General features: G+C 48.8%; 1 protein-coding gene and 1 long non-coding RNA gene across 8 annotated transcripts; both read left to right on the top strand.

Moving 5' to 3' along the window:
* The first annotated feature begins 18,575 nt into the window (after positions 1 to 18,575).
* TUBGCP3 (tubulin gamma complex component 3) lies at positions 18,576 to 94,311 on the top strand. Of its 7 annotated transcripts, none has more exons than XM_058742301.1 (22): positions 18,576 to 18,806; positions 28,186 to 28,293; positions 32,171 to 32,238; positions 36,441 to 36,518; positions 37,132 to 37,349; positions 39,202 to 39,374; positions 41,349 to 41,467; positions 42,203 to 42,328; positions 43,660 to 43,728; positions 44,136 to 44,268; positions 45,834 to 46,000; positions 61,909 to 62,019; positions 62,528 to 62,636; positions 64,391 to 64,580; positions 66,935 to 67,070; positions 68,394 to 68,462; positions 72,136 to 72,271; positions 79,219 to 79,307; positions 79,429 to 79,560; positions 83,347 to 83,487; positions 85,980 to 86,157; positions 89,227 to 94,311. In XM_058742301.1, the coding sequence occupies exons 1-22, from the start codon at positions 18,731 to 18,733 to the stop codon at positions 89,436 to 89,438; spliced, it is 2,838 nt and encodes a 945-aa protein (XP_058598284.1). In that variant the 5' UTR covers positions 18,576 to 18,730; the 3' UTR covers positions 89,439 to 94,311. The 7 variants fall into 7 exon arrangements, with proteins under 7 accessions (XP_058598284.1, XP_058598301.1, XP_058598319.1 ...); XM_058742318.1 differs by having other exon boundaries at positions 85,980 to 86,096; XM_058742336.1 differs by having other exon boundaries at positions 85,980 to 86,122; positions 89,227 to 89,404.
* Positions 94,312 to 99,410: 5,099 nt separating this feature from the next.
* LOC131519375 (uncharacterized) lies at positions 99,411 to 104,489 on the top strand. Its single transcript, XR_009265609.1, has 2 exons — positions 99,411 to 102,932; positions 103,583 to 104,489. It is a non-coding gene; the product is annotated as an uncharacterized LOC131519375 (long non-coding RNA).
* The last annotated feature ends 16,578 nt before the right edge of the window (positions 104,490 to 121,067 follow it).

Below are 121,067 nucleotides of genomic sequence, written 5' to 3' on the forward strand. Positions count from 1 at the left end.
TCATGACCTGAGCCAAAGTCAGAAGCTCAAGGAACTGAGGCACCCAGGCGCCTCTATTTTTAACATTTTTTACTGTATCACTTTATATGGTTTTCTTAGTGCTTGTTCTAGCGGTTACAGTATTCATACATATGGATACAATACACATGAGCATGTGGATACAATGTTACAGTGTAGGCATGGCTACAGTAAGCATGTATTTGGACACACGCACATTTTCTCTGGTACTGACAGCAGTTCTAGGACTTCAACTCAGGTGCTGAAATCTTGCCTCCGTTTAGATTCTTTTCCCATCTCCGTTAAGAAATTTTGATGCAGGGATGCCTGGGTGACTCACCTGGTTAAGCGTCCAACTCCTGATTTTGGCTCAGGTCATGATCCCAGGGTGATGGGATCAAGTTCCGAGTCAGGCTCCGTGTAGAAGTCTCTACGGAATTTGGAAGCAAGGTTTCCGGGACCTTGAGGAGCCAGCTGCCGTGAGGAGAAGGTCATTTACTGACGTCTAGTAAAACCTCAGTCATGAGACCCTGCAGGTGCATAGCAGGGGCCACATGCTTGGAAGATGATTGCCGACATATATTTGGGGGGTAGAGATCAAGGAGGTTTCTAAAAGGATTTTTAGATGTTAGAGAAGATTCACGGGATCCTGGGGGGTTGGGACAATGTCAAGCTAAGGTTGCCTGTAACCCTCAGCAAAGTGTCATCATCAAGGCAGCTGAGCTACCCGGGAGAAGGTCCCTCTGTCCAGTTGTAAGGAAATTTAATTTTTTTCTTCTGCTTTTGTTCTCCACATCGAATACAATTGTCTTAAGTCTTTTGTTTACATGTGTTGAATTCCACCATTAGACGGTGTTACAATTTTTGCTTTAGCCATCAAAAATTAAAGGGGCACCTGGGTGGCTCAGTCAGTTGAGCGTACGACTTCAGCTCAGGTCACGATCTCGCGGTCCGTGGGTTCGAGCCCCGCGTCGGGCTCTGGGCTGATGGCTCGGAGCCTGGAGCCTGCTTCCGATTCTGTGTCTCCCTCTCTCTCTCTGCCCCTCCCCCGTTCATGCTCTGTCTCTCTCTGTCTCAAAAATAAATAAAACGTTAAAAAAAAAAATTAAAGAACTCTATGGAGTAAAGGATAGTTTATTATATTTACCCCAGTTATTACCATTACTATTATCATCCTGCTTTTCATACTGAAATTCTGTCTTCTTTGGTCATTTTCTTTTCATTTGGAGAGTTTCCTTCAGCCATTCCTTAAGGCTGGGTCTGCTGCTGCTAATTTCCCTGAGTTTTCCTTTATCTGAGAATGTTTTTATTTCCCCTTCATTCTTGAAGGATAGTTTTGCCAGGTATAAAGTATTAAATAACAAACATTCAACCGAATACATTTGAGATCTAACTGGCTTTATTAAATGTGTCATGAATCGTCAGCAGCCCATCTAGTTCTGGGGAATTGTACAAATGGAAGGTTTTTATGGAAGGAGGGTAGGGCAGGGAAGTTATTAACAAAAGGAAAGGATAATTTCAGGCACGGTCTGTTTCTAGGGCAAAGGCACACGGGTGACCTCATCTTCCCTTGAGGGGACAGAGAGGCCCAGGTGGCCAGTGCCCATCAGAAAATTCCTGACCAAGACTCCACTCTGGGGAGGTTGGAAGTGCAGTCACATTAGGTATTGAGCCCTGGTTTGGGGACTTGGCCTAAGTGGCGCCATTTTGGATCTGTGGTTTTCTCTGTAACAATTGTGGTTGAGAGTTTGCTCTCTCCTGGCCCTTCCTTCCTCTTGGCCTCCATGGTTTCAGACAGGACATCGATTGTCACTCACATCGGGTTTTTTTGTAATAGGTTACGCATCATTTCTCCTTTGCCTTTTGTTTGAAGAGGTTTTATTTTTATGTGCCTTGGTGTGGACTTTTTTTTTTAAGTTTATCCTGATTAGCGTTCACTTAGATTCTTTTTTTTTTTTTTTTTTTTTAGTTTTTGATCTGTTACCTTTATTTTTTTAACTTTGCCTTCCAAGTTTAACTTTTTAAAAATTATTTTATCTTTTTTAATGTTTATTTATTTTTGAGAGAGAGCAAGCACGAGCAGGAGAGGGGCAGAGAGGGAGGACAGAGGATCTCAAGCAGGCCCCACGCTGACAGCAGAGCACCTGATGTGGGGCTCAAGCTCACGAACTGTGAGGTCATGATCTGAGCCAAAGTCAGACGCTTAACCGACTGAGCCACGCAGGCACCCCCTCTTTATTTTCTGCAGTCTCTTTTCTCTCTGTCGCTCAGGTGGGGGACATGATCTTGATCTGTCCTCAAGTTCACTGACACAGTGCCACCACTGAGCTCCGCCAACCTTCTTTCACTTCTGTTGTTATATTTTTCAATCCTGTAATTCCTACTTGGTCCTTTTTTGTCACTTCTCTTTGTCGAGATTTTCTGTGTTTTCATTTGTTTCAACCTTCCATCATTGCTTCTGGAAGCATTTTTATAATGGTTGCTTTACAAACCTTGCCAGACAATTTTACTGTCGGATTGATTTTGGTGCTCACGTGAGTCTGTTAGCTGGGACCAAGGATTGGAACCAAGGGCCTGTGAGGAAGCCCCCAGGACATCCCAAACTTACCTTCAGTTCATTGTAACACTAAGATCTCCTCCTACCGGAAGAGTTTTCCACCAGTTTTTGAAATACGATGTGTGTGCCAGCATACAGACAAGCTCCCCACCCCCACCTCGGACGCTGAATGCAAACCTTCTGTACGAACCCCGCGGGGAGACAGCGCTTTGAGAGCGAGCTCCCTGCCTCCTTACTCGTAACAAATAATAAAAAGTTCTTGGCTTCTGGGGCACATGGGTGGCTCAGTTCGTTGAGCATCTGACTTTTGATTTCAGCCCAGGTCATGATCTCACAGTTCATGGGATCCAGTCCCTTGTTGGGCTCTGTGCTGACAGCAAGGAGTCTGCCTGAGATTCTCCGTTTACCTCTCTCTGCCCCTCCCCCATTTGCTCTCTACCTCTCTCAAAAAATAAATAAATAAAATTAAAAATAAATGTTCTTTGCATTTAGGGGCACCTGGGTGGTTCTGTCGGTTAAACATCCAACTTTGGCTCAGGTCATGATCTCACATTTTGTGAGTTCGAGCCCCGCGTCAGGCTCTGTGCTGACAGCTCGGAGCCTGGAGCCTGCTTCGGATTCTGTGTCTCCCTCTCTCTCTGCCCCTCCTCTGCTCATGTTCTGTCTCTCTCTGTCTCTCAAAAATAAGTAAACATTAAAAAAAACTTTTTAAAAGGATTATTCACCACGACTAAGTGGGATTTATCCCTGGGCTGCAGGGCTGGTTCAATACCCACCAGTCAATCAGTGTGATGCATCGTGTCAATAAAAGGACAAGAATCACATGATCCTCTCAATACATTCTCTCCCTTTTTATTTTTTATTTTTTAATTTTTTTAACGTTTATTTATTTTTGAGACAGAGAGAGACAGAGCATGAACAGGGGAGGGGCAGAGAGAGAGGAAGATACAGAATCTGAAACAGGCTCCAGGCTCTGAGCTGTCAGCACAGAGCCCGAAGCGGGGCTTGAACTCATGGACCGTGAGATCATGACCTGAGCCGAAGTTGGACGCCCAACCAACCAAGCCACCCAGGCGCCCCCTCTCCTTTTTTAAAACTCACACTGTATTGTCCCTGCTTCCTGTCATGACAAGTGACTTCCACGTGTATTCTGTGCGTTTTCCATAATCTGTAAGGAGATTCTCGATCCCATTCAAGCCTCCCATTCGCTCTGTTTGGCTCAGCGTGTGGGGCCCGCCCACTCTTGCCAGCTGTCATTCCAATGCCAGTTTAGTCCTGGGGCTCTCTCAATGCGGCTGAGGTCTGCTCCTCATTCAGCAAGGTTCAAAATCTTAGTAAATGAAAACTCGGTATGGACATGAACTTCATACCCCGTGTGTGCGGGTGGAAGGCACCAAGACTCAGTCAAAGTGGTGACCGGCATCACAGTGGTCCTTCCTGCGGCCAGGAGGAGAAGGGGCCAGAGGGCTGGCCAGCTCAACCTAATGCCGGCTGGCGGCCGTTTGCAGGTGCGAGGTCTCTGTGCCTGCTGGGTTAGGATGTGTCTGTCCATCTCAATCATGTTCTCTGGCATCTGAGAGGTGTTTGTTCAGTGGCCAGAGCTGGATTCAGAGTTAGGGTCTCCCCTGTGAAGCCGGAATGTTCTCTCCCAGAAGGAAAATGCATAGCAACACAATCCTAATTAATGCACTAATTCCTTAATGTGACACATGTACGATGTGGTTACAGCACGTTTACGTCAGATGTGTGACCTCAGCGGTGACTCACACTCCAAGGGGACAGTGACACCCCAGAGAGCGGTTTCTGCATCACGTAGACAGAACTATGTGGGCAGGCCTTGGCTCGTGGATTACTACTACTGAAGTAATTGTATATATTTAGACCTTCTGCTACTTTTCAATTTATCTCTGATAAGATTTTAACACATGAAACAATACAATATTCACACACCTGTAATGCTGAACTAGGCTTCCTCTTTAGATAGATTCAGGGTAATGAAATGAGTCTCCCTGCAGCCTTTTGTGTAATCCGGAAAAAAAAATCAAACTTAGAAACCCACTAGTAGACATTCTGTAACCACTTTTATGCCATGGTTTGCAAAGGTTCACCAAGTACCTGCATTTTTAAACATTGACTTATTGAAGCCTTTCAAAACCTTGCAGAGGAAGTGCATGTGCTCCTTCTGTTTTAAGGCGGAGAAGCCTGGAGGTGGGAGAGCGAGCCTGCCCAGAGCCACGGGGCGGTGGGAGGTTTGAGCACAGGCTTTCCGGAGAAATCCGCAGCACGCTTGGCTGCCTCCTCCTCTCTCTTCTCCATCACGAGCTGATCGGCCTTGCGAGCCTTCTGAAAATGAGACGGGCTGTGGTAACAGCAGCTTTTCTCAGTGAGGCAAAGACTGAGGGCCAGGGCGGGGGCCAGCGGTACACCTGCTGCGACACCAGGGGTTCAGCGCACCTGCCCGTCCCGTGTCTCCGCTGCAGTTCGGCGCTCTGGCCGGCAGAGGGCAGCACGAGGCCGGCTCCTGGCCGCCCCTGGCCTGCTCTCCCGGGTCACCTGGGGCAGCGCATCTGGGGCCCCGCGGGGCAGGTGTCCGGGCGCCAGGAAGTCGTGCGGGGCCCAGCGCCTGCGGCAGGCAGCAGGGGCGCCCTTTCCTCTCCCTCCCTGGCCTTTACGGAGGGAGGTGAGGTCGTTCTGAACCGCTTCTTCCGTCTGGAGACACTGGTCACCGTGGGAGTGAGTGTTTCTGCGCTGAACGCCGTCTTCAGAAGCTCTTCTGGCCAGAATCCCAGGTGGTTTCCTGACGTGACGGATCACCAGGAGGGAAGCTGTAGGTGAAGTGCCCACTCTGGACTGCGGCTCGGGTCATGATCTCACGGTTGGTGGGTTCCAGCCCCGTGTGGGGCAGTGACATCTCGGAGCCTGCTCTGGATTCTGTGTCTCCCTCTCTCTCTGCCCCTCCTCTGCACATGCTCTCTCGCTCTCAAAAATAAACAAAACTTTGAAATTAATAAATAATAATAATAAAGAATTACAAAGAAACTGACATTTCCATGCAACACACCAGAGACTTCGGGGAGGGAAACAGGGCCCCTTTGGGAAGCAAAAGAAATGGTATTTTCTAAAAGACAGCTTCGAGACATGATAAAAGATTTTAGGAGACGATTTTATATTGGGTTCTTTGTCTCCTAGTTTTTAAGTAGTGCTAACATAAGAAGTATGAATGCATTTTATAGAGCATTATTATTCAAATAAGGATTAAAAATTTTTTTTAATGTTTATTTATTTTTGAGACAGAGACAGAGCGTGAGCAGGGGAGGGGCAGAGAGAGAGGGAGACACAGAATCCAAAGCAGCTCCAGGCTCCAAGCTGTCAGCACAGAGCCCGACAACGGGCTCAAACTCAGGAACGGTGAGATCATGACCTGAGCTGAAGTTGGACGCTCAACCGACTGAGCCACCCAGGTGCCCCTAACCTTTTTAAATTTTTTTAATGTTTATTTATTTTTGAGAGACAGAGAGGGAGAGAGAGAGAGACAGAGAGAGAGAGAGAGAGAGAGGGAGACAGAACGTGAGCGGGGGAGGGGCAGAGAGAGAGGGAGACACAGAATCCAAAGCAGGCTCCAGGCTCTGAGCTGTCAGCACAGAGCCTGATGCGGGGCTTGAACTCACAGACCGTGAGATCATGACCTGAGCCGACGTCGGACGCTCAACCGACTGAGCCACCCAGGAGCCCCTCAAATAAGGATTTTAAAGTTAAATTCCAGTTGGTCACTTAAATTCCTATTACAAAGGTATGATTGGTTCGTGAGCTACAGCATGAAGACCGCTTGTAAGAGTTCGAGCCTCTGGCCATTTACCGCTGTGTGAACTCGGGGAAGGCACACAACTTCTTGGGGCCTCAGTCTCCTTATTTCTAAGGGGGATCATAGTTCCTGCGTCGGGGAGGTTTGTCGAGGAAAAGGCTCATCTATAACTTTTCGTTGTGATAGAAATATAGTCCAAGGCAGCTGCACAGTGTTTATGAGTTTCGTTAGTGTAGTGTTTTATCCTGTGCCGCACACGGTGACCAGGAAGCCACAGTCTAGGGTATTTCCGTGCCTTTCCACAGTCACACAGACGGCCGATGGCAGAGCTGGGATCCACATCTCTGTTCCCCCGGCTCCCAAGCCTGTCCCTTCGTCCCCCGGCTCCCAAGCCCGTCCCTTCCTACCTCACGGTACTGCCCCGTCGCCTTTGTGAAGAGTCATGTGGAAGCAGGAAGACTGCAGTCGTCCCTAAATCATACTAACTCTTAATAGGATTGGCTAATTGAGAAATTCAGCTTCAAGGAAACGTTTTTGGAAAAGACTCAGGGCAATTGTTCAATCCAAATTCGTGGCTTTACAACTGGGCTTCACCAGTGATTTGGGTCCAAAGCTGTTTTAAAACGGGCTTAATGTTCTTCATATGTAATCGAGCAAAAGTTGAAAACAAAATGGATGTCCAAGAATATGAAGAGGGAAGTTAGTGACATAAATTGGATACACCCATCAGGACAGGTATTATGCAGACTATAATAGGCTGTAGCTTATCTGGTGATGTAGATTCTACACATGGAACGGAAGAAACAGAATGCTGAAAGGGATAGGAGGTCACAGAAGAGCGTGTGCAGATCCAGGTGCGTGTTCCCACGCGCACACAGAGAAGGCTGGGCGCGTGGATACTAAACCACGGTGGCGGTGGCCACCCCTGTGGGTGCAGTTATGCCCGACTGCTACCCTTTAGGTGGTTTTTAGGGGCTTCTCAATTTTTCAAGTTACATTTGTTATCTTGGGAACAGAAAAAGCTAATTATTTTTTATTATTTAAGTACACGTGATATACAGTATAATAGTTTCAGGTGCACAACCATTCTGAACTTTATACAATGCTCGCCACGGGAGGTGCGGTGACCATCTGGCTCCTTACGACATCATTACGATATTATCGACTACGTTCCCTGCCCCCCAGGCGCCCCTTGACTTGCTTGTCGTGGAAGTTTAATTGGAAGTTTGTACCCATGAGTCCTCTTCACCCCCCCCCCCCGACTTGTCCCTCACCTGTCTTCCCTCTGCATCTGCGATTTTTTTCTCTGTACTTAGGAGTCTTTCTGGTTTTTGTTTGTTCATTGGTTTTGTCTTTTAGGTTCCACATATAACTGAGATCATATTTATCTTTTCTCTGACTTATTTCACTCAACACAATACCCTCTAGCTCTATCCATGTTGTCACAACAGCAAGATCTCATCCTTTTTTAAGGCCGAGTAATATCCTATTGTACATACAGCACACCTTCTTTAGCCATTCGTCTATCCACGGACAACTGGGCTGCTTCCATATCTTGGCCTTTATAAATAATGTATGTATCGGGGCGCCTGGGTGGCGCAGTCGGTTACGCGTCCGACTTCAGCCAGGTCACGATCTCGCGGTCCGTGAGTTCGAGCCCCGCGTCAGGCTCTGGGCCGATGGCTCGGAGCCTGGAGCCTGTTTCCGATTCCGTGTCTCCCTCTCTCTCTGCCCCTCCCCCGTTCATGCTCTGTCTCTCTCTGTCCCCAAAATAAATAAAAAACGTTGAAAAAAAAATAACGTATGTATCTTCTCAAATTAGTGTTTTTGCATTCTTTGGGTAAACACCAGTAATGGAGTCCTGGGTCACATGATAATTTTATTTTTAACTTTTTGAAGACCCTGCACACTGATCTCCACAGTGGCTTCAGCAGTTTGCAGGAGAGTCCCTTTTTCTCCACATCCTTGTCAACTCATTATCTCTAGTCTTTCGATCTTGGCCGTTCTGACAGGTGTGAGGTGGCATCTCATTGTGGTTTGATTTGCATTTCCCTGATGATGAGTGATGGGGAGCATGTTTTCATGTGTGTGTTGGCCATCTGGATGTCTTCTCTGGAGAAGTGTCTATTTAGGCTCTCTGCCCATTTTTCAATCAGATTATTTGTTTTGTTGTTGTTGTTGTTGTTTGGCTTTTTGGGGGGGTATTGGGTTGTATAAGTTCTTTATATATTTTGGATACTAACCCTTTATCGGATATGTCATTTGCAAATATCTTCTCCCATCCATAGGCTGTCTTTTCATTTTGCTGATGGTTTCCTTCACCGTGCAAATGCTTCCTATTTTGGTCTAGTCCCAATAGCTTATTTTTGCCTTTAATTTAATTAGTTAATTAATTAAGTGAATTTAAAATTAATTTTTAGAGAGTCGTGTGTATAAAATATTGCCAATAAAATAAAAATATACGGAGACAGTTTCCCAGACTAAAAAGAAAAGTTAGGAATGTAGGAAGACTGAGCTGAAACAAAAGGTCTTAGTGCCCATCGTGGGGTGGGGGGGTGGGGGGAGGGTAGCACCCATCACTGAGGGGCGGGAGGGCCTAACAAGGTTCCACGGGAATTAGAGCAGAGCATTGGAATTGGACTGGGTTTTTTTCTCACAGGAAGGTGGTAAATCCTATTTGTTTGTCACTAAAATGCTTTCCGGAATTCTGGAAATAGAGCTCAAGCAGTGGGCTGTTTACCTGGAAATCTGCTGTGGGACCCCAGGGGGAAGCACTCACCTGAACAGAGAAGGTAGCCAGTTTTCCGGCTGAAATCTCTTGGGATGTCATCCTGGAACCGCGCGAACGCGCGAATGCTGTGCCAGCCCGGCCGAGCTCCCGTCTCCTCCTCCTCACCCGCTTCCTTCTCCCTTCCTGCTGTTTGCATGGCCTTGACCCCATTCTGTAAACCAAAGATAAAAAAGTTAAGTGTGGGGCGCCTGGGTGGCGCAGTCGGTTAAGCGTCCGACTTCAGCCAGGTCACGATCTCGCGGTCCGTGAGTTCGAGCCCCGCGTCAGGCTCTGGGCTGATGGCTCGGAGCCTGTTTCCGATTCTGTGTCTCCCTCTCTCTCTGCCCCTCCCCCGTTCATGCTCTGTCTCTCTCTGTCCCAAAAATAAAATAAAAAACGTTGAAAAAAAAATTAAAAAAAAAAAATTAAGTGTGATCAAGTTGTGGATGTCGTTAGCATTTAGGATTGTTATGTTGAATTCTCCATAGCTTCTGAATTTTAAGAACAAAGCAAAACAAATTTGCCAAATATAGAGAATTGGGAATTAAATGTGGGGAATAAGCTTAGGAACAAGGCATGAAGAATTACAAAGCCACAGGATGAACGCACCCATGTTTGGGTAAACAGGGCAAAGGCCCCCAGTGTAGGACAAAGGTATAGGGATAGGGAATCTCAGGATGAAAGTATCCAAGATGAGGTAAGCAAGGTTAGGTATTCAGGGTGGAAATGCCCCCCAACTTAGTACCATAGCAGGAAGCTGTTTTCACAGGAGGGAAGGACCACGAGAGGTAAATAGGTAAATAGGGCTACAGACTGCAGCTGGGCCAAGCTGCCCTGAGCGGAGCTAAGTAGCAGAAGAAGGGTGCCTTGTTGACCCTGAGGTAGCTTGCCCTGTCTTGTCCCCTAGGTCAGTTCAGGTAAACAGAGGTGGTGCCTCACGTCTGCTGCAAACAACCTGCTGCCCACTTTGTTTTGTACTGATCCAAACCCCTAACACCGCATAACTTCAAAACCGCTTTCCCTCACACCCATGAGTTAATGTTCACGATTTCATTGTCTCTTTGTGCACATCCATCAAGCTTGTGAGCCTTCTGATCCTAATAAAAACAGAGCGAGGACCCTTGCTTGGGGCTCTTGTCTCCTCCCGGACATTAGCCTCTCTCACGTGTTTAATCCTGCATCCGCTCTCTTGCTGGATGAGACAGAACTCCAGACCCAGAGTCTATGACAATTAAATAAAATTGTCAGGAGAGAACAAAGACCCAGTTCTAGATGGAGCCAACGCTGGCGCACCCCACTTTTAACACGGGGACAATGACACAGCAGTCCTTGGGTTCCTGGTGACGGGGGAGCCGCAGAAGGACAGCGAGGTGAGGTCACATCTCGTGGCACACGATCATTGGCCGCTTTTAACTGGGTCAGAAATTAATAAGCGACTGCAGTTTTGTTTTTCAGGTTAGAAGGAGGCGGGAGCAGTTGGGTGACTCGAGCTGGCCAGCAGGAGAGCGGCCACACCACCCTGTCCTCGGCCCGGTGGTCTTCCCGCGCTGACCGAGGGCGCACACACAGCAACACTCGGCACGCAGCTCTGGTGCGGTCCTCTCACGTCTGCGTCACACGTCCAGTGTTAAATGCTAGCGAGGAACCGTGCAAGGAGTTGTTTGTGCAAACTGAAGTGTGTAAAACCCAGGACGGGACTTTTCCTGGCTTTCATTCTGTGCCCTGTACCTTCCCGCCAGACCGCTAAGAACACATCCAAACTAATCGTGTGTTGTCAACAACAGCAGTGCCTCTGACAGCGGTCGGTGGCCTGTTAGCTGTTGCGTGAGGCACAACGAGTAGAAAATGTGGCAAAGAACGAACGCTCTTCTCCTCTCGGCAGAGATGGACTGGGTTCCCCACTGCCAGGAGAATTGATGACGGATATTTACAGAAGTAAATGAGCCATCCCGTGAGTCATGGGCTTCAAATCCATCACCGAGCTCACAGCTCCGTGGTTCAAAGCGCCTGTGAGGCCTCAGCCGACCGTGGCCGCTCCTCCAAGAGCCCGCAGCTAAAGGTTTTGTGGCCGAAAGAGGCTGCCCGGCTGCTTTATGAACTCGGGGGAAGCATTTGTTTGAGCAAAAGGGGAGTAAGCACTGCAGTCATCCAGAAAACCAATTAACTCCTTTTTTCAGCTGCCTTATCAGATTTCCCCTGTGTGGCTTTCCTCACATTCCTCAGGACTAACAGGCTGGAGACTTGGAGTGGGTATCACAACGGCTTTGAGGCAGAGGCGCCCTTGCAGCAGCCGTCTCCGGGCCTTCGACGTGGCCTTGAACCCTGGGTCTGCCTGGGGCCTTGGGCAGGTGATCTGTAAGTTCACGTGGCAGCCTCCGGTTCTGCTTCTGCAGAGAGTGATGACCCAACTGCCCTGTGTGATGTGGGGGCCGGGGGGCTCAGCCTGCGGGTACCCACGCAGACGCGCGGGCCAGTGTCCCGCCAGGTAGCAGTGACGTCCGAGGTGGCTGCAGTGGCCTTGTGGAAGTGTGTGACCCCACCAGTTGGAGAACACACCATTCCCTGTGGACGGGCCCCACGGGGCCCAGGAGTCGTGGATCTGGACAGACGGCCTGGGTCCTAGCAGCTCAGCACCCTTGCTGGGCCCCTGGAGCCCCTCGCTGGAGACCAAACCATGGTCAGGGGGAGCCGGGCTAGGCAAGAGCTTTAATGAAGCTTAGAAGCCCCGAAAGGAAAGGACATTCGCACCTGCGTCATCTGCCTGGGGACCGGTCAGGAGGGCCACACCCACTGTCACCTTCAGCCTGAAAGGTGCTGTCCGGTCCTTAACCTTTGAGGTTTAATCTTCCAAGTCCATCAGCCCTGGCCCCTGCTGACCCGAGACCTCGATGTTCCAGCTGTGATTCACCTGCCGGGAGACGCAGCCTTGTCCCCATCCCCCTCCCCGCGAAGCTCCAGGATCCTTTTGGAGTTCCTCAGCCTCCAAAGTAACTGACACACCTACCCCGCCACACACACCAGGCACCAGAGCCGCAACATTCCACCAGCTTATAAGTAAAGAAGTTCGTGGTAAGAGAACCATTAAATGCGGGTTGTGAGGAACAGGGGAATTCTGTGCTCAAGCAGACGTTCCGTCACTGTCACGAAAAGCCACTTATATTCCCTTTTACGTAGCACTTTAAAATTATTTTAAAACACGTTTGGAATCAAAGAAACAACATTCCAGTTGACCACCACCCTAAAACATTTAATATGCTTCGAAAACTGTAAGCACAGACCCAAGTGATAAAAGAACATAAGCAGAAACAACTGTGGCAAGGAGGGAGTGGGGGCTCCCGCTGACGTGGAGACCGGCAAACCGCGTCTTCAGTCCTGCTGGTGTTTATAGCACAGCCTGTCAAACGTCAACCTTTGAAAGTCAACTCCAGCTTTGAAAAGGTGTAAGCATGCCAGGGCTGGATGGGCACGCGGGACTTCCTCTACGATCTACTCAATGTTTTTATGAATCTAAAATGGTAGTAAAAAACATGAAGTCTACGCGTTAATTTTTGAAAACGGTGCGGGAATGTCAAAGGGAGACAGGAGCCGACTGAAAGAGCTGTGGAGGGTCGAAGCTGGAACAGTGTGAGCAAGAAAACAAGTCACTTAGTGTCGGATTGTAACCCAAAGTACAATGTGAATATCCCTGAGTACCTACAGAGTGAAGTCCATTATTAAGCAAAGAGGGGAGGATAAACACATCTTGCATGGGGAGCAGGTTCATACTTACCTAGATACTTCATACGTGGGGATGTGGAGCCTAGCTCCCCATGCCTTTAGCGTGTGGGGGCTGCACAGCCTGGAAAGGTAGAGAAAAAGCGTGGCTTGACCAACACTAGCTCAGGCAGGTGATCAAGGTCGACAACAACAGAGAAGTCAGGTTGACAGATCGCAGCTTGGACATACAGTGACTAGAATTGCAGCTCACATCTGTGGACTCGGTTCACTTACAGTCAGTGTGATCTTTTAAGTTTATTTATTTTGAGAGAGAGAGAGAGAGACAGAGAGTGATCAGGGGAGGGTCAGAGAGAGAGGGAGACACAGAATATGAAGCAGCTCCAGGCTCCAAGCTGTCAGCACAGAGCCTGATGAGGGGTTGAACTCACCAACTATGAGATCACGACCTGAGCTGAAATCGGATGCTCAAGCGACTGAGCCACCCAGGGCCTCACACCTTTTCAGTACTTAAGACTGTAAGAGGTATGAAGAAGTTCTTAATAATACAGGTGTGGAAAATGAGCGGAACGAACACACTGAAAAACTGGGAGAGAGTGGCATAGAGTTTCCAGTTTTTAAATTTTGCTAATTAAAAACAGAGAAAATGACATTTTATTTTTTTTTCAACGTTTTTTATTTATTTTTGGGACAGAGAGAGACAGAGCATGAACGGGGGAGGGGCAGAGAGAGAGGGAGACACAGAATCGGAAACAGGCTCCAGGCTCCGAGCCATCAGCCCAGAGCCTGACGCGGGGCTCGAACTCACGGACCGCGAGATCGTGACCTGGCTGAAGTCGGACGCTTAACCGACTGCGCCACCCAGGCGCCCCGAAAATGACATTTTAAAAATATTTTCTTTATTTCTGAAAGAGAGAGTGGGGAGAGGCAGAGAGAGAGGGAGAGAGAAAGAATCCCAGGCAGACTCCACACTGTCAGCACAGAGCCTGACGTGGGGCTTGAACTCACAAACCGTGAGATCATGACCGTAGCTGAAAGCAAGAGTTGGACGCTTAACCGACTGAGCCACCCTTTTTGTGATATACTTTGGCTTAACTATACCGTCTTAATTTGTTTTCTTTTGTCCCTCCTGTTCCATGTTTATTTTCCTCTCTCTCTCTCTCCGTGTGTGTGTGTGTGTGTGTGTGTTTTGTGGATGAAAATTTTTTATCCTATGTTCTCTTTTTTTAGTCTGGTAACAATATTTTACCCTTTATTTAGTGGTTTCTAGGCCCTTGATTTATTAAAGTCTGACATAAATTAGTACTCTTGCCTCTGCAGGACACTTTGAAGACACGAGAACACTAATTACATCTACCGCCCAGTTTATTTGGAAGGTCATTTTTTATTTTTGTTTCTCTGGGGCAGGCTTTCTTTCATTCCTTCATCTGGATTATCTGAATCCTGTGGAAGTCCACTTTCTTTGCTAATGAGAATATCTGCTAATGAGAACTGCTTCAGGAAATCAAGGATTTCAAGGCCATTCTCTGCATACAGAGGAGAGGTTTTATGCTCTGTTTTAGAAAGTCCTGCTGACTCGGGATTTCACGTTTGTTCCAATGTCTCCACCCCAAATCTCAGGGTCGCACTTCTCCTCCATTAATGACCAGCCCTTAATGTAAGAGTCTTGGCAGGACTGTGTGTCCAACTTACATCATAGTTCACAACTTGAAGTTCGGAGTCTGGTCCTCAGTTCTGCTACTTTGCCAGCGCAATAATAAGATGTTCCTCGGGGCACCTGGCTGGCTTAGGCGGTAGAGCAGGTGACTCTTGGTGTCGGGGTTGTGGGTTCACGCTCCGTGTTGGGTGTAGAGATTATTTAAAAATAAGTAAATAAAACAAATCTTAAAAAAAATAAGAGATTCCTCTGAAGGCTGCTGTTGGAACGCTCTGGTTCCGTGACTGCACCTTAAGCTATACCCAAGCTTTCCAAATATACTCCAGTCCAGTCCACCCACACTGTGGTCTTGGTGGCCGTCCTTGCTGCCCTGACATCTGACTACGGCAGCTACTTAATTCCCCAGGGTCTTGCTATCAGCCGGTGCTGATAAAAGCTCGGGTTGGTGCCTCCACACGTGATGGGTTCCACCTTCAAAAGGATCCTAACATATCTGAGCTCAGACATGAGCAGCTCCATCCTGGAACCCCAGCTGAGGATCTCGGCCCTGCGATCATCCCTTACTAGCAAGGACTGGAGAGCAGGGGCCAGTCTGCAAGACAGAAGCCATGCCAGCAATGCAGGGGACTTAATACAGGGAACTGGTCACGCAGGCGGCTGCAGCAGGAGGTGAGGAACTCGGATTAGCAAGTGCAGAAAGTGGCTACTTGGCATAGGGCTGAAGAGACGGCGAGAAGAGCTGATTTACCATATGCCATGTTCTGGAATCTTCCCGTGGGGGTGAGATCTGGAAGGAGAGCTGCACAGGGGAGATTGGGACCATGAAAGAAGGGGCAGGCTGGTAGCAGGTGCAGCTGTAGAGGACGTTTGGCTGCCGGCATGGAGAAGGCGAGGGCCGGATGCCACAGGGTGATCGCTGCCGTCGTCTCCTTCTGACCTCCACTTCTCTACCAGTGACTCCTTTGGCTGAACCTAGCAGGGGGGCCAGCTGTCCCGGGGGCTTGCATTGCAGTGTTGTCCAGATGTAGGGCAGATCGGGGCAGGGCAGGGCAGACAGGGAAAGGCAGGCCCGTCCTCCACGTGGCCATGCTCAAACCCTCCAGGCAAACACCATGCACACTAGTGCTCTCTGCTGTGTGACAAACCATCCCCAAACGTAAGGGCTGAGAACGATGAGCATTTTATCTAACAATTCCACAATCTGGGTGGATTCTGTTTGCTTTGCACATAGTCTCTGCATTTAGCTGGCTCGACAGCAGGGGACCGGGTTCAGCTGGGACACTGGGGTAGCTGGCTGCCCTCATTGCCTGGGGTCTCAGGCTCCTTCCCTTTCCATGTGGCCTGCACCTGTGGTCTGTCCTGCAGAGTGGCTGGCCTTCTGACATGGCGGCTCCAGGCTCCCAGGAGAGCAAAGAGGTGCTTGCCAGGCCTTCTGGAGGCTGAGGCTGGGAGCCGGCCCTCACTGCTCCTACCAGGAAAAGCAAACTAGCGGGTCTATCCAGAGCCGAGGGGAGGGGACTACAAACAGGTGACAATTCTGGGAGGCAAGAAATGTGAACAGGGCCCCATGGTTGGTTCCTACACCATAGCATCGGGGACCTGCCTTTAAGGAGTCTAACGTCAGGGCTTAAACACTAAAAGTAGAATTTTTCCGGTTACAAAATCTTGCCAAAAAGATACTTGTGCCAAAAAGTATTTTTTGCCAGCCAAGTTCCCCAGATGGGTTAGGTCGCTTCTCCCTGTCCCGTCCTTAGTGGTGCCTGAGGCACTCGCGGCCTCTTGGTCACATCCAGTGTTTGAGGAAGTCCTGCCCAGGTCGACGCAAAGCTCCCATGTTGGACCCAGCCTGAAGCTCATGGGTTTTCCTCATCCCTGCACAGCCAGGCGTCACCAGCCTGAGGCGCCCGAGGGAGACGGTGACATTTGTTCTTCCCTTTTCCTTCACCTCCCTGCTGATTCTAACTCCCTGGATTGGAGTCAGGGCAGAGGGGTCAGGACAAAGGTCAGGCATCTCTCGGTTAGCTCTGCATGCAGGCACACCTTCTGTCAGGTTGGCCCCAAGTGGCCATCTCCGCATGGGCATCTGAGACCAGTTGTCTGTGAGGCACACACGTGGCTTTCCTTGTGGGTTCCACGCAGGAGGTTTTGACTCTGCAGGGTCCTGGCAGGTCCTGATGTCCCTGAAATAGTTTCGGGACTCCAGAGCGCCCTCCTTCTCCATGGTCAGCTGATCAGCAGGGGGTGGACCTTTAGGGTGGGAGTGAACATAGCCGGGGAGTTAGCATGTCTGCTGGGCCACGTCCTATCAGTCCTGATGCAGCATCTGCCTCCCGTTTTCCGTGGCTTTCTTTAAAATGTGGGGTCCTCGGTTTTGTATCTGAGTTGCCACTTGGTAGGATATCCCTGCCGCATGCCTACCACACTGCATTTTAGTTGCTGTGTTTCCATCTTCGTATTGGAAGAGCCAAGGCACCTTCAGGTAAATTTCAGTGATGGGCGTTGACAGGACACACTGGCACCGTGTCCACTCTTCTGGGCCATGCACTGTGCAGTTTCCTTCCCTCACTGTGCCTCACACGGTCTTGGTGCTGTGTGATGTTGTTGTCACGACTGCGATGGGGGCTCTGTTACCTCAGAAACATGCATAGCGGATCGCTGGGAGGGAGGACACTGGCGCCACCCACCACATCTGACTTCTGACGCTGCAGCTTTGTTCTGGGCGTGAGGTGCTGGCCTTGCAGTCGCCTCTCTCAGACACCTGCTTGACAATTGTCCTGGGGCTCTTCTGGTTTTCCTGTTCCTAGAATTCATGTGGTGCAAGGTGGGTATTAAATGCATGGTTGGCCAAGTAGGTCCCTTTAGGGCCCAGCCCTCCTTCGGGACACCTCATTCAGGTGCCATCCTCAGTGAGAAGCCTCAGCGGGTCCCATTTGTAAGGCCTGCTGTCTTCCTCCACCCTGGGAAGGAAGGGGTGGAGTTCTCTCTTGCACTCAGCTCACTTGATTGTTGTTAGGTGCCTGTTTTTTTGCGGTATAGTGCAGCCCATCTGTGGATACAAGCTCTTTTCATCTTAATTCCAGATTCTCAGGAAGGAAACAGGTTGGTCCGCAGTGGAGTAAGTGTTGCCTGTGTCTAACTGGCTGCAGTCACGGGAACCGCAAATCTCCTGGCCGCCAGCATCTCACATCTTTGACCAGTTGGTGTGTGGATTGGCTCATTTGTTATCCGGTGGGGCATTTCTCAGTGCCTGCAGCCTCCCCCCCCCCCCCCCCCCCCCCCCCCCGCACTCGTGCGCAGGTGTGTATAACAGAGTTTCAAATGCCTTGTGATGGCCTACTGATCTGCCTTGTTCTCTTCGGGCCCTTCCCCCTCAGTCTTCATAGGCCTGACTTAGTCTTCAGATGACTAGTTACCCCGGACGTGTGGGGAGGGGAGCCTGGGGTTAGGATGGTGAATAGTCACATGCTATCTATGAAAACCTAGAAAGTGTACTGGGTGTCAATGTCAACCAAGTGTCAAAACCCATAAAATCTTGCCTTTAAGCAGACTTCTTCCACCAAAAGTTAGCTTGAGCCAATGATGTTTAAAAAAAAAAAAAATCTACGGGGGTGCCTAGGGGGCTCAGTCGGTTAAGCGTCTGACTTCGTCTCGGGTCATGATCACACAGTTCATGGGTTCGAGCCCCGTGTTGGGCTCTGTGCTCACAGCTCACAGCCTGGAGCCTGTTCGGAGTCTGTGTCTCCCTCTCTCTCTGCCCCTCCCTTGCTCGCACTCGTGCTCTGTCTCTCAAGAATAAATAAACATTAAAACTTTTTTAAAATTATGGATTATAAAGATGCTATTGAGCACAGAGCAAATCAGTGGCCTTCCTGACCTCAGGGGTGTTGGGGGACCTGGGCCACAGGACCCCGTTCGAGGACCGTGCGGTCTGAGCAGCTGGAGCAGCTGGTGCCGGAACCCTTCACGCGCGGTAGCCGCGGTCCGGAGACCGCGCGCCACTGAGTGGGGAACTCTGAGGCCGGCGCACCAGCGCCCCGAGCGGCCGGAAGAAGCGGGGCATTGTGGGAAGGGCCCGCGGTTTCGGCGGGTTCCGTTAAAATGGCGGCCTGGTCGCCGGCGGTGCCCGAGAGGCCGTAGCCCGTCGGGGACGACCGGATCCTGCGTGGCGTGGGGCGTGGGGCGGGCGAGAGCCGGGGGGCTCTGCGGGGCCCCCGCGGTTGGTCCCAGGCGAGGATGGCGACCCCGGACCAGAAGTCGCCGAACGTCCTGCTGCAGAACCTGTGCTGCCGGATCCTGGGCAGGAGCGAAGGTAGCGGGGCTGGGTCGGGGGCTCGGGGCCGAGGCGTGTCCCGGAGGCCGCCCGTCAGCCTGGGATCCGGAGGCCTCGCATGGGCGGCGGGGTTGGGGAGGGGCGCGTCCCCGGGGCTGGGCGGCCTGCGGAGGGCTTGCAGCCCCGGGGGCGGAGGCAGGGAGGCCGGACCCCGGCGGGGCTGAGTCACCGCTCCGGGCGCAGCGGGCCCGGGGGGCGAAGCCGGGCACGGCGGCTCGCGGGCGCGTCCACCTTGTTCAAAGTCACCGGGGAGGCAGGGCAGCGGTGGCCTGGACCGGGTGGCCGGGAGCTGGCGAGCAGCAGCGTGCTCCCTGCCCCCCCGGGAAGGTCGAGCGGTCGGAGTGTGCTGCGAAGCGGGGGTGCGTGACTGTTACCTCCCCGGTTTTCTTCCAAGGGCTGAGGTTGGACTTGGTACGAAGCTGTCCTGGAGAGGCCGCCCTGCGGATGCCGATACCCAAGCCCAGCCCTGCGGGGCGTGGAGCCATTGCGGCCGCGGTGTTTTACGATTTGACATGGCTTGCCCTCTTGGTGTTTGTTTTGGCGGGACGCGAAGGGGATGCGTGGAGTCCACCCTGGAGGGATTTTCTGGGTAACTGAAGACACGAGGTTGCTTATGCCTTCAGCGCTGTGCGGTGGACGAGAAATCGTGCAGTTTTTGCTGGAAGACTTTACACAAAATTACTTTGAAAATATAATGACCAAATTTTAACTTTTCGCGATTCATGACAATTAGGTACATACTTGATTTGATGTTCTATGATAGCCGTAGGGGTAAAAGCTAGATTTTTTTTTTTTTCCCGTCAGCCTATTCAATGACACCAACCTCACACAGTTCTTGGGATATTTTATAAAGTTTAAGTCTGTCCCTTTGGGCTCCCCAACCCTACGCACTATGCTGGGTGCTTGTGTGATGCGGAGACGCATAGACCAGTGATTCCACTGGTAGATGTACATTCTAGGGGAGGAGTCGTGGTAAAATAGGTAATTGTAGGTTAGGGATAAATGCTGAAACGGAGATAGAGCAGGTGCTGGGATTTTGAGGGAAGAAGTGAGGGAAAGCCTCTGCGGAGATGATTCGATGGACTGGAGTGAGGGTAGGGGGGCCCAGGAGCACCTGGAGAGGGTTCCCCAGAGAGAGGACAGGTGCACAGGTTGCGAGCCTGGCTTGTTGTTTTCAGGTTTTGTCTCCAGCTTTCCTGTACGTGCACCTCAAGCACCCCGAGTTACCTTTCTGATTCCATGTTCCTGATCCTAGGAGAAGCCAGAGGGTTGAGATTGCTGGTTACCACTCACTCACTCTAACGCCAGCGGTCTCACTGTGCCGGCGGGTCCTCGGTTTTCCTTCCAGGATAAGCCACACGGTTGTCCGTTCCCCCCATGCTCATACGTGGACTTTGAAGGCCACTCATTGTGAGGTAGCATGATGTTTCTCGATAAAAAAAAAAATTCTTTTTTAAAATTTGAGGCTCTTTTTGATTGTTTCACCCTTCAAGGAGATTAAAGCACTTATCTTCAGCAGAGTTCTGCCTCCTCCTGTCTCTCTTTAGAACCGTGTTTAAATGTAAGAGTAAATATGTTCTCTGCGAGATCCTGAGGGGATCCTCTCTGAACAAAATGGATCATAAAATCCATCAAAGATGATTCCGTTAGCTCTGTTCTGGACCGCGAGGATTGGCAAACCATTATATTCGTAATTCCAAATACATGCTATTTACTGAAGAATTTATAAGTATTTAATAGCTTGCCTTATTCTGATTTGTTCTACCTTACTGAACAAAAGCAATATTAATTGCTTCCTTTACAGTGTTTCACATTTAAAAAAATCTTTTCGTTAGTGGGTATTTTATCTGGTAACTAAGTAGAACATTTGATTAATTCTTTTTCTAAGGTCATGTTATAAACAATTGGCCTTGTATTATTATAATATTGCTTTTCCAAGACTATGATATTGAGGAATAATTGATACCTGTTACTTTTATTTTATAATTTTTTTTTTAATGTTTATTTCCGAAGGAGAGAGAGAGACAGAGCGTGAGTGGGAGAAGGACAGACACACACACACACACACACACACACACACACACACAGAATCTGAAGCAGGCTCCAGGCTCCGAGCTGTCAGCACAGAGCCCGAAGCGGGGCTCGAACTCACAAACCGCGAGATCATGACCTGAGCCCAAGTTAGATACTTAACTGACTGAGCCACCCAGGCGCCCCCTGGTGCTTGATATGTTTATAAAGTTAATGTAATCATTATTTCTCACCTTTTCCAGCCTTCGAATTTGCTTGAAACACACACATACTGCCAGCCAGTGTGTTCTGGATGTTTCAGAAGCAACCTTCCTTTTCATACTTTGTAATCCTTTTCCTAACTAGAAGATAACAAGCACAGTGGGTTTTGTTAGGTGAGTATTTGAACACAAATGCTCAGGGGCAGCTCCAGTACACTGTGCACTGAGGTGAGATGACCATCTTCTGCTGTGACAGTGCTGTGAGTGTGCTCCGAGCCATGGCGCAGGCGGACGGGGTGCCGTCCTGGTGACTCGTGGGCCTCACGCGGTATTGCTGTTGGTGTCATGATTTTCCGAAGTGGTGAAGAGCCCTTGATGAAGTTCCAGATGAATGAATTATGGTCTTCCTTGATTATATACTTGGGAAAATCAACGTATATTAAATATATGTTAAAAGTTACATTAAGTGTATGTTGAAATGTGCACTAAATGTCTACTGACATAGAAATTCCAGTGTTTTAGGCTTCATTGGAAAGTTGTGCTTAGTGGGCTTACTGTTATTTTAAAATGATCTAAAATTTAAAAATGATCTCGGTTTAAATTCCCAATCCAGTAAATATTGATATAACCTACACATGAATAAGTAAATCCTCTTAGGGATCCTCAATCATCAGCGTGGAAGGGGGCCCTGAGACTGAAAAGTCTGAGAGCCCCAAGTCTAGAGCAGCATGTCTTGTTTCTGTTTTGGAGCATAGCCTTGCATTCCGTGGGAGCTGCGCGTGGAGTGTGGCCACACGAGAACCTGGTACCAGGGTTGCTGTGGCGGGACTGGTGGTGTGGCAGTGGTCTAAGGGGGGGCCTTTTACGGTAGCTAAGCCTTCACACCTTGTCACCGTGCATCTCTCCATGTGATACCTCCTCGGAATTGATGTCGTGGGCACTGTCTCCAGATAGTGTGACTCTGTAGGTCCGTGTGGGAGCGTGGTGTCTCAAGCGCAGAGTCCCTGTGGCCTGTGGCCTGCGTCTGGAGGGGCAAAGAATTACAGGTTTACATGCTTGCTCTGTGTTGGCCAACATGCTGTCCTGTTCCATAGGACAGCAGTGTCGTGTGTGCATCGCTTCCAAACCACACACCTCCACCCCGCTCACTTTGCGAATCCCCGGAGAGCACGCAGCCGCAGGCTTTGGATTCACTTATTTCTGTGCATCTTTATGTTCATTTTCTGCCTGAGTGCTCGTGGAACCCTTTCGGGGTCTAGAAGGTAACTGTCACTTACGAACTCTTGGGCCCACATCGGAGTGCTCTTTGGACCCTTCACGTTGGCATCGGGGCCATGTGGTCCCGCCGTCTCCCTTGTCCTGAACGCGAACCTCTTCTGTGCTGCAGCCACGGGTCCTTTCTAGAGGGGACATCTGATCACGCCAGGTGAAGAGAGTTTGTTTCCTACGTGTAGTCTACAGGATGAAGGCCACATTGTCTTGCTGAAAAGTTAAAAGCCGGGTGCTTTGAGTTGTGGTTTTAATGGCTATGGCAGACAGATCATGCATTGAAATGACATTTTCAGATTAATACTAATAAAAATACCTAACGTTTTTCAACAACTTACTCTCTGCCACACTCTGCATACACTGTGAGCTGGTGTATTTAACTCCCAATGTTGCTGGACAGTTGGAATACTTCTCACTAACCTCGTTTTGTAGATGAGAACACGCGCGCGGAGAGATAAAGTAGTTTGCTCACCGTCACCAAGCTGGCGAATTGCAGAGCCAGGATTGGAACCCACATCTCTGGTTCTGGAACCTGATGTCTTGAATTAATTCCTTCCTGCTCTTCTGTGTGGAATCTGGCACTTTCCATCTCTGTGCTGAGTGCGGGAACCTAAGCGCCTGCCCGGCCTGTAGAACGACCTCTCGCCTCTGTCCTCACCTGTGTGTTCTCCGCACGGCTTGTTTGGAGAGTGTGCGTGGATACAGCGGCTGCTTGGGCAGTGTGTCCTTGAATTCACTGGTGCCTGCTTCTCAGGGGGATACTCTCAGGGGCTGGGCATAGGAACACTGCCTTCCTGCCTTGGCTCCTGATACCCAGAGTGGATTGGACGTGAGGACGTAGCACATTCCTTTGGTGTTTGCTGGTGAAAACAATGCAATACTCTAATTTTTCATCTTGGACCTAGCCAGTCATCAAAGAGCTTCAGCCTGGACCTCCTCCCCTGGGACTCCGGATGGAACACGGCTTGGATTTTGGAACTAGCGACACTGGCATCCTTTGAGGGACCGTGGACACAGTAGCCCTTGAATCTCCTCGTGTCCTTTCTCGTGGCGAGTTCCTACATGTCAGAGGGCTGCTTCCTCAGAGAGGCCTTCCCTGACCAGCCCACGTCGCGAGGTCCTCCCTGTTGGCCGGCACAGCGTCCCGCTCATTTTCTTAGGAGCTCTTATCGCAGACGGGTCGCCTGTGGAGTTACTTGCCTTGTGTTTCGTGTTGTCACTGAGCTGCCTGGTGAACCACTATTTTCTGTCCCGTCTTAGGGCCCGTGGTGTTTGGCGCTTAGGAGTTTTCTTTGAATTACTGATTGAACTTAGTTTTTACCTTAGAAATGGAATAATGTTGTGGGAGTGTTAAACTGGAAATCTGTAGTGGATATTGTTTGATGGTTAGGTTCACCAAACAAAGAATGATTGTCACTGTGAAGTTAATAGCCTGTATTCTGTGCGTCTACCTTTGAAACTTAGATAGATTTCACCTAAAAATACAGATGGAATTTTCAGATATTTTCTGTCAGCAGGAAAGAGAGACTGCACACTGGTCTGGCCAGCAGGTAGGGAAGTTGAAGGTGGTTGGTGAGGTGGCAGTGAAATGCTACACGTGCCACAGGTGCAGGGCGTAGAGACGGGAGAGGAGAGGATTTCTGGTGTTGAGTTTTGAATTTTTGTTGGAAAAGTGGAAAGTTTATGAAACTTTTGGAGTGGAGATGTTTGTCTCAGGTACTTGAGTATGTTAATGAAGTATTTTTTTTTTTTTTTTTGTAGAACTCAGGATCATGGTAATCTAAAAACATTTTCTCAACTAGAACAGTTTTACAGGCACCCTTGCAGGTGAGAAATTTTCAGTGCCACTTTTAACATATTAAAATTAATGTTTACTCCTTAGAAAATGTTAAAGGTGTGGAAAAGTATAAAGAAGAAAATTAAAACTACTCCCTGATCCTGGGACTCCACAAAAACACTTCAGATTACTTCTCTTTGCTGTTTCCCTGCCCTGCTTTGTACGCACTCACCAAGTCCTGAACACATGCTGTGCTGATGTGGTGGTGTTCAGGGAAGACTCTGTAGTCTCTCTACTGTGTGCGTGTTTGGGTGTGCTTGGGAGAGGAGGGCGGTCTGAAGGGGTGACATTTCCACAGAGAACCGGGGGAGGTGATGGGGTGAGGCCTGGGAGGATGTGGGAGAAGAGTGTCAGGGTCCGGGCCACAAGCCGGGGGTGGGGTGGTATGCTCAAGGGTTGGCAGGGTTGGCCAGACCACGGAGCGCGGCTGGCGTGTGGCCAGTGCAGCTGGGAGGGGAGAGGCAGGACGTGGTGCTGGTGGCGTGGCCAGGGACCGGGGACCGGGGACCAGGTCGGGCAGGCTGTCCTCATGAGTTTGGATTTGATTCTGGGCCTGACGGGAGGGTCAGGCAGAGCGATGACTTTATTTATGTTCTAAAAAGATCGTTCTGACCGCCATGTGGATAATTTGCTCTAAGGGACAAGAGTAGACACAGGGTGGCCGGCTGCCTAGGACACCTGCTGCAGGTGGATAGAGCCGTGGAACGGGCATGTGGGGACGCACCGTGAGAAATGGATTCAACAGGATTTGCTGGCCTGGATAAGTGCTTAAGAGCCTCATCTCCTAAATCATCAATCAGATACGGAAAGTTTGAAGTGATTTTCCTTCCGTCCACTTGGGAGGTGTTCATTCCTTCACTGATGAGAATCTGCCGTTAAAGTGATTCTTACTCCTTTGAATCTCCATCTGGCAGCTCATAGGATCTTCTCTTTATCTTTTATGTTCTGAAATTCCGCTCTATGTAAATTTTGCTTTCGTGCTCTGAAACTTTGTCTAGGTGTGGGACTCAAAGTTTATATGGATTAACACTTGGCGCTCCATCAATTTGAGGACTAATTATGGGAAAAGTGCCATTCTTCCTCGTGAATTCTAACTTGTGTTTGTTGTGTTGTTGTGTTTATTGACCCCTGACTAGCTCCATCTGGTGTCTGGCCTAGTTTTTAAATATTTAATAGTTTTAAAAACATTTCACAACTGCTTCCTCTGTGTTGCTGTTTTGCCTCTGGCAGCCGTCCTCTGTTCTAGATTGTTCTGTGTTGCCTTTTTCAGAATATCGTGTAGATGAATCATACCGTGTGTGCTCTTCAGACTGGCCACTTTCACTTTGCTGATGCTTCTGCGATTCACTAGTGGTGCCGCATGTGTTAGTAGGTGACTCCATTTCACTGCAGAGCTGCGTTCCACTGCACGGATGCCCCGTGGCTTACTTGTCCCTGCACATAGGGGGGCTGTCTGCACGGGTCCTGGGCTCTGGCGGTCACGGGGAGTCCTAGGGAACGCAGCTGCAAACATTCACATACAGAGGTTTATGTCACCCTAAGTTTCATTTCTCTGGAATAGATACAAGTGGGATTGCTAGGTCACGTGAAAAGTGTATGCTTAGCTTTTAAAGAAACTGCCAGAATGTTTCCAGAGTGCCTGTGCCAGCTTCATGCACCCCCCCCCCCCCCCTTTCCCGGCCAGTGTACTGGACGCCCGGCCTGGGTGCTGGTGGTCTGTTTCATTCAGCAGTTGGGATAGATGAATAAGGGTGTCTCATCGTGGTCTTGAGTTTCCCTGATGACTAACGTCATCTATTTCTGTGCCGTTCACCTTCGTGCTGATTGTTTAACATTTTTAGGCTATGTTTTTTATTGGGTGTTCCCTGTCCCCCCCCCCCCCCCCCCCCCCTTATTGAGTTTTCAGAGCTCTCTCCCTATAATTTGGATTCAGGTCCTTTGTTGTATTTTGCAAATATTTCCTCAGTATTTTCATTCTCTTAACAGTGTCCTTTGCAGAGCAGAAGTTTAATCTTGGATGAAGTCCCGTTTATCACATTTTTTTTAAAAAAGATTTTATTTATTGCATTAAAAAATTTTTTTTTTTTACTGTTTATTTATTTTTGAGAGAGACAGAGAGACAGACCATGAGTGAGGGAGGGGTAGAGAGAGGGAGACACATAATCCTAAGCAGGCCCCAGGCTCTGAGCTGTCAGCACAGAACGCAATGTGGGGCTTGAACCCACAAATCATGAGATCATGACCTGAGTTGGAAGTCAGACGCTTAACTGACTGAGCCACCCAGCACCCCAAAAAAGATTTTATTTTTAAGTAATGTCTACACCCAGTGTGGGACTCGAACTCACAACCCAGAAATCAAGAGTCACACACTCCACTGATGGAGCCAGCCAGGGCCCCACGTTTAACACATTTTTTAATGGGTCAGAATTTTGGTATATTACGTAAGAACTCTTTGTCTGAGTTAGAGTCACAAAGATCTCTTCTGTTGGTTTTTTTCTTCTAAGAGTATTATGTTTTACTTATGTTTTACTCTTACTGTGATGTTGTAGTCAAGTTAATTTTTGCATGTGTTGTATGGTATAGGGTGAGCTTCTTTTCTGAGTTTACAAAAGAAACCACATTTTTCCCCCACATTTAAGTTGCTTTCTTTTCTTTTTTTTTTTTTCTTTTCTTTTTAAGTAGGCTTCACGCCGAGTGCAGAGCCCAATGCAGAGCTTGAACTCACGACTCTAAGATGTTAATGGTGTTGCCTGGAGTAGGTTGGGGTGTGCCCTGCTGGGTGGTTGTGCATCAGTGGGAAGGTAGGGGGTGTTGGGTTTGCTAGTGTTCCTTGTATAGGAATTGTGACTCCCCATGTCTGGGAAGGAGGGATGGCATCCTTAAGTTCAGTCTGCTACTTTTTGTTTTTTAAGTGTATTTATTTATTTTGAGAGAGAGAGAAAGCATGTGAGCGCACACACTAGCAGGGGAGGGGCAGAGAGAGAGAGTCCCAGTGCAGAGCCCAGTGCGGGGCTCAGACTCACGAACTGAGAGATCATGACCTGAGCTGAAATCAAGAGTCAAGATGCTTAACCGACCGAGCTGCCCAGGCACCAGCCAGTCTGCTGCTTTCCTTCGTGCGCCTTTCCAGCAGGCCCTGTGCGAGTTGCCCGGTGAGGCGGTCAGTGGTTGTGTGGGGGACAGAAGGGGGAGAGGCCCCGGGGGCCTGTGGTCCAGCCAGACCTTCTGCTGGTCCTCTTCTGCCCCAGTTCTTTCACACCTTCCGAGGAGTGGGGCCCCCTGCCCTCGGAGCCTCCCTGGGCTTCTGCAGAGGGAGCTGTGTTTCTTGCTGGGACTGTTGGCTCTGCCCCCTCTACCCCCTGCTGCCCCTCCAGTCAGACCTGGAACGGCCCATCTCACTGTCCTGAACCTGCTCCCGCCCGTCCATTTGCTTTGCTGCTTCTCACACTGGCTGACTGCTGGTCGGTGCAGTTTCTACCTTGTCGTCTTTGCCCTTGTAGGTTTCTGCTTTTGTTAAACAAGCAAACCACAAAATTCTTTGTTAGTTTAGTGGGGTTGTTGAAGGAAGTAGAGGCAGACATCCGTGGTTAAGCCGTCATCGGTGCCTGAGGTGCACACTGTCTATTAAGTTAGCTGCCCACTTTGGTTTTCTGTGTTTGTTGACCTCAGCCTTGGAGCTTCTCGGACGTTCTCGCGAATGGGCTACTTCTCATGGGCCGTGTTCTGGCTGTGACTCTCCCTGCCCCGTTTTTGTGATAATCGGTCCAGCTCATTGTCTGGGATTCTTCAGCCTTCCTGGCCTGTTGCTGTCTCCCTTTCTTGTTTCTTGGAACTCTCGTTATATTCATTTATTCATTCATTTGCTTTGGTTTCTGAATAGCTTCTCTGTTCTCTCAGTTAAGACCTTGGGAAGCTGGGAGGGAGATCTATGTGCCCGGCCCGCTGTCTCTGGCTGGAAGCATGAGCTGGTCAGAGCTTAGCCTGATTGGCAGTAATTTGCATCTTCTTACTTACCTTTCAGCTGATGTAGCCCAGCAGTTCCAGTACGCAGTGCGGGTTATTGGCAGCAACTTTGCCCCAACCGTCGAAAGAGATGAATTTCTCGTAGCCGAAAAAATCAAGAAAGAACGTACGTATTTTTCTTCCGCGCTACCAGGTGTTGGATTCTGAAACTTGTATACGTGCATATGCGTATGTATCTCTGTGCATGTGTACGTGTGGTCCCCAAGCACAGTGTGATTATAAGTACTATCACGTATATGTAAAAACATGTGTTAACAATATGCACAACTTCGTTCTGATTTTTATCAGAACATAGTGCAATGTTTCTTTTTGAGAGAGGGAGAGACAGAGAGCAAGCAAGGGAGAGGCGGAGAGAGGGAGACGCAGCATCCGAAGCAGGCTCCAGGCTTTGAGCTGTCAGCACAGAGCCCAACGTGGGGCTTGAACCCACGAACAGGGAGATCATGACCTGAGCCGAAGTCGGACACTTAACCGACTGAGCCACCCAGGCTCCCTGAGGATTGTTTTAAATACTATAGAACTGAATAATTTGAGAGTGTGAGGAAGATAAAAGGGCTTCATGTATTTTCCTGTATATCTTTTGATTTGCAGTATTTAATATTATGCACCTTTTGACCACGTATCCTAGAACACTGTGTTGGCTGTGAAGAGGTCAGTATGGCTTCTAGGGGATTGTCAGTATTCAAACTTCTAATACCTTAGAATGGTCTTTGTGAACATTTTCATTCTGGGCTGATACTGAAAGCTTTCTTAAACGTCATTACCTTGGACAAGAAAGCTCTCATTTACTCGCACCGGGGTGCTGGTGTGTGCTCTGTGTGAGGTGGGGCTTTGCTGCCCTCTGCCCTGCTGGACTGTGTGAGGGAGGGAGGCTTGGAGCACAGGTACCCACGTGCGAATATTTCTCTTGTGCCGGTTGGAGGGTTGTTTTTCTCCAGAGACCAGTTCCCAGCCCCTCACAGTTCTCTGGGCTCTGCGCCAGGAAAGCAGGCCCTGTCAGCGCGTTCTCCCTGCTGAGGCCTGGCTGTCCACCGCCCAGACGCAGTGGGCTTTGCGCTTCCGACTGTGCTGGCAAACTGGTGGCGACGCTGTCTAGGATTTCCATTCTTCACGGCACAGTTCGCCACCCCCAGCTGGTGCTTGGTTCACTGGGTTTGGCCGGTGGTCTGCGACGTCCTGCTGCACGGTGCGTAACCGAGCTGGACGGGAGGCGGTCCTGACGCGCGAGTGCTTGGACCTTGCGGTCCTCGCCCCGGCACACTTGGGCCCCGTGAGCAGTCAGGGGTGAAGTGCCCGTCCACTGAGGTAGCTCAGCCCCTGGTGTTATGCAGCGTGATGTGTTATTTAACGTAGGGGCAGAAATGGAGTATTTATCCCGCTATTAACCTCTAAAAACTTACTTTTATTCAGTAAATAAAACTAAACGTAAGAACGCTGTACTCTTTCTGAACCCTGATGACTATTAATTACATCTCAAATCGTTCTTATATGTCAGACTGTAGATGAGTGACCACCCCAGCTGTTAGGTCTGTGTTCACAGAACCTTCCCTTTTGCAGCTTGACGTTTCGAGGCCACCTGGTGAGCACATTACCTGTGTAGTAGTTAAAAATAAAGTTTGTCTAGGCTGAGAGTTACGGAACTGGCAGTGACGTTGTTGGAGTGGATACGGCAAGGAAGTCTTGGACTTTCTTGAAGAAGAAAGCTGTATCCGTCACAGTTTGGTTTTTTCTGGTGTATCCTCTGTGTTTTTGAAGAAAGACCTGTATCTTGCCACAGTGCGCCTCCCTGCCCCTCTCTGCCTCTTACCACCGAGTGCCCGCCACTCCTCTCGGACACCGTCTCTGGACCCTGCTGTGGGGCGGCCCCGCCGTGGGGACAGCATCACCCTCTCTGGGCCTGCCGTGGGGAGAGCGTCACCCTCCCTGGGCCCCGGGTCCGGGGCGGCCCCGCTGTGGGGAGAGCATTTCTGATGGTCTTTTCATGTAATGGTCACCACCGAGTTCTTGTACTTCGTATTTCATTAATTCTTAGATACAGTGTTTACATTTTAGCACTTTTGAAATTTGATTACAGTTTTTGGTAGATATGCTGAGTTGGGGTAGTTCTGGCCTCTTGAACAACACAAAATAATTTTCCATTTTATATGGCCCACTTAGAATATAAAACGGTAGTATGTATTATATTGGAACAAATTGTAAAACTTCTCATGTGTGACAAAATTTAACACCTGTTTGTTTTTTAATGTTTCATGTTGGTCAGTGGGGTACCTTGTAACTAAAGATTTGTTTTGCAATCTATTAGGTAAAACATTTTTGGGGGTAAATATTCTGTTTATTTTTATTTGTATTATTTACTGTTTCATTGTCCCACGGTTATTTTGTATCTGTGCATTAGTATGGATCTCATTCTGTAGAAGGAACCTCTCTTAATTTTTTTGTTGTTGTTTTTAATTAGAGAGAGAGAGAGAGAGAGCTAGTTAGCACTCACGAGTTGGGGGGAGGTGGGCAGAGGGAGAGAATCCTAAGCAGGCCTCATGCTCAGCATGGAGTCCAATGCAGGGCTCGAGCCCACAACCCTGGGATCATGACCTGAGCCAAAGTCAAGAGTCAGATGCTCATCTGATTCAGCCACCCAGGTGCCCCAGAGCATCTCTCACTTAATTTAATGACTGTATTTATTTGGAGTATTTTTATATTTTTTAAAGGGAATAAATTGTATTATTAAATGTTAATTGCATTTGTTTAGTTTAATGCATTTTGTAACAACACATTAAAAATTAAAATTTTTTTAAAAATTTATTTTAGGGAGTGCATGCACCTACTCGGCACGGGGGGAGAAGGGTCAGAGAGAGAGGGCGAGAGAGAATCTCACATAGGCTCCACACTGCCAGTGCAGAGCCTGACACGAGGCTCGATCTCACAACCCTGGGATCATGACTTGAGCCCAAGTCGAGTTGGATGCTCAGCCGACTGTGCCCCCCAGGCGCCCAGTAAACAAGACATACATGTTAAAGAGAGCCTTACCTTTGTGCACAGGCAGACCTGACATGTGAACGGGATGATGTAACCTCCGGTGTGTGGTTCACAGGAGCAGAACGTGAACACCAGGACCCTTTCCTGGCGATACATGTGAAAAAGTATTGGCCATCACACCAGTCACTGTCTTTCTGCAAACCAGTTTAGAGTTAAGTGAACTTGGCTGTTGGGATTTTAAGAAACGAGTCCTGCTGGGTGATTCCCTGGAGACTGGAGAAACTGTTAGCTAGATTTCGAAAGTGGTGCCTTTTCTGCTGTGGCAGGTATGGGGCAGGTATGGGGTTCCTGTGAGGGGCGCTTGTGTGCACATGGTATGTGCAGGGTTGTGGGTGTGGGCGAGTGTGGCCCTCTCCTTTGGGGCCCAGGTCCAGTGTGGAGTCTCGTCCTTTGTGGAACCGATTGGAGCATGGGCTTTGCGCGCATTACTGTGGCTTCCGGGGAACTAGTGAGTGTAGTAGCTGCAGGCGTCTGAAGACATTTACTAGTATTGCTGTGCATGTTAACAGAAATGCTTAGAATGTGTGGTTTTAGGTCAAGCTATCATGAATGATAGGCTTGTTGGTTATTGCCCTTTGAATTTACCATTCCCAAGGTATTTTTACTTTACATCTGTCCTTCCAGTAGCCATCGACTAGTTAACCTGGTGGTAGCTTGCCCCACTGGATTGCCTGTTCATATTGGTGGGTAGAATCTAAAAGGTCCCATCGTTTCTGTTACTTCAGCTAACAGACTCTGATTCCAGCCTAATACTGTCAGCATTTTGCAAATGTCAGAGAGATCAAAGGAATTGACCAAATTCACAGAGCCGAAATGTCACTCGTTATTCTGATTCTTAAGCTCAGGATTCTTTTCAGACTTCAGCTACCTGTGACCGTGGGTGAAATAGTGTCCTAGAAGGAGTTTTGGTGTAGGTGACTAACACGTCGCTTTCTTTTCTAACTTTTCAGTTATTCGGCAGAGAAGAGAAGCGGATGCTGCGTTGTTTTCAGAGCTCCACAGAAAGCTTCACTCACAGGTAGCGTGCACTCCACTACCCGTGAGGCTGTCGGGCTGGTTTGGGGATGTGGGGACTTTTTTTGTGGGATCACATTAAGCCTTTCTGTGCTGAGTAGTGGATCTTCATTGTAGATTGTGTTTGCTTTTGAAGAGATTTTCGAGATTAAAAGTAGGTTTGAGCTGGATTTAATGGGAAATTGCTTACGAAGGTGGAGGAAGCTACATTGGGAAAGCAACCAGAATGAGGTAGCCCTCAGTTCGTGTGACGGAAGGCTGCACGTGCGGTAGGAAGCTGGTAGAAGCCTCGACTCGACTGCATGTGGGGTGACAGCTCGACTTCTCCATTATTATTCCTCAGGCCCTAATTTGTGCTGTTGTAGTGAATGACCTAAAACAGTTCTGATTTTGAACATTTTGTGATTGATTGTTGATGACTTGGCCACACGTGGTTTTCTGACCTGTTATTTTTGGAGAAGACGCTGCCCTTCTGGACACCAATAAATTCACTGAATTACAGGGTGAGAGCTTGGTCCATCTGTCTCCCTCCTGCCGCAGAGAAGAACGTGAAATCCCAAGTTTCGTGCTTTGCTCATCCAGTACTGAGTTCGCAGTACGGCGATCAAAATCCCCAAGTTGTGCCTAAGGCTGCTAGTGATTAAACTCTTAACTCTTCCAAGTTTTTCTCCTCCTTTCTAACTTAAAATGGTTGTTTTCCAAAACTTTGTTTGGAACACTGAGTGCTTATCCCTGAGCAGTGTGGTGAAGCAGAGCTGGTTTCCTAGGGCTCTTGCCCCCAGAAGCAGCGCGTGGTTCGGCCGGTGGCTGACACGGGATGAACGATGTGAGGACACGATAGTACAGCGCTAGTAATTAACCAGATGAAGAACAGCCGGCCCATCTTTGTGCTAAAACATCCAGTTCTTGGTTCCCCTGTTCTGTCCTCTCTCCTCACTGGGTACCCTTCTCGGCAGTGCGTGCCATGCGAGGTGTGGCCGGGGGGTGCAGGTGCGGTCTGGGCAGGATCGGGGAGGTGATGATGGAGGCCTGTGGTACGGTGTGGAGTGGTTGGGGAAGGGGTCCCAGTGGTCCTGGGCTGCAGTCTGCGTGTGGTTGACGGAGCTGTGGACAGAGGAGGATGGCTGTCTGGGGGAGGGCAGCCCATGCCTTGTGGAGGGCGCCGGGAGAAGGGCGGGCATGAGGGGGTGGCGTGGGCAGCAGCGAGGGTCTTGGAGGAGGTGAACCTTGGCGGGCGGGGTATGGACGCTGGAAGAAGCTAGGTGTCTAACTGCTTCACAGACCCACTTGTGTGGGTGTTCCTCCAGATCTTACAGTGCCCTGGCGTGCATTCTGACATTTAGAATTCAATACATGCGTACATTTAAAGTCTTGAGTCTGAATCAAGGTCCTTAGATTTCAAAATCTAAAATAATGGGGTCTGGAGTGGTTTAGAAGCATTGAAACGTCTGTGATGCTGGAGTCGTTCAGCCCGCTTGCCTCAGCAGATCTCTCTCTCCACCCTTCCCTGCCCTGCTTTGGGCTCGGGATGGCCCCCCTGGGGCTCCCTTGTCCCTTCTCTGCCCTGCTTCGGGGTGTCTTCACTCAGAACTGATGGGGCGGGAGGGGAGTGAGGCCAAGCCGCCCTCCTCCTGACAGGCAGTGGCTTGGCAGTGGCTCTGCTGTGCCGCTGGGCCCCGCGGACCATTCCCCTGCCCGCGCCCTGCACCCCCGGCTCATTGGCTCTGGTGGCCCATCTCCTCCCTGGTCCCTCAGGCCTCCATCCTGGCCGTGGTCCCTGCCGGCGTTGTGCCGTCCTGTTTCCCTGGTCTGTCCACGCCTCTGCGTAGTCCCTCCGTCAGACGCTCTCCAGGCCCAGCCTGCGTGTTTACATACCTGTTCTTATGGTAAAAGAATACTGCCTCCTCCTTTAAAAATGCCATTTGCTGATTGTTTTTGGTGCATGATTTTGTTTGGATTTGGGATTTTCTCTGCTCTCCACCCCATAAATTGTCCTTATTTTTCTAAAGCAAGAACTGAGGCTCTAACCCAGAACTCGCTGCCCAGAGGGACCTCCTGTTGCCTTCCTGACGCCTTCTGGGCATCTCTACGCACATGCCCCTCAGGAAACTCCCACAAGGCCTTGGAGGTTGACATTCTCAGAACTGAAAGGAGCATTTTTTGTCTTTTTCCATACTCCAGGCATCCGTTCACATGCACCCACGCACACCCCTGCCCTTCCCCATTTTCTTTTCTGGTGAATGATGACATTGTTCAAGTGCCAAAAGCTGGAAACCCAAATGTCACGTCGACTCCACCGCTCTCCCCAAATTTGCCCTGTCCCCAAGCCTTATTAATTGTTCTCTCAAGCATGCCTCTCTCCTGTGCCATCTGGAGTCTGGCGCCCTGCGGTTGGCCTCCCAGTGCACGGCTTGGTGATTTTGGTAGGGGAGTTAGGTGCTCACCTTTGCTTCTGCCCACGTCCCAGAGTGGTGGTGAGGGTGCAGGAGGAGGCATGTGGGAGGGCGTCCATCCCACGGGGCCCTCCTTTCCACGGCAGCGACGGGAGCTCATCTCCCTCCAGCCCTTCAGGGAGACGGGATGCAGGAGGATTGGCTTCGGCCCTCAGTGCTGCACCCGAGGGGTCACCTAGCCCTGGGAGCCCTGGACCTGCTCACAGGGGACTGTGAAGGTTCCCTGGGTGGGTCCTCAGTCACCGAATGCCAGCCGGCCCTTGGCCTTTTCCTCCCGAATGACTGCGTCTCCTTTTGTGACCTCTGCAGTCCAGCCTCCTGGGCCTGGCCGCAGGTGCAGTCGCACCTTCACGGGCTCCCTGTGGTCAGGCTTTCTGGTCCCGCACGTGAGACCCCTCTGACCTGATGCTTCATTCTGTTTTCCGTTCCGTCTCATGCCTGGCTGTGGCCAGGTGTACATGTCTTCGTTCCCTAAAATACATTTCCTTCTGTGCCTGCCCCTTCCTGTGCGTGTGCTCCGCCCACCCTTCTCGAAGACCCCATCCTCTCTGGGGGTCCTTTCATCAGCCTGGGCCACTTGAGTGACCCTCCTCTCTCTGAAATGTCCCGTACCCACTGAAGTATGTTTGCCCATTTGTCTGTTTGCTGTTTGTCGGGGTCTCTTTGTTCCCCGTGTTGTGCCAGCTGGGCAGTTTATCATTTCTGGAAAATTGTGTATAATTCAGATTTTTAAAGTTAGACCGTAATTTAAATACCTGAGATAAACTTTTTCTTTAAAGAAACTTTCAAGGAATATTCTCTATAATGAGGACCTTGTGTAAAGTAAGCAGCCATCCCATAATGTGTTTTGTAAATAAAGTTATTTTTATATTCTAGCGTGTGCGTCCCAGAGGTAAGGCAGTGAGAAGAGAGTAGAAATGCTCTGCAAACTCGAGTTTGCACGTGACTGGAGGGTGGGCTGTTGTCAGGGCTGTGAGTCAGGGCGGAGCAGTAGACAGTCCATGCAATCCGTGTGCTAATTACCCAGAAAACTGGGGTTTCTTGTCGACCACTCTTACTTCGGAACCTCGAGTTAGGTGTGCAGCATGCCAACTTACATCGTGTGCTTTACAATTTCTCTTTTTTTCTTTCTTTAATCCTCTATGGCCTACACGGGACTTTGGTAAAAGGGGAAAAAAGCGTTCACCTATTTTATGATGGCGTTTGTCTTAAAACGACTATGTTTAGGAAGTTGGTTATTCTAAGAATTATTTTAAGGGGAAATGCTATTATTCAGGAATAGGGTAGTTTAAAAACATGTTCTCATTGGGGACTTTGGAGTTAGTTTTCAGTGGGTGAAATGATTCAAGGGTAATGACCTCTTGAGAATAGGTTTTGTAGCTTTGTAATGGGTGGCACTGTTTGCAATACCTGAAAAATGAACAAATTTAGATATGCTGTTACCGTGTGAATGTATTTATTTTTTTGGTTTTGATTAACTTCTGTGTACCAAGTACAGTTCTACGTTTAATTTTTATTTTGTTTTATTTTATCTTATTATGTTTTTAATTTACATCCATGTTAGTTAACGTATGGTGTAATGATGATTTCAGGAGTAGAGTTGAGTGACACATCACTTACATACAACACCCAGTGCTACCATGTGGCTTTTAAAATACATTTCCGTTTTGGAAATAAGGATAATTGAGGAGAAAGTTACTTGAAACTGGAGAGCAGTACAAAGTTATTCTGTTAATGTTTTCTTTTTTAACAGGGAGTTTTGAAAAATAAATGGTCAATTCTCTACCTCTTGCTCAGCCTTAGTGAGGATCCACGCAAGCAGCCAAACAAGGTGAGAGAGAGGCTGTCCTCACAGCCAGCGCCCTTCGCGAAGCAGCTTCTGTCTTGTCAGCACAGCCATGCCCAGTGGTGACAGGAATCAGCTTCTGTACTTAAGAAAATAGTAACTTGTCTGGTTGATTTTGTTTTCTTTCTTTCTTTCTTTGTTTCTTTGTTTCTTTCTTTCTTTCTTTCTTTCTGTCTTTCTGTCTTTCTGTCTTTCTGTCTTTTTGTCTTTCTGTCTTTCTGTCTTTCTGTCTTTCTTTCTTTCTTTCATCAGTGCACTGCTTTTCCTTAAGATGTTTTCCAGGGTTGTTATTACCTCAAATACAACAGTGTCCCAGGGATGCCAGGGGGGCTCAGTCGGTTAGGCATCCGACTCCTGATCTCGGCTCAGGTCATGATGTCACGGTTCATGAGTTCGAACCCCGCGTCCTTTGCACTGACAGTACGGAGCCTGCTTGGGAGTCTCTCCTGCCCTCTCGTGCTCGCTCGCTCGTGCTCACAAAATAAATTTTTTAAGAACAGTACCAAATCAATTACAGAAAGAACTAAAACTTGTGTATAAATCATCTCTGTTGATTTAGGAAGTGTTCTGTGATTTCATATCTCTCTATTCTTTTCAGGTCTCCAGCTATGCTGCGTTATTTGCTCAAGCGTTGCCGAGAGATGCGCACTCGACTCCCTACTACTACGCCAGGCCGCAGACGCTCCCGCTGAACTACCAGGACCGCGGCACACAGTCGGCACAGAGCTCGGGCAGCGTGGGGAGCAGCGGCATCAGCAGTATGGGCGTGTACGCCCTGAATGGCCCGACCCCGCCGCCACAGTCTCTCCTGCCGGGGTGAGTCGGGCTCGCGGGCAGAGGCTGCTTGTCAGCAGTAGAAACGGCAGAATCCTCAGGTTTGTAGGAAGGCATTTTGTGTGTTCACTGAAACTATCTTTAGGGCCTCGTATGTGCCAGAAATGTTCCAGGCACTGTGTCTGATATGCTTTCTCCTAGGATTTTATTCTTCCCAAAAACTCATGTTTCACATGGGAATTCCCACTTCTAGTCATGGTTGACTGTAATGATTTTTGGCCAACCCTTTCCCTGTTAATGCAAGTGCGTATTAGTGAAGGCCCCCGTTCAGAAGTGTAATAGGATGGGCCTTTCATTTGGTAACTGACTGACATTTCCCTTGCGGTGTTCACATTTTTATCTCTCAGTGAATATTGTCTGCTTTACTGATCTATGCTATTCTCTTTATTAAATTATTTAAAAAATAAGTAAACTAAAATAAAGTTGTCTCGTCCTCAAGTGCTGTGATCTTCAAACTGAGAATTGTGGCACTCATGGATTAAGAGGAGGGGCTCTGGGAGCGCATGGTCAACGTGCCATCAGCTCTCCCTTTTCCAGGAGATGCAGAGTTTGTGGTTGAGAGAAAAGCAGTGGCTAATACAGTAGTGGACTTGGAAATTTGCTTTTCTTTATCTTTTTGTATATTTCTACACATGGTTCGATCCTGGAAATCACATTAGAGCAGACTGTTACAAAGTGGGTACTTTTCCAGAACAGTGACTAAAGAGATTTACAGTCATGTGTGTTCCATGTGAGCATAATAACTAATCGTTGTGTGACATAAGTATTCTTGCGTTCAAGTGCACCACACGTGCGTTGTAAGTGGAATGTGGTGTTCTGGAAAGACAGTGCAACATATTCTACAGATTTAATCTCTGACTTGTATTCTGGCTAAAAGAGTAAACTAAATAGACTTGGTCGTTTTTACCTTACAATTTGAAGAAAACAACAAAAACAAAGCGCTGTATAGAGGACTTTGAACTGAAATGGTCCCTTAGAATTTTTCTCTGAAATTTAGAACTGTATTGAAAGTCCTAGTTTAACAAGTGTTGTTGATGACTTTTTCCCCATGAAAATAGAGAAGAGGGAGGGCTGTTTTTGGGGTCTTCTTTCCTGTGTCACTTCATTAGTGGTTGCAGATGGGCCCAGCAGTATTGCTCTGGTACTGAATCTGAGTTCTGCCCCTTAGGAGCAGTAGTGCTGTTGAGATTTTCATTTTTGTGTTGGGTTCCCGGGAAATGACATTTCATTACACTTGTCAAAACACACGTCCTGAGAAGTCAGCTGTTCAGAGACCAGCTCTGACACGTTCTCGAAGTTATCACAGGCAGTCTTGACCTTTTTACTCTTGCCTTGGACTTGATGTTTGTGTATGTTTGAAATTAATTTGCAAATTATGATACTTCTTTTCGTGTCGAATACCGTGAAGGCTGGGAGACAAGCGAGGATATAGAAGGATGGTCCTCCAGAGTTTGAATTGCTGTGCCCTGCAAATGCTGAGTGAATGAAAGGGGTTAAGTTCAAGTTCAAAGTTAAAATTAGTCGTGAATTTCATTGGTTTTTAGATGGGTCATGTATGTTATGTGCTTGTGAAGAAGAGTCAAGTAGATTTTGGTCTTTAGGCTGAGAAATATGTGGGAGGTGCCAGTGAGAGCCTGAATGGCAGCCTAAACGTCCCAAAGAGGCCTTGGACTGGTCGGTGGATGGATTCTGGTAGGGCGATGTCGTGCATCTAGCTCAGATTTCTAGCATGTAACTCAATATAGGAATTTTAGGAACATTTCCAGCAGTGTGTTGTGTTTCAAGTGAATGGTCTGCGTGTTTGGAGGTAGGAAATGCTCTCTCCTTCTTTTAGACAGCCTCATCACACTCCTGGAGTTGGAGACTGTCTTCGGCAGCAGTTGGGGTCACGTCTTGCATGGACTTTAACTGCAAACCAGCCTTCTTCACAAACCACTACCTCAAAAGGTCTCCCAAACACTGTTTCTCGCAACGTGACAAGACCAAGGAGGGAAGGGGATGCCAGTGGTGAGTAAGGATAGATCCTAACATGGGTTTTCTTTGCAATCTAGATTTTGTGCTTCCCGTATTTGAAAACACTGTCGAGGCCCTGCTTACAACCATTGAGGGCCGGCTTGTTCTCATGATGAGAACTTCAGAGTCCTAAGTATGGTCCGTGATGCCTCAGCAAGTCGGGCAGTGCCTGGGACATTGGAGAAACGCACTGAAGATTTATTTGATGGTTAAACAGACACCTCGCTGAGAGTTTTAGAGCTCTGCTAGATCGCAAAAGAAAGTTTGCATTTCTTTCCCAAGAGCCCTTCGAATAGCAGTGTTTGGAACGCTTCCGAGAATAGAGGAATGGGCTTCGTTGTTGGCTCGTAATCCACAGATTCTATAATCCCTCCTGCCACCCTCCCACCTGCTCCCCCCGCTGCTCTCTGTTCTTGTGCAGAATGTGAGGACCAGGTGCGTCTTGTGTGGACCTGGGAACACAGCCCAGAGTGCAGAGCCCGGCCCGTGCAGCCACACTTCCTACCTGGGTCCGTCGTGTAACCCTGACAGTTAGGGTGTGGGGGGTTGGGGGAACACTGTGACTTGGCGGCTGGCTTCCAGACAGCGAGAGTGCCCCTCACTGCTCCTCCTTGTTTGCTGTGACTCCTGGCCCCTACCAGGGCCTTCAAGCCTGCGTGACACACAGAGCTCACAGATAAAAGGACTTCACAGTGTATTTGATCAGTCCCAAAGAGCAGGAGAGGAGGTGCAAAGGAAGAAAGAACAGGTGATAAATAGGAAACATACTGCAATGCAGGGAGTTTAAATCAAACACGTCTGTAGTCACATTAAATGTGTATAGATTAGACACTTCGTTTAGTTTTTAAAAAATTACATTTAGACCATTATGTACTGCTCGAAAGAGATATATTCCAAATATAGAGACACAAATAGGTTGGCAGTAAATGGATGGAAACACGCATCTTGTATTTAACCACGGGAAGACGGGCTGCTCCTTCACTGTCAGAGTAGACACTGTAGGAGTGTCGTCAGGGCAGAGGGATGTTTCCTAACAGGGAAAGGGTCAGTTCTTCAGGAAGGAATAATGCTCCTAAACGTGTATTCACCTACCAACAGCTTCAGATGCACAGTGGAAAACCAACAGACCTACAAAGAAAACAGACCCACAATTACAGTTGGATATTTCAACTTCTCTCTCTTAGTAACTGATGGAAAAGGCAGACAAAGTAGTCAGTAACGACAGGTAGATAACATTTGAACAATGTTACTCGTAGTTTGGTGGCGTTGATATTTATGGAATGTTATCTCCACAACTGAAGTACGTACCTGTCCTTACCTTCTGACTCACTACCCTGGTTCTGGGAGTGCTGGGCCCTGACTGTGTACTCATGACATTTTTCCTCCCGCCGATGTCTTGGGTTTCTGAGCATTGCCTCTTTGTCGTTGAGTAACACCTAAATTCTGACTTAGCTTTTGTTCCAAGGTTTATGGAAATCATAACTTTTCTATCGTATTCGCTTCTTTTTATGTGATTGAGAATGGAACCAAGTTCATACTCATGCCATGGAATAAATTTTCACAAACGCCGTCTATGAAATAATTACCTATCCCTTTGTGATTGGTTGTGAAATCGGCTGCATGCCACAATGTGGAGCCCAGTGCGAGGCGTGAACTCATGACTGTGAGGTCAAGACTGGAACTGAGATCAAGAGTTGGACACTTAACCAACTGAGCCACCCAGGCACCCCTGCTTTTTTAAAAAATTTCTAAAGACTTTTTGTGTAAGAAATTCTATGATCTCCATATCTTTTTGAGAAAACTCTTGTTTTTTAGGACTTCATGCTTTTTCCATCTTAAGCTCATTTTTTTTAATTTTAAAATTTTCTCCTGGTTGAAACACGTAATGTAAAACTAGGTGTGGTATAAAATAGATTCCATCTTAAAATGTGTTGTTCGGTAATTCCTCTTACAAAACCAATGTTTCAGGTGCTGGGGAAGTTACGGAGGCGGCCCTTGTGCGGGACATTGTGTACGTCTTCCAGGGCATAGATGGCAAGCACGTCAAGATGGACAGCGTGGAGAACCGCTACAAAGTGGAGGCGAAGGTACAGTTACCGGCCCCCCATGTGAGGTGTGAGGTGTTCAGGCAGGAAAGACGGGTGTCGGTACAGCCGGCCGGGAGCTGTTAACCTGTAGGGGCGACAGGTGCACTCGGGGTACTGGACCCCTAGAGCCGGTGTGCCGGTTGGGCACATGGGTCTGCCTCCCCGCGGGCTTGTGGCTCTGGTGCTTTTGCTGAGACCTTGCTTGCTTCTCCTTCCGTGTCTTCTCGTGTTCACGGATGCAGCCACCCACAAGCTGACTCCTGCTCTTGGTGATGGTGGTGTCGAGGCACCCGAGGGGCGGGTACCACTTGGCATCTCTGCGGTTGGTACACCGTTCCGGATAAGGTGCCTCCACTTGCCTGCTTTCCCCTTCTGGAACCTCCTTCCCCACGGCCCTTTCGTGTTGATGTCGTGGTCTTTTACAAGTCCCGGCCGTTCTAGGACGTGGCTGACGTCACAGAGCTCCTGCCTTGCCGGGGAGCTGGCCAGCTACGTCTTGGGGTGATGCTGCTTGAGCCTTACACTTGCAGAGAGAGGTTCTACTTCCCTTCCTTGCTGGCACCTGCTGCCCTCGTTTCCCAGACTCTCGTTGTTCTGTCTTGGTGGTGGTGCTTTCGTTACTTGTAAGTGCCATGTGTTGGGACCTAAGATTAGGATACTAAAAGTGCAAATGGTTTAGAAAAGCAATTGAAATTCTACTGTTAATTTTTAACTCTTGATATATTTACTTTTTAGGCAAACCTAAGTAAATCTTTGAGGGATACGACAGTCAGACTTGCTGAGTTGGGATGGTTGCATAACAAAATCAGAAAATACACTGACCAGAGGAGTCTAGACCGTTCGTTTGGACTTGTGGGTCAGGTATGTTTGTTGTTACCACAACATTTAGGATGCCTTCATTTTGGGGAGTGCTTAGTCTACCTAAAATCTTACTGTGAAAGTAATTCTTGAAAAGAGTGTTCTTTTTAAGTAAGGAAGTTTTGATACTGCGACACTGGAGCCATCCTGGTCCACTCGAGAAAATAGAGACCATGGTGAGGATTGACAGAGATAACCCAGTACCACACATGGTTCACGGTAGCTGTTGGTGGAGTGTGAGCACAGAATACATAAATGCATTAAAATAAACCTGCAGATGACTGACGGTGTATCACTTTAAGATACTCAGAACAGTGTGGATCCTGATATTTAAAGAGAAGAGGTTTTATCCTTTGCAGGTTCTTCCCACTGAGGTCCCTGGGTTTACATTCTAGGGTTCATTCTAGAAAGTTTTTGTCACAGGACTGTGTGATGGTCTTTCTTACAGATTCTGGTTTGACATCTTTTTAGTATTTTTAAAAAAAATTTATTTACTTTGAGAGAGAGACAGAGTGTGAGCGGGGGAGGGGCAGAGAGCGAGGGAGACACGGAATTGGAAACAGGCTCCAGGCTCTGAGCTGTCAGCACAGAGCCTGACGTGGGGCTCGAACCCACATACTGCGAGATCGTGACCTGAGTTGAGGTCGGTTGCTCAACCGATTGAGCCACCCAGGTGCCCCTCACCTTTTCTGTATTTAAGATCCTAGAAATACAAAGAAGTTTTTAATAATATCGGTGTGGAAAATGAGCGGTACAAACAACACTGAAAAATTGGGAGAAACTGGCATGGAGTTGCCAGTTTTTAAATTCTAATTAAAAACAGAGAAAATTACATTTTTAAAAATGTTTTATTTATTTCTGAGAGAAAGAGTGTGAATGCAGAGAGGGAGGGAGAGAAAGAATCCCAAGCAGGCTCTGCACAGTCAATACAGAGCCCTACTCGGGGCTTGAACTCAGAAACCTTGAGATCATGACCTGAGCTGAGCTGAAATCAAGAGTCGGACAAACCCCTCAGGTGCCCCCGAGAAAATGACATTTTAACTCTAAAGATTTAGAGGGGATATAATGTTAAAAGATCATTGTCAAAGTGAATATACGTTTAGCTGTAATCTGATTTTCCAACTGCAAAGCTCGTGCTGGGGGAGAACACCCCCCTCGTGGGATGAACTGTGGCCATGCTGGTGGGTAAAGCTGCCGGCAGGCCTCTGGCAGAAGCAGAACTTAAACCAGCAGAACGTACCAGTCGTGGTCCAGCGCTGAGCCTGTGGCGATCAGATGCACTGGCGCGTGAGGGCTGTGCTGTGTGTTCACCACGCCTGCTTTTTCCCACGCAGAGCTTTTGCGCGGCCTTGCATCAGGAACTGAAGGAATACTACCGGTTGCTGTCTGTCTTACATTCCCAGGTAATGCTTTGCTTATATTTTAATTTCTTCGTGATTTTCCATCATACAAAATTGCAACTATAGAGAGCTTTTAAGTTTCTTTGTAATTACTTTTAAAAGATAAAAATGTTTGCTAATGCTGTTCATGAGGTCTCGATACCCATGGAGTTTCAGTGTATTCGAGAGGCAATTAATGCTGATTTTCAGAATTCTGTCTACCATTTCACTTGATCTTAGCCAAGAGGCCGAGAAGTGATCTACCATTTCAACCGATGACTAGTGGCTTGAAGAAACTATTGTTCTCTGAGGGGACTTGTCTCTTCGTTTTATGAGAATAATCCCCTCCCCATGCTGACTTCCGTGGATTAAGAAATGGTGGACATATTTGGTGACTTGTGTTTACGTGTTACGTCTTTGTTGTTTTTCAGCTACAGTTAGAGGATGATCAGGGGGTGAACTTGGGCCTTGAGAGTAGCTTGACGCTCCGGCGCCTCCTGGTTTGGACGTACGACCCCAAGATAAGACTGAAGACTCTCGCGGCCCTAGTGGACCACTGCCAAGGTTGTTTTGAGTCTCATGGACCTGCTTTATTTCAAAGCAGGTTTTAGAGAATTTCATCTGCGGTCATTTGCGTGCCTGCTCTCATGTATCCTTGACAGCCATGAATGTGCAGATTACGTACAAGTGCGTAGATCACTTATAGGGAAAGTCATCAGTTGCTGACATGGCCCCATATTTATGTTTGTGGAAGCTTAGTAGTTCATTGAAATGAGGGAAGAAAGGAGAGGGTGTCTAGTTTGTAAGCATTTTGTGGTCCTTGGTGTTGTAACTGTTCATCTCTAAGCCCCTTTTACTTGTCTCTGGCCCAGCAGCCTTCCCTGGGGGTTTCCTCCTCCTGAGGTTATGGCCCAGGTCTGGGTCCACAAGCTAGGTGTTAAAGTCCTCCAGTTTGCCTGTGTGGCTGGGGCCTCTCCCAGGCTCTGGCTCTGCATTTCTACCTGCCTTCTGAACATTTTTTCTCTCTGTTGGAGCTACCTTGGCCAAGAACCTCTTTGTCTTTTCTTCTCTGTAATGTTGGGGCATCAATGGCCTCCTCTTAGGATTGTGAGAACTGAGTGAGGTGGGAGAAGCCGAGGGTCTGTCTGCCCCTAGGTCACGGCCCTGTGTCTGCTGCCACCCTCTTCTGTCTGTGTGAGCACAGGGGCCGGGACTCTGGCATGTGTGGTCTGAGCTCGCCAAGCTGTCCGTGCCCTGCCTCCTCTACTTCCTGCCACCTCCCCTCAAAAAGAGAAAGCAGTCAGGCAAGATATGTGTCTTTTCTCAGATGACGAGCACCCCCATGTGGATTCCTTCTAGACTCTTCCTCTGTCTCTCTCCCCAGTCCCCACAGTCTGTGTGCACTGAGCCCCTCGTGTCCTGGACCTCCAGCCCCTTCTGACATCTCTGCCCCTCCCTCAGGCAGCTGTGTGTGCTCCTGCCAGGAGCATCTCAGTAACATCGGGTCACATTAGACCTTCCTGAAAATCTTTCAGCAACCTAATCAAATCCTGAATTCTTAACGTAAGAAACTTTCTGTGTTTGTGTTTTGGGGCCTGATATTTGCCACTGCCAGTGCTTCATCCTGAGCTGTGCTCCCCGGGCCCGGGACTCTTCACTGTGGCAGGATTTTTTGGAATGGGAGTTCTAGCCACTTAATGGGTTGTAAGATGAGTTTGGTAAGCCGAGACTAGCGTGTTGTACTAAAGGAGGAAAGGAAGAAAATAGGAAGCATTAAAGTGCAAGTACTGTTTTGTAAAACTTTCATATTTTCTATATGTGTTTATATCTCTGACTGCAGTATAAAGTGTGAGTCTTAATGCGTGTCTTGGTCAGCAGAGGTGACAATTCATGTTCCAGCTTGAGTAATGAGTCAGGGGTGTTGCTCTTGAAAAACCCCGCAGCGGCTGCGCAGAGGTAGGGGAGTGCCTTGCTCTGACTCATGAAGCCTGGGGCAGGCTGGCGCTCTCTCTGTTCCTCAACACGTTACTGCCACTCCTCAGTCCCAGATGGTAGCCAGGGAACACTGCATCTCGATGACCTGGTCTCTGCCGGGAGTGTAATTTGGGTGTTTTGCATGTGTCCCCCAGGGAGGAAAGGAGGTGAGCTGGCCTCTGCCGTCCACGCGTACACGAAGACGGGGGACCCGTACGTGAGGTCCCTGGTGCAGCATATTCTCAGCTTAGTGTCACATCCCGTGCTGAGTTTCCTGTACCGCTGGATATACGACGGGGAGCTCGAGGACACGTACCACGAAGTAAGGAGCGCCGTTCGAGTCTCCGGCTACTCTCTTGAGTTTTTCTCCCTGGGAACTGTTTCCTCTCGACTGTAACGCCACCGCACTGCACGAATGCCGTGTGTGTTTTGTGCGGTGCTTTGAAAACCAGTTACCTCTGAGCGACAGAGCCGCCTGGGGTCCGTCGGAGATTATCATCCCAGTTTTAACGGTGGGAAAGTCAGAAGGCCAAATCCCCTGGCCAGGTTTGCGGCAAAGCCAGACCTAGGTGTCCCATGTTAGTCCTCGTGTGGTGCAGTATCGCACGCTCTGTCACTTTGCAAGGTCACTTACTGAGGCCCTGGCACTTTTTTTTTTTTTTTTTAATTTTTTTTTCAACGTTTTTTATTTATTTTTGGGACAGAGAGAGACAGAGCATGAACGGGGGAGGGGCAGAGAGAGGGAGACACAGAATCGGAAAACAGGCTCCGAGCCATCAGCCCAGAGCCTGACGCGGGGCTCGAACTCATGGACCGCGAGATCGTGACCTGGCTGAAGTCGGACGCTTAACCGACTGCGCCACCCAGGCGCCCCATGAGGCCCTGGCACTTTTAATGGGTGTGTGTGCTGTGTGCCTGTTGGAAGCACAGTTGGTTCTGCCATGAGGCGGCGTGTGTGCTCCTAAAAGCCACTGTGCTGTGCAAGTCACACAGCACAAACCATAGGTCCTCTGACAAAGAGTGGAATGAGGGGCTGCACCCTCAAAACCTCAGGGACATCACATTAGGAAAGGATAGGAACTTCACAGAAGTTGTAGTGCTGTCGACACACGTTCAGTGGTTAAGCCCTCCGTGCGTCCTAGATTTTTTTCTTTAACATTTATTTTTGAGAGAGAGAGAGTGAGAGCACACGAGCAGGGGAGGGGCAGAGAGAGAGAGAGAGAGACACAGAATCTAAAGCAGGCTCCAGGCTCCAAGCTGTCGGTACAGAGCCCGACGCGGGGCTCGAACTCACGGACCACGAGATCATGACCTGAGCTGAAGTCGGACACTTCACTGACTGAGCCCACCAGGTGCCCCAGCCCTCCGTACATTCTAGAGTGAGCACGGCATTTACCCTGCAGACGCCCTGATGTGGGCTTGTGGGTGTGGGGCTCACCTGCAGTGGAGCAGAAGGCTGGGCTCCTGTTTTCACCTAGTTTTTTGTGGATGAACTTGATGTGAACAGTCATGAAATTCGTGTTATGGTCCCATTGTTTCCTCATAGACCAGTTGTGCTGGGACCAGTGGCTTTTTAAACCAGCATGGCGGCAGAGCCGACTGTCGAGAGTGGTTTTGGGAAGTCTCTGGTGCACACGGGCAGCACCTAAGGTGCAGGTGTTGTGTGGGTTGCTCCGTGTGGCCTGTAGCCCCTGCTGTGGCTGCGTTAGAGTCGTCCTTTGTTACTATGTGTAGGAAAGGTGGACATCCACTTTGTGTGTAGTGTCTTGTACCGACAGATGGTCTTCATAGTTGTAAACCTTTTGAATGTCATTGAAAACAACACCCTTTCATGTGTCTCCCTGTGCATACATACGAGTTCCTCTGAGGTCGGTCCTGCGAGGTGGGATGGCTGGCTGTTGGGGAGCGAGCGCAGTCTTTTAGTTTTGATCCTGCCCTTCCCGGCTCTGGAGCGGTCCTGCCAGGCCAACCCGCAGTCGGCCTTCCGTGGGTCCCCCTTCTCCAGCTTGGTCAATGCTCCTGTCACTCAGTTCTGTTGAGGGTTTTTACTCTAATGTGTGAGGTGCGGTGTCTTGGAGGCATTCTACTGCTTCCTAGTGAGGTTGACCAGCTTTTCATGTTTGTTATTTTTATTCTACCAATCGCTGGGCCTGTTCTTTGCCCGCTTTTCTGGTGGATTTGTCTGTCTTTCTAGACTTGAGTCATGGCATGGTTTTATACATTTGGATATCTTGTGTCTGTGGTTGCTCTTTTTTTTTTTAATATTTATTTTTGAGAGACAGACAGAGACAGAGCATGAACCGGGGAGGGACAGAGAGAGGGAGACACAGAATCCAAAGCAGGATCCAGGCTCCGAGCTGTCAGCCCAGAGCCCAACATGGGGCTTGAACTCACGAACCTTGGGATCATGACCTGAGCTGAAAAGAAGAGTCAGAAGCTTAACTGATTGAGCCCCCCAGGTGCCTCTGGGTGATACTGACCTTTTAAACAGCTGCTCACCAGTTAACTTGATGAAGCTGATTTTCTTCAGAGTTTGGGACAGGAATTGCAGTTCTGGTCCTATTGTGATATATATAAAATTGTTGTCAAGTAAAACAAAAGTTAAAGCCACAAACTGGTTAATTATCTTTTTAAAATTTAGAACCTAATTTCTAATTTGCAATGCTTTTGACTTTTTTTTTTTGAGAATAATTTAGTTTGCAGTTGCTAGCAACTGGGTTTTTAAAGTAGTCCTTAATTACACCACTAATTCACTGTGTGCGTCTGTTTTCAGAATCGTCCCTAAAAGTACCACCAGTTCGTTATTGATTGTCTGACCTGTGTGTGATCTGGGCCTATTTATAATTGTGGGGCCGGAGAATTGGGCCCTGACTTGCAGATTGATTTTCCTCTAGACTGTTTTCTTTTCTATTTTTGGACATTGATTCACTGAGGTAAGGCAAAAAAGCAAACTCTCCAAGACTGGGATAGCTTCACTTTGGGATACTTACTTTGAAGAAGTCTTGTCACCCAGAATATGTGTAAGGCAAACCTTAGGTTTTATATATTTAAGGATAAAATGCTAAGTTAAACACCCTGTCTGTTGAATTCAGTGTTAGGTCATTAGCTCAAACGATCCCTTCAGCTTAATCTCAGATCTTGCCTCATCAATAAAGTTACTCTTTTTTTTTTTTTTTTTTTTTTGTAGGTATCATTAACACATTTTTTTTATTTTTTTAATTTTAGTTTTTGAATTTACATCCAAATTAGTTAGTATGCAGTGCAACAATGATTTCAGGAGTAGATTCCTTAGTGCCCCTCCCCCATTTAGCCCATCCCCCCTCCCACAACCCCTCCAGTAACCCTCAGTTTGTTCTCCATATTTAAGAGTGTCTTATGTTTTGTCCCCCTCCATGTTTTTATATTATTTTTGCTTCCCTTCCTTTATGTTCATCTGTTTGGATGTTAAAGTTCTCATATGAGTGAAGTCATATGATATTTGTTTTTCTCTGACTGACTCATTTCACTTAGCGTAATACCCTCCGGTTCTATCCACATAGTTGCAAATGGCAAGATTTCATTCTTTTTGATTGCCGAGTAATAGTCCATTATATGTATATATACCACTTCTTCTTTATCCATTCATCCATCAATGGACATTTGGGCTCTTTCCATACTTTGGCTATTGTTGATAGTGCGGCTATAAACATGGGGGTGCATGTGTCCCTTTGAAACAGCACACCTATATCCCTTGGATAAATTCCTAATAGTGCAGTTGCTGGGTCGTAGGGTAGTTCTATTTTTAGGTTTTTGAGGAACCTCCATACTGTTTTCCAGAGTGGCTGCACCAGTTTGCATTCCCAGATAAAGTTATCCTTAAATTTTTTTTTTTTGTTTTTTTGTATAGTTTCAGACTTCTGGAAGAGTTGACAGAACTATAAAGCACCCTCAGGTACCCTTTCCTCAGATTACTTCGAATACTAACATTGCACTACAGTAAACTTATCTTTTTTAAGGTTTTATATTTACTGATATTCCTACTTGGTGTCTGAGGTTAGAGAAGGCTTCAGGAAGTTCAGGATTTGTAAGTGTTCATTTGCCAGTTACTTTATACCCACATGGTCTTGTTTGCTTCACTAGTTCGGCTGCTGGGATTTCTCAAAAATGCACTGTGACTATAGAGCTAACATGAGTCCTTGACGTAAAGTAGATTCTGCCCTTTGCTGCGTGCCTGCTGTTGGGTACCGCCGTGCCAGCAGGCAGCTCATAGAGTCTTACAGGGGCCTTGTTTTTTTTTTTTTTCAACGTTTTTTTTTTTATTTTTTTTTATTTTTGGGACAGAGAGAGACAGAGCATGAACGGGGGAGGGGCAGAGAGAGAGGGAGACACAGAATCGGAAACAGGCTCCAGGCTCCGAGCCATCAGCCCAGAGCCTGACGCGGGGCTCGAACTCACGGACCGCGAGATCGTGACCTGGCTGAAGTCGGACGCTTAACCGACTGCGCCACCCAGGCGCCCCAACAGGGGCCTTGTTTTAACTCCCTGCCTCGTCGCCTTGCGGTGGGGCTCACCGGCCCAGGTTCTGGGGTCTGATGGCTTAGGTTTGACTGTTGGCTGCAGTTTGGAAAAGCTCTGAATCCTGGGCGAGTGCTGTAGTCTCTGTGAGCCTTCCCTTGCACATCTTCCGTGCGTGTGTAATAGCAGCAGCCTCACAGGATTGTGCGCGTGTGTGCGGATGGAGTCAGGCAGGTAGTAAGCGCTCAGTATGTTACTAGGTTACTTGTTGTTAATTTATGTAAGAAGAATGCTGGATATAATTTGAGTACCCGCTGGCCCTGGTATGTCTGTGGCCTTTCTCTTAATTGTGGTGTTCTTTGACTTCTCCTTTTTTCGTTGACCCATACATTTATAAATGTTCCTGACTCTGATTAAGTCTCTGACTAAATTTGGGAAGTTCTCTTTAATTTACTCTAAATAATATATTTACCATAAGAATTTGGTAGTTGAGATAATTGCGTTTTGTGTTTGATCCTTACACAATTAAAATTTGGGTATTTTTGTCTCTTCAATTCTAACATTGGTTAATTTCCCCTCAATTGTGTAATGAGTTATAACTTAGTTGTAAAATCATATTTCTTTAAGCGTAAGGTTAACTGTAAGTAGCTACATGTGAGCCTTATGTAACCACTCATTTAAAAGTAGTTTATTAGGGACGCCTGGGTGGCTCAGTCAGTTGAGCGTCTGACTCTTGATTTTGGCTAAGGTCACGATCCCAGTGTTGTGGGACTGAGCCCTGCGTCAGGCTCCTCACTGAGCCTGGACCCTGCTTGGGATTCCCTCTCTCTCCCTTTGCTCCTGTCGCCACTCATGCGCTCACTCTCGAAAATAAAAGTAGTTTATTAAATATTTGCATAATGCAAGGAAATGCTACTTTCTTTTTTTTTAAATTTTTTTTGCCCAATGAGTCAAACTGTATGATCTTTTCAATTATATTTGGATTTTATACGCTTTATGTTTTATACATTAAAAAAAGAATTTTTTTTTTAACGTTTATTTATTTTTTGAGAGACAGAGATAGAGCATGAGCGAGGGAGGGGACAGAGAGTGAGGGAGTCACAGATTCTGAAGCAGGCTCCAAGCTCTGAAGTGTCAGCACGGAGCCCAACGCGGGGCTCGAACCCATGGACTGTGAGATCATGACCTGAGCTGAAGTCGGACGCTCAACTGACTGAGCCACCCAGGTGCCCCAGAAAATGCTACTTTTTGTAATCAGAGAGAGCACAAAACCTGGATAAACAGAGATTGTAAAAAGGACCCAAAGTAGTTCTGGAGATGAAAAGTACAGTAACCGAAATGAAACAAATCACTAGTGGGGCTCAACAGCAGATTTGAGCAGGAAAAAGGAAACACGTGCCTTGAGGATAGACCAACTGAGTTATCCCGCCGGAGGAGCAGGAAGAGAAGAGGAGAATGTCAAGGGTCTGAGAGACCCATGGCGCCGGGATGCGCAGGGGGCTCCCCAGACTCCAGTGGGACAGGTCGCCATGTCCACAGGAGCCTTGTAATCGAGTCGTGGGAAGACAGAGTCTTAAGGGAAACTCTGCATGGAGAAGGCCCTCGATTAGGTCGGCAGCTGCCCTCTCCTCAGAAACCACGGAGGCCACGAGGCACTAGGATGTACACTCAAAATGCTGGAAGGAAAATCTGCCAGTCAGGAATTCTGTGTCCTGCAAAAACTCCACCTCAAAAATGGTGGAGAAATGAAGTCATTTGCAGATAATAAAACCTGAGACCTCCTAGAAATACTGACCGTTGACACGGAGTCTCGGAGCAGTAGGAATTTGGAATAGGCCTGTAACTCGTGAAGTGAGTCCATAATCTCAAGCTTTCCAGTAAAGAGCCCAGGACTAGATGGCTTCACTGGTGAATTCTACCAAATATATAAAGTTAGCACTTGTTCTTTTCAAACTCTTCTAGGAAACTGAGGAAAGAATACTTGTTTTTACACATTTTATGAGGCTCATATTATTCTGATCCCAAAGCCAGACAACAACACAAAAAGACTACAGAACAGTATCTTTTATGAATATAGATGTAGAAATCCTCATAAAGCACCAAAAAATGGATTAGAAGTTAAACGGACTGTACACCATGACCAAGCGAGATTTCTCCCAAGAACGCAGGGGTGGTTACAGCATAAGGAAAGTGATGTAATACACCACACTGTTCAAACGAGGGAAAAACATACAATCATCTCAGGCGACGCAGAAATAGCATTTGATGAAACTCAACACTCTTTCGTGATCAGAACACTCACCGAAGGAATAGAAAGGAGCCTCCTTGCCTGATAAAGGGCGTATATGAAGCGCTAACAGGTAACGTCGCAATGGTGAAAGGGTGTACACTCTGTCCCCAGCTCAGGAACAGACAGCAGGTCCATTTTCCCCATCCTGCTCAGGGTTGCACTGGGAGCTGGAAGCTCTCATCAGGGCAGTTAGACAAGGGAGCAGTTGAAAAACAAAGATACTCAGATTGCAAAGGAGATAAAACTGCTTCTCTTCATAGATGACATAATTTTATACATAGAAAACTAAAGTGTTCACAGTCCAAGTCTAATAAACACGCTTGCCAAATTAGCTGGATACAAGATTAGTACATAAAAATCAGTCCTATTTTTATATACTTGCAATAAACAATCCCAAAATAACATTAACAATTCTAAGTATGACAGTGTCAAAATCAGATACTTAGGGAGAAATTAAACTAAGAAAGTGGAAGAATTGTACTGAAAATCATAAAACTGTTAAGGAAATGAAGGCAGACCTGAATAAACCGATGGCTCCACACATTCATGGTTTGGAAGACGTGATACTGTGCTTTCAAATTTTTTTTTTTAATGTTTATTCATTTTTGAGAGAAGGAGAGAGAGAGAGAGAGAGGGAGAGAGGGGGAGAGAGAAAGCGGGGGAGGGGCAGAGAGAGAGAGGGAAACACAGAACTGGAACAGGCTCCAGGCTCCAAGCTGTCAGCAACAGAGCCCGATGCAGGGCTCAAATCCACAGACCCATGTGAGATCATGACTTGAGCCGAAGTCAGATACTTAACTGACTGATCCACCCAGGTGCCCCTCTGTGATGTTGTTAAGGTAGCAGCACTACTCCAAATGATCTCACATTGGATGTGATCTCCATCAAAATTCCGTGGCCTCTGTTGCAGAAATGGCAGCACTGGTCCTCAAAGTCACATGGAAGTGCACGGGGCCTGGAAAGCCACATGCTCTTGAAATGAAGAACACAGTGGGAGGACTCACACGTCCCGACGTCACGTTACAGGGCACAGCAATCACAGGTGTGTTTCTGGCATGAGTATGGGCTCAGAGATCCGAGAGCAGGATTGAGAGTCCAGAAATACACGTGCTCATGTTTGTTGAGTGATTTTCAGCAAGGCTCCAAGACCACTCAGTGAAGGAAGAAAAGTCTTTCCAGCAGGTGGTTCTGGGACAGCTGGATGTCCACACATAAAAGAAAGGATTCGGACCTCACCTGCATACTGTGTATAAAAAGTTACTCAAAGTAGGTCCCACACCTGAAGCTGTGTGTAAATTTCTGCGACTATGGATTAGATATGCCACCAAAAGCATAAGCAACAAAAGAAAAACTCACAGAATGGGAGAATGTGTTTGCAAATCATATATGCGGTAAGGGTCTAGTATCCAGAACATATAAAGAATTATCACAACTCGGGACCAAAAAGACAAACACTGCAATTGAAAAATAAGCAGGGTACTCAGGTTTTACCAAAGGAGGTCTACCAGTGGCCAGTGAGCACCGGAAAAGAGTCTCAACGTTAGTCATCAGGGAAGTATGAGTGGAAACCACAGGGGGCTGTCATACCACACTCATGGGGATCTCATTGGAGCAGAGCAGAGGCCAGAGCATAACAAGTGCCGGTGGAGACTTGGCCACCTTGGAACCCTGATACAGTGCTGGTGGGGACACGGCGGTGCGGCCACTCAGGGACAGGGCTGGCAGCTTCTCGGAAAGTTACACGCACCCCCAGCGGTTCCAGGTGTGTGCCCAAGAGAGGTGAGGACACACGTTCACGTAGAACTTGTACGTGATTGTCACAGAAACCTCATTCATTATCAGGATGGTCAAGAGGTGGGAGCAGTGCCGGTGTCTGTTACCTAATGGGTGGTCTATCCAAGTGACAGAATAGAATATTCAGCCCCAAGAAGGAGTGAAATTTTGATGCATGCTACAGCATGGATGAATATTAAAAGCCTTAGGCTGAGAGACATAAGCCAGACACAAAAGCTCACGTGTTGTAGGATTTCATTTATGTGAAATGTGCAGGATAGGCCAAGTCACAGAGGTGGAAAGGTTAGTGCTGTCAGGGGTTGGGGAGAGAGGGGTGGGGAGGTCATTGCCTGATGGGTATGGTGTTCCTGCAAATAAATGCCGAGGGTGTTCTGGAATTTGATGGTGATGGCGGGTGCACAGCCTTGTAGTGGATAACGTTAAAGTGCTGAATTCACGCTCTAAAATGATTAAAATGGTGACTGTATTATGCGAAGGGGTGCCAGCCATGTCTGGCTCCTAAGATTTAACTTTCCTCCCTTGCTGAGCCTTGATTCTGCCTCAGTGCTGGTTGTAAGGAGGTCCTTGATTACCCGTCACCAGGCCTGGCCATTTGCAGTCTCCAGTCCCTTTGGCTGCCCTCTGGGAACCTCGTAAGGAGGTGTGACGTGGACTGTGACTTGGGCATGAGGATGTTTCGGAGGCCCAGTGAAGCCCGAGACCCTGGGGGCCTGTCCTGTGATTCTCTGCAGCCCCAGCCTGACTGGAGTGGGACAGAGATGGAGTGTGTCGGAGGGGCTGAGGTGAGGAGAGGGAGGCGAGAGCAGAGGGCCTTCTTAGTCCACACTAGCTCTCGTCCGTACAGTAGTCTGTCAGGGGGTTTTCTGTGAGGGGGAGGGAAAGCGTAATCGTCAATTAAGAAGAGTAAATGCGCACCAGAAAAATTCCCTGGTAAAGAAGTGTGTTTATGTAGTGTTTCCAGACTTCCTATTAGATAAGCGATGCGGTAACAGATGTATGTCTTTATTGACACGTTCAGTAAGAAGGGTTAGTGGCCGTTTTGGATCTGTGCACCCACTTGAACAGGTCATGTGAGAATATGTGATTTCTTTTGGTGACAAAGTCACAGGTACTGTGGCTTGTTGTTTGCATTTGTGATGGAAGGAAGAGTTAAATTTCAGATAGAAGTTAGTGCCAATAAAGTGTAATTCCCTTCCCTTCCACGTTTACAGACCCTTCTGCCTTCTGGGCCCGTGGACCCCAGGTCAGGAAACCTCCAGTTAGAACAAAACCTACAAGAAAAGTCGTGACCTGGCCCCTAGAATGTGGACAGGAGCTAGTTTTCTGTAGAGTCAACGTAGGTGTGAGCTTGTACTTGAAGCTCCAGTTCTCCTGCCTCAGGACGGGTGGGGATGCCAGTCAGGGGTGGGATCAGAACCTTCCCTGCTCTTGGCCCTTCTCTCTCTGACCCAGCTGTCCACTGCTCAGTGACTGTCCTGCATTAGGCTCTGACTGATTGCAGGGGGTCCTACTGTCTGTTGATGGCTATTCAGAGCTCGAGTTTGTCCTTCCCGGAAGCTCCTTCCACGTTTTCTGAGGTTTTCCCTGGAAAGGCTTGTCTGTCTCTCCTGCTGCTGGGCAGTGGTCAGTGTCCTGCCTTAGCTACCTCTGGGCTTGGCTGATTTGCAACCCAAGAATGAGTTAGAGGCCCAGGTAGCCTCTGAGCTTGGCTGTCTCTGGTATGGAATCATTCAAGACTGCCTCTGGGCCTACCAGTTGGGATTTTACTGTGAATTGTTCTAAAAAGATAGGACCCTTTGGCCCAACCAGCAGGAACTGTGTTTTGTGTTTTGTGTTCTGTTATGAAATGGAAAGGTAGACAAATGTTGGAGCACTTGAAAAATTTACAGATTTTGTAAGTGATTAAGTACTTTCAACACTTGGGGGAAGTTTGTAGTTTTATTTGGTTACAAATCAGTACAATGAAAACGTGGGGTTTTCATGTTTCAGTAGTTCACATGGGTTTTCTGCCCTGAGTGATTGAGGTGAACAAATTATTCCAGTAGTTCAACGTTAATCTACTTTGTTTTTATTTTTTGCCTTTTGGAAAATTCTTTTCAAAGGGTGAGGGACTTCATCTGGGAGCAAACACGGAAGGAAAAGGTAAATGTAAGCTTTCTTGCTTTCAGAATCCGAAAATTTCCAGACTTCACATGTTTACTTAAATGCTGTAAAAACACTCAGGGCTCCTGGGTGGCTCGGTCGGTTGAGTGCCCGACTTTGGCTCAGGTCATGATCTCGCGGTCAGTGAGTTCGAGCTCCACATCAGGCTCTATGCTGACAGCCCAGAGTCTGGAGACTGCCTTGGATTCTGTCTCCTTCTCTCTCTGCCCCTCCCCTGCTCACACTCTGTTCTGTGTCTCAAAAAAATGAGTAAATTTGAAAAAAAAATTTTTTTAAATGCTCTAAAAATCTATGTCCTTGAACTGGAAGGTCGGTGGAACTGGAGATAATGTGGTGACTGCTGTTGGGAATATCTGTGGGTGCCTTCAGCTCTCTTGTTCTGTTTCTTGTATATTTTTGCTAAGAATTACTGAATTTAAAAGTGTACCATGTAAGATCATGTTAGCATTTTGGCACTTCCAGCCTCACCCCTGACGTGCTGGGATTTTCCTGCCTACCGTGTGCGAGACCTTTCTGGTTCCCTGTGCGGAGCCCGTATGGCTTCCTGGGTGTGGTGGGCCGCAGGGGCGGGGGGTGGAGGGGACCACAGGGGCTCTAGGGGGGCCACAGGGGCTTTGGGGGGGGGTGCAGAGGTTCTGGGGGGGCCACAGGGGCTCTGGGGGGCACAGAGGTTCTGGGGGGCACAGGGGCTCTGGGGGGGGTGCGCAGGGGCTCTGGGGGGCTGCCTGCCTATTGCCACTTGGGGTTGGGGTCTTTGTATAATAATGGCTGTTTCTTAGAAGCTACGTTGCTTGCTAAGAAAATTACCCTCTTCATTTCTGTTTTTAGTAGGGAGGCCTTGGCATTTGTCCAACAGTTAATGAGAAATCATGGTACAATTATATTTTTTTCTCCGTTCTTTCTGTGTTTGACACATGGTGAAAAGTAAAGAACCTTGAGTGGAAAATGCATCAGTGAAATACAAGCAATTATGTTCTGACCTTGGTTTTTTTCCTCTGTAACTATATGTTTTTCAGAGGCTTAATTAAATGCCAGGATGGACCTACTCCTCTCAGTGTTTGCCGGGAGAGTGATTGCACCCTACTCTGCCCTCAGATGAAGTGATGCTTTCCTAATTTCTAAAGATGACTGAATTGTCCGAGCTTTTTATCTTTTAAATTAAATCGTCTTACATACTGATACAAAGCTGGCTGCACTCCATCTGTCAGGACGAATTAGTGCGTTGTTTGTGGGACTAGCTCTTCCGTTTAAGTGAATAACTGGTAACAGCAGAATTTACACCAGCCCCTCTCTGCTGAGTGGGGGGCTATGGGGCGGTCCTAGCGCGGTGATTGGGCGACCTTTTGCATGACTCCTGGTGGGCTCGTGACAGTTTTCAAGTTTCTGTTGGGTGATTTAAGTATCTCTTAATGTGATAATCGCTTCAGGATTGTGGGACCTGTTATCCCTCAAAGCAGTCATTAGTTATGTGTTTAAAATTAGAGGATAGAAATCAAATCTAAAAATACAAAGATCAGTAAATACTAGTTTGTACGTAAAGATAAGAAACTTGGTCTCATCCACATGGTTATAAACATGTTGACATTTATTCAGGTCCCTCCTTATATATGGCTGTCATCTAGCCCTGACTTAAGAGGGATGGAATAAGGCCTTAGCATCATTAAGAATTTTGTTCTCTTAAATATTTACCCTCAGGAGTAGATTTCTGTGAACAGAAAACAAATCTTTTTTTGTTGGTTGCTATGAGAAGGTGATGTTACTGCACAGTTTTCTTTGCTGGTATCATATGTTCTCTCATTGGTCTTAATTACTCAATTCTTTTGAATGATATTTTTTCTGATTTAAAAATGTTTGAATAATTAAAAATTTTTGAGCATATAAACAGAGGAGAAAATTTATTAGTAATCCTGTCATGAACAGATAACCTGCTAATATTTTTGTGTATATTTTTTATAGTATATTCTTGTGTATTTTTCAATGTGTCTATCAGATATGGTACATGCGTAGTATTTTGTAAACTTTACTTTTACTTTTGTTTTAATTTGAAATAATTAAATTTCAACCTTCATTCACTGTATTTCTAAAACACACTACTTTGCATTCCTGCTTCACCAATACAGTGGGGGTTATTTAGTAATGAAAATTTTGTGCTGTTAAATTTTATTCTTCTCTACCCAGGGCTTCATAAAGCATGATCTCTGAAACTCCTGAATAGCACATAATAGTGTTATTTTGTGGAAAGAAGATCTGTACTTTTCATCAAATTCCCAGAAGAGTTCGTAATAATTAAGAATGAACTTTATTTTTAATGACTACCTGATACTATTTTATACTTTGTTATACATTCTCTTATCTTTGGGAGTGTATTCAGGGGCGCCTGTGGCTCAGTTGGTTAAGCATCCGACTTCGGCTCAGGTCATGATCTCGCGGTCCGTGAGTTTGAGCCCCGCGTCGGGCTTGTGCCGACAGCTTGGAGCCTGGAGCCTGCTTCGGATTCTGTCTCCCTCTGTCTCTGTTCATCCCCATTCTCGCGCATGTGCTCGATTGCTCTCGCTGTCTCTCTCTCTCTCAAAAATAAACTTAAAAAAAATTTTTTTTGAAGTGTATTGGGAGTATGGTGTGCCCTGACCAAAAGTACCTTATTCCAGTAATGCAACGATGGTATTTTATTTGTATTTTTTCATCTATGTTTACAAATGGAATTAGCCTATAGTTTCTAATTTTGGTATTATTTTTGTCAGGTTTTGCTAGTGTTATACTAGATCCATAAAATAAATGTTCTGTATATTTTTCTGTGGTCTAGAATAACATAGAATGATACCTTGTTTTTTTTAAGTTTTTATTTTGAGAGAGAGAGCAAGAGAGAGCACATGCGTGTGTGAGTGGAGAAGGTGCAGAGAGAGAGAGGAAGAGAGAGAGAGAATCCCAAGCAGGCTCCATGTTCTCAGTGGGGCTCGAACTCACTAACTGACTCGATTTCAATCGAGAGTCAGACGCTGAACCAACTGAGCCACCCAGGCACCCCAAGAATGGTATCTTATTTTAAAGTTGAGTAGGTTCTGTGCCATAGTGATAGCATTTTACATTTCTCATTTCAAGTTTTCTCTTTCTCTCTTTGTTTTTTATGTTTTGCCTGGAAACCATCAACTTTGCATTGGCATATAATTACTAAAAATATTTTTAAAATTCTTTAAATCTATTTTGTTTCTGTGGACACACTTTCCTTAGTCTGGGTTGTGCCTTGTTCACCTGTTGGTGATTTAGAACTTGTGTAAGAATCACTAGAGAAGTGTGTTATGACTTAAGTGGATCTTACGGTTCCACGGGGGAGCCAGGTTGTCACGTTTAACGTGGCCAGTGCTGCGTCTCAAACCGTCCGGCTTCCGTGTTAAGATACTACTAAGTACTGAGGGCCATTTCTCTCCTCCCTGGAGGAGTGGCTGATTCTAGGTCTAGAGGAGAAAGGAGTAAGGTGAGCCTGGCACATCTTCCACACCAGAAGCAAGGAAGACACCTCAGGTCGAGTCTACAGGACTCAGCAGCCAGCTTGAAGGGGCTCCCATCATCCCAGAATGGAAAACGTGGTGGAGTGCCAGTGAGGGTAATAACTCTAATGGACTGAAACATAGATGCACTTAAGTCCGTGTTCATGATGATAAAACACAAAGCCACTGGTCACCGTTGGAGGCTGGGAAGTAAAGATGTTACCACATACCTCGTCCATCTCTTGATCTAGTCGCCTTTCCCCTTTTCTGATCTATCGATACAATTATCATGACAGCTTCTGATGAGGCATTTTAGCTCAGAGAAAAGGATAGCATATTAAATAAAAGGTGCTAGCTCAGCCAGTAGAGGGAGGATGCTCCAGAAGGAAACACTAGCCCCGACATCATATCCAAGGTAAATTCTAGACGGATGAAAAAATGTAAGTAATAAAAATAACATGTCAGGAATAGTAAGAGAAAATTGTCCGTAATCTAGGAGTGGGAAGATCGTAGGAAGACAAGAAAGTCTTCTTCCATAAAGGAAGACATCCATCTACACAACAGAAGTGGAACAAAGTGAAAACATGGAACATACTGTAAACGGTGCCAAATGGTTAACTTGGAGAAAGTAAATTAGTAATACTTCATCCACAGATGGTCATTTTCCCTAATATAACAGAATTTTCATATGTTGATGAGAAAAGGACAGCGTCAGTAGACGGTTGAGGAGATGAAAAGACAGTTTACGGGAGAATAAAAGCAAATGGCCATCAGCATCGCGGAAACAGGCCCCACTTCCTGTGTCAGGATGGTAACAGTACAGGTGGCCACAGCTTCACCAGCTGACTAGCACAGTCTAACACAAGTGAGGATGCTGAACAGGGGCCATCCTCCTTGTGGGAGTGTCCGTGGACGTGCCTGTTTGGTTGGGAAGGGGAGTCTCACATGTCTCTAAAAATTAAAAATTGCTTTGACTTGGCAGTTCTACTAGAAATTGAGCTTATAGAGATAAAAGCCCAAACGTATTTAGGACATAGGGCTGAGGGGCACCTGGGGACTTGGTCAGTTAAGCATCCAGCTTCAGCTCAGGTCATGATCTTGCAGTGTGTGGGTTCAAGCCCTGCGTTGGGCTCTATCCTGTCAGTACAGAGCCTGCTTGGGATTCTTTGTCTCCCCTTCTCTCTCTGCCCCTCCCCCATCCCATGCTCTGTTTCTTTCTCAAAAATAAATAAACTTAAAAAAATTAAAAAAAAAAACTTAAAGGACATGGGACTGAAACATGAGAGTGGCCTCGTGCCCTTTCTCACATCAGGGTCAGGTTGGGCAGTGGGATCAGCAAAAGTGAGGAGCACAGTGGACAGGGGAGAAGCTTCTGTGCAGGGTGGTTCTTGGGAAGGCACTTCCTGCAGTGCCGCCAGGCAGGCAGGTGCTGGCCACCCACACGCCCAGGTCAGCCTGCAGCCAGCAGTCCGTGAGCAGGGTCCATTAGCTCTGGCACCTCTGTGTTCTAGACCGGGGGCTCCGCAGGGGAGAACCTGCAGAGGGCTGCACGTGGGCAGGAGGGGACAGCTGAGCACAGGGACCGCCGCACCACACCTCTGGACACCCGCAGGTTTTCACTATGGTAGATGAGGCAGCCCTCCCAGCCAGAGCACAGCAGAGGCTACAGCAGAGGTGATGATTGTGATCAGAGTGAAGATCATGAATCCTCGAGAAAAGGCCTGCGTTGTTAGACTCGGTTTAAAAAGTGGGATGTCTGTGATTCCATTTACAGAGGGATGTATCCAAAATGCTTTTTTTTTTTTTTTTTAATATGGAATTTATTGTCAAATTGGTTTCCATACAACACCCAGTGCTCAAAATGCTTTTGAAGACGGTTTTACTCTGAAGGTAAGTCTCCCGTCTCTGGAGAGCTTTCCTTCAGGGTGACTTCCTTGGTGTGGCTGTCAGCGAGTGGTTTGCTGTAAGCGTCATCTTCTGACCTGGCCGTGCCTCTGCTTTCAGTTTTTCGTAGCCTCGGATCCAGCCGTCAAGACGGACCGGCTGTGGCAGGACAAGTACACTCTACGGAGATCGATGATCCCCTCCTTTATTACGATGGACCAGTCCAGGAAGGTGAGGCCGGGGGGGACTGGGTCTCTGCTGTCATAATTCTGCATGTGGGCAGCAGGTGACAAAACTCTTCTATCGCATCTTAGGATCAGAAGTATGTATTGATTGAATACACTGATTAATGTGTGTTTGTTAATAAGTCTTCTCAGTTCCTACAGTTCCCTTGATGCTATCCCAGATGTCCTTGCTACTTAATTAAAAAACAATTAAAAAAATTTTTTTTAAGTTTATTTGTTTTGAAACGACAGACACAGCATGAGCGGGGGAGGTGGGGGGAGAGAGAGAGAGAGAAAGAGAGTCCTAATCAGTGCAGAGCCTGACATGGGGTTCGAACTCATGAAACCATGAGGTCGTGACCTGGGCCAAAAGCTTAACCAGCTGAGCCACCCAGGTGCCCGTCCATTACTTAATTTTTAATTAATAATAGATTTGTTGCTTATGAATATTTATAGTAGTTGAATGATTAATCATTTTTACATCATGGTAACTGGAGGATGTTTTTCCTTTTTAGGTCCTTTTGATCGGAAAATCAATAAATTTCCTGCACCAGGTTTGTCATGACCAGACACCCACTACAAAGATGATAGCTGTGACCAAGTCTGCCGACTCCCCCCAGGATGGTACGGTGGCGGTGGTGGCGGTGGTGGTGGTGGTGGTGGGGGTGCGATAGAGCTGTCGCTTGAAGTGTTTTCCGTCCGGTAGGACTGACAGTTTCTGAATTGTCATCTGAAATACCTTCACACTTAGTGTGATGTGTGTAAAACATTACTATGTAAAGTTTGAATTTCTCTTTTTACGTGGAGTTCACCAGTAAGTACTGGATTAGGTGGAGCTGTTTTACTCTCTTAGAATTTGTATTACTTTAAAAAGAAAACGATCTAGCGACAGTTATGCCAAAATCAGAAAATAAAGGAAAAATGTTTCTACTGGTGGCCACATGTAACACAAAGAGGCTTATTCAGAAGTTAGCAGGGGAAGTGCTGGGTGAAATGACTGCCTGTGTGAGATGTCCTATGGTCCCCTTGTTCGCTGCTGCCCTCGCTTCCATTTTTCCCATCTGCTGCCCACCCCACCGAAGTAATTCCACAGTGTTTTGTGTGCGGCCGACTTGATGTGTGCAGCTTTCCCTCCTGGCTGTTTGCTGTTCATGTTGTCGTTCTGACTCCGTTCGCCGTGTCAGCTACAGGCGACATGACATGACTTACTCTTCATGAGAATGACTGTGCCTTTCGTGAGCTTAAACTCTAGGTATGAAGATGAAAATGTACAAGGAAATGAAATACTAAATAATCAAACATAGAGAGTGGTAAACGAGTATAGATAACATGCTGTAAATATGTGATACCGTGGAGTTAGCCATAGGCACTGCGCTCCATGGTCGTCCCGGCAACTCTAGCTTGCAGAACCCAGACTTTGTACCCTTTCACTGCTTTCTCCTCCCCTCCGGCCCTGCAACCACCAATCTACTCCCTGCGTCTCTGACTTTGACTACTTTAGAGTCCACACATAAGTGATACCATACGGTATATGTGTCTGCCTTCTTTCACTTAGCGTAACCCTCCCAGGTCCGCCCATGTTGCCACAATAGCAGAATAACCTTTCTCCAGGTAAATGATAGCCCACTGTGTGTGCACACCACCTCTCGACCGTTCAGTCGTCGACGGACACTCGGGCTGCTCCGAGTATCTTGTGTATCATAAATAACGTGCGGTGAGCGTGGGGGTGCGGGTATCTTTTTGAATTAGTGTTTGCATTTTCTTTGCGGAAATACCAAGTACAGTTGCTTGATCATATGGTGGTTCTGCTTCTAACTTTTTGAGGAGCCTCCACACTGATTTCCACAGTGGCTGCACCAGTTTGCATTCCCACCAGCAGTGCACAAGGGTCCCTTTTCTTCGCATCCTCGCCAACGTGTGTCATTTCTTGTGTTTCACCCTGAGGCCAGCAGTTCCCAGAGCTTGCTCACTGTGGGCACCTTCTTGTTCATTCTTGAGACCGTGCGGGCAGTTCAACACTGACCCTCCCTGTGCTGTCTTCTTCACCTCAGTGTCTCCGTGAGGTGTTGAGTTAGTTGTGTTGTTGAAAGTGACTTGACCTTCAGGTCTAGGACAGGACGGACTGTTGTTGGGGCCTCTCATAGGTCAGAGCTCGGGCGTCCACTGTGCGTCCAGCAGATGGCGGCCTTTTTGGTTTCTTGGGTTTCTTGGGTTTCTTGGGCTCGGGCTCATTCGCCTTCCTGCGCACCCGGCCCATTGGGTCTGTTGCCAGGGCCGTTTGTGGGTGTAGGCGGTGACGTTTGTGCGTGGAGCTGGTAGTTTTATCTTTATTGAAATACAAATTATGTACGTATATGCTCTCGTTTTGTTCCCTACAGCTGCAGATTTGTTCACAGATTTGGAGAATGCGTTTCGGGGGAAAATCGATGCTGCTTACTTTGAGACCAGCAAGTACCTGTTGGACGTTCTTAACAAAAAGTACAGCTTGCTGGACCACATGCAGGCTGTGAGGCGCTACCTGCTCCTTGGCCAAGGGGACTTCATCAGGCACTTAATGGACTTGCTCAAGTAAGAACACTCTTTGGATCTTTTAAATACACAGTAGATTGCAACATGAGGAGTCTTAACAGTTCTTGTTTTAAAGAATAAATGCCATTAGGGGAAATTGGCTGAGTTCTTAGAGAACATATCGGTAAGATGAAATCTGAAATTTTTTTGGAAAATTTTTTGATGAAACCAAGATTGTCACATTGAAGTCTGTTTGTTTTCTCATATTCTGTACCTTTCTCACAAGCCTGTGGGCCTTGTGGACACCCTGGCACTGACAGTCCCATGTCCGAGGTGTGTGCAGTGTGATCACACTTAGTGCCAGTTTCAAACAAGTTCAAAAATTGTGTATTTCAAATAACTTTTTCCATATTATGAATTTTAAATTGTTCCTTGGGGGAAAAAACCTATAAAACAAAATTACTACTCTTTTCATTTTGTTCTGTGACATTTTTCATGGCACCTTTTGTCCCAGAATTAGATGTGGGTCCCTCCCTGGCCTCCGTGGAGACTCTTCCAGCCCCTCAGCAGGGTGTCTGTCCGGGCTCTAGACACACCGACCTCGGGTGCAGCCAGGCTCCTAGCCAGAGCGCGGGTGATGTCCACTCAGGCACTGAGAAATGGAGATTGGCACTTTTTGATGTTCCCTTTGGAACACTTGAAAGAGTGTGTGGCCTTCCAGTCTTACCTGTGTGATCAAGGGGTGGTTTTGGTGGCCTGGTCCTGAGATGTCACTGTGCCTCGGAGTTGCCGAGGGAGCTGGCTGAGGTGAACCCTGGGCCTGCCCACAGAGGGGCTTGGTCCCTCGGGGGTGGGGCCAGGAACGTGCGTTTCTAATGAGGCCCCTGGTCCAGACACAGGCCCCTGCGGTCCCTCCTCTGCCCCAGAGCCCATCTTCTGCATGAAAGGGCACACATAGCTGTCAGTGACCTTCTACTTGCTTGTGCTGGGTGGGTGACTGTGTCGTCAGCTTGAGAAGGGGTTGGTGAATTGTGAACTGAGCACACGTACTCGTGGAAGTGTCCCGTCTGGACCCTGAGCAGGGAAGGGGCATCTGGTGAGCTCAGTCCTGGTCTCCAGCCTAGCGCCTGCCGGAAGCATGGGCAGGCAGGAGTGTTTGGAGGGGAGATGCCATTGGCCTAAATGGGGGTTCCCGTGAGCATGTGGGGGGAGCTGGCCCAGGGTGCAGCTGTGCAGGTCAAGGTGGGCAAGGCAGCTCTCGCGGTTTACAGGTGAGGCCAAACGCAGGGGTGCCTGTCATGCTACGGACCAGGTCGTGTGGCTGATTTAACGTGTTTGCCTTATGCGCGGTTTTGATATTTAGAGCATCTCGTAATCAGAAGATTTGTTTCTTGAAGACATGTTTGAAGTTTGTGGCTTTAAAGTGGGGGATGTCCCTGGTCTCCAGCTAGCCTCAGACTTCTCTGAGTGATGATGTCATGCTCCCTCTTCATCGGTCTCTGCCCACGTTTTGCTGCCACGAAGACCTGGAGCCGCACAGCTTATGTGCACGCCTGGGGGTGATGGGCAGGCTTTCCCCTCAGTGTATTGAGCAATAGTTGACCTAGATCACTGTGTGAGTGTAAGGTATACAGCACGATGGCTTGATTCCATGTGTTGTGAAATGGTGACCACAGCAGGTTCAGCTAGCATCCATTTTCTCACATAGACACAAAGAAAAGAAAAAAAGGAAAGAAACCCCTTTTCTCCTTTTGATGGGAACTCCTAGGATTTGCTCTTGTACCGACTGGTCCTGTGTGTCACATGGGGTGTTGGCTGTGGCCCTCAGGTGGTGCACTCCAACCTAGTGCTCACACACAGCGGCTTGTTTGCACTGGGTGGCCCCTTTCCTGCACTTCCCCTCGCCGTCAGGCTGTGTTGGTAACCTGGCTGGTTCTTGCCCGGTAACGTTAGCTTTCTGTTTAGCAACCTGGACATGAGTAACCCCAGAGAAGTGTTTGCTGATAACGCGGCAATTTTTAGCTTCTAGAATCATGGCATCTGTGTATCTAGTTGTTTTGATTTAACAAAGACCTCTCTACCCATTGGGTCTGTGCAGAAAATTCCAGTAGTTCCCGTTTCTGTAGGCCAGACTTAAGTTGAAAACTTGATTTGTTAATGTGTATGGCATATGTTAAGTATTTTCAATTTAAGCAGAATCAAAATGAATTTTTTTGAGATTTAAAGAAATGTTTTATTCCCCAAAAGGCTTGGTGAAATCCTGTTTACAGTTAGTTTTGTGAAACTTTTGTTTCTATGTTGTAGTGGTTTGTCTTTTTAGTTTTTATAATTTCAACTCTTTCTACAATTTTAAGTTTTTGCAAAGCTCTTTAAGAATTCAAGTAACATCTTTTATTTTTACAAAATCTGTTAAGACCAGAACTTGTCCGTCCAGCTACGACTTTGTATCAACACAACTTGACTGGAATTCTTGAAACTGCCGTCAGAGCCACCAACGCCCAGTTTGATAGCCCTGAGATCCTCAAGAGACTGGATGTGAGGCTGCTGGAGGTACTGTGGCCCTGGTTCTGCTCAGGCCGTGAGCTCCCCGGGCCAGCACTCTCGCCAGCGTTCTGGTGTGTGGTGTATGGTGTGCATCTCGTCTAGCCTGCTGGGTGGGAGTTGTTGCCGGAAGGCTGGCTGGCCTGAGCCTGCACTGTGCTGCTCGTTGGTCTTCAACAAGGGACACATCTCTAAATTGCACTGGGCTTCTCCGTCTGCTCCCTGTGCAAAGTCCCCACAGGGCCGCAGACAGAGAACACGCAGCGCTCAGCCCGGCGCTCGGTAGCACGTTGTGGAGTGAATCTTGTCTCCTGTTAATGGTAATGTTGCAGGAGGCACAGGGATGGCACGTAACAGTAATATTCATCAAAAATAGATGTATTTAGTTTCAGTTTGATAGACGGTGAGTTTTCTTAGGGGAATGAGTGTCAGAAACATCACACACTGTTTGCTTAGCTATGATGAAGGACCATTAGTAGGGCTTGTTGGCTTTTTTAAAATGTTGACTCTTGTTTTTTTTTTTTTTTTTGTTCATTTTTCAGAGAGAGAATCAGAGCACGAGTGAGGGAGGGGCAGAGAGAGAGGGAGACACAGAATCTGAACAGGCTCCAGGCTCCGAGCTGTCAGCACAGAGTCCGACGAGGGGCTCGAACCCACGAACCGTGAGATCATAACCTGAGCCAAAGTCAGATGCTTAACCAACTGAGCCACCTAGGCACCCCTAAATGTTGACTTTTAAGGGATTCAGGACATCTGAGGCAGTGAGTTCTTGTCATAAACTGGTGACGAATTTTAGACTGATTTTATGGTATTTATTCAAAATACATTATAAGAGCACCTGGGTGGCTCAGTCTGTTAAGCGACCAACTCTTAATCTCAGCTCATGTCACAATCTCACAGTTTGTGGGTTTGAGCCCTGCATCAGGCTCTGTGCTGACAGCTCAGAGCCTGGGGCCTGCTTCGGATTCTGTGTCTCCCTCTCTGTCTGTCTGCCCCTTCCCCACTCATGCTTTGTCTCTCTGTCAAAAATAAACATTTAAAAAAAAAATCTTTAAAGAAATAAAAATAAAATAAATAAACATTGAATAAAACCCCACAACACACCATTCATTTCACAGTATCCTTAGAGCATCTCCTCTGTGCCCATGGTTTAAATGCCGAGGGTACAGGGGTTGACAAACAGATCTCTGCTGTCCTATAGCTAACACTCACAAGTATTGAATGCTTTTCAAAAATTGGGCTTTATTTTACTGCCTTTTCTTTGATGAGAGATTCTTTGGCACTAAGTGCAGCACTGGTGGGAAGGCCTGCAGTGTTTGTTTCTGTCCCCAGGTCTCTCCAGGTGACACCGGGTGGGACGTTTTCAGCCTGGACTACCATGTCGATGGGCCAATTGCCACGGTAAGGCCATGCTGGGCTTTTTTATGGTTGCTGCAGCCCTTCAGCTTGCTGTTTTGTTGTTTCAGAATGAGCTCTCTTCTCTCAGAGCTTCTACTGAAGGCCATCACTTGACCTCTGGTCAGACCCACTGAAGGAATACCTAAGCCACAATTCTGTGTGGCTTAGATAATCATTAACGAGTGCTGAAATGCTCTAGTATTTTATGAATTCCTACAAATACCCTTTTGCTCCGTGATAGGGTTCAGCAGTCATGTAGTAAATGGAGTGCTCGTTGGACCCCATAATCCTTAGACCACAGTAGCGAATTCAGAACAGACGGAGAGAGACTAGGACGTGAAGTCTGACCTTCAGTGTTCCCTGGGACCCAAGGAGCAGCCCATGCTGCTGCTGTCCATGGTGCTGGTGCTGCTGTCCATGGTGCTGGTGCTGCTTGGAGCAAAGTACCGGTTCCTCCCGGAGTTCCCAGACTGAGAGGCTGGCTCCTCTGCGTGCTGTCTGCGGCCCAAATGCCCTGCCTTAAGTGCCCACTTTCTCTTCAGCTTGGAGTCAGTTCTCCTTGACCAGGACGATTCTTTGGAGTGATGTCAGTCGTTTGATATCTGAAATACTGAAGGAGAACATGCGTTTCTTTTAGTTATTGGGAAAAATATTTTGTTAAGAGGTAATGTAGTTTGGCTGTGAAAATCCTCCTTGACGGTCCTTGCAGAGTGTGACTCCATGGCCGTTCCCACATCTCTGGGTGTAAGTCACAGCTCTGCCAGGGTGCACTAGCGCGGCTGCCTTGCACTTTGGGGGCAGCAGCCGTACCTGGGACATGTGGCTCTTGTGTCTGCTGTGAGCCGGAAGCTCCTGGTGCACGTGTTTCACACATATTCCTAGTGTTTAAGCTGTACCAGATCAGAGCTACTGTATTTTAAATGCATAACTGCTCTTAAATTTGATTTTTTGTCATATTCAAATTAGTTTTTTCTTCTTTGACTTATATCCTAGTTTCCAGTACTTACTTGTTAAAATATCCTGTTGTGTACATTATTATTTAAATCAGAAACTTTTGTATTGTCTGCTTTGTTAATACTGACTACGTTCATATCATTTTGCCACAGATACCAGAGTAGAGGCCCTTGTGTTTGTTATTTCCTAGAACGTGAGTGCCTCGAATGTTAGATAAATTGAACGTACTCATACATGCAGTTAATTATTTCACAATAGTGTAGACTCACGAAGCATACAAAGTTAAACATTGCACACCTTGTATATAAACAATTGGTTATGCAGTATATTTTTAAAATTTTAGCTTTTTGTAAGCTCTAATCGAGAGGGTCAAGAGACATTTATATCCTAGATTTATTTAAAAAACTTTGGGGTGGATCTCTGTCTATGGCTAACAAGTGTTAACTTACCTGCCAATTCCAGCAGGTGGAGGGTGTGCCTGGGAGGCCGCACTGGGTGGGCGCAGGGCCCTGTGACTGCCGCAGGATGTGGGGGATGGGGTCTTGCACGTCTGGTTTTGCTATTCCAGTTCTGGGGTTTGCTGATGTCCCAGGTTGTTATATTTTTAGCTAAATGGAATCTTTTATTTAAAAATACACTTCCAGAGTCGAATTTTGGAAGAAAATGGATTTTCTGCTTCTTCCCTATTAAATTTACAGTATTATCTCCATTCCCTTTCTATTCTCGTTAATTGAGATTGCCAGTTTTGTGTATAATTTAGTTATAATGAGTACATATATTAGTCACATAATTTCATCTTATATAATATAGTATAATTTTAGCTTGTTGTAAATTTTGTGAAGGAGGATGTGGAGAGGTTATCTGTGATCTTCTCACTGGGATCTTGGGCAGGATAAAATCCATTGACTTGGTCTCCAGGGTGTTAGGTGAGATGCTTATTTTGTATTTATTACGTATGCTTATATCGTATCAGAAGCTTATTTCGTATTCTGCTAAACTTCCTGGTGCACAGACAGTGAACCAAAAGACGATGCACACGGCAAAACTAAACGTGGGTTATCTCCCCATGTAAACGCCGTGGGATATAGGAGTGTCTTTCTGAAACAGTGCCCATTCCTAACAAATCCTGATTAAACTATGTTTGTAAATTGGGTCACGTGAAATGCGCTCTGGGAGGCCAGCACTGAAAGGATCCCTACAAGGCAGCGTTTGTATAGCAAGGGTTTCTGTGGTTGATTTGTAAAATTATTTAATCCAGTCACCCCTTATTTCTATAGTTGCAGACACAACTATAGTGTGGTCAGCACAGCAAAGTACATAATCCCCAAAACAGTCCTAACTGGTCTCAGAGTCCATTCAGAGCAGTTCCTAGCCAGTCCAGTATAGACACATACAGTCATCAGTCAGTACTGAGCACTGCTGAATACTGGCACAAAAGGCATACAGAAGAATAAACAGATAGTCCTTATAGCACATGAGCCAAGAATACACAAAAATAAGAATACAAAGGTAAAGCAGTCTACAGCTAAATGCTCAGATTGTAGGGGTCCAGTGATAAATGTCCTGTCTGGAGAAGAGGGACATTGGTGAGGCCAGGGAAGGGTGTGTGGCCTTTGTCCTTGAGGGCCAGGTGGGGTCTGGGCCAGAGGAGAGTGTGGAGCAGTCCGGGAGTGATATGAGGAATGGCCCCGGGGCGTGAATGAGGCTGGGCTCCAGAGTGATATGAGGAATGGCCCTGGGGCGTGAATGAGGCTGGGCTCCAGGGTGAGAAACCAGTGATGCAGGGCCCAGCCTGGCTCCTGGATGCACAGCGCAGAGCTGCTGGGAGCTGAGGCCCCAGGGAGGGGTGTTTCCAGTTCTCTGTACTGCAGGGAGAGGGCTGCAGACTCAGGGAAATGCATCCTTGCTCCAGGGACTGGGAAAAGTAAACGTACCCACGTCTGTTGTGCACACGTTGGTGTGCGAGATGTGTTTGGCCGCTGTCTGCAGAAAACCCTGTTACTGTACACACGGGACAGACTTCCTAGACGATGTTTTGTGGTTCATCTGACATTCGTTCTTAACCAGGTGTCCTGTGTTCTTATTTGCTAAGTGTGGCCCCCGTGGGAGGGAAGCTCGCACAGCCCCTGCCCATAGGTCCATCCTCCCAGGGTATGAGACCGCCTCCGTCTGTTTGCAGTGAAGTGGCTCCACAGGCAGTAAATACCTGTGTTAAGATAACCCGGAGGCCTCTTGACAGACAGGAGACTCTCCTAGGCCCACCTGGCTTGAGATGTAGCAGCCTCATGTGTCCTTCCGGGTGGTTGGGGCGGAGGACACTGCTACACAGTTGATGTTGGGGTTAAGAGCCCACATTTTGACTGGGTTTAGGCAGCATTTAAAAGTCCCGAGAAACTGTTTACTAGCTCTGTGACCTTAGGCCTCTGTCTTTCAGTTTGTAAAATTGGTACCAAAATATCTGCTTCTATCCTTGTGAGTTTGCCCCACGTACTACTTAGCGCACAGGTCGTCACCGTGGTTGTATTTGATGATACTTTCCTAAAACGTGTTATATTAGTTGCCTATGTAATGCTTGGATTTATTAGAGCTGATTGTGTGTTCTCTGGCTTCTTTTGCCTTAAAAAAAAAAAAGATGCGTCAGAAAGGCTGTGTTGTCACAGGAGGGTCCCTAGGTCACCGTAGGTCAGAGCGCTGTCAGCCTGTCCTGTGCCTTTTTTCGCAGGTGTTCACGCGAGAGTGCATGAGCCACTACCTCAGGGTGTTTAACTTCCTCTGGAGGGCAAAGCGGATGGAGTACATCCTCACGGACATCCGCAAGGGACACATGTGCAATGCCAAGCTCCTGAGGAACATGCCAGGTAAACCTGCCCGGGGAGGTCGGGGCCACTCCCCTGCTAGCCCCGCGTCCCCGTGCTTCTGGAGCGGGCTTCTGTGGGAGGCTCATCTGTGATACTGCTCATCCTGACTTGGTGCAAATCAGAAAGAAAATTGAATCCAGTTAGATTTTTTCAGACCACGAGATTTCTTTCAGAATTACGTTTGTTCTCACTCTGCTGTTCGTGTCTGGACTTTTTTTTTTTTTTTAATTTTTAAGGAAGGAAAGCTGTGTTTATTTATTTGTTTATTTTACAGGAAGGAAAGCTATTTAACAAACCACTGTCTCATTTAAAATTCACTTATTGCTTTGATTAAAGTCTGTTTGGGAATCACTTTAATGTTTGTTCTGGTTCATAAACCGTGACATGAAAATTTTTTATATTATTTTACAATTAAAAGCTGTGGTAAAATTTAGATGGGTTTATTTTAATGTTACAAATACTGAATAACTATAGTTACCAATAATTTTGAAATTTTCGTATTGAAATTCATTTGGTCAAAACCTTTGAGAAAGTATTTCAACAATGTGTCTCCAAGGAAAAACAGCACTGAGCGATTCTTAACCCTTTGGTGAAAGTGATTATTGAAGAAGGAGCTGTTGCTTGAAGAAAGGTGTAACCTTTGAGTGATTGCTAGGTCAAGGCTGATCCTTGAGTAGCTCCCAAAGTCCCAGGATAATGACACCCTGGAAGCCGGGGGCCTGGAGGGTACCCGACTGTGTGGACAGAGTGGCCAGTTTTTACTGGGCGTCCCTGCTTTCTGTATACATAGCAGGCCTTTTCCAGGGGCATCAGGATGCTCTGATTATGCTCCTGGCCTGGCTTCCTCCGGACTCACTTCATAGAAGGTTGATAATAAGGACCCTCTGATGTAGCCGAGAAGGACGTGAGAGGGAACGTTTTCTTGTCAATACCATAATGGTTGTGGACAGGAGTTATTGCCTTCAGCTATTTCTAGTACCTGTGCGCTGCCTCGCCGGCTGGCTCTTCGTGAAGGAGGCAGAAGGAGGCGTCAGTCACTCAGAGGGCCTGCCTGTCTCCTGGCTCTGCACCTGTCTCTCGTCCCCTGGTGTCACGACCTCGTGCTGTGTCTCGGGGTGACTCACAGTCTGTTGGGTGCGCCCTGGTGGGTTGACCCCTTTGCCGGCCGCGTGCCTTCTCTGGGGCTGCCTGGCACTGCCGCGTGTGTGTGCCCAGGTGTCACCTCTCTGTGCCCGACTCAGGTCCTCTCCAGGCAGGGCAGACGCTTTGTTCCTGTCACCCTGTTTCAGAATAAGCGTCTGTTATTTTTAGCCCTGGGAAGTCTGAGCTCTGTGACAGTTCTAAGTATTAGCTCGTGGTTTGAATATCACCTCACCAGTGTCTGTATGAATTTGCTGTTCTCTTGTATTGAATAATCAGCGAGCTTTGTTTTCTACTTGAAGGTAGTGTGGGAAAAAATAGACCTTCTCTTTTATAAAATCAATAACTTTAACATAACCGGTGCTATCTCGGAGAGCTTAGCGTTAGCTTACTTCACTGACCCTTTCCTTGTCACTGAAGCTTCTCCTACAATCTTTTTAATAGCAACATTTGCCTCGTGTGAATATACCATTCGATCTTTTTTCCCTTCAGTTGTACTTTTTCCCACTAACGTAAATAACGCCATTTGCTTGTATTATATGCCTCTGGCTATTTCTTTAGGTAACTGAGGGAAGGAACAGCTGGGTTAGCAGGGATGGATTTTAGTTTACTTCACATTCATGAATAGCGGTCCTGATAGTTCAGCTGTGGGCGCATACGGTCACATGACTTGAGGAGCCAGGCACCAGGTTGAGGTGCATCTCGAGGGGCACAGTCCTCTGGCGGCTGTGTGTATTCCTGTTAGCTGGCTGCTGTTGGGTGTTGTGTTCAAACAAATCGTCAATTCGAGAGGGGAAGATGGAAGTTTGTTTTAATTAATTTAATGCTTTTTAAATTATTGATGACTAAACACTTTCTTTCTTGGTCATTGTGTTTCTTTTAGGAAACTGGTTTTTTGCTCATGTCTCTGTTGGGGTGTAATGTTCTTACTTTTATTTATAAGGAGTATTTTAAAGTTGTTGCTGTCCAGTCAACTTAATGAGCAGAAATCACCCAGCTAGTTAGTCTTGTTAACACAACAAATCTAGAAACATCTTGCTGGTCATAAATCTGAGGCAGAACTATAGAAGATTACAGAAAGTGCTTCTGGGAGCACCTTTGGAGATTTGCATATATGTGTGGTGTGTGGAGCTGTCTTGGTCCATGCGAACAGTATCACTGATTGTTATCCCAGATACTTTAATAATATTTATTAAAGTAAGTTTTTTGGAGTAAATAGTTACACTTGAAAATGATTTGCTTAGGGGGCACCTGGCTGGCCCAGTGGAGCATGTGACTCTTGATCTCGGGGTTGTGGGTTCAAGCCCCATCCGTGTTGGGTGTAAAGATTACTTAAAAAAAAAAAAAAAAAAAAAACAAACTTAAAAAACCAACCACACAAAAAGAAAATGATTTGCTTAGTACAGGAGTTCTTGATAGTGTCTACCAAGATGTTTATGCCTGTTTTTATATATCTGTCATTCAGCTGGACAGAAGGCAATTGTTGATCCCAAAATCATTTAAAGATTTGGTTCTAGTGGTATGGAGATTTTTTGTTGTTGTTGGATTCAATTAATGTAAAAAGTATCACAATTAATGGCAACTCCATTTGTGTTTCAAGTAATATCTAACAAAATGAAATAGATAAATACAGTCAAATGAGCTTGTAATTAAAAAAAAATTTAATGTTTATTTTTGCAAGAGAGAGAGAGAGTGTGAACAGGGGAGGGGCAGAGAGAGAGGGAGACACAGAATCTGAAGCAGGCTCCAGGCTCTGAGTTGTCAGCACAGAGCCTGATGCAGGGCTTGAACCCATGAACCATGAGATCATGACCTGAGCTGAAGTTGGATGCTTAACCGGCTGAGCCACCCAGGTGCCCAAATGAGCTTGTACGCTTCTCAACCTTTGTGTGTTGAGGGAAGAGAGTGAATGGAGGTCCCTCCCTCCCCAGAGGGTGGTATTAAAATGATCTCCTTCTTGGTCCTTGTAAGAAATGAAATTGAAGGTGGTGGACGTGGGAGAGGGGGTGGGGTCCTTGGGGGAGACCTGTCACCACAGGACTGCTGTGGCATTCTGCCAGTTTAATTGGCAGTAGTTTCTCTTTCTTGGTGATTAATACAGTAATGGTTCATCTGATGATCGACAGTGTTCCAGACCTGCAGAAATGATAACTTAAAAAACGAGTAGGCATTTTTCTCCTTAGAGGTTCTCTTTGTGTGTATCATTTTTGTATACGCAGATGAGTATGTACTCCTCAATAATTACACATTTATTAACAGCTCTCAGTGCCGGAAATTTGCTGGGCAGCATTGCCCGGGTTTGTGCATGGTCCCTCAGCACCAGGCTGTGGCCACAGCTGACTTCCTTGTCTCCTGCCTCAGTTTCCTCATGGGGGGAGGGATGTCGACAGTGCTTACTTCCAGGTCTGTGTAATGCACTTACCAGTGCTGCCCCCTGTGGGGGTGGATACCTGTTCAGGTGTCACTGCCGCCTGCCTGGTGACGTGGTGATAGTAGATGGCGTTTGCAGGAGGCCCTTTGTGGTGAGTAGAGATTCCGAACACAGGAGGCAGGAGAAATCCTGATTCTCCCCAACGCTCTTTGAAGCCTTAGCCTTGAGAAATTAATCAGATGGGTAATTTGATAGTCACTTTTAAGTATAGTAGTGTCAGTTATCAATGCAGGTTGAAGGAGGTGGTTTGCAGTTGTGAAGAAACTGTTTTAGGGTACTTTTTAAAAAAACAAACTTGGTGTAATTTTTAACGACCCTGCATGCTGTCGAAGGTGCCTCCCGCTGAAGATGCCCCCACAGCACGCCGTCCAGTCCTTCTGGAGCCTAGGGCAGGGTGTTTCATGAGACTCTGTGTTCCTCAGGCACCTGTAGAGGGCAGCAAGGAGTTAGGGGTGATCAGCCACAGGAGAGACTCCTCATTCCAGATTTTGTGCAGGAAACTGCTTTTTTTTAAATGCGTTCACTGGGAGATGCTTGTGTTTATGTATTTTTTGGACCTCGGTGCAAATGTTGCTTTGCTTTTGCGATTATTTGTAGGTCAATCATAAAAACACAAGTATTTATATTTTAATTATGTTTTATTTATTTTTTTTTAATTTACTTATTTTTATGTTAGGAGAGAGAGAGCACACACACGCACATGCGTGCACAGGTGGGGGAGGGGAGAGAAGAGAGGAAGACACAGAATCCGAGGCAGGCTCCAGGCTCTGAGCTGTTACCACAGAGCGCAACGTGGGTCTTGAACTCATGAACCGTGAGATCATGACTTGAGCCAAAGTCGGACGCTTAACCAACTGAGCCACCCAGGCACCCCTTAAGTATGCTTTAAATGTCTTTTCACGGGTGTGGGACGTGCTCGGACTTGTTTGGTTCTGAAAGCCACTATGTTGTCAATGATGAAAATGAGCATCAGAGGCGACGTTGGAGGTTGGTGATGGTGCTGTGAGGAGGGTGGCTGTGCTGGATGCCTGGTGGACACAGCAGCTGGGGTCAGGGGGACGTGTGTGAACTTGACGGAGCTCTGGGGCTCAGGGCTGGGTGACTGGGCCCTGTTTGGAGCTGTGGGGCACCTTTGGGGGTAATGCTTCAGTTTTAGGCATATTAATGTGAGGTGCTTATAAGAATCTACGTGATACATCCGGTTTGAATTGATTTGCAACCTGAGATCTGAACTAGAAATGAGGGTGTAGACAGTGTGAGTGGGGGTGACCCTGGGTGCCGTGGCAGGGAGCTTCCTGGGGGAGGGCTCCAGGGCAGAGGTGTCGGGCGGGAAGCCGCTGTGTCCGAGGAAGGCAGGAAGGCACGGAGATCCCGGGGTTTCCAGGTAGCAGGGACGACTAGCCAAGGCCCACAGCCAGGAATTTGAAGTTGGCGCCAGCATGACTCGAGACACGAGAGGTTTTTGTAGTTTAATTGGCGGTGGAGAAATTGTGCACCAGGTCACTCCGTGTCATGAAGTGGAGTCAGCGATGGTGGGCAGGGCACCGTGTTGTCAGCTGTGTGAGACCTGACCGATTTCCTCGTTTATGCGCTCACATGTAACATGTAGAAGGCGTTAGCAAAGTCATCTAAGGCGCACATAAAAGCCAACACATTATCCAAGGACTGCTGGATTGATGGTGGATGGGACCCCAGTGCACCCTAGGGGGCCCCAAGACCTAGAGACGAGAGCAGTGACACCCGCGTGTTTGTTGAGTTGAGATTTTCCCGTTGCGTGTAGCACACTGACTTGGGCAGGTGATGAGACGGGCCACACGGATTTCTGTACTCCTGTAGCACATCTGGGGCCTGCTTACCGTCTTCATGCACGTCTGTCAGGACAGGCACGGAATCTGCAGTCCATGAGTGATGTTAAACTCTCTGTGGAAGGAATGTCAGGACACAGAGATGCCTTCTCACGCGGCTGAAAGACAAGCAGACGGCTTTCACTTGGCTCCGTGCAAAGTGGCGTGTTTGGACCCAGCGCAGGTGTGCTGGAGGGAAGACCCGGAGGTTTGGGTGTCACAGTGAGACCTGTTTGCTGTCACGTATGCTGTGTAAAGGAGCATCTGCATGCTGCGGGTGTTCTGAGTACACATCTGTCCAGGGGAGACTGCCTGGCCTTGCGGGGGAGGGAGCACCATCCCTGTCCTTATAGCCCTGGGGCAAAGCCCAGGATGGAGTTGTGATAGAAGCTTGCTTCCCTCGTGACACGGGTGAGTCGTACTTACAACAGCCTTTTATTATACTCTTTTACACTGAAAGTAATTTAGGTAAATGGGCTGGGAGTGGAAGCTGGGACATCTTAGCCCTCTCTGAGAGTTTTATTAGAAGTACATTCTTTATTCGGGGCTCACGTTACCTGTTCTTTACGACACTGTTGACCACAGCCACGGACGGCAGGCTCCCGACGGCAGGGAAGACATCAGGGGGCTTGTCGCTCAGGCTCGTCTTCTGAGGGGGCCTGCTGTCTCTGCCAGCCAGCACAGTCCCCACGTGTCCCATACCCCTTAACCTGGAGAAAGGATTGTTTTCTAAAGTATGCATCACCACTGTTTCTCCACATGTCCCTATTTTGCTTCCTCGTTACCGTCTTACAAAGGGACAAGAATGGTTTCTCGAATAACTGTGCAGCGATGATTATTTAATTACGCAATTAAAGGCGTTTGGGGTGGAAACAAAAATAAATGTGCTTAAACCATTCCTTTGATGGTCTCATTTCCGACTGAACCCTCTATTGTGGTGGCTCTGGTACTCTGGTGGAGTCTTTGAATGAAAAATTGGAAGTGTGAGCAGAGAATGGCTGTTCTGTGGTGACCTTCAAGCCTTTTGATGGCTTTATAATCTTGCAAAGAACAGAAGCAGAGTCTGGGCTCAGGCCCATCTCCTCCCAGTTCACCTGTCTCTCAGGTGATGAGGTCCTATTTGGGCCCTTCAGGAAATGTCACTTTTGTCTCCAGATTACTGGGAGTCCCGAGGTCTCACGCAACAGCAGCACACGTGTTGTAAAGAAGCCATGGCATTGAGCGTGAATTCATACTTGTGAAGCAGTTTGTCTACTGAATTTTCAGATGCAATTATTTTGTTTCATGCTGTTCCTTATTGGGTCTTTACGTCACATAAAGTAACGTGATGCTGTTGATTAGGTAGCTAAACCCTTGTGTAGCTTGAGTGGCACGGAGGTTGACCATGGAAAGACTGCTCCCTGTTTTAAGGGGCTAAGAGTTAAAGCCAGCGATTGTTTGTTTTTGAAAGTGATTGCAGATGAACGGGTGGGAGCAAGTGTGCCGTTTGAGTGTGTTGTGTGTGTGACACCAGCTCTGCGGCTCTCTTGCAGAGTTCTCCGGGGTGCTGCACCACTGCCACATCCTGGCGTCCGAGATGGTCCATTTCATCCACCAGATGCAGTATTACATCACATTCGAGGTACTTCCTGAGCACCCTTTGGTTTAAATAAGTCACGATGTCTTATGTGGTGAGTTTCGTCAAAGACCCTACACCAGGAAGACACGACCTCCGTCCTGAGTCTCACGTTGTTGTTTCCTAGGTGCTTGAGTGTTCTTGGGATGAGCTTTGGAACAAGGTGCAGCAGGCCCAGGACCTGGACCACATCATCGCCGCACACGAGGTGTTCCTGGACACCATCATCTCCCGCTGTCTGCTGGATGCCGACTCCAGAGTAAGATGGACATGCTCTTTACATGGAGACCAGTAGTGTGGCCTGCGTGTTGGGCTCCTGTCCCAGGGAGATCTTAGAGATCGCCTGATGCCCACATTGGGGTAACTAATCACTTGGAGTTCAAGGTTGACCGTTTCTGGGCAGAGTTACAATAAGAACACGCTCTGAAATGTGTATGAAACTGGTAAAGTGTGTGTTCTCACCCACCCGTAGGCTCTTACCCACCCATGTCCTCTCACCCACCCGTGGGCTCTTGGGCTCGGAAGACACAGGTGAACCACGAGCGGTAGGAACTGCCCACATTCAGGAGAGGGTGTGAGGATGTACAGAGCACGGGGCTGTGCCTTCACGTGCTCTCTAGGAACGGTGGTGTTTCCTGTGTGCGCCTTCACAGAGCGAGCCTCTGGCTGCACAAGTCGGAAAACAGTATTTGTCTAGATGAACTCTAAGCGTTGCTTGTGTTCCACAGCCCTGGCTTGGTTGTTAGCATCGCTTCCCTGTGGGCCCCTGTTCCAAAAGTGGCTGTTCATGTGGCCGAACCTTCTGGAGTCGTGATTTTATTCGGACATCTGGGGAAATCTGTTCTGATGTAGGAGTCAAAATGTCAGGCGCGTTTTTGACACTAAATGTGTGACTTTGGGCTCGTGGAGGGCCACGACTGGCTAAGCTGGCAGCTCCCCGAGGGGAGCACGGTGCTTCTGGGGGCTCACGCTGGGCGCAGCTGTGTTCCCGTGCATGGCTGCGAAAGCAGGTGTTAATGTGCCACACTGTGGTGAACACTGCCCTCGTCGGCGTACCACAGTGCTCACGTGCTCCTGGGTGGGAGTCAATTACCCATGTGCTTGGGTAAGCAGGTTGAAACGATGGCACAGAAGTAACTGAAAGCACTTTGGGTGTGATGAGTGACATAAGAACTGTGTGCCTGGAGCCTTTTGGCCTTGGTTACTGTTAGTGAGCCTCGTCTTTATCGGCTGAGCTCCCGGACACTCGTGGAGTCATCTTGTCTGCTTGGCGGCACGCATGCTACCTGTCTGTGGATGTGCATCCGTGTGTGCTGTGTGGGCACAGCGCTGTCGTGTCAAGCGGGCGTGACGCTCGTCTCTCTCACATAGGTCTGTGGGGGGTAAATGCTATAATTGATGGAAACCATCCATCGCGGTGGTGCCTGATGCGCAACAGATAGTGACCTGTGTGTAAGTCAGGTCCAGAATGGTTCAGAGCCATTCTGTGTGTGTTACAGAGATCGAGCTCGGGCAGGTGTAATGCATGAGCTCCTGAGGGTTACACCCACGCTGACCTCAGTCTACGTGGGGAGTGAGGAGCAGTCAGCGGCCGACCGCGTGTGGTTTCAGCCACACAGGACAGTCGCGTACGCAACAGTCACACCTCTTGCCTCCAGAAGATTCCCACTGACATGAGCAGAATCCAAGCAGAAAATGTTTTACCTGTAACATACTTTCTTGTGGTCGTGGAAAGTTCACATGTGAGTTGGTCCTATGTCTCCTTCAGTGAAGAAGTCAGTACGCTAAAGACTTAATGTCCATTTTTGAAATGGCCCCTTTGCTGATGGTTTTACTTTAAAATGTTGTTTTTAATTTTTTTCTTTTTAAATTTATTTTTGAGAGAGAGAGAGACAGAGCATGAGCAGGGGAGGGGCAGAGAGAGAGGGAGACACAGAATCAGAAGCAGGCTCCAGGCTCTGAACTGTCAGCATGGAGCCCAATGCGGGGCTTGAACCCATGAACCGTGAGATCATGACCTGAGCCAGAGTGGGACGCTTAACTGACTGAGCCACTTAGGCACTCCTAGTTTTACTTTGAATTTAATGATTTAAAATAATCACTAGAGGTCTTGTTTTTTAAGGAACCCAATCTAGAATAGATTCAAGCAATCTGTTACGAAAATTCAGTGTATTTTTGGTGTCTCTCTTAGTCAGAAGTAAGGCTTTCTGATACTGCATCATCCTGCGGGTGTGCACACACATGATCCTCGCCTCTGCATTGCCAAGGAAGGTCCTGAACCCCACCTGACTCTGCTGCCGACTGATGGTGGCCCAGAACACACGGTCGCGGCCGTGCCGTGCGGGCATACTGCTGACAGAGTCCTCCTCGCACCCTGAGTGAAGAAAGAGCATTCCGTCACCTCGTACAGTAGTTAACCACTCCTAAGTAGCGAATACATCTTTCTTAAAAACAAAAGAATTAGCCCACGTCCATCTTTTGTTTTGCTTTCTTGTTATTAAGCAAGAGAACAAACAGCCTTATGGTAAGCCTGGTGTCTGCCGCTGGTCCTGGCGTCCTCACCCTGGGGGCAGCTACAAGGTAGTGAGGTTCATGCCCAGCAGTTAGTGGCCCCGTGCGGGGGCGTGTCTGAGTGGGTGCAGTGCGTCCCGTGGACAGCGCCGTGACGGTGGCCTCACACATGTCCTCACCAACCCGAGCTCCTTCTCCAGCAGCAGTAGGCTGGGCCTGTCAGCCTCACTGCTTCCGCCCGCCCGTGAGCTTGGAGCCCCTCTGCTTTCTGGGCTTCTCCTCTGCTTTTCCGTAAAGTCACACCATCTTGTCCCATAACATTCTGCACATCTCTTGTAGGCCTTTAGTACGTGTGTGCGGTTTGGCTGGTCTGTAGGGATGCTGTCGATTTCATTTTGCTCTTTTGTCTGCTTTTTTATCCTGGTAGTTTCTAGATCCACGTAGGTCCCATTTTTATAGGGAAAACCATTTTGTTTCTTCCTTTCCACAGGGTATGTTTGGCTCTTTTGACTTAGGATGTTAGCTGGGTCAACCAGGAGCATGCATGCCACATCCCCGACATGGAAGACACATTTTCTTCTTTCACCCCTGACTGCAATGTCACCAGGAGATCTCCCAGGACCTTTATCAGATTACAGAGGGTCCTTGAGTCCTAGTTTGCTTAGATGCTTTGGATAAATCATGAGTGGCTGTTACATTTTAACGTGATTTTTTTCCTGTGATTTCAACATTTTCTTCCTCTCAAATTGTTGATGGGTTTTTTAAAACTCTAAGCTGGCGGAGGATCGAGTAGACGCCCCTCTTCAGTCGTGGGGCGCCGTTGTCTGTCCATGAAAGACTTGTCGTGTTTATTGGGTTTCACATCCCACCCTCCTGCACCCCTGCCATCCCCACCGTTGGCCCAGTTGTCTTTGTGTTTGCTGTTGGACCTTGGATGCATATGTGGCATTTTGCACAGATGTGTCTTTGGCTTCTACCTAAATGATGTTTGCTGAGCTCTGTTTTGGGGCCACACTGGGAGGAAGCCCACCTGAAATCTCGTAGGTACCTGTGGAGGGCGCCGTGCAGTGTGAAGACGCTGGGCCCAAACACTGGTGGCTTCCAGTGTGGGACCGTCCGTGTGTGCCTGCTGTGAGCTGATTTTTAAAAACTGTGCTAAAATCTGTTTCTTCTTTTATTTCATTAAGAACCTCTTTTCTCATATCTCCCATGTCTGGTCTGGGTGTGTGTGACTCCAAAGGGTGGAGAAAATGGAATTGCTTTCCTGTTCCTTTCTGCCCTCGCAGTATCTCTGCTCCTGGGGCTGCGCTGTGGCCTGTGATGTGCTCTGAGGGTGTGGGTGACACGGGACCCTGTGCCGCATGGTGCGTGCTCAGTACGCGCGAGTGGACAGGCAGAGCCCTTTGAGGGTGTGAGTTGGTATCTTGTTTTTTCGTGCCTTTTTACTATTCATCCATGTTCTTTGGAACAACTTTGGAATGAGCATGTTGGGGCTCTAGTCGTTAAAAGAAAAATCTTTGTCTCCTGTCCTCAGGCACTTTTAAATCAACTAAGAGCCGTGTTTGATCAGATCATCGAACTTCAGAACACTCAAGACGCGATATACAGAGCGGCTCTGGAAGAGTTACAGAGACGATTACAGTTTGAGGAGAAAAAGAAACAGAATGAAGTCGAGGTATGGCTGTGACACCGGGGGGTTTACCAGGTTTAAAAATGAGCTTATTGCCACCATAGTCACGAATACGTCAGGTAACTTCCCTGCTGAAATGTTCGACTGACGCCGTGCGGACACCTGGTGCGGAGTCCTGAGGCGGTGCTGACTGCTCCAGGGGACCGGTCACCATTGCTGTCATCCTGTCTTGAAAATAAATGAAGACAGCACCCGCGGGAATCCCGTGAGGGAGGTGCTGACATCTCTGCAAACGGTGCCCAGCTCTGTGTCACCTGTCCCCTGGAGCTGGTGGCTGTGTGTGTCCACGTGGGAACTTAAGTTGTGCACTTGTGGCTGTTTTCAGTGACCTCCCTAAAGTATGTTTGTGTCCTCCGTGACCTTGGATTGTGAAGATTTATTGAGCAAGTTGGGGTGTTTAGGAGACTTCTTGTATCTGATATAATCTGTATAACTTTTTACCTTTTCAAGGTGCTTCTTCTTGAGTGACAAATTTTTCAGTTGACACAGTTTGATTAGTTTTATTTTTAACTGTTTCCTTAAAATTTGTGTTAGGACCCTATTTAACGTGGAAAACTCACAACCACTTAGAGCACATGCCGTCCCCTCAGGATTTCTGGGAACAGGAAGAGGACTGCTTCACTACTGTCGCCAAGATGGGGGTGTGTGTGTGACCCCGAAATGCCGCCTGGCCCGTGTGCGGGCACGCCTGGGTGCCAGACTGACCAAAGACTCCACCCTGGCCGTGCTTGCTGGTGGCGTCCTTCTGGGTGGCTTGACTTCTCCAGGGCAGGTCTCCTTGTCTGTGAAAGGGGAGTGACGCTAAGTAAGACCCCGTGGTGACCTGTCGGCGTGTGTCATGCACGCCAGTGACTTAGCGTTTAGGAAGCATTCAGTAAAAGCTAGTTACTGTTGTGATTTGTAAAGCTGCCCACAGCCCCGCAGAATCTGCTTCTCGAGAATTACTAAACTATATAAAATCTGCAAAAATCAGTCCTTGGGATTTTCACATTCTTGTAGTAGTGGGGTGGCCAGTTGTGTGGGAGTTGAACGTTCTCTCTCCAGACTGTAAGCCATCAGCACCGGAGTGGAACGCATCTACATAATGAGTCAGGACTATTCGGTGTGTTTCATTCAGATGTGCTTGGGGATAACCGTAGGACAGCTGAAAGCTCGAACTGTCTCAGAGAAATTATTTAAATCCAATGGGCAAAATAACTGCAGAAGCAGTCACTTGGACCTAGGGCCATTGTGGTGTTCAAGAGACTGTGCACGAAGACGGGGGCCCGGCCTCCTGAGTGTTCCCGCAGATGGAGTTGTGTTGGAGCAGCCGGCCGTGGCTGCCCGCATAGGCTGGTGGCAGCATTGTGATGGTGTCGGCCTGGCAGCCCACAGACCCCACGCTGTGTGCCGCCTGGCCCTTGGCAAACAAGGTCTGCGAACTGCTGCGTCACAGAGATCGTAAAGGGCCCCTAAGTGGAATATATTGTATTCGTGGATTGGAGAACCGACTCAGTTCCATCCCGGTTCTGATCCCAGCAGTTCTGGGGTTTTTGTTGGCCTTCATACTTTTTTTTCTTTCGGTAAGAAATGATAAACCAACTCTACAGTTGATATGGAAATATGTAGGGCATGGTGTGCAGAGAAGAGATGTTGAGTAACCTGAGCACTCGGGACTTAGCCGTGAAAACACGGCAGGGAGCAGGATGGTGTTGGCGCCACCACGGGCAGTTGTGAGCAGAGAGACATCCAGAAACGGCCCTACGCCTCCTGGGACCGTCAGTTCCCGACTGAGGACAGTGGGCGATGGGTCGTCAGTAGGTGGAGTCAGGCAGCTGTAGCTTGGCCCTGCCTCACACCCACAGGCAGCACGGTGGGCTGAGTCTGAACAGGAAGGGTGACGTGCTAAAGCTTCCAGAGGACACAGAACAGCTGTAGGAGAAACCAGTGTTTCATCCTTGTCTTACCAGGATGCGTTCCCACTGATAAACTGAGTTCCTACACTACTTCTGTGCAGGCCGGCTGCAAAGCCCTTTAGTTAGACTCACCGCCCATTGAGAACAGTCTCTTAGAACCAGAAGTAGGTCTATTTCCAGTGCAGAAAGAGCCGGCATGCTTAGGAGAAGTAGCGAGAGGCGTTCCCACCACCGTCAAGGGCTCACGGGCTCCCACTTTGGGCCAGTCGGCCCCCCTTTGTGCATGCTATCTGTGCCGAGAAAGCGCACAGTGATGGACCGGTGCATTGCTCGGCGCGAGAGGCTGCTTGGCTTGACGAATTATCAGAAGTGTCATGTGCTACGTACGCACTGTAAAACCGTAGTCACTAAGAGTGAGGGCGTTCTCTGTGCCCATGTGTGCTAATGGAAAATGTCCGTGCTCAGCGGCAGCACAAGGACGCGGGAAGCACGCCTCTCCCCGCCCTCCCCTTCTAGCCCCGTCCTCCCTGGCGGCTTCTTGCACCCATATTTTAATTTCATCTGGTCCTTCCCATTCTTTAGGGCCGGTGGGGAGTGACGGCAGCAGAGGAGGAGGAGGAGAACAGGAGGATTCAAGAGTTTCGAGAATCTATCCCGAAAATGTGCTCGCAGCTGCGGATACTGGCCCATTTCTACCAGGTGCTGGCAGGGCCCGGACCACACTGGTGTGTTCCTGCAGTAGACCGTTGCCATCAGAATAGTTAGAACACAGTCCTTTCGGTCCACCCTCCACCCAGGGTGGTGCCCAGTCTTGGCTGTGACCTTCCCAGGGACCCTGGGCTCACCCCCGATGTTGGCCTGGGAGGGTTCCGGTGGTGTCGGTGGTGGGCGGGGGCTCTGGGAGGGCCGGGGTGAGGCCGGAGGGCGCCGCGGGCGTGCGGGGGGTGTGGAGGAGCCGGGCACGCAGGGCAGCGGGCGCTGAACTCAGCACACAGCCCCGGGAGGCTGAGAGAGACACCGAGGCCCAGAGTCCATGGGCTCTGCCTTTTATGCCTGTGGTGGTTTTGCCTTCTGGTTCCATCTGTTCTCAGTGTGATTTTAGTGATGGAGATACAGGTGAAAAGATTTTGTGAAGAATTTTTACATTTGGTTGCCGGTAACTAATAAGGAAGACAAATCGAGCATTGACGTTAAAACCTTTGAAAATTACATATTTTTGTGTGCTAATGTCTCCACGTGGTTCAGGATTTCACACGAAGGTGCCACCTGTTCATGGCATCTAGTTTCTTCCCGTGTCCTCACACTTCTGATGGCGGTCTTCCGTGTGACGTGGGCGGGGAAAGACTTTGTCCCTTTCCCAAGTGTCTTCCTCTGACGTTAGTGACTGTTGCGTGTTTGTTGAAAATATGTTTCCTAACAATGATGGGGTTGTGTTAGTGCAAAAGTATCTTCACCGGATACTGTTTTCATAATGAAATACCTACTTGACCTCCGTGTGCAGAAATAGCATGTATGCACATTTCTTAAAAATGGACATCTAGGGGCGCCTGGGTGGCTCAGTCGGTTAAACGGCTGACTTCAGCTCAGGTCATGATCTCGCGGTCTGTGAGTTTGAGCCCCGCGTCGGGCTCTGTGCTGACAGCTCAGAGCTTGGAGCCTGTTTCGGATTCTGTGCCTCCCTCTCTCTGACCCTCCCCCATTCATGCTCTGTCTCTCTCTGTCTCAAAAATAAATAAACGTTAAAAAAATTTTTTTTTTTTTTTAAAATGGACATCTACGGGCACCTGGGGGGCTCAGTCTGTTGAGTGTCCGAATATTGATTTTGGCCCGGGTCACGATCTCAGTTTATGGGTTCAAGCCCCACGTCAGGCTCTGCACTGCCAGCATGGTGCCTGCTTGGGATTCTCTCTCTCCCTTTCTCTCTGTCCCTCCCCTGCTCGTACTCACTCTCTCTCTGAAAATGAATGAATAAACTTAAAAAAAAATGGATACCTAATGGTCAGCTCCATATTATTTTTTTTAATTCAAAAATTTTTTTTTAATTTTGGAGAGAGAGCACAAGCAGGGGAGAGGGAGGGAGGGAGGGAGGGAGGGAGGGAGGGAGGGAGAGAGAGAGAGAGAGAGAGAGAGAGAGAGAGAGAGAGAGAGAAAGAGAATCTCAAGCAGGCTCCACACTCAGCACAGAGCCCAACATGGGGCTCGATCCCACCACCCTGGAATCATGACCTGAGCTGAGATCAAGAGTCGGACAGTGAACTGACTGAGCCTGCAGGTGCACTGCTACTATTAAGAGAGTTGTGTATCTGCTGCAGAGAAATCTTGAAAACGTCTGTCCCTATGCTTGTTTCTCAAAGAGATAGGGGTGATTACATATTTCCTGAGAGAGTTAATACATTTTTGAGAAGGAATCTTAATCTGTATAATCCCAGTTTTACTGAAATTACAGTCTTAATCTTCTTTCTAAATCATGGCCATTGGGATTTCTTTTCCCTTAACAGAAAAGTCCTCTTCTGTTCTCTGAATTATGGAAACAGCAGGGCATCAACAGCCACCATCATGTTCTGCTTTTGAGCCATGGCTGGAGTCCCCAGCCTGAGCACAGACCTGTCCTTCACATGTCCCCGTAGTGACCTTCACACGTTTGTTTTGTTGCCCAGCAAGGAGCCACTGTTTATATTTTTGTGATAGAATTGCTTAGACACTGTCTCTGAAGCCCTCTATTTCCCAGAATGACACGGGTGTCCACAGCGCCCTGCTGTGCACCAGCTCAGGTGTGTGTCCCTTGGTGTCACATGCCCAAGTCCCCAGGAGCAAGGACAGGGACTGAGGTGCTGTTGGGGTTTGGGAGGACTGTGGCATGTGGTGTTTCAGCGAGGACTTCTCTGCACATGAGACCTCCTGCGGGTCTGCAGGCGTGGGGACAAACCTCACCTGCTTGACGGACACACGCCTGCTGGCTGTGACTCAGGAACCCGATAGTGGGGTTTGTGCTCCTAAGTGACTCCGCCCTGCAGAGAACCAGCTGGGTTTTGCCGTTCGAAGGTTTGAGGACAGTCATGTCCCCTCACGTTTACAAAGCCCCTCGATAAGGGGGTGACGCTCCACACTCTGCCTGTGAATCTTCAGGAAGGAGATTCAGCCTGGGAGCCAATGGTCGTGCCTTAGAGGCAGGTCCTTCCTCGTGTTTGCCTTGTGCTTTCCTGTGAGGGCTTTATGATTCAGGCCTCTTCATAACTCAAGGGAAAGATGAAAATGTAACTCTGGGTTTTGTATTTAAAATAAAAAGTGGCTCCTGGGGGACTCAGTCGGTTAAGTGTCCGCCTTCGGCTCAGGTCATGATCTCACAGTTCTTGAGTTTGAGCCCCACGTCGGGCTCTGTGCTGATAGCTTGGAGCCTGGAGCCTGCTTCGGATTCCATGTCTCCCTCTCCCTCTGCCCCTCCCCTGCTCGTGCTCTGTCTCTCTCTCTCTTTCTGTCTCTGTCTCTCTCAGAAATAAGTAAACATCAAAAAGAAGGGTACATTTCTAAGAGCGTAAGGTTAAACATAATAAAAAGAATAGGCTGTTTGAACATCAGAAGCTTCACTGCTTTGCATATTCTTACAGAACTTAGGGCAGAAAGGGAAACGTGTTGGTTCTTTTAAAGAAAATCGATTGATAGCGCATTTGTATCTGTGCCCACGGGCATCTCCTCCCCACACCCTGCCCTCCTTTGGGATGCCTGCCGCAGTGGGGGTTTATGTAGGACCGTGGGTGTGGACAGAAACCCCAGCCCACTGAGCCACAGGGGTGAGCCCGCGCTGACGTTCCTGTTCCTTTCCTGTCCCCAGGGTGTGGTGCAGCAGTTCCTGGTGCTGCTGACGACCAGCTCCGACGAGAGCCTGCGCTTCCTGAGCTTCAGGCTGGACTTCAACGAGCACTACGAGGCCCGAGAGCCAAGGCTGCGGGTGTCCCTGGGCTCCCGCGGGCGGCGTGGCTCCCACGCGTGAGCCCTCCCGTATCCCCCGGCGCCACCTGCGCCGGGGACTGCAGGTCGAGGTGAACACGTGTGCGAACCCGTGAGGCCGCCGGCGTGCTGCCCACGAGCCCCTGAAGCTCCTGGGGGCACGGCATCTGTCACATCCAAATCTTGTCGTCACACACGGAGTGGATGTATTTGTAACGTCACCGAGTTACATAGGCCCGTTTGCACTACTCGTTTGTTTTTTAACGTCTTCGTATTTACGAGATACCATACTTCGTTGAGGCTTCTTAAGCTCTCCATGATATAATTTATATTTGTCACTTTTTGAGAAATCCCTGTTGCTTTTAGAGAAAATTAGAGCAAATGGATGTTCACTTAAGATGGTAATTTTGTTCTTGCTATTTTTTTAACCTCCTCCTTAGAGGCAATTTTTGTTATATGATCAAGTTCAATTGAAACAGAATGTCCCTGCTAAGAAAATATACAGAGCATTTTATTTTGGTCTGTAGTGTGTAAAATGTCAACTTCTGTAAGAACCTTTACACGTTTATCCTTCTTTCAAAGTTTACATTTTTATATTTAATTTACTCTTTCAGATAACTACTCTAAAATAGTGTAGGACGTCCCGGTGATCTGAACAGCCACCCTCAAGCCCAGATTTCCTCAGCCGTCGGGACGATGTAAATAGAGACTAGAGAGTGAATGAACTATTTTATTTTCAAATTCTGATGAGCATTTTAAAGAAACTGACATGAATACGGAAGGCTTCCTTTTCCCTTGCCTATTTTTTCATTGTAAATATTTATATACTGACCAGGTGTGGGGAACTGTTTTTTGTAAAAACGTCATCAAGTCACATAAATCCGCCTTTATTATGTTGCATAAGTGAAACTTAGAAAATTAAAAGCGGTCTTTCAGCTGTATCGGTTCCTCCCTGAATGGAGCAGCTGTGAGGAGAGCTGGTCCCTCGCCAGGTGGCAGGGCACACGTGGGGATGAGGGTGACACCTAGGACGCAGCCCGTGTGCCCTTCGGTGCGGAGGGGGGCGGCCACCTCTCAGGGCTGGCACTGCCCTCATAGCTCGCTCTGCTGTCCCACCCAGTTCCCCAGGGCGCTTGGGGGGTCCCCGCTCTGCAGAGTGCATCTGAACGTTGTAGGAGAGCAGCGTAGTTTAGGTTAAAAGTTTGTAAAATTGGAGTTTGGAGCAGGGTTTTGTCCCGGAACGCTTCCCAGGAGCGAGGGAGTGCCGTGTCCAGAGTGGTCCTCCTATGAGGACTTCCATAAGCCGAGTCGGAGGAGAGCAAAGTAGCAGTCCGCTGTGACGTGTATGGAGGAGTGTCTGTGTGCGCCCCCCTGCCCCCCCGCCCCAAAGTGACCTTTTAGGCTTTTCTCGGGGCGCATCTTGCTGGAAGAGGCACAGGATCGAGAGAAGGCCCGGGTGCCGGCAGGCGCAGTGCAGAACTCCGGCTGGCTGCTGAGCAGAGCGATGGGAGCGCAGTCCCCTGAGGGTGCTGGGCTGCAAAGCCAGCCCTGAATGCTCTGGAAGATCCTCTCCAGACAGGCACTGATGTGGGCCTTTTGCGAAAGCCAAGTGGCGTGATGGGGGCTTTTGAAAAGCAGGGGTTACCTGTATCTCCCAGAGAAATTTCCCTAAGATTGTTGACCTCGGAACCTGTTTTTATTTTATTTAAAACATTTCGCCTCTAATCTTCCGTAGGAGCCACTCTGGAAAATGCTAATCCAGATTTGGGAACTAAAACTCCGTTTGAGCTTAGGAGGAAGTGACGAGTGGGTTATGGAGGTGCTTTCTGAGGGGCCTCCCCCGGGGTGGGGGCGGTCCCTGGACAGAACCGTGGAGGTGGCAACCACAGGGGGGCTGGCGGTCCAGGTTGTTTCAGACCCCACTGGGGACGTCCTGTTACCCGGCAGACCTGTCACAGAGCTGGTCTCCTCAGTGATGAGTCGGGGCTCCCCACAGGGTGGTTGAGGTGGGAGAGCCCGCTGGAGCGGTGAGTCGTCCCTGGAGGCAGGTACCCGGCGTGGCTCTGGGAGGGCCACTGCTGCTTCACCCGGAGAACGGTAGTGGTGCTGACCTTTTAGGCCTGTCGTGTAGATCGGACAGAACTGTGTGCGTCCAGTCAGGCTCTGGGCACATTCTTGATGAACGGAGCTCCTGTGTCTGGTGTGCTGACGCCTTTCACCCCGGGCAGCTCCGGGGAGCCCAGCCCAGCTTTCCTGTCACTGGGGACGCCTCTTACCGCCCAGGTCAGGTCAGGTGCCAGGCTGCAGGCACAGCTTGTCTCCGCTCAGGACTTGCCTCTCTTGAGTCCTGTTGGGTTAGCAGGTTTGACAAGCTGGGGCAGGGGGCACCTTTCCTTCATGCGTACACATTTGTCACCAAGGGAACTCTCCCAGCCCTATGGAGAACGTGTCCTGGCTTTATGGGACACCATGGGACAGCCAACGTGAAAATCTGACTCGGAAAAAAGCACTTGTATCAAATAGGCACAGTCATACTCAGAGTGAGTCACGAGGCACAAAGTCTACGTGAAGGGACGAGTGTTCCCAAAAACCAGCACCCGAGGTCTGAGGACAAGGAGCTGGCGGGCTAGTGGCCTCCCCGTGAGCACGGCTCCTCAGCGCTGGGAATGTTGATGTGGACGCTGTGGCCGCAAGCAGGGAGGACAGGCCTCCCACCGGGCTTCCCGGCAGACCTGTGTAGAGCTGAGCATGGCCGTCTGGGCGTCGGTGGGTGAGAGGGACTCACCACCCTGCTCGTGCGCATGTAAGTGGATGAGGGGTGCCGAATAGCACAGAGGAACTTAACGCTTCAGGAACGGCAGTATTTGCAGATGTATGGAGGTGTAATCAAGGGAGGGCAGCGCCTACGTAAAAGGCGGAGGTGCTCCCTTGTGTGTTGGTGACTTGGGTGGAGTCGCTTGGGTCTGTTAGACTCTGACCTGGTGGAGAGAAGATGCCGGATGCTCTGGCTGTGTCAAAAGATTGTGGTCCTGAAGTCGTGATTATTCCTCCCAAGGGCCCTGCTCGGTTTCAGCAGTGTCATCACCGGACACGTCTTGGTGGGTGTGTCATAAACAGCCTTTTTTCCTAGTCTACTGTGGTTCTGAATTCCAGGTTCCTTTTTCTTTCTAGGAAATCACGTGTTTTCATTTAGGCTATCAAGTTTGTTGGCATTAATGATTAAGTAGATGCCTTTATGGTAATTGAAATACTCACGTTTGAGTTCTAGCTCCTTAGTTCCCGGTATTACGTATTCGTGCTTTCTTTTTTCTTTCTGGTCACCTTCCCAGTGTGATCATGGCTCTGTCTTTCAGGAATTATCTCTTGATATTGTCATTTGACTATGCATAGATGCCATTTTTTCCTTTGTTTTTAAATTACTATTCTGTATTTAGTATGTTCCTCTTCCTCTTTTGGTTTTTTTTTTTTCCTGAATTGAAAACATATGGAATTTCTTTTTCTCATTGTGTTTGTGACTGAATCATTCTCGCTTTGCATTACATCACAGGCTTTCACGGAGTGCATTTTCTGTTTCATTAATTCCTAACCAGGCTGTGATTGTCTTATTCTGACTGTGGATATAGTTACAGTTCAAAATTTCTGGGAAGTTTGCTTTTTTCTCAGTTGTTAGTTTCTGAAAAGGAAGAATAATAGATACACAGATTTGTCAAACCATGTTATCAAAAAACGTAATGCTACTATGTAAAAGTGGTAGGACACAAGAACAGAAAGAGACACCCACAGACGAGAACTTGTGGGTCTTTAGAGTGTGTGAAGGGTTACTTTGGGTACGTGGAATGGTTTGGGGCAAACCACTGGGAAAAAATTTTAAGCTGAGAGCTTTTAACTCCCATCACACAAGGAAACACATTCACCTGTTGACCATTTACCTTGTTTCCAGCATTTGTTGTAAGTAAAGCTGCTGTGAATAGCTGTGGCGGAGTCTGTGGATAAAGGCCTTCACGTCCTTCACGTCCTTCACGTCCTTCACGTCCTTCACGTCCTTCACGTCCTTCACGTCCTTCACGTCCTGGTGGCTAGGACAGGGCACGGCTAGCCGTCCACACCTCACATGTTTACATCTCATGTCTCAGGGCCTGGCCGGCAAGGCAGGGCCCATGAGCCAGAGCTCCAGTGTCCTCGCATCCTTGTCCACGCTGCAGGAGGAACAGCCTCTTAAGTTCAGATGTTCTCACGGGTGTGTGCTGGCCTTTCACTGTGCTTTTAACTTGCGTGTCTCTGGGGTCTAATGACACCGAGTGTGTTTCCATAGGCTCATCTGCCGTGAAATTGTGTCTGTCAAGATATTTTCCCATGTTTTATTGGGTTTGTTGTTTTCTTACAGAGTTTTGAGAATTCTTTATATATATCTGGATGTAAGTCTTTTATCATGTAGGTGATTTACAAATATATTCTCCCTGTTTAGGCCTTTTTAAAAGACTTAAGTACCCCCCAGGCTCTGTGCTTGTCAGCATAGAGATTTTTATTTCTGTCCGTGGTGTGGACAGAGTCTCCCACAGGTATAGTTTCAGGGAAAAGACTGGACAAATGAGTATGTAGAGAATCCTAGCAAAGCTGCTACTGCTTTTTTGCTGTCATTTTAACCACAAATTGAAACTTGTCAGAGGAAGCGATATCTGTGTATTAGCCTGCAATTAACCAAGAGTCCTCACCGTGATTATAGTAGTTTCCAATTGCTGTCAACTTTAGATTGTAGCTATTAATTTAGATCTGCCTGTCCATCACAGGTGTTGAGCACTTGAAAAGTGCCTACTCTGCACTGAGATGTGTGTAAGTGTAAAATACACTGCAAATCCCAAATATTTAGTATGAAAAAAGGAATGTAAAATAGCTCAATATTTTTTCATACAGTTACATGTTGAAGTGATATTTTGTATATGTTTGCTTAAATAAAATATATTAAAATTAATTTTGCCAGTTTTTTCTTTTCTTTTCTTTTTTTTCTTTTTTTTTTTTTTTTTACATTTTAAACATTGCTACTAGAAAACTATAAATTACCTATGCATCTCCTGTATGTTTCTGCTGGATGTTTTTTCTGTTCTATTCAGGACACCTGTCCATAACGAGCACCTGTCCATTCAGGACCTCTGTCTGTTCTGGGCATCACATGACATTTGGTTGTCTTGTCTCCATAGGCTCCTTTTGGTTGTGACATTTTTGTCACAAAATGGACACCTGTCCATAACGAGCACCTGTCCATTCAGGACCTCTGTCCATTCAGGACCTCTGTCCGTTCTGGGCATCACATGACATTTGGTTGTCTTGTCTCCTTAGGCTCCTTTTGGTTGTGACATTTTTCTCAGGTTTTTCTTGTTTTTCTGTTATCCAGTTTTAAGAGTACTGGTCAGATATTTTATAGAATGTCCCTCAATTGGGTTTTGTCTGATGTCGTATGGTTAGACTGAGATTATGAATTCAGGGAGGAAGACCCCAGAAGTGCCCTTCTGCTCTCAGGGAATCCAGGGTGCACACTGTCTACATGGCTTATCACTGTGGGTGCCGACCCTGGTTGCCTGCCTGAGATGGCATCCTTCCCTGTGAAGTTACCCCTTTACCCTCTTTTTCATCCTGTGCCCTTTAGGGGGAGGTCGCTGGTGTAACCCACACTTAGTGGAGAGGGGCTTTGCTCTCCCTCCTTTGAGGGGAGAGTATCTACAAAAATTATTTGAAATTTCTTCTGCATGGGAGGCTTGTGTCTCCTCCCCACATATCTGGCTAGAGATTAATCAGTTTCATCTTCTCAGATGAGCAGCTTTTGTTGCCATTGATTTCCCCCCATTGTTTTCTGCTTTATATTTTACTGATTTCTACTCTGATCTTTGTTATTTCTTCTGCTTACTGAGCTTTTCTTTTGTTTTCTTTCCTTGAGATGGAAGATAAGGTAATTGATTTAAGATCTTTCTGTTTCATTCAACAAATTTTAATATGTTCCTTCATTTTTGTTCTTTTAAAATACTTTCCAAATTTCCCTTTTGGTTAATTCTTTGACCTATGGGTTATTTAGAAGTTTGTTATTTTGTTTCCAAATTGTTATGGATTTTTCAGGTACCTTTCTGTTTTTGATGTGTAATGTGGTCAGAGAATATACTTTTTTGAGGTGAATCCATTTAAATTTATTGAGATTTGTTTTATGACCCTAGAGAGGGCTTATCTTGGCAAGTGTCCCGGGTACACATTAAAAGGATGTTTATTCTGATGTTTTGTGGTGTTCTATGAATTCCGTTAAGTTAAGGTGGTTGGCTTAAGTCTTTTGCACTTGCACTAATTTTTGTCTACTTTTCCTATTGTTTGTTGAGAGAGGGGGGGTTGCAATCTTTTCACTATATCATGAATTTGTCTTATGCATTTCTCTCAGTTTTTGCTTTATGTATTTTGAAGCTCTGTTGTTAGGTTCATAAAGTATTTAGGATTGTTATAATTCCTGGATGAACGACCCCTTTTATCATTGTAAAGTGACCCTCGCAATCTCTGGTAATACTCTTTGCTTTGAAACATACTTTGTCTATATTACAACCACTCCAGCTTTCTTTTGATTTGTGTTAGCATGGTGTATCTTTTCCATTCTTTTATATTTAGCATATGTGTAGCTTTATATTTAAAGTGGATATTTTGGGGCACCTGGGTGGCTCAGGCAGTTGATCATCTGACTCTTGATTTAGGCTCAGGTCATGATCCCAGTGTTGTGGAATTGAGCCCCGCACTGGGGTCTGTGCTGGGCATGGAGCCTGCTTAACATTCTCTCACTCTTGGGGTCCCTGGATGGTGCAGCTGGTTAAGTGTTTGACTCTTGATGTTGGCTCGGGTCATGATCTTAACAGTTTGTAGGTTTGAGCCCCCATCAGGCTCTGCACTGATGGTGCGGAGCCTGCTTGGGCTTCTGTCTCTTCTTGCTGCCCCTCCCCTGCTTGTTCTGTCTCTTTCTCAAAATAAATAAATAAACTTTAAAAAAAAAAAAAAAAGGATTTTCTCTGTCCTCTCTCCCCCTCTGCCTTTCTCCCCCATTCATGCTCTCTTTCTCTAAAATAAAATAAAATAAAAAATAAAATAAAATAAAATAAATAAATAAAGTGGATATCTTGTAGACAGCATATAGTTGGGCCACACTTATGTTTGTTTTTTTAATCCAATATAAAATCTCTGTATTTAATTGGGATTTCTAGGCTATTTACCTTTAATGTGGTTATTTGTGCAGTTGGGGTTAAGCCTACCATCTTGCTATTTGTTTTTCTCACTGCTGAGACACACTTCTTTGTACTCAGTGGTTTTAAAGTTAGATACTTCATTCACCAAACATTTATTAACATTTATGATGTACTAATTTGCACTTTCAGAGTTATTAAAGAGGGAGGGCTGCCATTTTTGGCCAAGATGGAATAATAGAGACCAGATGTATTCTGCCTGATACAAACCAAACCAAACACAACCAGGGAAGCCAGACAACAGGTTGCAATGGAGACAACGTACTCCTGGCAATGGAGAGCCCTGATACCTGGGAGATTTGCGAAACCACCTGAGGTGACCCCTAACTTACTTCCTGGAGAAAGTCTGCAGTGCAGGGAGAGGGAACCTAGGCAGAGCATGGAAATGTCTCTAACTTTAGTGGAGGTGGTTGTCCTGGGAGGCCAAGGCAGCTAGAGGCTATAGGATAGAGCATCAGAGAAGTGAACTCTGGATTTATGAGTCTGGATTTCAGAGGAGAGGTCACAGCTAGAGTTAAACATTTGGGGATCATCAGCATATACAGAGCATTTGAAGGAATGGGTTTTAGTGAAGTTACCCTGAAGGGGGTGTAGAGAAGATGATCCAGGACTCAGCCTCAAGTATGCCCAATATTTTAGAGGCTGAGCAGGAGCATTGGGGTATCGCAGAACCCGAGGGAAGAGCGTTGCAGGAAAAGAGTGGTCAACTCTTTTGCATGCTGCTGAAAGGCAGAATTAGATTCTGGTAGAGAATTGATCGTTGCATTTGGCAAGAAGATGATTTTGACGAGCTGTTTCACTGGAGTGCTGGTTTGTCACGTTTTTAGAGTTACTATTTTTTAAGAGAAGCAGCTTTTGGCGATGCAGATTTTTTTCTGTGTAATTAATCTCTGCATATGTTTATGACATGTCAAGTTTAAAGATTAACTGCAAAGCCAGAAGCCATGTTCCTACCTTCTAGTTTAAAATCTACAGCATTTCTACCAATGTGGGAGCCTCCTGTGACCTTTCCTGACTCTGTCACTCACCCCTTTCCCCTGTAATTTTACCACCTGCATTTGCATTGCTAAGAATAACAGATTGTTGGTGGGATCTGTAATTCAACACTTTATGTGTGAAGGCATATTGGTGCCCATAACTTAAGTGTGTTGATAATGGACACCTTGAGCAGTAACTGAAGTTCACTTACTGCTATGTGTCACTCCAGTTTTTGAACGTACCACAGTTTATTCAGCCCTTTTATTCTTAATGAATGTTTGGGTTATTTGCAATTTTTGGCTTTTACAATTATCACTAGATTTTAATGCCAGTCTGGCTGCAGTATGATGGTATCTCATGGCTTTAATTTATATTTCTTAGCTAGTAATGAGGTTGGATGTGATTTGATGTATTTGCTGGCTATTGAATTTTCCCATTTTTTGAATTGCCTGGTTTTGTCTTTTGTACTTTTGGGAGAGTTTTGTTTTGTTTTGTTTTCTTGTCATTTTGTTATTGATTTATGGGATATTTATATTTCTTTATTTTTTTATTGTTTATTTTTGTGTGAGAGAGTGTGCCCATGAGCAGGGGAAGGGCAAAGAGAGAGACGGGGACAGAGGATATGAATTGGCTCTGCGCTGACAGCAGGGAACCTGATGTGGGACTCAGACTCACAAACCAAGAGATCATGACCTGAGCCGAAGTCCAACCCAAATGAACGCTTAACCAGGCACCCCTTTATATAGTTTATGTACGAATCTTCTGTCAGTTATAGATATTGCACACATCTTTTCTCAATTTCTGGTATGCTTTCTTTGTGTTGTCTTTTTATCTTATTAATTTTTTTTAATGTTTATTTTTGAGAGAGAGAGAGACAGAGAGAGACAGAGTGTAAGCAGGAGAGGGTCAGAGAGAGAGGGAGACACAGAATCCAAAGGAGGCTCCAGGCTCTGAGCTGTCAGCACAGAACCCAATGCGGGGCTTGAACTCACAAACTGTGAGATCAGACCTGAGCTGAAGTCAGATGCTTAACCTACTGAGCCACCCAGGGGCCCCTGTATTGTTTTTTTCATATTTTAAATTATAATATTGACCCATCTGTCAATCTTTGTTTTATAAAAATGTTTTGGTTAGCAAATGCTGCATTTTGTTTAAGAAATACTTCCCAACCCTGCAGTCATGGAAGATAAAAATGTAATAGTTTTATCTTTCACATTTTGTTTTCAATTTACCTGGGATGAATTTTTACATATGGTGTGAGGTAGGAGTTCAATTTCATTTCTTTTCCATAACTATTCAGTTTCCAAGTCCCAACAATTGAGAAGTCTGATCTGAAATACTCTCTCTGTCATAAGCCAGAAATCTACATATTCATGGTTTTGTTCCATTGGTCAAATTGTCTGTCCTTGCGTCAACACGAGACTGTCTTGATTTCTATAGTTTTATAGTAGATATTGGTATCTCTTAAGGAAAGTGCTTTAAACTTCTTATTCTTCTTCAAGGAACCCCTGGCTATTTCTGACCTTTTTCCTTTCATGTAAATTTTACAGTCCAGTTCCCAGAAAAGAATAATGTTTTGATTAGGGTTGTACTGTCTATAAATCAATTTGGAGAGAGGTTGACATGTTTATAATATTGCTTATTCTAATCTATGAACATAGTATATCTCTCCGTGTTTACTTTTGTCTTAATGCCTTTCAAAATCCTATAAATTTCTCCATGATGACTTTGTACAACTTTTGTTAGGTTTATTCTTAGGGGCCTCATTTTTTAAATGGTAGTGTATTAAAAAAAAATGTTTAGGGAGGGAGGGAGGTGGGGGGGGAAGGGGCAGAAAGAGAGGGAGAGAGAATCCCAAGCTGGCTCCACGCTGTCAGCACAGAGCCTGACACGGGGCTTGATCCCACGAGAACTGTGAGATCATGACCTGAGCCCAAATCAAGAGTCAGATGCTTAACCAACTGAGCCCCCAGGGGTGCCTGTATTTTCTTCAAGGTAGGATTTTTACTTGTTACTGATTCACAGAAATGCAACTTTTATATGTTGATTTTGTATCCAGAAGTCTTGCTAAGTTGTTGTAGCAATTGCCCACTGATTGTACTAGCTTATCTATGGGTTCTTTGGATTTTCTGTGTACCTGTGCTGGTTCCCCCAGCAGCAGACAGCAAGGTGGGATTACTTGTGTGAGAGCTTTATCGGGAGAGATGCCTGGGAGAGAGCTTTATCGGGAGAGAGACCATGGTGGGAGGGATTCGGTGGAGGCTGGGAAGGCCGGCTAGGTGTGATTCAGGTCGGATCCTCACAGAAAAGGGCTGTGGGGATGAAGAAAGTTCTGGAGGAAGGGTCAGATGGCAGCACGGTTCTGGGGAAGTTTGACAAAGCATCGGAGAGTTCCTGAGCCAAGTTACCAGAGGGGTCCCCCATGTGCAAGTGTGGGCTGAGCAGCTTTCAGGGAGCCTGGCCTGGCAGGAAGGCCGTGACGGACTTCAGAGCGTGCCATCTGGGGCTTCAGATCAGTGACGTGCCCGCAGGTGAAGATCTGAGGTTACAGCGCATGGATGTGTTTGCTCACACTGAGGCGGCTCAGAGGGAGGTGGTGAGTGGGGTGAGCCCCTGTCACCCTGGCCCTCCAGTCTGAATTCTCGGGGACCACTCTGGCTGATGGTGTCTTGCCTGCAGTGTGGCCCAAACCTTCGTTCCTGGGTCAGGGATCTGAATCTCTGCGGTGCTGCCCTTGTAGGCCAGGGTTGCTGCCTTCCGAGGGGACGGCTGGATCCCTGGGTCTCCCACGTATTTCTTCCTGTCAGGGTGCCCTCCCATGCCTGCCCGTGTGGTGGCCCCTCACCTGTGGTCGCCACGCGCGAGGGGCCTAAGCTGCCTGTGTCAGCCATCCCTGGGGTCTCGGGAGCCTTGCTGTCTGGGACTCCTGGCCCTGGAGTGGCCGCTGCCCCTGTAGGCATGATGCCTGCAAAGCGAGGCCTCAGGGGCACAGACTTGCCCAGCGCAGGGCCCTGGAGGGTGTTTCTGCTGCTGGTTAATCTGGGGAGGAGGCGACCCGTCCTGGCCAGAGCTGGCTGGCAGGCACTGTAGCCTTGGAGCATGGCCCCAGCCCGCAGGGCTGGCCCGTGGAGCTACGACCTGCGTGGGGGCCCAGTGGGGACATGGCGGGCCGGTCCAGCCACACCCTGGCCGCCTGTGTGTTGCGGGGCTCCGGGTGGGAGGCAGGGAGGTTAAAATTACACACAGATCTCCCTGCTCTGAAAATATACCTCTCCTTTCCAGAAAATTGCGTCAAATGGTATGGAAATGTGGCTGAGTGATTATGGATATTGTTCTGTGGACGTGTCGCCAGGTGTCTCTTCAAGAGGAGAAATAAATTTGTATATCTCTGCCTTTATTCTGGGTTTAAGGTTTTAATAAAAATGCAGCAAGGGAATCCTGCAGAGCAACTTGCCGGGAGCGGAGGTTCCCGTTGCTGGCAAGAGCCTCAGGCTGCCTTCCCTCACACAAATCCACCACTTCTACGCTGTCACCCCTGCGGGACACCTGGGAGCCCAGGGCCTCACTGTCCATCCCGGGACGCAGGCCCGGCCTCGTCCATCAGGCTGCCCCTGCTCTCCCTTCTGGTCCACAGCCTGGGGCCCGTGCCCTTGTGTCATCAGAGGGGTCTGCGGGTTCCCCGCTCCCGGGGACGTTGCTGGGAGCTGAGGCTGGGGGTGGCCTGTCTCAGCCTCCACCCTGGCCGGGGGAGGTCCTGCGGTGTGGAAGACCTCCCATCCGCCCTTCTGGAGAGGTGAGTTCCCTCCGTCAGGTGCCAGGATGGGAAGGGTGGAGCTGGGGAGAGGGGGCCGAGCCTCCTGGGGCCGAGGCTGCAGGCCTGGGGTGGGGGCTCCGTGAGTCAGGCCCCCGGGCCCGTGAGCGCTGAGCCACCATCTCCTGTCGAATCCAGAGCTGCTGCGCACGAGGCTTCCGGAAGATTCCAGAAGGGCTTGTACTGCTCCGGCCATGGGGGACCCTGGTGACCCAGCCTGCCACAGGCAAATTCTGGGGGTGCCCTGAAGAGGCTCAGTGGTCTTCAGGGTGGGGTGCCCGGCCCGGCACATCCGTCAGGCAGTCCGCGGAGGGGGCGAAGAACGTGTTAACAAGAAAGACAAGTGCAGGTACTTTGCATCGAGTCTTCGTGCTTAGAATACAGGTGGACTCCGGGGTGTGGGAGGTGTCCTTTACTGTGCTGGGGCCACCCCACGTGTCTCTGGTTTTGAGGGATGTTTTTGCAGAGACAGAAATGTGGGCTGGTGCTGTTCCACCTGCGGCCGCGAGCTCAGATGACGGCAGAGGTCTCCGCCTTGATTCCCTTGTCGCACTGTCCTTTTTTCTTTCCCGTGCGGCTCTTTTCAGGATTTACAACCCATCCTGGTTTCCAGCAGTTTGCCGTGTGCCTTGGAGGGTTTTCTTTGTATTCTCCCGTTGAGTTTGCCAAGCTTCTTGGATTTCTGGTTCTCTGTTATTTTTGCAATATCCTTGCCTGTTTGTTATTTCTTCAGGCATTTTTATGCCTCAGATTCTGTCTCCTCTGGGGCTGCAGGTTCACATGTGCTGGCCGAGAATGTTGCCCTCAGGTGGCACTTCCCCCAATGCACCATCCTTCTGCTTCAGTTTGGGTAGTTTCTGCCTGTGCCCCCAAGTTCAGAGATTGCCTGCCATGCCGCTGCCAGCCCGCAGACAGACGGCAGACAGACGGCAGACAGACGGCAGACAGGTGGCAGACAGGCGGCAGACAGGCGGTGTCTTCTCCGACACCGCGTGTTCCGCGTCGCAATTCTGTTTGGCTCTCTTCACAGACATCGGCCTCCTTGTTTTCTAGGTTCCAAACACACTTGTTACGGTTTTTTTTAAGTTTTGCTCTGAGATTCCAATATCTGAGTCATTTCTCCACGTTTGGTTCTATTGACTCTTAGTTTTTTTAATCTTTATTTTTTAAAGCAAGCTCTGTGTATAACGTGGGGCTCAACCTCATGACCCCCGTGGTCAAGAGTCGTGTGCGCCACCGAGTAGGCCAGCCAGGCGCCCCCCCCCCCCCCCACAACTAGTTCATGTTGGCGGAGCACGTTTTCTTGTTTGTTGATGTATCTTGTTTTTGTTTTTATTGACTGCCGGAGTCAGCTTGTGTATGAGAACAGCAGAGACTAGAAAACTGAAACCACGGATGTGCAAATTAGTAAGATGGGGAGCCCTGTCGCGGTGTAGATGTGCACCCTACCAGCACGATGTGCGCTTCAGAGATATTCCAGTGTTAGTGACGCTGCAGCAAAGCTGGAAAAATAGAAGGAGCAGCGGACCCCAGCGGAAGCAGGTGACACTCACACCCGGCGCGGGCGCCTTCTGGCCACACAGGTGCAGTGGGACAAGTCCGCCTGTTCTGTAGTTGAGCCACGTGGAGGCTTCATGGCCAGTTGAGCTGGACTCAGATGACATGAGGTTGGTCAGGGCTTTCTTGTCCTTTGGGGTCGAAAGTGGCCACGGGTTCATCTCCCTTCCGCTGTCTTGTCCTCAGGTGTCACCCTGCACCTGCCCCTGGGGAGTTCCCAGCCTCCACCCCTGCCCCTCAGGGAGTGTCTCCCATTCACCCAGGGCGGGGTGCAGCGCCTTCGGGTTTCTCTGCTTTTCTGCCTGACACCACTGGCCCCGTGTGCCTGCCGCCCAGAGCTGGGTCCCCCTCTGCTCCCCCGCGTCTTCCGTCTCCAGTGGCCAAGGTTCCCTTGTGTCTGTGGGGGCCTCTCAGCTGCCGCCATTCCAGTCCCCCCACGAAGGGTCACCTGGGCGGGAGTGAGGGCTGCCAAAACTCGCTCCTGCCTCCTGGGCATGTGGGGTCCCCTCAGAGGGTCTAGGCTACTCTCATTTCTGGGGCGGGAGCCACGGTCTCTCCGTGACCCACTGCGTCCGCGTGGAAGCGAAACCACAGTGTCAGTCCCAGCATCAGTGGGTCCTTGCCGAATTTTGTAGGGACACAGGGAGTGATCCTGAAGCACCTGCTGCACCCGGAGCCTGGCGGTCACCTCAAGTAAAGAGATGCCACCGCTCTTAGCGATGAAGACGTTCCGAATCTGTGCATGGTCTCTGTGCAAGACGGGGCCACTGAGCAAACATTTTCATAGTAAAACACTCAGCCCCTGCGAGGAAAAACCTGGCTAATGATGTTTTGACAACGATTCAGGAAGGAGCTACTTTTCAGAAGAAATGTGTCTGTGGAGAAGACGCTTGGAATATGTTCAGAAATGTTATGTTATTGTTATGGGGGTTTGTTGCCAAGAATAATGTGTGTCACTTTTGTTTAAGTTTAACTTAACACTTAAAAAACTTGGAAATAGTTTTTAAACTTGTTCTAAAATATCACAAAGGGTTTTCGTAGATTGGACTTATTCATAAAAATCATTAAAATTCAACACTTTCTAATTAGCCTGGAGAACACCTGACTGTTATTATGGAGTATAGAAATTTGCTGCCCAAATTTTAACAAAATGAGGCCAAATTGGTCGATGGGATTGTGTCACGTGCCATGCAACTTGGCGGTCCAGCCAGTGACGCACGATGGAGCTGCCCTGTGTCCTGTGAGGAATCTTCTCAGACGTGATAGAAATTAAAACCAAGAGTCAAAATTATCTGAATGTCGGTGTCTCTTCAAATGGTCGCGTCACAAATGGTAAACGCGATTTTGTAAATAAGCTGGGACTCCCTAAATTCACTATTTTTACTGTATTTTAGTACAATGAAGACCTACATTTAAAATTGTTTTAAAATATTTCATTTCATCCTTATACCATCCTTCTAAAATGTCTCTTTGTGTTGATAATATGCATAACAGTAGTAGTTGTTTATATGATTTGTAAATAAATGCTCATGCTTATTGGGATTCATGCTTGGATTGTGAAATTCTTCTCAGAGATTACTGTTGAGACATCACTGCTGTAGGTCAGTTCTTATCTGCACTTTCGGGAGAACCAGGGGAGTTAGGATTTGGGGGGAAGTTGCAGATAATTTGAGGATAAAGTATCTGAGGCAGCACACGATCTGTTTTCTGAATATAAATAGAACCGATTCTGAGTTCTCCTTTTCCTGCAAGTTGCTTGAGGGGCAGAAGGCAGGGAGGCCACTGGACACAGACTCCAACGCTCAGGCCTCCCTGGTGGGCTCCCTGGGTGGCGACCCTGGTGGGCATCCCCGGTGGGCTCCCTGGAGAGCACCTGGAGGGTGTCCCTGGTGGGTGTCCCTGGAGGGTGTCCCTGGGTGGCTGGGTCTGTTGGCCAGAGTTCTACGTCAGAAGCATTCAGATGTGTGGACAGGGGGGCGTCCTGTTGTTCTCCAGCCAGGCTGCTCCGCGGCCCTGCGGGGGCAGAGGCAGACGGCCATGTGCGCGGGGGCTTTTGTGCCTCCCCGCGTCCCCTGTGCCCTGTAGTTCGGGTGCCCCCGGGCCGCAGACCCTGGCTCCTGGCGGAAGGGCCCATTCTGTGCGGGGCGGGCGGGGGGTGGAGCGAGAAGCTCACCGTCTTTATTCCTTCTCTTCGATGCCCAGGAAGATGTTCCTCTGTGGGCACCTGTGTATTTTGTCTGCCTCTGGGACCCAAGACCGGGAGGAAGGGCCATCGGATAGTGCCGGCTGGGGCCCGGGTGGTCCCAGTGGCCCGTAGTCAGTGTTCGGGTCCACGTGACGAGAAGGGCACAGCCCAGCGGTGCTGGCTGACTCCGTGGGGCTCCCGGAGGGGTGCGCAGACCCGGTGGTGGTCGACAGCACCATGTAGCTTGGGACGGACGTTCTAGCTGTAGGACAGCGGTTTTGTGTGTTTTTGTTTTTACAAAATTAAAAGATTAGGTAGCGGGATAAGGCAAATTTAGTCCATGGGCTTGGTGTCTCATAGCTGGCCCCTTGGCTTCACCATTTGGGACGTTTGCTATCACGTGGGGGTCCCCCCCGTCCCCCCCAACCCCCTACCATCCGGGCAGCTCCAATGTTGATGTGCTGTGTCTCACAAATAACTGATTTTAAATCATCACTCCAAGAGCTAATATATATTTTTTCATAATAATCTGCAAATATTTTTTATTAATTTCCTCTGAAGAGGAAAGAGAAGCCTTGCCTCGTTTCCAAGAGAGGATATAGCTCCTGGCCTGGCCCAAGCTGATGCGTTATCAACCGCGTCCTTAGCTTGTTGGCCTTATCTGCATGTTCTTGTTTAATATTTTGTGTCACTGTGTGGCCTTTTGTGCCAAGATCCACGCGTCTCTGAAATATCCATTCATCACATCTCATTGTTGATGTTGTTACTCAGCCGTTTATGGCCGCTCTTAGCTGGCCCACCCATACCCGGGAAAGGAGGTCGGCCCAACGCGGGGTGTGTGGCCCTGGCCCGTCCTTTCCTGCTGCTGCCCGGGCTCCCCACTCGGGGCCGTGCCCCGGGCTTAACATCGCGTGAGCTGTGTGCACGTCAGTCCCGGTGGGCTGGGTTCTCCGGAAAACACGCAGCACTGAGTGCAGACGCACCTTGAGGGGTGAGGCCGGGGGACCCCGAGGTGCGGGTCGGATGAGGAGTGGCCCCCTGGAGCCTGGGCCGGGCCTGTTCATCTGCACGAGTCCCGTGGCTGGGCCCAGGGCCACCTCCGCTTGCTCGGCAGTGCTGGCCACCCCCGCAGTGGAGGCCCAGACGGCAGGCAGGTGGCCATTACTGGTGGGTGGAGCAGAGTTCCCATGGGGCCACGGCTCTGGCCACAGTGGGGGTGGGGGGGGGCGCCGGTCTTGCTGGGGGAGGGGACTGAGGGGCGGTGGAAGGAGCCAGCCCCTCTCCCCACAGTGCTCTTTCCTCCGCCCTGCTTGCTGCCGGCTTTGGCTGCTTCCCTGAGGGCGTAAACCCAGCCCTGGCTCCCAAGGGGCTGAGCTCTGGCTAAGTGTGCCCTTTCCAGGCCAGGTAGCTGCCCTTGTCTATTCTGGCTGTGCCGGCGTGCCCCCTGGGGGCCACCCACGTCCCACACGCTCCTGCCCTAAGTGAGCCACCTGCCTGCTGCGTCTTGGTGGATGGCAGTGTCCTGTCGTCCTCCTGGACACCGGGAGGTCAGAAGAGGCAGCCACCGAGTGGAGTTCAAGGCCACAGGTGGGAGCTGCACTTCCAGATGGGGATTTGTGTGTCCTTTACCCGGCACTGCATGGGTTGAAGGGTGACCCCCAAAGACACGTTCCCCATGAAATCACTGGAACCTGCGTTACCTTGTTTGGAAAAAAGGTCCCTGCAGGTATAATTAAGTTCAGGCTCCTGAGATGAGATCTTTCTGGATCATCTGGGTGGATGTCCTCCTGCGATACGCTGGGAGGAGGAGGCCGTGGGAAGGCAGAGCCAGGGTGGGTAGGGGGGAGGAGATGGGAGAAGAGGTGTTGCCATAAACCAAGGACGGCCAACAGCCGCTGGAAGCTGGAAAAGGGAGGAAGGACCGTCCCCTAGAGCCTGTGTGCATCTGGATGTCGACTTCTCTGGGCCCATGAGACAGTGAGTTCCTGCTGCAAACCACCCAGCAGGCTATGGTGCTTTGTGGCGGCCCCAGGACACTGACACAGGGACACACAACTTCTGCTCTTTGAAGGCCGGAGTGGATCCTGGGGTACAGAGATGGGCTCTGCCGGACACCCTCTGTTTGCCCCGTGGACTCGCAGCCCCCCAGCAGCCCCCAGAGGCTGACCTGTGTGGATCACGGCCTGTGTCCCCCCCAGTGTCATCCTGTTGCACCGCGGCCACACCTCCTCCCAGCGGCGCTCACCTGCGCGTGGGGCTGAGCGTGTCCCGCCCGCCGTGGGTGCCCCGTCGCTGTGGCCCCTGCCCACCTTCCTGTGCTGCGGGGCACCCACGTCTGGGGGGTCCTGTACGACGCCATCTTGATGCCGGAGGTTATGTGACACTGACTCGCGGCCGCACGGAGCAGCATCTCGGATACTAGCATCTCCGCCCTTTCCTCCGTTTTAACCTCGGTGGGGGCAGGGGTGAGGTGACGGATGATGCAGGAAATGTGAGATCTTGCTGGTTTGTCCTTGGGGGGGGCAGCATGGACATGCGAATGCTTCCCCACGGGACCCTGGTGGCACACGTGGGCCCAGCGACTATGCAGACGGTGCAGCTCCCGGGGTGGTATCTGCACCCTGGGGGTCAGGCAGGTGCTCCCGGCCACCGTCTGTACCCTGCCTGTGGCACCAGCTCCAGTCCGAGGCCGCAGGGCATCTGCCAGTGGAGAGCAGGATGGGGGCAGCCGGGATCACAGCCCGAGGATCGAGGTACCCCTGCCTGGCACCGGCCCTTCCGTTGCCTTCACGGGGCAGTTTGGGGGTCTGGCAGGTGGTCTCGGGTGGCTGGGCAACAGGGAGGTAGGTGGCTGCCCACCGCCTGATCTGCATCTCCGTCTGTGTCCCCACACCAGTGCCCCCCCTCCCACTCCAGCTGTTCCTCCTGGGCCCCATGGCTTCTTCCCGTGGCCAGTCTTTGTGAGACACCCGTCACTGGAACAGGTCCCGTCCAGCCTTCTGGGCCTCTGTGTGTCTCCAGGAGCTTCCTCCAGGTCTGCGGCTCTGTTGGAAAAATTCGGCATCACGTGGTCACCCTTCCAGCCCAGACCTTCTGGACTTTTCTGTCACAGGCCACAGGCAGCCGTTGCCCACCCTCACCTCCCTCCAGTGTCTGGCCCTTAGTGACACCGTGGGCAAGTCTTCTAGCACGTCCTCGGATGTCATACGTCTGGCCTCCCGGGCCCCCCTGAGGCCACCCGGCCACCGGGCCAGCCACACAGCCTTGCTCTGACCCAAGGTTCACAGGGTTCGCCACCACCACCACCCCATGGTGTACGGGGTGTTCCTGTTTCTGAATTCTAGAACGGAAGGGATTCGCTGTTCAGCCATTCGCATATAGGAAGTCACCAAGCCATTCTTGTTAGTGTTGTTTGTAGGTCTTATTTCTTGTGTCTCCCTTCATTAGAGGCTTTTATCGTAATCTCTCTGGCTCAACAAAGACAACGAAATTTGCCCTGTTAATTCTGTAATTGAGGGAGGTCTCTGCAAACATACCCCCACCACCACGGGAAGATGTTTACTCTCAGCTGAACACACACAACATGTTTAGCTGAGCAAGATCCAACTGAAAGGCATAAATCAAGGGTTTAAAAATAGAGCGAGGCTTGCGGGAGCTTCGTCAATATACTAGTCAAGTATTGAAGGACAAGAAAGACTATGTTGGCAAAACTCAATTTGGCCCTTTAAACGTTTCACGGTGTTTACAGCTCGTTTCTCAAGGAAAGCGGCGCATCTTCTGGCAGGACGCTGGGGCGCTGGGAGGTACAGGCCAGAGAGGGAACCGAGACTGTAAAATAGTTACCGTCCTCTCTTCTCAGCAGCCAAGCTCTGCGACCACCGGACTTTCTGGTGTCCCTGAGGGGATGCACAGGTGCTGGTCTCAGCGGTAAGGCCCGGGGCAGAGTGAGTCAAAGCCCGAGACCATAGAGCACCCAGGCCAGGAGGGCACTCCCATCCGGGAGGGGACTTTAGGGAGACGTCGCTGCCCCAGAGCTGGTGACCAGTGTTGCTCGCTGAGCTGTTCGCCCGGAGTCCAGGGAGGCCCGCGGGACCCGACGGCAGAGCTCCATGGGTGGCCTTTCCTGAAGGACTAGCACAGAACTGCATCTGTCAATCAATGAATCAGCAAGCGTCCACTCTTATAATTCACTAATTTTTACTTTACTTTGAAAAAAATAAAACTGAGCTCTGCAGACACTTAAGAACTTATCCAAAAGTCACAGAAATATCCAGAATTCAAATCCCAGCCGCTGTGCTGGGCTTGTGAGGGGAGCAGGGATGAGTCAGACCCAGGCCCCTGTGGGGGACTCCAGTCCAACTGAAGGGTGCAGAGCACATGCAGTGATTGTAGCAAGAAGGAGCCAGTGGTGACAGCCTGGTGACCCGGGGAGGAGCAGGTCCAGGAGCGGTGGCCAGGTCCAGGGCCCGCTGGGTCAGGACGCATCTGCAGGGAGGAGGTGGGAGGGTGGGGGGGGTGGGCTCCGGGAGGAGGGGCAGGGCTGGGTCACGCTGTCCCTGGGACTGGGGTCCCGTCTGGAAGCTCAACTGGAGAAGGGTCCACCCCAGCTCACCAGCATGGTAGTGGCAGGGTTCGCGGGCCAGAGGCCTCTCTCGGTAAGTAAGCAGTGGAGGAGGTGACAGAAGCCACTGCCTGCTGGTGGCCTGACAGTGAAGGGATGGCCCAGCACTTTCCATGTCCTGCCAGTGAGGAGCTACTGAAGGAGGAGGGAGGGTGTGGCCGGGAAGACCACCCCTCCAGACCTCCCCCCCCCCCCCCCCCCCCCCCGCCGTCCAGCTGGGGCCTTGAGCCCATGCCTGAGGGGCAGCCCCAGGGGAGGCCCTCCCTCCAGTGTGTCTGTGTCACAGCCACGAAGACACTGGAGAACAGCTTTGAGGACCATGTGGTCTCAGCACAGCTAAACATCAGGTAAACACCCTGAACCATTCAGCTGCCTCTCCACGGACATGACCTTGAGTCCTTGTACCCTCTTGTTCCCGCACCAACTAAAGCATTCCTCTCAGCTCATGACGAGCACCCCCGGGAGGCAGCACCCAGATGTGGTCTGGCAGGTGTGCCCCGGAGGTGGTAACCACGTGGTGTAGACACAACCCTTCTTTAGGGCAGAGCCTGAGGCTGGATTAGGTGGATGGTGGCCCCACCCACTGCTAATGGCTGAGCTCCCTGGTGACCCTGCCCAGTCTTGTGATCCTGTCACGAAGACACTTGCCCCACCCCCGTGGGACACCCCCTGCTCCCCAGGACCCGCCCTGCCTCCCTGTGGAACACCTAGTGCTCCCAGGCTCCCACCCCGCCACCGCGGGAACCCTGTGCTCCCTGGACCTGCCTCCCCCCCCACTGGCAGATGCTCCGTGCTCCCCAGGACCCTGGCAGGACCCCCTCCCCATTAAATTTTATTATGCAGGACTCTGCCCATCATACAGGGTTGCTATTTTGTTGATTAGATGGTTGCTCTCCCCCAAAGCAAATGTTATTGTGGCACCTGGGTGTCAAAAAAAGAACTGTGAGGTAAAAACCCAACTCAGATGCACATCTGGCTTTTGGCTGTTTCTGGTCAGTGTGGACAGGATGTGAAGGGAAGCTGGGGATCCAGTCCTGCAGGGAAGTGGTGGCCTTGACGGCATGTGTGACCTGTGGTGCAGGTGTGCTCGCTCTCCCGCCCCGGGGCGCCCGCCTCGCCCCCTCTGGCCGCTCCCGGGGGACCCGCGGAGTCCGAGTGGACATGTGACCTCCAGATGACCGGTCCCATTATGCCACGCGCCTCTTGGAGAACTGAATTCAGTCTAGCTCAACAGAAAGTCCCACAGGATGGCGGGTGGCCATGTGCCAGCCACCAAGTCGACCTGGCTGCTCGGAGTGATAGCGTCCGGTCTCCTGGACGGGTCCCCAGTTCCAGATGCTGGTGCCCCGTAGCCCCCACCCCCTTTCCCCACAGGTGGGGCGGGGAGACAGGGAGAAGAGAAGGGAGCAGGGAGGGGGCCAGCAGGGCAGGGCCCCCGCTGCCCCCCCAGGAGCCGTCTGGGCCTTCCACCTGTGGCCCTGGGGCCATTTACAGAAAGCTGAAGGACAACCCTGAAAGTCGCCGCCATGGGGTCACGGAGAGTGGCAGCTGGGGAAGGGATCAGGCTCCGGGCCCCCCACGGGCTTTGCTGTCGACATCCGGCTCTGTGCTGCCCTCTGAGACCCCGCAGAGGGACACATAGGGCAGAGAGCCGGCATCCCCTCATGGCCGCCTGAGGCCGCACCAGGTGGTCTGACCTTTAATGGAGGTGCATGGGGATTCTTGCGCGGGGCTTCCTGAGGCCCTTTCGGGGCTGCAGCCTTTTCCGGGATGAGGGTCGTAACTTCCGCCTGCTGAACCTGTTTGATGCTCCAGCCACAGGCTGAATGCCTTCAACATCCCAACCATCTTACTGCCGGCACATTTTGCAGATGAGGAGTTCAAGGCCTACACTGGGTAACAGCCCTGTGTGCGGTCACATGGGCCCAGAGGGCCCGGGCAGGGCCTCACACCTGGTCTGACTCCAAGGCCGCACAGTCTCTGAAGACCTTCTCCCTGTTAGCTGTGCCCGGTGTCCCCACTGCACAGCTTCAGCGTCCAAGCCTCGGTGCCTGGGATTGTTGCTGTCTAGGCCCAACATCCACCTACTAGGCTGTCTCCTCCTTGCCCGCTCCCGGGGGGAGGTCTCCGGTCTGACGCCGTCGGTGGAGGTGGGAAGCTCTGGGGCCGAGGGCTTCCCGGCGGAGGACGCACATCCAGGACAAGCCCCTGACTGCAGTGTCCATTGCACGGCCGCATCGTAGGCTGGGGTAACTCCTGACTTCCAGAGTAGTGGGGAAGGGCAGAGTGGTTGTCGTTCTTAGATGAGCCACGGGGAGGCAGCGCAGGACAGAGATTGAGGTCCTGGGCCAGCCAAGCCCCTAAGGCTGCCCCTGCTCCACCATTCGAGCCTGGGCCAAGGTGCCTCCAGGCCCCATTTGTTCTGTCTGGGGTGATGGCAGCCATGCAGGCGCTGGTCGATTTTACGGGTCCATGTCTGGACTGTGGACACAGCCGGTCAGGATGTGGCCATGAGTGGATCAGAAGAGGGTCCGAGTGAAGCGGGTCACCCTCCCTGGTGTGGGCGGGCTGTGGCGTTGCATTGAACCCGAGAGAAAAACCCCAAGTGTCCTGAATAGGAGGGATTCTGCCTGCAGACAGCCTTTGGGGTGGGAATCTCCATACCCTTCCTGGGTCTCCAGCCTGCCTGTGGGCCTGCTCACCTCAGACTTGCCAGCCTCCTGAATCGGGTGTGACAGTTTCTGAAAATAATCTCTAACACACTTCCGTTTGTCTGGAGAACCCCCACTAATACAGGTAACGAGGTGTGATAGTGTGTGTCCCTCGCAGGGGGACAAGAAGGGTGGAGTAGGTGGCCGTGGCGATGATGGTGGGGTGGGGGTTGGGGGTGACATTGGGGGAGGGGTGATGACCAGGGTAGAACAGTGGGGGTGTGTGACAGCTGGGGAAGTATGTAATGGTAGAGGAGTGATGGTAGGTGTGTGTGTGTGTGTGTGTGTGAGATGGTGGAGGGATGTGTGTGACAACTGGGGAGTGTCATGGCGGGTGGTATGTGTGTGATGGTGGAGGGATGTGTGGGACACTTGGGGGTGTTACCATGGGGGGCGTGAAGGGGGGCTGATGGCAGTGCTATTCCCACAGGTCTGTTGGGTGGGATGCGCTCATCCAAATGGAAACCCTTTGGACAAGCGTGGCACACAGTTGGCTCGTGATGATGGTCAGGGTGTCAATTACCACTGTTAATTACGGCTATTTCCTCCAACTGGTTATTTCCATTTTCATCACGGCCTAAATTAATCCTTAGAACCACCTGTGAGCTGAGTGCCATCATCTCCTATTTTGAGTTAAAGAAACAAAACCCTGGAGTGAGCTCGGGACGTGGCATCGCCAGGCCCTCTGGTGACCCGTGGCGGAGGGGGGTTGGCGCCAGGCCCGCTGGTCACCCGTGGCGGGGCCTGACCTCCCTGCCTGCGGGACGCCCCCTCGGGTGCTGGCCGCTGGGGGTTGGGGGCCCAGAGCTGACTCTGTAAAGCGCTGTTTGTTATCAGGGATTCAGATGCGAGCAGTTAAGAGTGAAATCTCAGTCGAGAAACGTCATGTGCGATCTTTAGCTGGAAAACATTTTCTAGCAAATGTTTTTCAAGTCTATTTGGCCACTTAAAAATAGCATCTTTTTAAAAAAAGTGTTTTCTGGGCTTACGACTTTTAGCCTCTGAAGACTCAAGTGGAACTTTTTTCTCTTTCGGTAAAATCATGCACAGGTGTGTCTGTCACCAGAAGCGAATCTTCTCTGGGCCTGAAAGGAGATACTGAGGAGGGAGCGTAACCGGGAACTCCGCCCGGTGCTCTCATGGAACCGGTCAGCCAGGTCTCGACCTCCCTCACCGAGGGACCATGCAATAGGCCGCCTCGAATTTTTACCGTTAACTTACCTGAAATACAGTTTAAAATCTAGTTCTTTGTTCACACTGGCCACATTTCAAGTGCTCACGGGCCCTCGGGGGCTGGTAGTTCCCACGCCAGGTGGTGCCCACGGAGAATGGCTCCTTCACCGAGCCCTTCCCCTGGGTGGCGCTGTCCCACGCAGCCGTCTACGCCCAAGGCCAAGCCTGACTTTTGTAGAGTCTTGGACACGGCCACCCCCCTTCTGCCCAATGGTCTCTAGCTGCCACCATCTGACTCGTAGCAGAGGCCAGGCGGCCTGCAAAGCCTCCAGGACCTTCTATCTGGCCCTTTACACAGTGTTTGCTGAGCTTGCCCTGGGGCTGGCCTGCTTGTGGTGGCCACACGTGGCTCTTGAACCCTGGCCCCTCCGGGGGTGCAGCCAGGTGGACAGGTCTGAGACGGGACATAGCAGGGGGACAGGGGAGTTTCTGGGCACAGCAGCTTAAGTCACAGGGTGTGCCGGGAAGGGGTGTGGGGACACACGGCCTCATCACATGTGCATCGTACGTGTGGTCTATGCGCGCGTGAATGTGCGTGTTCCCTGTGGGGTGGGCGTACAGCCAGTGAGCACTGCTTCTGTGGGCAGAGGCAGGAGGGGCCGTGGGGCTGCCTGGGGCTGTTTCCTTCTCCAAGGCGGATGGAGGGCTAGGATCCCACAGGGCAGAAACCCCCTATTCACCAGGGAAAGGCCACCAGCTTACTTGCCAGTGACACTGTGCCCCGGGAGTAACAGGCCTCCGCTTTATTGCTCATTGCACCAGGAGGCAGATTCGTCCTTGCAGGGCTGTTTCTAGAAAACGCGGTGGCATAAACTCCAGAGCAGGGGAGGCTCATGCTTGCAATCAAAGCGAGGGTGCTGCCCAGGACTGATACAAAGTCCTTGGAACCAGACGCAGGTGCCGACCCGTTGAGCTGGGGGCACGGGCTGTGACCTGTTTGCTTCATCACCTGTGGGCTGGGCTCTGCCATCCAGAGAGGAGAGCTGCTAGGCTGGGGAGAGCTGGGGGACCGGTGCACCCAGCACGTCTCCCCGTGGGAGAGCCACAGTGCAGGTCACGCAGGGGCTCTTGGGGCACAACAGCAGCAGCTTTTACAACGTGGGTCTAACTGCAGAGCAGACGCTTGTGTGAGCAAATCGGGCTGTGCTGCTGGGGATCCAGCGAAAATGCTGGGAGAGAGACACTGTGTCTGAGCACAACGTCTGGGTGCTCCTTCCTTTCCCAGTGTCCCTCTACTTACCCTGAGTTTGAAGTCTCTCACTTATGCCCCTGCAGGGCAAGAGGACACTGCGGGTTCCTGGGTCTCTGAAGTGTGACTCATGGAAGACGCTGGATTGAAATCGGTTCATCTGAGCACAGCACTGGCCTGTGACGCTGACCTTGTGACCAAGGCACCTTCCCCCATGGAGGAGGAGGGACGATCTTGGACACAGATGCAAGCGTACGACTGTATTTCCTCTCTGTTGATCTAGAAACGTGACAGCCTGAGGCAGCGGTCCCCCCTGCACAGGTGCCAAATCTCCCGGAGTGACAGAGCAGGCCGAAATCTGAGCGCTTTTGCCTCTGACAGGTTCCCCAGGAGTGGACGCTGCTCACCCAGGAACGTCACTTTGAGGAACCGGAGTCTGAGGCACAGAGCTGGCCTCCTGGCACCTGCAAGGAAGGCAGAGCGCCCAGAGATTCTGCACCTGGGGCGGGGCGTGGGTGCATGGAGCAGCCCAAAGGGAAATGCGCTTGCAGAGTGTCCTGGTCACCTGCAGCTACACCCCACCTCCCCTGCACAGCCGCAGGGGTCGCACCGCACGGGGCTGGACTCCACCAAGCACGAGCCAAAATAGCAAGAGCAGGGATCAGCCATATCCCGAACTGCGTGTGTTTTAGGGTCGAGTGTTAATTTGTCGCAGACAGAGGGACTGGGCACTCTGTGGGTGCTGCACCCACACAGTCGACGGTGAGGGCATCTGCTCCCAACAACAAGTTGGGATGGAACAGCTAAAGGAGCAGGCTCAGGCCCCGGACAAGGCGGGTGTCCCCACGACCCTGGCAAGGCAGGCTCTGTAGAAAGAAACTGCTCGATACATTCGTGGTGAAGGAGTGTGTGCAAGAAAGAACTGCTGGCCGAGGGCTCGGCCGGTGAGGAGGAATTATAACTGAGCGCTAGAATCACAAATAACTGTACCTTCACACGATCTGGAACTTCTCGTCCATGCTCACGGCTTAGGTCTCCTGTTAGTAAGCTACACGTCGTTCATTCTGTAGCTTGGGCTTCTCGATCAATTTCTTTTGCTCCTTATTTAGAATCTCTTTCCACACTCTTCCGACTAGATACCCAAATCAGAGTAAACTTCCTCGATACTGCATTTTGATCAGATGTGCCCGGGAAGGCACTTGTATTTGCACCAGGAGAGAAAGCCTCCCCACCTGCTTCCTCGAGTTCCCCCATAGTTCGACGGGGATGCTGCTAGTTAACAACAAATGTCTCGTGTGTGAAATTCAAATAGATTCTTGACTCTCCTCTTTGTTCCTCTGTTTTCTTTAATTTTCTCCACATCTTTAGGTCGGCGCACACAGTAGCAAAGGGAGACGCATCTAACTTGGCGTCCGATACATACACAACTTGAAACCCTGGAGTCACGATGCCAAGTCGAGAGGGGGCGGTTCTTGGGTGGACTGGTCTGTGGGGAAGGGGGACAGTGAATGATTCAGGGGACCCCCTCCCGACTCTGGGAAACAACTCAAAGTATTTCCTCATTACAGCCAGCGGCACTATTTTCAGGCCAGAAAGACCACAAGTTGCGAGAGAGAGAACTTCTTTGTGCTGTTTTCCTAAATATAAAAATTAATAAGTCTTATAAATCTTTACCTGTAATATTTTTTCTTTCATTTTCTATCCTCACTGCCCAGGACAGTCTCTGTTTCTCAAAGGTCCACTTCTGGAAGTGGTGGTTTGTTGGTAGTGGAGCTTTATCCCACTGGAGACACCGTTTCAAATCTGTGTACCAAGAACTTGGGGTCAAGACACCAGAGAGGACAATTGACTGATGTGAGCTTTGTATTCTAAACCTGTCTTCCCTGTGAAGCATTTGCCAACTCTTATGTAATCACAGTTACAGAGTCTGACAAGCAGAGCAGAAATCAGGCACTAAGAGTCTCCCGGTAATCTCCCAGGGCCGGGGATAAAAAAAAAATGTGAGTTCAGGGCTTCTGAAGTAGCCAGGAGTGGGGTGCCAGAGAAGGCATGTGAAGTGTAGTGAGTCTACACATCTGATCTCTTTGTCCCTCAAAGCGTTCTTTAAGTTCCCAGCCATGCATTCAGAAATGAGGTGAGCAGAAAGTCATAGCCAAGAGGCTGAACACCCAAGGAGAGCTTTCACGCAGCCTCATAGCATGAAATAAAAATAAAACTCAAGGTCCTATAAATTCTCTCAGATTTAAACCAAAACTCCTGTAGAAATGAAGAGTAAGAAAAACTGGAAATAGACCAGATATTACAAAGACTGAAACCTGGTGTTACAACAACTCAAGATGATCAGTTCTTATTCTAACTAGACGCCAGAGCTAGACGAAGGCCCTCCAGGGTCTCTGCGGTATTTCACAACACAACGTCCAGCATTCAGTCAGTAAGCACCAGTCATACCAAGAGTCGAGGCAACAGAAATAGACTCCTGGTAATAACTTCGATAGTGGAGTTGTTGAATACAGATAAAAAAATCACTATGACTAATCTAATTCAACAAAAAAGATGGTGAGCTTCACAGAGAAGTAGAATCCGTAAGATAGACTCAAATGGAAATTCTAGGTTTAAAAACACATTGATGGACATTTGGTACAAAGTAGATGAGTAGCCACAGCAGAGGAGAGTAAGTTATCTGGAAATAGGTCAGTAGAAAACATTTGGATAAAAGCAAAACAAAACAAAGCATGGAAAATAAAAAGAATGATAAGAAACAGGGGACATAATAAGATCTAATATGTACAACTGGAGAAGGGGGAGGAGAGAAATCATTCAGAATCGATATTTGAAGAGACAGATTAGAATTTTTCAAAACTCACAAAAGAAACGAAGCCATAGACTCAAACATCACTATAAGCTGGATCCGGGCACGATAAGTGCAGTGGACAACATCCAGGCACATCGCTGTAAATCTGCCGAGATCAACAGACAAGAGAAAGTATTTAAAATGCCAGAGGAGGAAAGGAGCCTTAACTGTCAAAGGAGCAACGAGAACACAGAGGAAGACAGCAGACTTCTCAGTGGAAACTATGGAAGGCATAAGACAATGGAGACACTGAAAGAAAATAACTTGCTAACTCAGAATTCTATGTATTTAGTAAAAATATTCCTCGAAAATGGAGATATAGATTTTTCAGACAAATACGAGCCTGATAACATACCCACACTAAAGAAGAGCCACACTAAAATGCTACAAGGAATTCTTTAGTCATAGGAATGTATTGTCGGTTGGAAGCATTAAAAATGCACTACAGAATAAAGGGCAGAAGGAAGGGTACATATATGGGTAAACCTAAATGAATATTAACTGTATAAAACTAACTATAATGTTCTGTGGTGTTTAGGACATTTGTAAAAAATTCATGATGAATATAATACAAAAGATGGTTGTTAATGGGGTTAAATAGCCTCCTGTCCTTGCATTTCTCAGGAAGTAGTAAAAGCGCTAATTTATTTTCAATTATAATAAGTCTAGGATGTAGGGGCACCTGGGGGGCTCAGGTGGTTGAGCGTCTGACTCTTGATTTCAGCTCAGGTCACCATCTCATGGTTCATGAGTTCGAGCCCCGAGTCGGGGTCTAAATTAACAGTGCGGAGCCTGCTTGAGATTCTCTCTCTCTCTCTCTCTCTCTCTCTCTGCTCCTCCCCAGCTCACACAACTCTCTCACAAATGAATAAACATTAAAAAAAGTCTAAGGTGCATATTGTAATTTCTAACAAGGCTGTTAAATATTAAAAGAATACATAATTAACCTAATAAAGGGGAAAATGGAACGAAAAAATACTTGAGTGACTTAAATAAGGTAATGAGGGAGAAAACATAGGCAAGGGAGACAAGAGAAAACAAATAGTAAGACAGTAGATATAAACCCGTCTATATATATCACTAGATACATTCCATGTACGTGGATTAAGCAATTAAAAAGCAAAAAGGAGGAATTTCAAAAACTACATCCTTATATTTAGTGCCTAAAATATATACATGAAATACAATGCACAGAAAAGGTGAAGGTTGCCAGACGAAAGATGATATGCCATGTGAACGTTAGCCAAAAGAAAATTAGTGTGGTTATGTCTATTAATATCAAACAGAGTAGATTTTTTTTTTCAACGTTTTTTATTTATTTTTGGGACAGAGAGAGACAGAGCATGAACGGGGGAGGGGCAGAGAGAGAGGGAGACACAGAATTGGAAACAGGCTCCAGGCTCCGAGCCATCAGCCCAGAGCCTGACGCGGGGCTCGAACTCACGGACCGCGAGATCGTGACCTGGCTGAAGTCGGACGCTTAACCGACTGCGCCACCCAGGCGCCCCGAGTAGATTTTTTTTTTAAGCAAGCTCCATGCACATGCATGGAGCCCAGCACGGGGCTCGAATTCACGACCTTGAGATCAAGACCTGAGCTGAGATCGAGAGTCAGACACTTAACTGAATGAGCCACCCAGACGCCCCCAGAGTAGATTCAAGGCAAGAAGAAATACACAGTTAAAGAGAAACGTGTCACACAACTAAGGCTTCAGTCCACCAGAAAAATATAATAATTTAGTCTTTATGAACTTGATAACATAGCTTTGAAATATATAAAGAAAAACTGACAGCCCCCTCACAATCATCGTGGGGGACTCAAATGCAAGTCCCGTAGAAACAGACAGTTGATGAGTCTATAGGACCCTGCGCCCAGCACCTTCAGAATACCCATTCCTCCCGACTTCCAGGGGGAGCAGTCACCAGAACCGTCCATGTTTGGCCATGAAGCAGGCCTCGGTCAATTTCCGAAATGGAAATCATAGAGCAAATCAGTATTTTTAAGCTTTTTCCAACCCATAACACATCACAGGGGATCACTCTGTGCCCCGGGTGGCAGTGCCCATGCCCATGTGCTTCCTGCCTCCAGAGGGTCACGTCCACGTCTTCTCCGTGGAGCTCTCACCCAGCTCGACTCCGGACCCAGTGGGAGACTCCCTCCAGCTCAGACTTAGTGGATCACCTGATGTTTGTTAGTAATGCTAATGTTTGTGTTCTTGTCCATAAATGTAGTTCTCAGCTGCTCTCAGCAACCGTCTATCCCCTGCCGCACGCAGGGTCTGGACACGTGGGAGCCACCACCGAGAGGAGACGTTCTGATGTGTGCAGACTATTAACTCATTAAATTTTCAGCTTTGAAAATCACCGTACTCAGGGATCCCGTGAGAGTGAGGGAGGGGGTGGGGGGACCTGGTGGATGATGTTTTTACATTTTATCTTATCGAGGTCAGTCCTGCTCTGTCAAAGCACCCCGGGGGATAAACACTGCAAGGTCCTGCTTGGGACCAGGGATGCTATCAGCATGCCTGGCAGGGAGAGTCGGCCGGGACTGGCTCCACCAGGGACCCTGTGATGGTGTGGCGATGAGAGGGCCACCTAATACCTCTGAGTGGAGACAAGTGGAAGTGACAAGACAGAAAAACTAGAACTGTATGCAAAAACAAACCCCAACCCCCTGAGATACCCGTTTACTGATGGAGGGGCCGAAGTAGGAAAGGGGTGTCTGTGTCCTGCTCTGCCACCGACCCACTTGGTGACGAGGGAGTCCTGTGTCCCCTCTCTGCCTGGGGTCCTCAGCTAGGATCACAGGATGGGCTGAAAGCCTCGATCCTCTGGTCCCAATGCCCCGAGCCTCCACACTACCAATGACTTGATGACGTCGGGGATAGAGAAGAGAGGACTTTTGTTTCACTGGAGAAGTGTGGGCAGCCGGCAACCACCAATAAGAAGGGTGTGTGTTCTAGAACAAACACCAGTCCATTGCCAACACGGCCTCAAGGCAGAAGTTCTCTCTCCAGGGCTGTTTTAGGACCTGATTCATGAACGTCCACCGACTTGCCCATTTAGAAAAAGGAGGCAGCCACACCCTGTCCCGAGTAACTTTTCCCAGCCTCACCCCATGGATCAAGCAGAGGCGTAACCTGTCCACAGTCAGAGTGGGTCTGGGTAGGAAAACCTGCTCAGAGAAATGTTCTGGTCAGCCCCGAACATGCCGTAGGTGGGTCAGACGCCCCCTGGAGCTCACGCTCACCGTCTGCACCACAGGGACCCAACCTGAGTGTTCCCGTGCTCGGTACACATTCCGATGCGGAGAAGTTCCGTGTGTGTTTTG

The sequence above is a fragment of the Neofelis nebulosa genome, chromosome 1 (assembly GCF_028018385.1).
Source record: "Neofelis nebulosa isolate mNeoNeb1 chromosome 1, mNeoNeb1.pri, whole genome shotgun sequence".
Taxonomy (NCBI): domain Eukaryota; kingdom Metazoa; phylum Chordata; class Mammalia; order Carnivora; family Felidae; genus Neofelis; species Neofelis nebulosa.

Coding starts and splice junctions, on each gene's coding strand:
- TUBGCP3 (XM_058742353.1), top strand. CDS start 18,886: ATGGGCGGCGGGGTTGGGGAGGGGCGCGTCCCCGGGGCTGGGCGGCCT. Junction 42,329..43,659: donor CGTTTGGACTTGTGGGTCAG/GTATGTTTGTTG, acceptor TTTCCCACGCAG/AGCTTTTGCGCGGCCTTGCA. Junction 68,463..72,135: donor TCGATGGGCCAATTGCCACG/GTAAGGCCATGC, acceptor CTTTTTTCGCAG/GTGTTCACGCGAGAGTGCAT.